The following is a 143,644-nucleotide window of genomic DNA, read 5'->3' as shown; positions in this document are numbered from 1 at the left end:
GAGATGTGAGCCCTAGCTGTCCCTGCTGCAGTGCTTTGCTCCGTCAGCATGGCCTAAGGCGATCAACCTACAGCCCAATTAAACTCTTTTTTTTTAATAAATTGCCTTAGTCATGCTGTTTTGTTATAGCAATAGAAAAGTAGCTAAGACACCATCTATGATTATAATACATGTTCTTATACATGGTACTCTCTTGTGTGGGATTTAATTATTCTTGGCTAAACCTCAGAAGTGCAAGTGCAAATTTAAAGCATAGGAAAATGACAGCATAGCCCAAGAGGAGGACTTAAAAGTACTTCTCCTTTTAAGACTCAGAACTGGGCCTGGTGTTGCAGGCCTGTAACCCTAGCTGCTCAGGAGGACAAGCTAAGGCTGGAAGTTCTAGGCCAACGCATCCAGATCCTATGTCAAAATAACAGTGTTTTTAAAACAACATAAAAGCGCCTTGCTGTGGGGGTAGGGTGTGCTGAGGATGCGGTGCGGTGGTAGAGTGCCTGCCTAGCATGCACGAGACTCCAGGTGTGTATCCTGGAACCACAAAAAGGGTAGATGATGAACACGATTTACAAAACTTTGTTCTTAAGATGCTTTGCCTTTTCAATTATATGTAAGGGATGATGAGATATGTGCATGTGGGTGCAGGTAACAGAAGAGGCCAGAAGGGGGCGTAAGATCTGCTGGAACTGTAGTCACAGGCAGTCGTGAGCCCAGTGCTGGAGATCAGATTCTGGTTCTCTGTAAGGGCAACAAAGCACGGTAATCTGAGCCCATTCACAATAGCTCATCAGATTCAGAATATGAAAAGTGAATTGGAGCTGATATTGACTCCTGAAAATTGGCTTCTGAGAGCAGGAGCGATGGTTCCGTTGGTGAAGTGCCTACAGTTCAAGGGTGAGGCCCAGAGTTCTGATCCTCAGTGCACACATGGTCCTGGTGATCCTATGGTGAGATGGAGGCTGGGAGAGGATTCCCAGGAGCCCTCAGGCCTCGCAGTGCTGAGCGCGAGACCCTGTCTTACACAAGGTGGAAGTTAAGAATCAAACTCTGACGTCATCCTTCTGGTATATGTGTGCCTGAACACACACACACACACACACACATACACTCACTCACACACACACTCACACTCACACTCACACCACTCACACACTCAGGGGGAAGGGGGGGAAGAGGTAAGGGAAAAGAAGGGAGGAGAGAGGGAGAGAGAGAGAAAGAGAGAGAGAGATTTTAAAAAGAAAAAGTCCTGCAAAATCAATGCCAAATTAATAAATGTATGCATGTGATATATGCTTTCCAAACGCTCACTGAACAGGGACCTGGAAAAACCTCTGAATTCAAGAACACAGCTTAAGAAGAAAAAAGACTGGGTCAGACAGGTCAGCTCTCAGCACGCTCATGTGTTCTTCGTAATGTGCCAAACTGTAAGGCAAGTTGCTTTATACAGTCACCTACCTTAGATGTCCTTGTTTCTCCCAGAACTCAGAAGGGGCAGTCCATTAGTTTTATTCTTAGTTTGGAGACAGGGTCTCCTGCTGTCTAAGCTGGTCTTGAACTTCTAATCCCCATGCTTCCGAGCGCTGGGATTATAGGCACGTGCCGCTTCCAGAGCTGTTGGTAAAGAATGGATGTGCAGCTGAGGTCCAGCTTCCAGACTATGCCCATTTAAATTATTTTCTTCCTCATACCATCTGCTGCAACGTCCTTGCTATCCCCACACTCCCTCCCCTATGAAGTTCTTTTCTTACTTTTTTAAAGATTTATTTTATTTCCTTTATGTCTCTGTGCGTGCACAGGTCTTCCGGTATTCATGGAAGCTACCAGGGGCCTTGGATCTCTCGGGGCTGGGATGACAAGCGTTCATAAGCTGTCTGTGTGGGTGCTAAGACCTGAACTCGGGTCTTCTGGTAGAGAAGCAAGTTCTCTTAACTGCTGCACCATTTCCCCAGCCTTTCTTGGATTAATTTTCAGGTGCATTTTCAGCTGTAAGATTTTTGCATCTAGCCCCGATGGTGATGTATGCCTTTAATCCCAGCACTTGGGAGGCAGAGGCAGGCGGAGCTTGTGAGTTCGAGGCCAGCCTGGTCTGCAAAGTGAGTTCCAGGACAGCCAGAGCTACACACAGAGAACCTTGTCTCAAAAAAAAAAAAAAAACCAAATAAATACATATATAAATAAACAAACAACTAGCGAAAGCAAAAATTAAATAAAATTTTAAAAACTTTGTATTTCTTTTTTTGTATTTCCCTAGGTCATGGGGGTCAAAGGCTGGTTCATTCATAAAGGGTAACTAACTATTCCAGTTGATGCCAGGAGTGGGGGCGCTCTGGGAGTAAAACCATTTTAGAACTCCAACTGTTACAATAAAACTGACTTGATGCCAGGCAAACTGAGTTTAACCAGGTGAACCTGAGTTCTGGGAGCCTTTAGTCTGAGCAGGATGCGGGTCATCTCCTTGGCTGTTGCCATTTTGGTTTTGGTTGTGCACAGGCCAGGCTGGCCTCACATCCACCATGAATCACAAGTGTCCTTGAACCCCTGATCCTCCTGCCTTCACCTTCCAAGTGCTGGGATGATAGTGTGCACCACGGGACCTGGGCTAGGATGTTAGTCATTTGAAACCTATGATTTGAAATCCTCTTCTCATTGTGTCTTGATCTTTTACAAACAAACACACACACACACACACACACACACACACACATACATGCACGCACGCAGAGATCACATAAATACCTATGCATATAAATGTAAATGCATATACGTGTACATGTATGCACAAAGGGATGAAGGGAGCTAAGCTACCAATTGCAATAAGCCAAAAATTAAAGTACCAGCCAAGCATTTGTAATAATGTAAGAGGCAGGCTGGAGAGATGGCTCAGCGGTTAAGAGCACTGACTGTTCTTCCATAGGTCATGAGTTCAATTCCCAGCAACCACATGGTGGCTCACAACCATCTTCTGGCCTGCAGGAGTATACGCAGGCAGAGCATTGTGTACATAATAATAAATAATTAACTCTTTAAAAAAAATAATAATGTAAGAGGCTGAAACCAGAAAAAGCCCTGACTTCCCCCCCCCCAAGAATGTCCCATGGAACATCAAGGGTCATGGGATTGGAGAATATTGTTTTGCTGCCAAGGTACTCCTGAGAAAAAGACTCCATTTTTGAGGATCCTGGAAGGGGAAGCTTTGGGTAAAAAGCCAGGAGTGGGCTGGGCATGGTAGCGCATGCCTTTAATCCCAGCACTCGGGAGGCAGAGGCAGGCGGATCTCTGTGAGTTCGAGGTCAGCCTGGTCTACAGAGTAAGTCCAGGACAGCCAAGGACAGAGATCCTGTCTCAAAAAGAAGAAGAAGAAGAAGAAGAGGAAGAAGAAGAAGAGGAGGAGGAGGAGGAGGAGGAAGAGGAGGAGGAGGAGAAGAAGAAGAAGAATTAGAAGAAGAAGAAGAAGAAGAAAAAGCCAGGAGTGGAAAAGCACTAAGCCAGGGAAGAACAAAGTATCTCTAGAATTCCTTCTTTCCTGGTCTCTCCAACAAGGAGGTCTCCACAGAGCCCCTTGAAGAAAGCAACAAAGACCTCAGAAAGAAGCCTCATAGTCTAGGAATGAAGACCAGCTTAAGGCCATAGCCAACCAGGAAGCCTAAGACCTGAGTCTGTGTCAGAAGCTCCCTCTAGCAACCACAGTGTGATAGGTGTGAAAGACAGGCAAGGGGGAGGACACACTCCACTGTGACACTTGCCAGATAAAGCCTGCAAAGGCCTGGAGTGACTCGTGACAAATCACGCATATTTGCAACAGGAGTTGAAATCCTTCTTTACCTAAATATAGCAACAGCCCAGTAGGAAAAGAGTCAAACACTGTTGGCTAGAGAAAATGAAATGGAAATTACCTTTTATTTCATTAGTGAAAATAAACACATAAAAGTTCCACTGACTTACTTTGTGTTTGTGTGTGGGTGCACATGTAGCATGACATGTGTGAAGAAGTCAAAGGACTCCGTGTTTGAGTGAGTTCTCTTATATTACCATGTGTCCCAACACAACTCAGACCATCAGGCTTGGCAGCAAGTGCCTCTGTGTACTGAGCTATCTGCCTGTCTTGCTTTTGTTTTTTTTTGTCTTGTTTTTGTTTTGAGACAGGGTCTCACATATGTCAGGCTGGCCTCGAACTTACTATGTAGCCAGGGAAGCTCCCAGGAGTCTATGGGGGTGACCCGAACTGAGACTTCTAGCAGTTTGAGTTGTGGAGCCTGAAGTGGCCGCCTCCTGTTGACAAGTGGGACTTCCAGTAGAGAGAGGGGGACACCAACTCACCCGTAAAACCTTACACCCAGAATTTATCTTGCCTACAAAAAGTGTAGGAGAAAAGATGGAGCAGAGATTGATGGGATGGCAAACCAGTGACTGGCCCAGCCTGAGACCCACCCCATGGGAGACAGCCAACCTCTGTCACTGTTAATGATACTCTGCTCTGCTTGCAGACAGGAGCCCAGCACAACTGTCTTCTGAGAGGCTTCATCCATCAGCTGATGGAAACAGATGCAGAGCCTCACAGCCAAACAATAGGCCAAGCTCGGGGATTTCTGTGGAAGAGTGGGAGGAAGGACAGAGAGAGCCAGAGGGTCAAGGACACCCGGAGACAACCTACAGAGTCATATAACCTGGGCCCACGGGGGCTCACAGAGACTGAACCACCAACCAGAGCTTGGCATGTGGATCCCCTAACAATGGGAGTAGGGTCTGTTTCTGACTGTGTTGTCTGTCACTGCCTTGTCAGGCCCCAAGAGGATGCACTTAGTCCTGTTGTGACTTGAGGCGTCTGGGTGGGTTACTACCTCTTGGGTGCCTCCCCTTCTCTGAGGAAAAGAAGAGTGGGAAGTTGGGGAATATGGGGACATGAAGGCAGGACTGGGGGCAGGAATCAGGCTGTAAAGAGATTATATTAATAAATAAATGAAAAAAAAACCTAACTGTATAGCCACTGCTAACCTCGAACTCCTGACCCTCCTGTCTCGACCACCCAAGGGCTACGATTACAGGTGTGCACAACCATGTCCCATTGGCGTTCTTTCAGACTGTGCAAGGGTGTGTATTCAGTATCGGCTCTGCAGAATGCATGTTAAAAACCTACTTATATTCAGAACTGTGTCTTTGTTCAGCAAACATATCCTAGGAAATTATCTTGCAGTGAGGCTTTCACATGTGAGAAATAACAGTGTGAAGTCATTGCTATCCACTGTGTAAGCAATCAGAAGCCATCTTTATGGTAAGCTGCAGGCTAAACTGCACATGGCATGTCCATTCACAACTATGGTGCCTCCATTCAGAAGTTATGTCCTCACGGGAAAATGCTGGACACTGTGTGTAGCGTACTACAGCTTATGTGATAAAACGGAGACGCCAGATGTGTGATGTTGCTTAGAAAACATACATGAGAAAGTAATGGCTGATTTTGGGGGGAACAGCACAAAGCGCTGAGTAGTTGAAGTAGAAAACAAGTGTTCATTCCTTTTGACCTTTTAAATTCCGAACCATTGAAAGAAAAACCAGAAAGCTGGTTGCAGCCCCTCACATCTGCAGTGCCAGTGTGCAGGAGGCTGAAGTCGGCGGACTGCTGTGCTACACAACAAGGACACATCTAGACCCTGCACCAATAAGACAAAACAGAGCCCAGCATGGCGCCTCACACCTGTCATCCTGGAAGTACTGCAGGAAGTGAGGCCGGGCGACTGTGGCAGGTTTTATAATAGCCTGGGCCACACACTGAGTTCAAGAACAGCTTGGGCTACAGCAGGAGACCTGTCTCAAAACAGGTAAATCACCAGGCATGGTGGCGCACACCTTTAATCCCAGCACTCAGGAGGCAGAGGCAGGTGGATCACTGTGAGTTTGAGGCCGGCCTGGTCTACAAAGCAAGTCCAGGACAGCCAAAGCTACACAGAGACCCTGTCCCAAAAAACCAACCACCCCCAAAACAAAAACAAAAACCCAAAAAACAAAACAAAAAACCAAAAACAAACAATAACAACAAAACTAGGTAAGTCTTCTTTGAAACACTCACTTTTTTGTTTACGCTCCCTTACCACTCATTGATTAACTCAGCCATCACTCCATTGACAACACCAATGTGCTTGCCCTCTCTCCGTGGCCCAAGGACCACTGCAGAAGGAGTGGGAAGACCGAGAGAGCCAGAGAGGGAGGAGAGCTGAGAACTGCGTTGTCTGGCTACGGCGTGGCTGCGCAGTCAGGAGCACGCCCCCACTCTGGCTGCCTGCACAAGATGTACAAGGACAGATGGCTAGGGTATCTGAGTTAGGGCTTCTGTTTGCCATGATGGAACACCATGGCCACAGCAACCTGAGGAGAACAGGTTCACTTGGCTCATAGTTCACTGAGAGAAGTCAAGGCAGGGACTCCAACTGATCAGGAGCCTGGAGACAGGAGCTGAGGCGGAGGCCATGAAGGAGTGCTGCTACTGGCTTGCTCTGCATAGCTTGCTCAGCAGCTTTCTTATATAACCCAGGACCACCAGCCCAGGAGTGGCCTCACTCACAATGGGCTGGGCCCTCCCACTCAATCTCTAATTAAGCAAATGCCCTACAGGCTTGTCTGCTTTACAGCTCTTTTGCTGGAGGCATTTTCTAACTTGTCTGCAGGCGGTTCACAACTATCTGTAACTCCAACTTTGATGCTTTCTTCCATCCTCTGCAAGCACCTGTACTCATGTGCACATACCCACATAAACAAACACACACATATGCATAATTCAAAATACAATTTAAAAAAATTTTTGAGGGCTGGAGAGATGGCTCAGTGGTTAGGAGTGCTGCCTGCTCTTCCGGAGGTCCTGGATTCAATTCCCAGCAACCACATGGTGGTTCACAGCCATCTGTAGTGTGATCTGATGTCCTCTTCTGGCCTACAGGCAGAGCACTGTATACATAATAAATAAATAAATAAATAAATAAATCTTTTAAAAAATATTTTTTTTTGAGACAAGGTCTTACTATGTGGCCCTGACTGGACTGGAATTCACTTTATGTAGAACAGGCTAACCTTGAACACACAGAGATCTGCCCTCCTTCTGCCTCCCTAGTGCTAGGATTAGAGGCAAGTGTGCTATCAAGCCGGTTCCACAATAAAATCTTGAGGGGAAAAAAAAAACAACCTAATACAGAAGCCATTAGAACAATAATGACAACAAGATGTCAAGGCATGAGAAACAGGGCATGGCCACTTGTGTGACTCCCAGTTAGCCTCTTACCTCCTTCATCACCAGCAAAGAATACCACAGAGAGTATGGCCCCATTCCTCCAGCATGTTTTTGTTTTGTTTTGTTTCCTAGTGTTGGGTTTTTGTTCAATTTTCTTTTTAATCAGCACTAACCTTGCGCCCCCTGCTGGACAGAAAACAGTACAAAAAACAAATCACTTTATAAACCAACCCATAATATAGTGTTAAGAAAACAAAGCCTGTGGTAGCATTGAGATCCTTACCAGAGATGACAGAGTTGTGACTGTGACATTCTGGAATCTCTATGATGGCTGGCTACATAACAATCAGTTACCTCATGCATTTGGAAGCAGAGGTGTGGCTTTGAAATCCAAGTCTGGGACTACAGACCAGGAAACTCTGAGCATAAACGCGGCCCTGGTTACAGCTATAAAAGTAAGTGGCCTCTGACAGTTCGGCTGGGCTGTCTCTTGACTATTTTTTGTTTCAACCTCTGCACTGTGGGCACTGACTTGCTGCCGGCTTCTCGCTGGCATTGAATTACTTGAGTCAGGTCAGCTACCAGTGGAGGCAGGAGATCTAGGCACGGTACAGTGGATTTGGGGGGTGCTTGAGGGAACGTGGGGGCTGTCTGTGTTGTTTAGCGTAGTGCTTGACTTACCGCAAGCTCTGAACAAATGTTCCATCATTTTCTTATTCACCACTGAATCGGCCAGGGACTTGAAGCCAAGGACTTTCAAGCCTCACAGAAGATGTTTTTAGATGTTCAGCCTCCACTGGGTTGTCCATAACATGAGAAGTACTTAATCTTATTCACACTTCGTCCCAATTTCTTTGTTTGTTTTTCGAGACAGGGTTTCTCTGTGTAGCCTTGACTGTCCTGGACTCACTTTGTAGACCAGGCTGGCCTAGAACTCACAGAGATCCGCCTGCCTCTGCCTCCCGAGTGCTGGGATTAAAGGTGTGCGCCACCATCGACAGGCTCATTCCAGTAAGTCTAGCATGCAAAACTTCATGTTCTCAAGGAAATCTATTCTGCTCTTTAAAAACACTTAAAGTGTGTGTGTGTGTGTGTGTGTGTGTGTGTGTGTGTGCATGCACATGTGAGTGTGTGCAAGTGCTTATGCCATGGTGCTAGAGGACAGGAAAATCTGCAGGTGTCACTTGTCTTCCACTACTGTGTGAGTCTTTTTTTTTTTTTAAGATTTATTTATTTATTATTTATAGAGTATTCTACCTGCAAGTGAGCCTGCAGGCCAGAAGAGGGCACCAGATCTCATTATAGATGGTTGTGAGACACCATGTGGTTGCTGGGAATTGAACTCAGGACCTTTGGAAGAGTAGACAGTCTTCTTAACCTCTGAGCCACCTCTCCAGTCCTACTGTGTGAGTCTTAAGAATCAAACCTGAGTCGTCAGGCTTGGTGGCAAGTGCCTTACACACTAGGTCATCTCGTTGGCCCTCATGCTACACTGGAGTCTCTCCATTGCTTGTTTTAAAGTGAGCTCTGGGGTCCTAGCTCAGTTGATAAAGTACTTGCCACGCAACCATGAGGATCAGAGTTCGATGCCCAGACCCATGTAAAACGCCCAGGGTTGCCGGGCAGTGGTGGCGCACGGTTTTAATCCCAGCACTTGGGAGGCAGAGGCAGGTGGATCGCTGTGAGTTCGAGGCCAGCCTGGTCTACAAAAGTGAGTCCAGGACAGCCAGGGCTGTTACACAGAGAAATTGTGTCTCAGAAAAAAGAAAAAAGAAAAGAAAAGAAGGATAAGAAAAGAGAAAGAAAGAAAGAGAAATAAAAACAAGATGAATGGCTCAAGCAGAACACACACATGCACTCACATACACACAAAAGTATATATGTATACAAAAGCACGCGGGAAGCCAGGTGTCAGGGCCTGTGCCTGTAATCCTAGCATGTGGTCGGTGGGAGCAGGAGGATCGGGAACTCAAGGCCAGTCTAGTTATATAGAAAACCTGAGGCCAGTCTGGGTTACACACGTCATTATCAAACAAACAAAAAAGAGGGGGAAGAAAATATACACCCTGTGATTTAAAATCACTTGCAGCCATCTTGCCTACTTGAAGATTACAACAAATCAAAGTCAGCTCCGTCCTGTTACCTCTTCTGTACCTTTTCTTTTTTTTTTTTTTTTTTTTTTTGGTTTTTTTTTTTTTTTGTTTTTTCGAGACAGGGTCTCTCTGTAGCCTTGGCTGTCCTGGACTCACTTTGTCGACCAGGCTGGCCTTGAACTCACAGTGATCCGCCCGCCTCTGCCTCCCGAGTGCTGGGATTAAAGGCATGCGCCACCACGCCCGGCTTCTGTACCTTTTCTTGCCCTTGGATTAGGGGAGAAAAAAACTCCTGGAAGCCTTCAAACTCCGCTCACAAGAAAGTTTGTATGTACAGCGCATATACATGCAGAAATGCCCAGTGATGAGTGTCTCCAAAGGGCAGTAGGTCTCTGTGAGCTCCAGGCTGGCCAGTGCTCCATAGCGAGACCCTGTCTAAATAAATAAACAAACAAACAAACAAACAAACAAATAAGTAAAAGGTGGACAGTCAGGGGAGGGCCGAAGAGGCTGCCAAGGAAAGCACATTCCAGCATTCCAGGCAAGGCAGCAGTGCTGAGGCTCTTAAGAGGATTTGGCAGTGAGGAGCGGGAGGAGCGGGAAACAGCTTAGAAAGAAGCTCCACGCAGGTGAACAGATGTCAGAAGCTATGCAAACACGAATTCCAACGTCAGACTGATCGTTATGAGGTGCTCAGGGATAATATTTGAGAAAACTTGCTCAGTGTCTTTTGTCTACAAGATTCCAACAGTTTACACGGAATAAATCAATTGGTTCAAGTAACTGGGGTGGAAGTGAGAAGACCAGCAGAAGCGGGGTGAACTGATGACACAAGCAAGCCCATTACACCATTGCATAGTCCTTAGCAGTAGCTAGGCCGAGGCAGTATTGCATTCTGGTCTCCCAGGGGGGATAAGAGTGGAAAATCCCAACAATAATGAGACTCAGTGAACCCACGACAACAATGAAGTCATTCTTAAGGGAAATATAGCTTCCGTGTATATTTCTGACCTGAGAGAAATGGTCCCTAACTATGAGTCACTCTGACACAACGGCCAAAGTCTCAAGAATGTGCCTGTAATAAACACTACACTAATGGACCACTTTCAGCCCCAGAGATGAATATTACAAGGTTCTGAGGACCAACTCTTATAGCTAGCCTCATGCACAAAGCCACCACGCAACAGCAAAAGCATCCCACAGGAAGCCAGCTGGCCACGCAGCTAATTCTAGTGGCTACACATGAAGAATTGTGTTCTGAACAGCCAGCCAAATCCCTGCATTAGTGACTCTTTGAGGAACCCCCAAGGAATACCGAGTGAACCACAGGGGGGAATCTGACCTCCTCGGTAAGAAAAGAGGACGCAGGTGATCCTTGCTGCCAAATCCCCGCCAGCTTGACAGTCTGAGGAGCTGAAGATAGATGACGATAGAGCTCCAGACCAACGACAAGCCTAACGCTGGCACCTGACCAGAAAGAGCATTCTAGTGTCGTCTGGACAGTACAGCGGGGTATGGTGGCTCACTGTAGGTGTGAAAAAGACTGAAAGGCAATATGACATCAGTTGGGTGTGTGGTCCATGCATGCAGTCCCAGTAGTCAGCAAGATGAGACTGGGGAATTGCCCTAAGTTCAAGGCCAGTCTAGTCTTCATAAGGAGTTCCAGGTCAGCCAGAGTAACACAGCAAGACCTTGCCTCAAAAACAAAAATAAATATACCACTGCTATTAATAACACAAAGAACAGAGAGAGTTTTACAACATGTCTGAGGTGATCCAAGGGGCTCAGAAACATACCGAAGCCCTACAGTCACAGAGGTGCGGGTCACTGTGCTGGAGATAGCAGCATAGCTGTGAAATCACTTGGAGCTAGGGCCTGAGTAGTCAGAAGAAGTTTCCTAGAACCCACTTGTAATCCCAGCGGGGGCTAACAGGAGCTGGATGCTCGCTTTGTGCCAGACACTGGCCGAAGCACTTCCTATACATTTTATTTGACTATTTATTTATGTATATGTATTTGTTTGTTAGTTATGCTTGTTCGTTTGTTTGTATAATGGAGATGAGGCATGAGGCAAGTGCATTAATAACTCAGTCCCACGGAAAGGGAGTCTGAGGACCAGGAAGGTAAAAGCATCTTCCTACATTTGTTTGTTTTCATGTGTGTTGGGGACTGAACTTCATGTAGGCAACAAAAGCACTTAGCCACCAAGCTGTGCCCGCCTCCAGCTCCAAACATCTTCTTGACTCTGTTGGTGTCCCCCTGTGTGCTAGCTGCTCTCATGATGAGCTTTGTGATCTCAGTGACTGGACACAGCAGAAGTCTGTTTTTCTCACACAAGCCCAATTAAAAAGTTAGACTCAGGTTGCTGTCTCTAGTATGTCACCCGAGGTTTCTCGTATGTGTCCTAAAGGAGAAACATATCTAGCTCCACTGGCCAGAATCACCTGTGCACACCTAGGCTGAGAATCACACATGCACTATGGGTCCATAGGGAAAGAAAAACGGCTTTGTCGTCAGCCATGCCAAGAAATCATCTGGCTCAGGACGTGCTCTTCAGTGAACTAAGAGCACTGTAAGATAGCTTTGTCCATGGCCTTTGATAAAAGAGGAAAGAGAATAATTTGTTCTCCTATCAGAAACATGGATTGATTGCACTCAGCAGTCACTGTGTTCTACTTAATCATTATCAGAATGCACGGCATGGCTTGGTTTTTGTTTTAGGGCTTCCCCTTCCCCCAGCAAGGTCTCCTGTACCCAGGCTGTAGCCACATACTCCCTATGGAGCAGAGGATGACCCTGAATGGTATATTTAAAAAACAACAACAACAGCTGCTGCTGCATATATTATTTATTTGTTATCTGGCGTATGCTTGTGTATGTGTACATCTGTGTACATGCCTGGGTCTCTTGGCCCATGTAGTTATCTGGCGTATGCTTGTGTATGTGTACATCTGTGTACATGCCTGGGTCTCTTGGCCCATGTAGAGGCCACTGGTAGACATCGAGTGTCCTTTTTTATTTTATTTTTATTTATTTGTTGAGACAGTGTTTCACTGAACTTGGTGCTCACCTATTGCCTAGACTGGCTGGTTAGTGAGCACTGGGGCTCTTCCTGTCTTTTTTCCCTTCCCTCCAGCACTGGGTGAAAGACACGCACTGCTATGCCTGACTTTTACATAGCAGGTGGGGATCTGAGCTTAGGACATGCTTGCACAGCAAACACTTTACCACCTTTGTGGTCTCCAGTAACCTACACTAGCCTTGAAGTCACTACGCAACTGAGGATGACCTTGAATTCCACATTTTCCCATCTATATCCTCAGTGCTAGGAGTATAGGTGGGAGCCACAGATTCATGGCTTATCCTATTTTAATTTATATGTGAAAACATTATTCTGAAAGGGGGGCGGGTTGAAATCACCTGACTACCCAAAGGATACGTGAAACAAAAAGAAAATGAAAAACCTTAGGCCAGGCGTGGTAGGGCATGCCTTTAATCCCAGCACTTGGGTGGCAAAGGCAGGTGGATCACTGCGAGTTCGAGGCCAGCCTGGTCTAACAAAGCAAGTCCAGGACAGCTAAGGCTACACAGAGAAACCCTGTATCAAAAAACAACAACAACAACAACAACAAACAAACAAAAACAACTTTATTATGCTATTTGACTTTTGATTTTTATAACAAACATGGGAACCCAGGTCATGCCTGTAATCCCAGCATTTGGGAGGCTGAGGCAGGAAGATTGCTATGAGTTCAAGGCCAGTCTGTGCTACATAGTGATTCTAGGACAGACTGAACTACAGAGTGAGATCCTACCTCAAAGCCCTAAAATAGCTGGGTGTGGTGGCACACACCTTTACTCTAAGCACTCAGGAGGCAGAGGCAAGTGGCTCACTGTAAGTTCAAGGCCAGCCTGGTCTACGAAGCGAGTCCAGGACAGACAAGGCTCCACAGAGAAACCCTGTCTTGAAAAAAAAAACCCTGATAGCTGGACATAGTGATGCATAGTGATGCACACCTCTAAGCCCAGCATTTAGGAGGCAGAGTCAGGTAGATCTCTATGAGTTCAAGGCCAGCTTGGTCTGTGTAGTCAGTTCCTGAACACCCAGGGCTACATATAGAGATCCTATCTTAGAGAGAGGGGAGGGGAGATAGGAGGAAGGGAGGGAGGGAAAGAGGGAGAAAGGGTGAGAGGAGAGAGAGAGAGAAGAGGGAGAGGAGGTTGGTTTTGATTTACAGCTTTGGAGGTTCCCTTCTGTGACTGGTTGGCCCCACTAATTTTAGGACTGTGACAAGGCATATACTATGTCCGTAGCACATGAAGGAACAAATATGCTCAGCTCTAGAACTCTATGCAATAAAGGAAGACAGAGGGACCTGGGACCCATTATGCCCTCAAGGGACCTGAAGACCCCCTACTAGCTTCTGCAACACAGACTCTTGGGGGACACTGAAGAGACAAACTTTGGCACTGGCTTATTGGGTGTTACACTCAGATGCTTACCTCCATATAGTTTTTCTGGTTCTTCATCCTCTGAAGTCTCAAAGCACTAAAGCAGGAACAGATACTGAAGTGGCACTCCCTAGGCCAGTGTGATAAGGTGACTCAGGGTTCAAGCCATGGCATCAGCTTGCCTGCTCCAATAGAGCATGTAATCTGGGCAAATTAACTTCCCGATGCCTCACATCTGTAAAACGGGAATTATAATGGCTCCTTCTGAGGTAGTCATGAAGATAAAATGGCATACTCTAAACATAGGAAGCCTTCAGCAAGGCTCAGCTATTGTTCCAAGTGCCACTTACAGTGTCTTTCTTACACTTACAGTGTTTGAGGGCAGGGCAGTGGGAAGAGAGAAAAGCAGGCGACCTTGGTTAGCTAGTTCTCTTGTGAGTCACACCCAACACACTGTTACCTCTTTTCTTTTTCTTTTTGCTTCAATCGTGTTGCTTTGCTTAAAGACTGCTAATTCTCTAAACCTGTAACTACATGTATAGATTGCTTTTCTTGTTGCTATGACTAAATATCAATTTAAGAAAGGAAGGTTGCTGGGCAGTGATGGCTCATGCCTTTAATCCCAGCACTTGGGAGGCAGAGGCAGGCGGATAGCTATGAGTTTGAGGCCAGCTTGGTCTATAAAACGAGTCCAGGACAGCCAAGGCTACACAGAGAAACCCTGTCTCAAAAAACAAACAAAAACAAAAAAAAACAAACAAACAAAAGAAAGGAAGGTTTAGGGGCTGGAGAGATGGCTCAGAGGAAGAGCACTGGTTTCTCTTCCAGAGGTCCTGAGTTCAATTCCCAGCAACCACTTGTTGGCTCCCAACAACCTATAATGAGATCTGGTGCCCTCTTCAGATGTGCAGGCACTCATGCAGGCAGAACACTGTTTATAATAAATAAATAAATCTTAAAATAAATAAATCTTTTTTTAAAAAGGGAAGTTTAAAATAGACAATGAAAAAGCCAGACATGGTGGTGCACACCTTTAATACCAGCACTTGGAGGGCAGACGCAGGTGGATCGCTGTGAGTTTGAGGCCAGCCTGGTCTACAAAGCAAGTCCAAGACAGCCAAGGCTACACAGAGAAACCCTGTCTCAAAAAAAACCAAAAATAAACAAAATAGACAAAGAAAGGAATTATTTCAGCTCACAGCTTGACGTATAGTTCATCAAGGTAGGGAAGGCATGGCAGTGGCCAGTAGCTGTGGTAGCAGAAGCATGAAGATGCACATCTGGGTAGACGGCAGAGATGCTGATGGCAGGACAGGAGGCAGAGATGCTGATGGCAGCACAGGAGGCAGAGATGATGATGGCAGGACAGGAGGCAGGGATAATGATGGATGGCAGGACAGGAGGCAGAGATGCTGATGGCAGGACAGGAGGCAGAGATGCTGATGGCAGGACAGGAGGCAGAGATGCTGATGGCAGGACAGGAGGCAGAGATGCTGCTGATGGCAGGACAGGAGGCAGAGATGCTGATGGCAGGACAGGAGGCAGAGATGCTGATGGCAGGACAGGAGGCAGAGATGCTGATGGCAGGACAGGAGGCAGAGATGCTGATGGCAGGACAGGAGGCGGAGATGCTGATGGCAGGACAGGAGGCGGAGATGCTGATGGCAGGACAGGAGGCGGAGATGCTGATGGCAGGACAGGAGGCGGAGATGCTGATGGCAGGACAGGAGGCGGAGATGCTGATGGCAGCACAGGAGGCGGAGATGCTGATGGCAGGACAGGAGGCGGAGATGCTGATGGCAGGACAGGAGGCGGAGATGCTGATGGCAGGACAGGAGGCAGAGATGCTGATGGCAGCACAGGAGGCAGAGATGATGATGGCAGGACAGGAGGCAGGGATAATGATGGATGGCAGTACTCATTCAACTGTTTTTGCCTTCTCCCTTTTATTCAGCCTAGGACCCAGGAGTGTACCATTCACATTCAAGATGGATCTTCCCCCCTCAGTTGGACCTCTCCAGAAACATACTCACAGCCTCCCATCTACAGGTGTGTCTCAAAGGCGATTCTAAATCCAATCAATTGACCAGTAACCATTATAAGATCATCCCTTCTCAACTTGACATCCAGACAGGGGCCTTTTCACTAAAACACTCTACCCCGGGTTCTCAGAGGCTCACGGTGAGCTCATAACACGAAATGCATCTTGAGGGAAATATTCCTTGAAGAGTCCACTAAGTCTTAACCGTTCCAGCATTATTCACAAGCCCAAGTTGAAAGTCTGCCCTGAGACTCAAAGAAACCTCTTAGTTGTGAACTTCTGTAAAATCAAGAACATACTTCAGATATACAGTGGGACAGAACAAATGTCCCATTCCTAAAGTAAAGAAAGGGGAACAGACAGCAAAGTTCAGACCAAAGCAAGACAAAAACCCCGGGAGGGCAAGCACAAACCGCCGTCATCCACAGCCAGGATCTGAGCTCCTTCCTCGCAGCTCTGTAGTCTACAATATACATGGCTTCTCCCCAGGACCAGCTTCGCTGAGTGCCTGCAACTTCTCTGATGGACATCTGCGTTTCTGACATTCTAACTGTCCTGTGATAGCCACTGCAATTTAGGCATCATCTTCCCAGCTGGACATACCAGCCACTCATACAGAACTCTATGCAGGGGCTGCAACTACAACCCTGGTACACGATCCCTCCGTGCCTTTCTAGAAGTTTGTCACAAGCTTCCATGATGCCCTCACTCTTCTTTCCTATTTGCAAAAGTAGTATTAGGTGGACAGTGCTGGGTTCCCCTAATAACCTGCCAGATCCCGCAGGACCACAGCCTGGTTTGGGGGCAGGATTTCTTGTTTCTGCCACTGTGCTGTGTACTAGCACTTGAGTGTCCAGCTGACTCTCCGACATCTATTCATCTACGTATTTGTGTATCTCTGTATCTATCCCTGTATCTATCAAGACGTCAATACAATATATCTATGAGCAATCTCCCTTTTTTCTTTTCTTTTCATGCTTTTTTCTTTTTGTTGTTGTTATTTAAGCAAAGTTTCACTATACAGCTCAGTCTGGCTTCAAACGCCATTCTCCTGCCTCAGCTTGAGCGTTAGAATTACGCCATACCTTGCTCAACTTTTGCTCAAAACCTTTGTTTTGAGACAGGGTCTTCGTATGACAACCCCTACAGCAAGGTCTAGGCTGGTCTTGAACTCATGGCCTTCCTCCTGCCTCTGCCTCTCTTGGTTCTGGAATTACAGGCCTACGAACTGTCTCGTCCAGCTCCATTTTTTTCTAATTAGGAAAAAACAAACTGTGTCAACTGTGATGACCCAGGGCTGTAATCCCAGCACTTGGAAAGAAGAAACAGGAAGACCAGGGGTCCAGGGTCATTCCCCCAGCTACATATTAAGTTTGAGAACAGTCCAGACGACATAGATCCTATGCCTTTAAAAATATGATATAAAACAGGTGTGGTGGCACATGCCTCCCATCCCAACCTCCAGAGGCAGAGGCAGGTGGATATATGTGAGACGAGGCCGGCCTGGTCTGGTTTACATAGAGAGTTCCAGGCCAGCCAGGACTACATGGTTAAGACCTTGTCTCAAAATAAATAAACAAAAGGTAGATAGATGGATAGATAGATAGATAGATAGATAGATAGATGATAGATAGATAGATGATAGATAGATAGTAGATATGGTTCGGAAGTTAAGAGCACTGGCTAGTCTTCAAAAGGACCCTGATTCAATTCCTAGCACCTACTTAGTGACTAACAAGTACCTGTAACTCTAGCTCTAGGAGAATCTAGTGTCCTTTTCTGGCCTCCTTGGGTACCAGGCACATACATGGTACAGACATACATGAAAGCAAAACACCCATGTACATAAAAATAAACAGGCAAGGACTTTTGGTGTAACCCAAGCCTGGCGTACCTAGAGTTCCAATCCCAGCCAAGGCAGCATAGGGAAGCTGTCTCAAAAAAGCAAAACCAAATTAAGTAAATAAACAAACAAAAACAGAGGCTAGTGAGATGGCTCATTCATTAGGTAAAAGCACTTTCCAAGCCTGAAACATAAGCAAACTGCCTTTGATGGAGCAGCCTCCCTCCCCACAAATAGTGTAATTGTTCCTGTTCTTCTTCTTCCAGCTCCTAAGCCTCGCATGGTCTCCCTAGCCAGACAGAAAAAGCAGGGTGCCACGCACCAACAACCCACAAGCCTTCGCGATGGCTCCAAACAAGAACGCTGTCTGCAAGTCAACTGCCAGTGCACTCTGCTGTCTACATTCTGCAGTGTTCTTGATAAGGCTGCAGAAGCAGTCTGCCAGCTCTTCCTCCTCCTCTTCCTCTTCTTTCTCTTCCTCGTCCTCCTCCTCTGCCCCCTCCCCCTCCTCCTCGTGCCTGCATTGCTTCTTTGAGACAGGAGTTTGTTTCATAGGCCAGGCTGGCCTTGAACTATGAATCCTCCTGCCTCAGACTCCCCAACTGTTACAGTTGCAGCCATGGGCCCAATTATACCACTTTCATGACGCACAGAGTTGATATCCTTTCCTAAAGCACATAAAAACAGTAGACATTTTCCAACTTAATTTTATGCTTTATGTAGTAACTCAATTCCATTTTTCTCCTTTAACATTTCAATTTCAATACAGATGCTTCTCACCGCTGGCTTACAAAGTAAGGCTTTGTGATTTGGACTAGGGGAAAGAATTTCTTTCATTTATTCATTCAAATATTAAGCTTTTTACTGAATATGGTTCCTCTTGCCTGTAAACCCAGCACTTAGGGGGCAGAGGCAGAGGAGGCAGGAGGACTGCTGAGAATCTGAGGCCACTCTGCGTTACAGAGTTAAGTCCCAGGCCATCCTTGGCTAGAAAGTGAGACTTCGTCACAAACAAACAGCTTGTGCTCTGTGCCAGGCACTGTCCTAAATAGTGAGGAATTAGCAATGAACAAGACAAAGTCCCTGTTGTCACTGAGTTTACTTCCCCATGTAGAAAGAAAAACAACTGAAAGAAAACTATAAGGAAATTGTCAATGCTTCCCAGAGGATTAAAGTGATAGGTACTCATCCACTGCTTCAGACAGAGTGGTCGGGCCAGTTCTCAGGAGGGGACATTTAGGAAGAGATCTGAAGGATAAACATGGAGCCAGCTAAACTCAAGGGGACAGCATTCCAGGCAAGGGAACTACCAACACCAGTCTATTCTAGCAGCATGGGAGGCAGGCACTCCGGCTGGGATGCTGCGGTCAGAGGTAAACCTGCTCTGTTTGTACAAGGCTTTGGGAGCAAAGGGGAGTGCTACTGTAGGTGGGGTGGGAACCTTCTGGAGATTTTGTCTTGTTTCTCTTTTTGTTTGAGACTGCCGTGCCATGTAGCCCAGGCTAGCCCGGAATTCACAGCGATCCTCCTTCCTCGGCACTGCCACGCTCAGTTTATTGGACGGTTTTAACCAGAGGTGAGATTTTATTTGGGGTTTTGCTTGGCTAGCTCTTCTGTTGTCACTGTTTCTAAGACTAGGTCTCATGTAGCCCAACTGGCTTTGAGCTCCCAACAATCTCAAACTCACAGCAGCTCTTCTGAGTGCTGGGGTTACAGGCATGTACCACTACACCCACCTTTTCTGAGTTCTGCACTGTGAAGCATCTGAATGCAAACATGGGGAGTTCAGATGTTAGGGGCTGGTTATACAGGTTTGAGCATCATTGATCCAGGAGTGGTACTTAAGCCCCATGGGACTTGATGGACTCACCCAGTTAGAGCTGCACCTACCATCGAAGGTTTGATAAGGAAGGGGCTGACAAAGGACACGGGGGAGCAGAAGTTTGCTATGGTGATGAAATACAACCCCAGCTCCCCAAGAGAGCAAAGCAAGAGAAATCATGAATTCAAGGACAACCTGGGACATACAGAAAGTCCCTGTCCCAACATTTCACAAAGGAGAGCTGGGCTAGCCCACTGGCCGACTCCAGCATCTGTGCTGCCCTTCAATCTCTAGTACTGAAAAACAAAACAGAAATAACCAGCCAGTGTATGAGGAATAGGAAGGGCAGGAAAACCTAGGTGACTCTGCGGTCCTAGAAGCCTCCAGAGCCACAAAATGAAAAGCTGCCAAGTGGCCCAGAAAGATGAGGTCTTAATAAAAAGGTATTTCAGAATGTGGCTGGGATGAGGCTCACTAGGGTGAGAAAGCCGCCAGCAAGCACAGGCGATTCCTGAGTTTTGTTATAATAGGAGGCAGAGAAGGAGCCGAAGCTAGCTGGAATGCGGGTACGATCCAGAGAGGATGGACCCCGGAGGAACCGCCCAGCAGCTCAGGGCACTTGTTGCTCTCCCAGGGAACCGGAGCTCTGCTCTAAGCGCCCACACCGGACAGCTCACATCCACCCGCAGCCGGAGCCTCAGGGGACCTGACACCCTTTACTGGCCTCCACCTGCACCTGCAAACATGTGGCTTATACTTATTCATAAATAAAGAATAAAACAAAAGATGTCAAGAGAGCCTGGCCTCCATGTCTCCATGTTAGCACATGTTTAAAATAGAAAAGGAACAGGGCTGGAGAGATGGCTCAGGGGTTAAGAACACTGATTGCTCTTCCAAAGGTCCTGAGTTCAATTCCCAGTCAACCACATGGTGGCTCACAACCATCTATAGTGACATCTGGTGCCCTCTTCTGGCTTGCAGACAGAATACTGTATAAATAATAAATTTTTATAATCTTTTTTTAAAAATGGAAAAGGGAGATGAGATGACCCATGTATACGCAGGGTTTTGAGTCAAGAGGCTAAACCAGGAAGGCCTGAGAAGGGAAATGTTTTGAACTTTGGTTCCTACTCTTAGAGAAGTTGTGAGCACATCTAGGGGAATCAAGATTGATGACAGAAACGCGATGCTTGCCTGGGCCTGCTGCAATCCCAGCGTTAGGGAGGCGGAGTTGGAAGTTCAGGAAGCTCAGGTGGTAGAGTGCCTGCCTAGCATATGAGGTCCTGCGTTTGAACTCCAGCACTGTATAAAAACTGGGCGTGGCGGCACAGGCCTGTAGTCACAGCACCAGGGTAGTAGAGGCAGAAGGATCAGGAATTCAGGGTCATCCATGGCTACAAGAAGACATCAAGGCCAGCCTGAGCTACATCACCCAATCTCAAAATAAAAACAATTGGGCTGTGAATGAAATCTGTGTATATATATATGATATAATATATATATGCTAAACACTCAGAACTCACTGGATGGAGGGAACTATGGTTATAAAGCTATTTGAAAACATTTTTAAAAAAAAGGTAATGGGGTGAGAGAGCTGGTTCACCGTGTAAGAGCCCTGGTGCTCTTCCGGAAGCCCTGAGTTTTGTTCCTAGCACCCACACGGCGACTCACAACTACAACCCCAGTTACAGGAGCCTGATGCCGTCTTCTGGTCTGGGAACCAAGCATACAAGCAGTGCACCAACAAACATGCAAGCAAAACGCCATTGTTATTATTTTTTTTTAATGGGAGGTTTTTAAGGATTAAACTATGGAAACAGAATCAGGTCTTCAGAAAATGGAAAGATTACAGTTAACCACAGTGACTGTACCTTCCCATTAAAAGTTAGGACCCATTACATGGGGTAAATTCCATTAATACAGCCATTTGAAAAAGTCTACAAACGTTGAGAGTTTTAGCTCAGGACTTAGAACATTTGCCTAGCAGGAACAAGTCTCAGGAACTTTTTTTGTCATTAATGAAAGCAGGGTTTGACATTTAGCTCAGGCTGGCCTGGTGCTTGCTTAGCACAGGCTAGCCTTGAACTCATGGCAGTCCTGCTTCGGCCTTCTAAGTGCTAGGATTAAGGCTCTGCCTAGGTTTGAACAGCAGTACCACAAAATCACACACACACACACACACACACACACACACACACACACACACATACACACACACACACCTCACTAATATTTTTGAAATTTTTAAAATATCTACTCATTTTATTTTACGTGTGATCATTTTGTCTGCATGTATGTATGTTACAGGAAGTCAGAAGAGCCCCTGGACCTGGAGTTGTGGGTAATTGTGAGCTACTACGTTGCTGCTACTATGTGGGTCCTCTGAAAGAACAAGCACTCTCAACCACTGAGCTGCCTCTCCAGCCTGTTGCTGGGGTACATTTGAATGGGGGCAATTCCAAACGTCTTCCCTCTGCCTGATGCACCAGTTCTGTATCTCTTCCTGTCCAATTCCACTCATTGCCCAGGTTACTTCCTGCTGGCCCCATCCTTGCTCTATCTGGCTTTTTGTTTTTGTTTGTTGTGTCTTGTTTTTTTCTTTGTTTGGTTGGTTTGGTTTGGTTTGGTTTTGGTTTTTCAAAACAGGGTTTCCTTGTGTACTCTTGGCTGTCCTGGACTTGCTTTGTAGATCAGGCTGGCCTCAAACTCACAGCGATCCACCTGCCTCCATCTCCCCAAGTGCTGGGATTACAGGCCTGTGCCACTGTACCTGGCTGCTCTAGCTGTTTCTCTTCTGTTGAAAGCTAGAACTCAATTTTTCTTTATACTTTTTTTGTTATTAGTTTGTGTATGTATGCATGCATGATGTATTGATGTGCATGGATACACATGTGCCTAAAGTTGTAGCAACCGAAGAGCTGGGATTCCAGGAATGGGCCACCATGCCTAGTTTATGGGGTGCAGGGCCTCTCCCACAGGGCTTTGTGTACGCATGGTAAGCACTCCACCAACAACTCACAGCCCTAGCCCCCAATTGGCAGTCAATTGAACTCAGCTGAATTTAACACTGGGCCTTTGTTGGAAACTCCTGGACACAAGTCCTTGAAGGACTGATAAAAACCCCACGGCAGCTTTGTGTCAGGCCTCGCACGCAGAGTCCTGTAATGTTCCTGTTCTATCTTCATTTTTGTTGCTCATTTAGCTTGTAGCCAAACATGTGCACTGTAATCTAAATATACTTCATGCCCCAATTACCAAGCTCTCAGACTTTAAAATTTAAAAATGTGTGTGTGAAAAAAAATGTGTGTGTGTGTGTGTGTGTGTGTGTATGTGTGTGTGTGTGTCTGGCACATGCTACTACTCATGTGAGAAATCAGAGAACAACTTTGTAAATTCATTTCTCTCCCTCCCTTCACATGGGTTTCAGGGATAAAACTCAAGATCTTCAGGCCTGTGCTTGAAGCACCTTGACGTGATAAGCCAGCTCACCAGCACCTTGACGTGCTAAGCCAGCTCACCAGCACCTTGACGTGATAAGCCAGCTCACCAGCACCTTGACGTGATAAGCCAGCTCACCAGCACCTTGACGTGATAAGCCAGCTCACCAGGCTGATAAGTGCATCCTCCTAACATGACGTCATATCATTCTATTTCATAGTACAACTGATGCAGTCCATTTCCCTGTTGATAGACATCTGTGTATTAGTCAGGGTTCTCAAGATGAACAGAATCAATAGAATATATATATACACACACACATACACATGCATGTGTATAACATGTATATATACATAACATATATAGTGTGTAACACGTATATAAGTATATGTGTATATTTGTGTTAAGGGGGGTTTGCCTCCCCCACTCTGGCTCTCTGACTCGGTTTCTCTCCTTTCTGGGGCACCTCTCCTCTCTCTCCCCTCCCCCTTTTATAATAAAGGGGGGCAGATCTGGGCCAATGAGAAGGCTCATTGGGAAAAGGCACTTGCTGCCAAGCTTGATAACCTAAATTGAGCCCCAGGATCCATACATTGTCCTCTGACCCCCACACACGCACTGTACATGTATGGGCACACATATACACACAATAATAAAAATGTTTTCTAAAACTTTTAAAATAACAGGTGATTTATTAGATTGGCTTTCGGGCGGTCGACAACATAGTGTAGACGCTGAGACACTCAGTCTACAACACTGGATGCTTCAGCAGGGGCAGCGTCACGCTGAAAGCCAAGAAGAGTCTTGAGGAACCATTCGTCTTCAGGCTGGGTTCCAGTGTCTGCAAAGGATGGCCGTGGGTTCCAGTGTCTGCAAAGGATGGCCGTGGGTTCCAGTGTCTGCAAAGGATGGCCGTGGGTTCCAGTGTCTGCAAAGGATGGCCATGGCAGCAATAACAGGGTAGATGCACTCAATAGCAAGATGCAAATGGTGTATGTTAGCGTACAGGTGGTCCCACTAGCCTGCCTTACAAGGGCCTAGCAACCTCTGATGTCATCACTTGTCACAGCTGCCAGGTGTGTGTCAGATAAGGACTCCCCACTCTCCTCCCCAACCCCACCCTCTCTCTCTCTCTCTCCCTCCCTCCTTCCCCCACCCTCTCTCTCACAGGCGGCCTCCTCCTCTCCCCCTCCCCCCTTCCCACAATAAACCTCCTTTATACCAGATCTGTTGTGGTGGCACAGTAATCATTACTGTAACACTTTGCAAGAGCAAAAAGTGCTCTTAAAGGCTGAGCCAGCTCTCCGGGCCCTGTAAGGGATTTTCTTGGTTAGGTTACTTGACGCGGGAAGGCTCATCTTAAACGTGGGTGGCACCTTATGACATCAGCCAGATAAAGGGGTGTCCCAGGGAGAAAGCTTTGCATTGTTCTTGCTCGTTTTGTTGTTGCCTTCCTGCCATGCTGGCAAGTACATACACTTACATGCTCTATGTTGGCCTTGATACGTATCCCTGAGCTTTCTAGAACTTGTTAGATAGTCCAGTGGCCTTAACCTTGCAGAGATCCCGAGGAAGCCAGCACTATGCAGGAGCCTTCTCACTGCCTCATGAAGTAACCTTTGTTATGGTCTCCTCCCCCGCGCCCCATTTAAGCCATTAAATGAGACTGATGGCTGAAGTATAAATCTGAGCAATGCTTACATCCCTGACCCAGGGAAAATAAGGCTGTGAGAGTCTTGTTCCTTTAAGCTGCTAAGCTGGGGTATAAACAAACATGGAGGCCACAGATAGCTAGCAAACTTCCATCCTCCCTGGGCATCTCTCTCAAGATCCCAGAGTTAGTTGGACAGATCTCTATTAATGCTCATCCCATGCTGCCCATCTAAGCCACGCTCTCCAACAGGGCTGTCTCCAAAACCAGGAGCCCGGCCTACTCGGCGTATCATTCACTGTGTCTTATGCAAAGTCCACGGCACAGATTATTTGTTCTAATTCCCAATGTAGGCTACTTGAACCCTAAGACACCTAGAGTTGAGATCAAAGGCATGCACTACCATACCTAGCTAGTTTTTAAAATTTTTTCATTTCATTTTTTAAAAAAGTATTAAATTGTTTCTGCATGAGTGTATGCTGTGTGTGTATGGGCACCCAAAGAGGCCAAAAAAGTATGGGATTTCTTGGAGCTTGAATTACAGGCAATTGGGAGCTGTCTGACATGTGTACTGAGAACTGAACTCGTCCTCTGGGAGAGGAACACACACTCATAAACCACTGAGTCCCTCTCCAGTCCCCATTTTGGGGGAGGTGCTTGTTTTGTTTTTGAGACAGACCCAGGGTGGCCTTAAACTCATGAGCTTCCTGCCTCCACTTCTCAAGTGTTGAGATTACAGGTGTATACTACCAGTTGGCGAGACCTAAATTTTTTTAACACTGTTTCCAAGACCCAGCATGAGATGCCTGTTTGACTCACCGGGGAAATAAAAGCCACTTCCCTCTTGTTCCTGTAACGATGACGCTGGCCTTTCAGTTCCTCTGCTGAGCCGTGCTCCCTCGGTCTCTCTGCACACGGCCCCCTTTGTTGCACACGGCCCCCTTTGTTGCACACGGCCCCCTTTGTTGCACACGGCCCCCTTTGTGCAGGCTTCTCTCTGTCCTCCTTCAGTGCCTTTCTCTCCCCTCCCACGTTTTGAGATAGGGTCTCAGGCCGGAGAGATGGTCCCGCAGTTAAAGGCTTAGGCTCACAACCAAAACTGTGAGATCACGTCCCATGTAACGCAGGCTGGTCTTGCTATGTAGCCAAGGCTGGCATGGAACTTCTAACTCTCCTGGCTCCATCTTCCGGGTGTGGGCCGCCATGCCATGCCTGACCTCCTTCCTTCCTATTACAAGGCCTTCCTGCTCTCCACCCTAAATGCAAGAGCGCTGGAATTTTCCTTCATACTGGCCACCACAACTGAGAGCATATGGCTGCCTAATTGGGGATTTAGTGTTTGTCTCCCATGTACTCTAAGCTCCGAGGAAAGAGAAGCACTGTCTCGTTGCCCAGTGTGTGCTCTGCACAGAGCTGTGTCTGACATATTGTACAGAGGGTAAGGGCTCAGTGTACCTCTCCTCACACGCACCCTCAACACTCTTCCCTTGGATTAAGGCAAACATTTCTTATTCCCTTCACGAACTTCATATTCTTTTATTGTTTATACAAATTTAATATCCTGAGTGTCATTTATCCATGTCCATGTTATTCACCATGGGTGATGATTTCTGAGGAGTATAGACATAACTTAAAAAAAAAAGTTAGGGCCGGGCAGTGGTGGCACACGCCTTTAATCCCAGCACTTGGGAGGCAGAGGCAGGTGGATCTCTGTAAGTTCAAGACTAGCCTGATCTATAGAGCAAGTCTCAAGACAGCCAAGGCTACATAGAGACACCCTGTCTTGGAGGGGGGAAAAAAAAAAAGCTAGGATTGGAACTCGGAGTCTTATATATACACGAGGCAAGTGATACACCATTGAGCTACATCTCCAACCCTTGTTTTAATCAATTAATTGAATAATTTAATTTAAAATAACTTAATTAACTAGCTAATTAAATTTTAGAGACAGAGTTTCACTGTGTAGCCTAGGAACTCCGGCCTCTACCTCCTCCCAAGTACTGGGATTATAGGTGTGGGTCACTATGCCCAGAAAGGACCACAACTTTAAAATTTAGTACAGCCCACAGTAGAGTCCTCTTATATAGTTGGAATATAGCATTATGGAAGGAGCAAGCAACAGAACTACTTACTAGTGGCCTGGTTGTTTCATAAATGGTCTTGCTAGATAGCCCAGTGTGCTCAGAAACACACACCCACACACACATTGTGTGTGTGTGTGTGTACATACAAGGGGGCTTCCAACTTGGTGATCCTTTTTGCCTCTGTCTGCTGGGCTTTGAGGTATGCACCACCATGGCAGGTTATTCACGGCCTTTTAAAGCTCTCCAGTTACATTTTAAGGGCAGTGAGACAAATGTGGCAAGATCTGCGTTTGGACTCTATGTTAACTGCTGTGTGGCTCTGGGCAAGCTGCTTTTCTCTCTGGTCCTCAAAGCATTCAGCTATACATCAAGAGTATAACAATGGCCGCCCTTTTCACTCAGGCCGTGGGAGGGCTTCGGTAAGGTAGTACAAAGCACTTAAGGGCAGGGCCTGGTTTCAGGAAATGCTCAACAAATGTCAGCCATTCTTTTCACATGTGGTAAAAGAGAAAGGGTTCCCACTTCCCACTTGTTACTAGAAGAAGTCTGGGGGTACTTGTGGGGCCATGAAGTTCTCTGTGAAAAGTTAAGGTTGAGGCAGTTTAAAGCAAAGCCACCTGCTCAGTTCTTTTGTCTTTGCTATTTTCAAGTCTTAAAACTGAAGCCAGTTGGGTGGGGGTGGGGGTAGCTGCTGGCTGGTTTGCAATGACAGCAGCATGGGTTTGCACTTCCTTTCACAGGGCTGTGTTCACACTGTTTAACAACCATCGTCAGGTACCACAGCCAGAGGAGAAAGGCTAAAAGAGGGCTGCCAGCTCAGCTTCTTGACACCTACAATTTGCAATGCTGCCCTTTTTTTGGAAGCCGCCTAAGTCTTTGCCTTTTCAATTCTAGGCGATCAGAGCCTACCAGTAGGGCCATGCAGAAGCCATAATAAACGAGAAAGTGAGGACTCCAACAAGGGTTTGTTTGACTCAAACCAGGGAGGGAATCAGCTACCAGGACCCAGAAGAGATAGGGAGGGAGGGAGGGAGGGAGAGAGGGAAGGGCCGGAGGAAAGGAAAAAGAGAGAGAAGGGGGGGGGGTATCTTTCCATAAGACTTGGTGTTTTCTTTCCTAAAGGCACACTCTGTTCTCCAGCAGAAGGTAGGAAGCCAGTCCTGAGAGAACTCGTTTTCCTCACCATTTTTAAATGTTGAGGAAGAGCTGCCAAGTGTATAAATTCTTCCTTTGATCAGAAGATAAAGCAGACAATGCTGTGGAGCTGAGCAGATTCCTAAGGGACATTCTTCTGGGGTGTGTAAGCTTGCTTGGAAATGCCAGGACACAGAGAGGAAGGTGGGGCTGGTGGGCAGCTAGGCGTTGGAAAGGTGGTACAACCGGCTGTTGCTCCTAGGCTTCCCCCATAGAACAGCCTTTATTTTGCTTAGCTAGTGCTGGAGACTGAAACCAAGCCTCACACATTCTAGTACGGTGCACTGGGCTAGATTGATTGATTGATTGACTGACTGATTCTGAGACAAGTCCTGCCTGAACTGCTGGGCTTAAGCAACCTCCTGTATTAGCCTCAGCTTGGATTTACAGACACATTCTCTCTCTCGGCTTCCCCTTAAAGTAGAACTTCATTCAGTCTCCAGAAGTGCAGACATATTTATTTAAAATAAAGGATCAGAGGTCTCTCCTCCCTTACTAAAAGAAAGGGGGAAATGTTGGGAATATGCTTCGAAATTCCAAAACCCGAGCAAGGGCCTGCCAGTTTACTTTGCCACTCCTTTCAATAGTTAGCGACTGTCCTCTTTTGCAATCTGTAAAACGGGAATACTTTTCCTATCTGCTTCACAGTTTTGAGTGAGACAGCAGAGTGCTAAACTCTTTACAAGCACAATTCCATTCGGTGCTCACTGGAAAGGTATGATTACTATGGGGCCTGAGTGTGATGTCTGGCCGAGCGCTGTTATTATCGGGCAGGCTTCCTTCCTCACCTGGCCGGGGCAAGGCTGTCAGCAAACTCCAACGCTAGAACCGCCGTCCGCACGCAGACAGCCCTCCGCGGCAGCCACGTGATGAGCTAATTGCAAACTTCCAAGCACCTGGGCGTCCGCCGAGAGCTCCCTAAAAGCTGGAGGGGAACCGAAAGGTTTCGTCTGGACTGTTCTTTTTCTGCCTTCCGATCCAAACTAATCACCTCCGGGCGGCCTGGGGCCAAGCTTTCAGACGAGGCAGCCGCAGGCCAGAGGTCGGCGGTGCGCGGTGCTGAGAAAGGGCCCGGGAACAAAGGGCGCTTCGGAACCCGAGGCGGGACCGGGAGGCGGGGGAGGGGGTGGGGATCCCAGGGTCGCCTCCCCGAGAGGCCCGGAGGCCGTGCCTAGCCACCCATTCCCCGGGGCAACCACTCCAACCCCTAACCTCCCCGCTGCCGCCTCGAGGCCCCGCCCCGCCCCTATGCCCCGCCCCCACCCCTGCGCCCCGCCCCTGCGCCCCGCCCCCCCCCCCTCAGGTAGGCCTTCCGCGCCAGCCAATCGCAAGGCGCCCAAGCACGGCGGGGGCGGAGCTTGCACCATCGGAAGTGACGTGCGGTGCTCGGCTGGCCGGGGAGTCAGTCGAAGCTCTCCGTAGCGGCCGGCTGAGCCAGCTGAGGCGGGAGGAAAACATGGCTTGGCCCTTGGAGGGCGCGAAGGCTCGGCTTGCGGTGGAGACCGAGGCTCCCGCAGCGTGAGGTGAGGGGCGGCGGGTGCGTGTGCAGCGAGGCCTGGCGGGGCCGGGGCCGCGGAGGGACCCCGAAGGGAGGGACCGCGGCCGCGGTGCCCCTGGGTCGCTCCATCCTCTCGGACTCGCTCCTCGGGGCCCCGTCTCCCTACCCGGCGGTCGCCAGCGCCCGGCGCCAGGCCCCTTTGTCGCGGGCCGCTGGGCGCTGCTGTCCCTGGGGGTGGGGAGGGGAAGTCACCTCACGGTGTCCCCACCCCACCCCCCAGGACTGTGAGGGAGCCACGGCGGCGGGTCCCAGTCTCCTATTGAACTTCTGCTATGGCCTCTTCCTCCTCCTCTCCCAGCTCAGTTTTTGGAGCCTCGGGTGGTTCTTTTTCTTGTCCTGGGATCCTTCACCGCGTTACCTTAAAAAAAAAAAATCCAGAATCTACTTGCTTTCGGAGCGCAATAATACTTGTGTGTATTTAGCGCATCCTCTTTCTGGGAGGGCATGAGGGTAAGAATATTTAACTCTTCCTGAGTGACTGAGGAACAAGAAATAATTGAAGAGGAGGGGAGGGCATACGGTAGTTCTTTGCCAGTGTTGTCCTGCTATAGTTTTATTTTAGACAGTGGGTGTTTGAATTGAGTGACATGAAGGAAGCTTCCCTGTTTGAACAAGATTACTTATTAAAGAGGTACCCCAAAATCTTTCCAGGCGGGTGTCAGGAGGAAAACTGCCCTGGGAAAAATTCTTGAACGTATCGCAACATCGCAAGCCCCAGGGACAGAAAATAAAAGGCTATTCTTAGAGAGTTGGTGAAGTAGCGAATGGGAAGAGAGGCAGCACAGAGGTCCGGGAACACTGATTCCAGGGAAGACTTTGTACTCTCGCCTCCTTGACGATGGTTCATTCTCCACAAGAAACTTGTAAGCAGCTCTGCTGTAGTTGGAGCTGGTGTAGTCAGTCAGGGTTACAGAGCCTAGGTTGAGATTTTGAAGCTCTCTGAATGTTTTACATTCAGTGTTTTGCTTATGAAGAAAAGCATTGTAACTGATACAGAGATATTTGTTAACTCAAACCTAGTTCCAAAGTGATTTTTAACATAGGTACAAAATGTAAACAGAGCTTCCACAAATTCTGTCAGTGTTGGCTAAATTCAGATTCAAAAGTAGTTTATCTTGTGAAAACCCCTGTTGTCTCCGGCATGGTGGTGCTCTTCTGTAATTGCAGTGCTTGCCCGCATTGCAGCGCTACGGCAGGAGGGTCACATTTAATAAAGGAAAGAAAGATTTCTGTTGTGATTTGTGTACATGTTGCCTGCAGCTTAATTTGCAAACGTGCTTTGGTTGTCTCTTCAGTTTTATAGAGCATAAAAGTTGACATGTTTGCTTTCAGGATTTCAGAAACTTTCTGGAATTCGCTGTCTAAAAGTGTGTAATTCTTAGTCGCTTCTTCTATTTAGAAGCTCCAATTTTTCCATTCAGTTTAATGTACTGTGTACATTTCTGTGCCCAAGAGTAAATCTGGCACATTTTTTTGACCGTAATAAGTTGACACCTTCAGTTAGTAAATTTGTACCTAAAGACAGTTTGATTTCTAAAAGCTCAGAGTTCTTATTAGATCAGAATAACCCTTCAGACCAGGAGAGGTGCAAAGCACTCTCTTGAACTGCTTCAGCAGCCCACCTGTAGAGATGCCTGAGCTACAGGAGACCTTCTCCAAAAGCAAGTTTTGTGAACTGGGGCTACAGCTAAGAATTAGAGCTTGCCCACCACGAGGCCCTGCGTTTGATTCTCAGCACTCTCAGAACCAAGTGGTAACTTACCTTGCTTTGATAAGACAACTTATCTGTTTTACTGGTTTATCATATTCCCCAAAGAAATTTAAGACAGGCACATGATGGTGTTTTAGTGTGCTGCGTTTACAGACTTTGGTGATTTGTTTAATCGCACCCTCCACCCCGCACCCCCAGCACCAGGGATTGAACCCAGGGCCTACCCGAGGGCTCCACCACTGAGCCATTTCCCTTTAGTTTGTAACTGAGTTGAGCTGTAGACCAACCTACAGAAACTGGGGAGTGAGAAGGAGAAGAGAGAAAAAACAGTTGTCCAGTCCACCCGGGAAGACAGTTTAACAACTGTCTAACACTGTAGTTACAAAGACAGTGGTGGAGTTGAAGTTCTAAGAAGGCTGTGATCTCCTGGGTGGGGAGATGAAATGAGCCGTCTGTTGAGAAAGAGTATGCTCAAATTGAGGCTTATAGGATGAGTTCTTTCTGTTAACGAGGGCAGCATGGGTAACAGGGATCAGGCCCTAAGCTTCCTTCCATTACCTCCAAGTGGTAAGGCAATTGAAAAACGTGCCTGATAGCTCTGGTACTTACTGATAGTTTTCATATACAGTGTTCTTTTAGTAGGAATCATGGTCACACTTGGAAACACTGCTCCCAGTAGGTGCCTTCCACACTCTTCATAGGACTATGGCTGAGGGTAAAAGAAACCTCTTAGTCTTTTTGCTTATGTGGGAAAACAAAAACAGTTTTGTTTGCTTGCCTTTGTTGTTGTTCTGAGATAGGGTCTCTTTGTGCATCTGGCTATCCTGGAATTTACTATGTAGACTAGTCTGGCCATGAACTCATAGAGAACCAACTATTTCTGCCTCCAAAGTGCTGAGAGTAAAGCCATACACCACCATATCTGACCATGAAGTCACACTTTTTATATCTTTAGTTTGTGCATTTATGTATGCCTTGTATCTTTTTTGCAATGTTATTTCTTGATTTAAAACTTTAATTTCATGAATGTGTAATATACCTTTGATATTTCTACCCCTGCTCCTTTTCTCTTCTTTTATCTCTTCCCTTCCCAATGAGCCTCTTCTTCCTCCCAACAACTTTCATGTCTTCCTTTTTCCCTTTTGTGGAAAAAGTTAATTAGGCTTGTCTGCATGAGCATGGATGGGTGGTTATTTACTTAAGTAAGGGTGGCTGTCCAGGGCTTGCACCACAGAGGAATATGACGTCCCCACTCCTATAGCTCCTTGAGAGTGGGGTGGGTTTATGAGTCTCTTCCCAGTCCATGAAGGAATGCTAATGGGCCCAGTCTTACGCAAGTCTCGTGCCATTGCTTCTGTGAGTAGTGGATGTAATAGCCGTGTCGTGTCCTGAAGACTGTTTTACATCATTTTCCCGTATTCTAGCTCTAACATTCTTTCAGCCTCTCTTCCTTAGTGTTCCCTGAGCTTTGGAGTGGTGTTAGCTGATGTCCTGTGTAAGGCTGAGCCCTCAGCCATCAGTTGTTCTTAGCACATTGGCTAGTCACATATCTCTTCATTAACTTAAAACTACTGTAAACAGAAGTTTCTCTGACCTACACTGAGGATATAGCATTAATTTATATAAGTGGGAATATCTAGAAGGCAATTCAACATTATGTTCTCTTACCAAAACAACAGTAATAGGTTCCTTTCCTGGGGCCTATGACCTTTCCAGCCATTTACAGTACAAGTACAGGCATGAATTTCTGTGGAGTGGGCCTTGCAGCCAACTAGAAGCAGTTGGTTGCCCCCAAAACAGCTGTGCTAGCTAATTTGTTTCAATTTTCACACAGGCTGGAGTCATCTGAGAGGAGGGAACCTTAATTGAGAAAATGCCTCCACAGGTTGGGCTGTAAGTGAGCCTATAGAGTGTTTTCTTAATTATTGATTGATGTGGGATGGTACACAGCCCATTGTGGGTGGGGCCACCTCTGGGCTGGTGGTCCTAGGTTTTATAAGAAAAACCGGCTGAGCTACCCTCCATGGCCTCTGCATCTGCTTCTGCCTTCAAGTTCCCACCCTGTTTGACTTCCTATCCTCTCTTCAGTGATGAGCAGTGATTTGGAAGCATAAGCCAAATAAGCTTTTTCCTCCCCAATTTGCTTTTGGTCTTGGTGTTTTGTTTTGTTTTTTTTTAATTTTTTTCTTTATTAATTTATTCTTGTTACATCTCAATGGTTATCCCATCCCTTGTATCCTCCCATTCTTCCCTCCCTCCTCTTTTCCCCTTATTCCCCTCCCCTATGACTGTTCCTGAGGGGGATTACCTCCCCCTGTATATGCTCATAGGGTATCAAGTCTCTTCTTGGTAATCTGCTGTCTTTCCTCTGAGTGCCACCAGGTCTCCCCCTCCAGGGGACATGGTCAAAGGTGAGGCACCAGAGTATATGAGAAAGTAATAACCCACTCTCCACTCTACTGTGGAGAATGTTCTGTCCATTGGCTAGATCTGGGTAAGGGTTGGTCTTGGTGTTTCATCACAGCAATAGTAACTCTGACTAAGATACTGCACCGGTGGGCACATGTTGGCCAGAAGGTTGGTATTATAGCTCGCGGGATTCATAGCAGAAAAGAATGCTGAGGACTTTTCTGGTGACCTGCATGATGCCTTCTGACACTGTAAAAGACAGGCGGCAAGGAGGAGGTTTCCAGCTCAGTTCTAACGTGTTTTCTGTATGTCCTGGAAGCAGAAGTGTCTCGTGTCTTTAGCAACAGTTCTGTATTGGGGGGGGGGGGGTGAGCTTTGGGGACTTCCTCGTCCAACAGATTCACTAAGGCTTATCTCATACCATCCCTGGCACAAGGATTTTTGTGTCAATTTTTTGGAATATTATCTACTCAGGGTCTTACTGTGTAGTCCTGGTCTGGAATTTGTCGTGTAGAGAAGCCTCACAGAGATCTGCCTACTGACTGTTGGGATTAGAGGCATGTGCTGCCGTGCCTAGCCTATGTGTTGTTTCTCATGTGATAGATTCGTAACAGAATGAGATGTACATGTAGACATTTTTGACAGCTAAAAGGGAAATAAGTACAACTGTGAACTACTTTCTGGATTACTTTTTTCTACTTTGCTTTTGTAGGTAGGATCTCTTGAAGCTTTTGCTGACCTCAAGGCTGTAGCTGAGGAGAACTTTGAAGTCTAGTTCCTCTTAACTCTTATCTATCAAGTGTTAGGATGACAGGCACCACCATAACTGACCTTGGATTTCTTTTTAGTTATTTGGGTACAAAATAAATGATATGTTAAAATGATTTTTTCTTTCATTTTCTTTTTCTTTTTGGTTTTTCAAGACAGGGTTTCTTTGTAGCCTTGGCTGTCTTAGACTCGCTTTGTAGACCAGGCTGGCCTCGAACTCACAGAGATCCGCCTGCCTGCCTCTGCCTCCCGAGTGCTTGGATTAAAGGCATGCACCACTACCGCCAGGCTTAAAACACTTTTTAAATAGATTTGAAAGCAGTTTTTGTTTGCTTGGCTGTAGGTATTTATCTCTAAACTTTGAGAATATATTAAAACACTATTTAGTTAACGTCCTTACTGTTAAACAGTAATACTTTCTGAAAGTCTTACTGTGAGATGGAGTCTCATAATTTAGTTCAGACTAGCCCAGAACTTACTGTGTTTGTCGGACTGGACTTGGTCTCATGGTCGTCCTCCTGCCCCAGCCCTCCAAGTGCTGCATTATGGACATGAAGCACCATTTCTTTCTTTGGTATTGAGACCCAGTCTTGCTGTGCAATTCAGGCTGCCCTGGAACTAACTTGCTGGCCTGCCTCAGCCTACTAAGTGCTTGGGATTACAGGCATGCACCACCATACCTGACTTCACAGTTACACTGTGGAAACAATCCAATAGTGTATACTATTGTTTCACTTCATTTGCTGTACAGTGAGATTGTTAGAAACAAACACCCGACGTAGATAACTTAGACGTGTGGGTTTCAACCGCTTTGGGGTTGAATGACCCTCCTTCACAGGGGTCACTGAGACATCAGAAAACACAGTTACTTACATTACAATTCATAACAGCAGCAAAATTACAGTTATGAAGTAGCAATGAAAATACACTTATGGTTGGGGGTCACTACTTCAGGAGGAATGGTATTAAAGGAGTGCAGCATTAGGAAGATTGAGAACCGGTGACTTAGACCAACAACAGTAAGAGCCTGATGTTTGCATTGATTGTTGACTATAGCTTAATAATGCTTTTATTCCTCAAGACTTTATTACTTAGATAAAAAAGTAAATATTCTTGTTTTCTTGGAGAAGAAAATGAGGCTTAAATATATTGCGTCTAGAAGGCGCCGCTTGAACCCAGGTCTTGCAGTGCTGGCCCAGGGTTCCTTTCACTTTATTTCTTAAGTTGGTGTTTGAATGTTTACATGTAACACATAGCACAGTTTTGGAGTGTTTATTAAAGAATGAGCAAGTTTATAGTCTATTTGGAAAGACCAATTATAATCCATATGACAATATTTTTCTGAGATAGGGTCACAGAGCCTAGGCTGGCCTGGAACTTGCTATGTGGCCACAGATGACCTTGAGCTCTCCATCTTCCTGCTTCTACTTCCCAAGTAGCATTCCAGATGTGCGTGGCTGGCTTCCTTCCTTCCTTCCTTTGTTCTCCTTTTCAAGACAGGGCCTCACAGTATAGCCTGTGCTGGCCTTAGAGTAATCCTATGGTGTCAGTCATATGAGTGTTAGAGTTACATGTGTCTAAGAAATCATTATTAAAGTTCCACTGTGTAATGAGAAAGCAAAGCAAACTATAAAGTTTTTCAGGTCAAAGTGTGAAAATGAATGAGAGGAGACCCCAGTGGAGATGAGTGCTGGAGATGCCTTCTGGTTAGGAGGGATAGAGCATGAGGGATTCTGCTGTTAAAACTGCAGTCTGATTAGCAATCGGGAAAATACTTTTTCAAATGTACTATTTTCAGTTTGGGAGCTTAAGTAAACATGTATGCTCTTCCTATGAGATAAGCTCTGACGGAGACCTGGCTATTCTTAGAAATAAACCACAGTGCTGTGAGTAGCTGCAACTACATTGGTTTATTTATTTAAGCCACTTTATCTATGTTCACAATAGAATTTATGACTTTTAATAAACACTTCATAGTTTTATGTATGTCTGTTTTAGACTACAGTGCTAAGTGGAAAAAGAATGCCTTTTAGCTCCAGGGAACATATAACGTTGTACTTTACCTCTTTTTTTTTTTTTTTTTTTAGGTAGTGGGAGGCAGATTTTTACTGGTAACCCAGGGTAGACTTGAATTCCTTCTACCTTAGTCTCTGAATTCTGGACTTGCAGGCATGTACCCCGTACCTGGCTTGGAATGACTCTTATTTTGTCTGACCAGACTTCCTTCCTTACCCCTTTTGCATGCTAGATGAGTGTCCTGCCATGTAGTTCTCAGACTAAAATTCTGTACATGCTGAAATGCTTGATGTGACAGTACTTGCTTTTTTTTTTTAAGTTATGTTCTCACTCTGTATCTTAGGTTGGCCTTGAACTCATGACACACACATCCTGCCCCAGCCTTGTAAGTGCTAGGATTATAGGTGTAAACCACCACACCCCATAATTGCAGTTGCTTTTTTCTAGTCATAGTTACTGAGGTATATTTTACGTATAAAACCCATAAATCTATACATCTAGAGTCAAAGTGAGCACATCTGTGGATTATGGAAAATAGCAATCACAGAACTCGAACAGCAGCAGTTAGGACAGAGATGTAGGCTGGGGATGTGACTCCATTGCTAGAGTAGAGTGCTTGCTTAGCATGTATGGAGTTCTGGGATCAGGCCTGGTGGCTCACACCTGTGGTTATAGTGTTTAACATATAGAGGCAAGAAGATCAGGAGTTTATGGTTATCTTTTGCTACTTAGTATAGTGAGTCTGTGGCAACCCGAGCTACACAAGGATCCTGTCAACAAAAAAGAGGAAAAAGAAAGGAAGGAAGGAAGAGAAAAACTTCATCACTTAAAAAGGATTGTGTTTGTTTTGAGTTACATCAGGCTGGCCTTGAGCTTCTTGATCCTCCTGTCTTAACCTTCTGAGAGCTAGAATTTAACACATGAATCTGGACTCAAGTGGGTACATGATAGTTGGACTTGAACCCAGAGCCTCGCACCTACTAGATAAGAACTCTACCACTGAACTGTACCTTCAGTCTGTCTGTCTCTCTCTCTCTCTCTCACTCTCTCTCTCTCTCTCACAGACACACAAACACACCAACATCATTTACTCATTTGTAGTTCAGTTAGTTATAATATTGCCTATCACTACTGTCTATTTAAAAAAATTTTTATCACTGCAAAATGAAACTGCCCATTAAGCAGTAACTGTCCATCCTTCCACTCCCAGCTTTCCTTGATAACCATTACTCTACTTTCTGTCTCCAAATTTTCTTATTCCAGATAGTTCCTGTAAGTGGAAATATGCTGTATTTGTTCCTTTTGTTTGGTTTATTTCACCTGGTATAACATGTGTAAGGATCATCCATGTTACAGTATTTGTCATTACTTTTCATGACTAGATAATATTCTGTCCTGTGTATATATCACATTTTGTATACCTAATGATGGATGAATACTTGGTTATTTCCACTTATTGGCTGTTATAAATAATAGTGCTTATACTAAGGCTGCACACTGTTTTGGTCAGCACAGTGTCCTTTAAACAGATTGATGTGTAAATTAAGTCTGTTCTGTGCTTTTGAGTAGGAGTAGAATTGCTTGCTCAATCAATTATTATGTTTACATTTTAAAACAAGCACACAAAGGTTTTTTGGAGTGGCTGCCTGATCTTGCATCCCTTGCCAGCAAAATATGAGAGTTTCAGTCTCTGCATATGTTTGCCATTTCATATTTTCCATTAAAAAAGTTACAGTTGTCAAGTAGATTTGAAGTGTGTCTGGTTGTAGTTTTGATTTGTATCTCCCTTCTTACTAATGATGCTCAGCATCTTTTCATGGGCTTGGACTTAGTGCTGGGAGCACATCAATGCTCATCTCAGTGATTGGACACATATGCGCGCACGCGCGCGCGCACACACACACACACACACACGTTCTTCATGCATACCAGGTAAGCACTCTACCAACTAAGCCACATTCCCAGCCTCACTCAGTTTTTTGTCATTTATTACTGTTCCCTTACTTTGTGATTGTTTAGTTGTGTTTCTCAGTTTTATTTTGTCTCCTCTGTTGGAAATGGAGGTGTGTACGGTTTTAGCACAAAAGATTTACTGTTATTTGTCATGCTGACATTTTGGTAATGTCAAAGTGTATTTAATGATTCATGTCAAATGAATGAACAGAAAAGTAGTCCAAAGTTCACTAGTTATCTCCACCAAGGACTTCTGTTGGGAAACCAAGTTAGATTGCAGACTTTGTGGTCAGTATGTTGTCTTTTAGAAGAAGCTTCTTCTGTGACTGTCTTCTCATCCTTGGCCCTTCCCACTCCCACATTAAGACTCCTGTCTAGACACAAGGTTGCTGTGGCTGGGTATCCTGGATGTTTAGGATGTTGCTCTTAAGGGCTGAGAGTAGAACAGCGATTCCTGCTTATTAGGTTACATCATAGCCTTGCCTTTTGTCGACACAGAAGACTTAAGCCTCTTTATTAGTATACTTGAAGAAAACGTTTTGAATTAAAAAATTTTTAAATATGGGTTGGCAAGATAGCCTATTGGGTAAAGGAGCTTGCCACAAAGCCTGACAACCTGAGCTGGATGCCTGGGACTGATGTGGAGGAGAAAATCAACTCCCACGGTGCCCCTCACACCTCATACACACATAAGAATAGTAACAGTAATATTAATAATTTAACTGAAATAAAGACAAGTAAAATTATTTGTCTTCCACTTTATTCTTGAACTTCCGTGTTCCTCTGTTCACATTTGTATGGCAGGCACTGTACCCACTGAGACATCTCACTGGCAGATAATGGAGCTCTGGGTATCCTGACTTGCTTTTTCCCCCCCCCCTCCTTTTGAGGCAGGCTTACACTATGTAGGTCTGGCTGGTCTGGAACTCTGTAGTTGGAGCAAGCTGACATTAAAATCAGTGATCCTCCTGCCTCTGCCTCCTGAGTGCTGGAATTGTAAGTATGAGACACCACGCCTGGCTTCTCCTGTCTTTAAGATCATGAAGAATCTTGGGGAAACTCTTCTCTTAGTTTTCCCATGCCTTATTCTCCCCCCTCCCCATTGACTCAAAATAACATCTACGCCCCCAACAAAGTGATTCTTGTTTTTTAATTTCACTTACTATCTAAACTTAGCATGTTTTGTTTAAATTAAACCACTTTCTTCCTTCTTTCGTTCTTTCTTTCTTTCTTTCTTTCTTTCTTTCTTTCTTTCTTTCTTTCTTTCTTTCTTGTTTTTTGAGACAGGGTTTCTCTGTGTATCCTTGGCTGTCCTGGACTTGCTTTGAGACCAGGCTGGCCTTGAACTCACAGAGATCCACCTGCCTCTGCCTCCTGAGTGCTGGGATTAAAGGTGTGCTCACTACTTCTAGCATTTCCATTGCCACCATCCTTATATCAAGTCATTGTTAGTTCCCTCATTGTCTGTTTATTTGTCCCTTGGGCCTCCCTCCCTTTGCCAAGAAACCCACAGCCCTTTACATGCTAGGCAAAGCTTTCTACTATGAGCTACGTCCTGAACCCTCCATTTTTTCATTTGTCTATTTTCTACAGGTAGGGATTAAATGAGCAGTGTAAATTCATGTGCATGAAATCTATCTCTAAGTACAGTAGTGTGTCTCCAACACCACATACTCTCATCTCTCTCCCTCCCCCTCTCCTAGTCGGAGTCCCCTACCCACCCACCCCGGCTCATCAAGTTGTATCAGGACTGAGCTCATCCTCTTTCCCTGTGTTCTGGCAAGACAGTCTTGTCAGGGGGAAGTGATCAAAAAGCAGACAACAGTCCATGTCGGAGACAGCCCCTGCTCCCTTTACTAGCGGATCCTGAGCCGGAGCTGCCATCAGCACATCGGTGTAAAGGGCTTAGGTCCGGTCCACGCATGGTCCTTGGTTGGTGCTTCAGACTCCACAGGCCTCTCTGGGCCCTGGTTGGTTGGCTCTGTTTGTCTTGTGGAGCTCTTGTCATCGCTAGAGCCCTTTTCTCCTCCCCCCACTTTTCCACAAGATTATCTGTGCTTCACCCAATGTCTGACTGAGTCTCAGCATCTTTTTCAAATAATTCTGGGTGGAGCTTCTCATACTCTTATTGTCAGTTTTCAAGGTTCTCTGAAGGAAGGCAGGGAGGTTTGACACACAATCTTAATGCTTGAGCTTTTTTTTTTCTATTTTGTGGCTAGACATTGAACCCAAAGCCTACAGCTTCAGCTAACTAATTCTCCATCTTTATAAAAAACATTTTACCAGATCCACAGAGTAAAATTAAGTTTGATACAAATAAAGAACTTTCATTCTGTCAGAATGTAAGGCGGAAATATTACTGCACATTTAATATCAGTTTAGAGGAAATAAAATTTGCAAATCAAGTTTGATGTTGAAATGTTGGTGTTTGAGTAAATCTTACTGTTCAGTGCATACACACTTCATTTACTTGAGAAATTGGTCCCCTAAGAGCTGAAGTGCAGCTAGGATAAGAACCCAGTAATCAATCTCAATCTCAGTCAGTCGTGTCCCCACCCCCTCTTGCATGCACACATGGCACATGTGCGCGCGCGCGCGCACACACACACACACACACACACACACACACACACACACACACACACACCTCTCTCTTTGTCACACTCTCTTGCCCAGGCTGACTTACAACTCTATATGTAAGTTTAGGGGTGGCCTTGAACTCATGCAGTCCTCCTTTCTCAGCCTCCTTACTGCTGAGATTACAAATTAATCTGTGCCAGTGGCTCTCAATCTTCCTAATGTTGAAGCTCCTTAATACAGTTCCTCATGCTGTTGTGACCCCATAACCATAAAATTATTTGTGTTGCTACTTCATAACTATAATGTTGCTACTGTTATGAATCATAATGTAAATATCTGTGTTTTCTGGTTGTCTTAGGGGACTCTTGTGAAAGTGTTGTTACACACACACACACACACACACACACACACACACACACACACATCCCTATCCCTGCCAAGGAGTTGCAACCTACAGTTGAGAAACACTGTCCTATGTCCTGCTGTCAATTTTGTTTAGTTGTTTGTAATTGTAGGTTTGACAATCTGTTAGGATACATAAAATGTACTGAATGCTGTTATATTTGTGGCTAATGGTTTATTACAGGGAAAGGACAGATTAAAATCAGCCAAGGAAAAGATCATGTAGAGCAAAGTCCAGGAGTGTTCCCAACATGGAACTTCTGGTTATTTTCCCGTGAAGCCAGATTGTGTTATGCTCCTACTATCAGTGTATAACAGTATACATGGAATATTGGCAACCACGGATTCTCACGTGAATTTCAGGGACCAATTTTCCCCCTACTATATCTTCATTACATAGGCATGGTTGGAAGTCTTCCTGTGTAGTTGAACTTAATCTCCAGGTTGAATTCAGAACATACTTTACTGCCTAAAGTTTTTCATACCCCAAGTCATATAGTTGATCGTTCTATATGGCCAGTCACACACTAAGCAATGACATTTCTTTCAGATATGCCAAAGTAGACTTCTTTTTGGACAAGGATAATTATTTATGGAATATGTAAAATTGTATCTTCTAGTCAGGCGTGGTGGCAAGCGCCTATAATCCATGCACTCAGGAAGTGGAGGCAGGGAGATCAGGAGTTCAAGGCCAGCCTGAAATACATGAAATAAATACACAACCCTTCACAAGCAACCCTTCACTTCCTTCGCTAAAGAACCATCTGTTTAATAAATTAATTTGATGCTAACATATTACAAAAGGAGTTACAGGTAGTTGTGAGCTACTTGACATGGATGCATTGGATCTCATAATTTCTGGGAATTAAACTCTGGTACTCTTCAAGAGCAGTGGTTTTTTTCTGTTTTTTTTTTTTTTGTTTTTTTTTTTTTTGTTTTTTTTTTAAGATCAGGTTGGCCTTGAGCTAACAGACTTTCCCTTCTGCTCATCTCTAGTTATCTACCATAATAAGCACACATTTTATTTATAGTACTTACTTTGCACTTGATTTTTTACTTTTGAGACAGATTGGTCTTGGACTATTACATAGCTGAGGATGTTGTAGTCCCAGCTCCCACATGGCAGCTATTTTACTGTAAAATTTTAAGTTTTATAAAATACATTCTTAGTTCATTATTTTCTCATGCATGCGTTGGGGATATAGTTTGGAATACAGATTTAAAATAGTTTTATTGCTATTGTCTCAACAAGAGGAGGTGATTTAAGCATCTTTTGTGAACTGCTTATTGAAACTTTCATTTTACTGCAGTGTTGTTGTTTTTTTCCCCCTTATGGCTCTTTGTTATCTGTTAGGAGGATTAGCTTTTGCTATACACTGTAAGTAGTAGGAAGCTCTTTCTTCTTGAGCTATTGCTTTCTACAGACATTTTATAGGGTTTTTGTTTGGTTTGGTTTTCGTTTTGGTTTTTTTTGAGACAGGGTTTCTCTGTGTAGCCATGGCTGTCCTGGAACTCTGTAGACCAGGCTGGTCTCAAAGTCCCAGAAATCTCCCTGCCTCTGCCTCCTGAGTGCTGGGATTAAAGGTGTGCGCCACCACTGCCTGGCATAGTTCAACAACAACAACAACAACAACAACAACAACAACAACTACTACTACTACTATTACCACCACTACTACTACGTCGTCTTCTTCTTCTTCTTCTTCTTCTTCTTCTTCTTCTTCTTCTTCTTCTTCTTCTTCTTCTTCTCCTCCTCCTCCTCCTCCTCCTCCTCCTCCTCCTCCTCCTCCTCCTCTTCCTCCTCTTCCTCCTCCTCCTCCTTCTTTTCAGTTTGGCTTTCATCATTGAGAACAGTACAGGGTGCATAGTATACATCTGAGAAACAACATTGAAAAAGGAACACAGTTCATGGTGCTTTCCTTTGTCACATTACTTATTAAAATGTTTATGTACCCTACTAGAGATGGCTGAGTGGTTCAGAGTGCCTAGTATTCTTGCAAAGAATCTAGGTTCGGTTCCCAATATCTATATAGCAGCTTATAACCACCTGTAAATCCAATGCCAGGGGATCTGATACGCTCTTCTGGCCTCTGGGCACCAGTCATACAAACAGTATACGTACTTGTATTTAGGCAAATATTCATGTACATAAATAAAAATAAATCTTTTTTTAAAAATGTATGTACCCCAAACATTATGAAAATTTCATATGTTTTATAAGTTTTGAAACAAGCTGTATGCAGGGGCTACACATAAATTGTTATTTTTGTGTTTGTGACTCTTTTTTACTATATATACATATATATGATATTATATATCATATGTATATGCTCTATCTGCATGTGTACCTGCATGCCAGAAGAGGGCATCAGAATAGATGTTTATGAGCCACCATGTGGTTGCTGGTAATTGAACTCAGGATCTCTGGAAGATTAGACAGTGCTCTTAACCACTGAGCCATTTCTCTGCGCCCCCCCCCCAATATACTTTTAAAAAATATATAGCTACGAGTATTTTGCCTGCATGTATGCATATGCACCTCTTGAATGCCTTGTACCCTCAGAGACTGGAAGAAAGCATTGGATCCCCTGCAACTAGCACATAGGTTCTGGGAATCAAATCCCGTTTTTATTCAAGAGGAACCAGTGCTTTTACCTGCTAAGCCATCTGTCCATTATATATATATATAATTCTATATAGTTGATTGTGAGCACATTCTGTCTGGTGGGTATATATATATTTGTACATGCACATGCAAAGGCCAGAATATGACATGAGGTGCCTTTCATCCTCACTTTCCCACCTTATCCTGAGGGATGGGGTCTTTCACTGACTTGAATCAGGCAGCCCATTTATGGGAGGTTGGTGGTTAGTCAAGCTCCTGGGGTCTGCTCGCCTTAACCCCAGTGCTCTCCGTTTTAGGCATGTGCTACCATACTCAGTTTTCTTTGTTTATTTGTCTATTTGTTCTCTAGCCTAGTTCTCAACGCAAATACACTGTTTATGGAATGTTACATTTATAATTCTAGAATATTGTTAATCAGAAGTTATATACTTTAAAAATAGAAAAGTTATGAGAAGGGCTGGGGATATAGCTCAGTAGTAGAGCAGTTGCCTCACATGTCTTTGGTTTAGTTCTTTCTTTCTGGTTTGGGTTTTGGGTTTTCTTTCTTTTGGGGGGGAGTGTTTTTTGTTTTGTTTTGGTTTTGGTTGGTTGGTTGGGTTTTCAAGACAAGGTTTCTCTATCCTGCACTCTCTTTGTAGACCAGGCTGGCCTTGAACTCATAGTGATCCTCCTGCTTCTGCCTTCCAAGTGCTGGGATTAAAGGTGTGCACTACCACACCCGGCTCCCGGGTGTTGGGTTTTTGAGACAGAGGGTTTCTCTGTGTGGCCTTGGCTGTCCTGGAACTTCCTCTGTAGACTAGGCTGCCTGTGCTTCCTGAGTGCTGGATTAAAGGCAGGTGTGTGCTACCTGGCTAACATAAGCATCAAATTTCAGACCCAGTACTAAAAGAAGAAAATAACTCTACTCATTTGTATATTGATTATCTGTGATGTGATAATTTGAATACAGTATGTTGTTAGAATTATGCATCTATTTGTTTTCATTAATAAAGTTGTTGAAAATTGAAATTTTCATTTAAAGTATGTACATTCTGTGTCTTCCGTATTACCTTTGTGACACATTAGTGTTTAATACCAAAATATTTGGCTTCTGTCTTTAAGTTTTAAAAATATTTATTTTATGTATATGAGTGCTCTGTCTATGTGTACACTTGTATGCCAGAAGAGGGCACCAGATCTCAGTATAGATGGTTGTGAACCACCATGTGTTTGCTGGGAATCGAACTCAGGACCTCTGAAAGAGCAGATGGTGCACTTAACCTCTGAGCCATTTCTCCTGCCACTGGCTTCTCTCTTTAGATGGATGAGTTTTCCCTTCCCATGAATCAGAGATAGAATGTTCTCTTTTCATCTGCTGGTGTTTCCATCTTTAACTGAGATGGAACCACCTATATTCAGTTCTCTGTTGCCATATTCTTTCTAGTGTTCAAGATAATTGCCTTTTTCTACTTATTCTAAACCCAATGTTGTGATTTTTTTTTAAAGGAAAGGACAAATTGTTAATAAATGAACACATTTTCCTTGTTTTTGTTTTTTAATTTGAGCTTCTCTTTAATAAAAGGAAGGGTATGTTTGGTCACTAAAATTTTGATTGTAGAAGTGAGAAAGAATTCTTGTCTTTGGTGAAATCATAAATGTGCTAGTCATTTGTTGATGGTAAATTAATTGACAAATTCTGTATGTTATGACTACATAGCAGTGTTAATTGCCTCGTGATGGGACTAAAGTGAAATTTATCAGTATAGGAAATAAAAGTTCAAGATTAAAGAAGATATTTGATATTTATGATGGATAAGTTATGGTGATTTAAGCCTAGACTGGTTTAGGTCATTGAAAAGTGCATCATGTAAATTAGTAGTGCTTGAATTCATTCCACTTGCCATCTGCAGTAAGCTTATTTTTATTGTGCTTTTTAGGCTTATTTATTTTATGAGTATGAGTGCTCTGCATATATGTATGCATGACATTTGTATGACTGGTGCATTGCAGGTCAGAAGAGGCTGTCAGGTCCCCTGGAACTGCAGCTAGAGATGGTCGGAATCACCATGTGAATTCTGGGAGACAAAACCAGGTCTTCTGAAAGAGCAAGTGCTCTTAAGTTCTGAGCCATTTTTCCAGCCCCTCCCTGCTCCAAATTTAGGCATGTTATATAACTCTGCTTATGTTTCTTCATTTGTGACCCAGAGATATTAGCAATAGGGCTTTGTAAAATTTGTGAGGATTAAATTGCTAATGTACTATGTGACAGCATCTTTTATTCTCTACCTCTACCTAAATAGAAATATGTAGGTACTTACTATGGTTTTTTTTTTAAATCAAGCATTAGTAACTATAGTTTCCATAATTGGGCCGGGGGGGGGGGGGGAGGGGGGACATGTAGGCCAGAAGTCAACCTTGAGTGTCCTTCCTCAGGGGCTGTCCACCTCTTTTTGAGACAGGGTCACTCACTGGAAGTTAGCCGATTAGACTAGGCTGGCTGACCGTGACTACAGGGATCCACCTACATGTAACACCTCCCCATGTTGGCATCGTAAGCCTTCACCACCATGCCTGGGTTTTCACATGGGTGCTGAGGATCAAACTCAGGCCCTCACAGCAAGCACTTCACTAATTTACCTGTCGTCCCAGCTGCATAATTTTATTTCTAATGCATAATCGGTTCCGTATCATTGTCATATTAGAATAATGTCTTTTTTAAAAGTGATTTTATTGTCTGAATATTTAAGACAGATGTATGGCATTAGAGCAGAGGCCATGGATGACTCATTCTTTCAATGTAAAGAAGGACCTGCTTAGTTTTATAATAATGAGCCATTGAAACTCATCTATCACAGTCAGGTGGAATTTAGTATCATCCTCATCATTTCTGATACTCAAGATGCTTGTGGGCAGCAACTGCTTTTTTTGTTTTTTGTTTTTCAGATTTATTTATTACATATACAGTGTTCTGCCTGCACACCAGACGAGGACATCAGATCACATTATAGATGGTTGTGAGCCACCATGTGGTTGCTACAAATTGAACTCAGGACCTTTGGAGGAGCAGCCAGTGCTCTTAATCACTGAGCGATCTCCAGCCAAATGGTAGAGATCCTCCAGGAGATCATCAGGGGCAAGGCCTTTGGACTTAAAGATTCTTAAAAATTTTATGGCTGAATGTGAAGCAGACCTGTGCCACACCTTAAGTCCGTCAAGATCACACCGATTTCTGAGGGTGTCAGGCCTTTCTTGGCCAGTTTGTAAATATGCTCCTGGATACTGTCAGCTGTCCCTTTCAGCCAGGTGTAGGTGTAGGCAGTAGAACAGTAGAGCAGAGCCAACTTGGACAGGCCCTTCCAAGAAACAAGTGTGCAAGCCTTGGTGGTGACTGGCAGCAAAGAGAGTTGTGTCTATTGTTGAACTATAACTTTAAAATCGTGTTTGTGTGTAGGTGACAGAATTTAGAACACAACCTACAAAAATTGGCTTTCTCTTCAGGAATTGGCTTTCTTTTTCAACCATGTGAGTACTGAGGCTTTAACTCAGGTTCTCAGGTCTGGCTGAAACTGCCTTTACCCACTGGCTCTGTTTCCTGTTTTTGACAGAGTCTGGCTTTATAGTACAAGCTAGACTGGGGACTCATGGCTGGCCCCCTGGAGCTCCCCGGATCCTCATCCTCCAGTGTTCTTCAGGGAGACAACCGTGCCCAGCCAAGTATCTTGAATTGTTAACATCAGAAAGCTTTTAGCTGAGTAACAAGCTGACTTGTTTTATTTTTCCTCAGGTTTAAATTTAAATTGTGAATCAATGTCTAGCACAAAAGGAACAAGGAGCTTTTAAATTAATTTCTCTGTTTTAGAGTGTGCAAATGGTGTCCAAAAGTTGGTTGGCTAGTTTAATTGCCCTATTATAGAGAATTTTAGCATAGCTATAGCCTTTGTGATCATAAGTTAGTAATAAATACTAATTATAGCATTATTTCTTTAATTTGGCTTTTAATTTTTTAACCTTTAAAATTAAAATGAGGAACTTTGAAACATTTTTACTTGCAAAAAGATAATATATTCCCTTCCTGTTTAATTAAAACAAAACAATTATTTGGGGGCTTGTGGGATGATGACTCAGCAGTTTAAAAGTATTTGTTCTTACAAAGGAACTAGATCTTATTTCCAGCACTTGCATGTCAGTTCGCAACCCCCTGTGACCCCAGCTCCAGGATGTCCAATGCGTTTTGCTGACCTCCATAGGCACCAGGCATGCATGTGGTACACAAACACACATGCAGGGAAAACACTCATACAGATAAAAAATTATAATAATACTAAAATGAATAAGAATTAAATTTTTATTATGTGTATAGGTGTTTTGTATACACGTATGTGTACCACTTTACAGAAGAGGGCAGTGTGTCCCCTGGAACTAGAGTTCCAGTTACAAACCTTTGTGTGGGTGCTCGGAATGGAACCTGAGTCCTCTAGAAGAGCATCCAGTGCTTTTAACCAGTGAGTCATTGTTCTAGCCCTTCTCACCTGTCTTTTTTAACAAGTTCTCATGGTTTTTGCTTTCCTTTTATTGAAAAATAGTTGTTTTTTCCCTCACATAATGTATTGATTACAGTTTTCCCTTTCTCTTCTTCCCTCCCCTTGCCTCTCCACCTCCCCTTCCATCTGGCTCACTCCCTTTCTGTCTCTCCATAGAAAGCAAACAGGCTTCTAGGGGATAACAGTAAAAATATGACAACATAAAATATCAGCATTGGATGAGACCCAAAAGCAGAAGGAAAAGAGCAAAAGAATCAGTGGACAGGGTCTCATGTTAGCAGAGATTGGCCCTGAACTCACTATGTAGCTGAGGATGATCTTGAACTTCTGATTCTTCTGCCTCCACTTATAGTAGTTGTCTTAGAGAGATACATATTTTCATTTACTGTTAAGGAGAAGGTTTAAACTTTTTTCATGGGTAAAAATAAATATTTTAAGGATAAGTTTTATCAATATAACTGCAAAGAAATTGAATAGATGTGTAATCAAAACTGTATGGTAAATTGAGTTATAATAATCTTTGAATAAGTGTAATATTACAACTTTTTATAATTTTAAAACTTGTCCTATTGTTCTAAGCTATGCTACTTTGTACATTTTTTAACATTTCTGTGGTATAATAAAAGGTTCAATAAGTTTTTATAGATTTTGATCAAATAACAGTTGTTTATTTTATTGATTGATAAAGTTTGCTTTTGAGCACTCTAATATCAAGAAGACCATAACTATTTTGACTTTTTACTTGTATAATTCCTGCCTTGGAAATATGTGAATGGTTCTTAAGTCATTTCATGCCAGAAATAAAGCCAGTGTCACTGGGAAATGACAGCCGTTGTGACAGCCGACATGAATTACTCTGCCAAGAATTTTGATAACTCAGGAAGTGGGATAAAGTAAGTGTATTGTTTCAGGATCTTCTGAGCCCAGAAGTGGATATGGTGTTATGTGCTTCTCCATTAGGATTTCACGAAACCTGTCACAGTATATTATTTGGTGTGTGTTATTTTAAGTGGCTTCAAAAATTCAGTAATCTAGGATGGATTTTATTTAATTTAGTTACTTGTGTTTTGAGATGGTATATCACTGTGTAGCCCTGGCTGGTCTGGAGCTCACTGTGTAGTAATCTAGGATGGGTTTTATTTAATTTAGTTACTTGCTTTTTGAGATGGTGTATCGCTGTGTAGCCCTGGCTGGTCTGGAGCTCACTGTGTAGACCATGCCGGTCTTAAACTCAGAGAGACCTGCCTCCCTCTTCAGCTTAAAGGCTGGGCGTTTGCCATCACACCCAGCAGGGATAGGTTTAAACAAAAAAATTTGTGTTTAGAAAATCTAACTGAGTGTTATGTTTATTTTTATGTATAGGCCCCGGTATTTTGGAAGCCAGAAGAAAAAAAAGACTTAAAAGTTTGGTCTCTTTTGTGGACATGGCTCAGATTTCCAACAACAGTGAATTTAAGCAGTGTTCATCTTCTCATCCAGAACCAGTAAGAACCAAAGATGTGGGCCGAGCGGAAGCATTGCAGATGGAAGCAGAGGCTTTAGCAAAGCTGCAGAAGGACAGACGGATGACTGACAGTCCGAGAGGCTTTGAGCTGACGAGCAGCACTAGACAAAGAACACCAAGTTTTACCAAGCAGGATTATGATCTCATGGTGTTTCCTGAGTCAGATTCCCAAAAACGAGCAGTAGATATTGATGTAGAAAAGCTCACCCAAGCTGAGCTTGAGAAGATATTGCTGGACGACAGTTTTGAAACTAGAAACCCCCCTGCATTGCCAGTTACTCCTGCTCTGAGCCCTTCGTTTTCAGCACAGCTGTGTCTTAGACCGACTGTTGAAAGAGTGCAGTGGCCCCCTGCATTCTGTGGGCCCTCCACATACACTGTACCTTCTATTTATCCTTCAGCACACAACAAACAGGCCACATTCCAGAATGGCTTCAGCCCAAGGGTGCCTACTTTCCCATCTACAGAACCTATCTATTTAAGACTTCCAGGACAGTCTCCATATTTTTCATATCCTTTGACACCTGCCACACCATTTCATCCACAAGGAAGTTTACCAATCTATCGGCCACTAGTCAGTCCTGACATGGCAAAACTATTTGACAAAATAGCAAGCACATCGGAATTTTTAAAAAATGGGAAAGCAAGGACTGACTTGGAGATAGCAAACTCGAAAGCTTCAGTTTGTAATCTACAGGCATCCCCGAAGTCTGAAGACATCAGTAAGTTTGACTGGTTGGACTTGGATCCTCTAAGTAAGCCTAAGGTAGACAGTGTGGAGGCGTTAGACCATGAAGAAGAGAAGAAGAATCCAGTGTTGCTGGCGGAGGATCCTTGGGATGCTGTTCTTCTTGAAGAGAGATCTCCAGTGAATTGTCACCTGGACTGGAAGGTGAATGGAAAATCCCTTTCTGGGGCAACTGTAACAAGAAGCCAGTCTTTAAACATGCGAACAGCTCCAGTTACAAAAGCCCAGGGCCAAGTATCTCAGGTACAGTCTCTCCTTGCTAACTCCTTAAATTCAGTAGTAAAACAGAGTGCATATTTGTGTGAATGATTTGTTAGGAGAAAAAAAAAGGTTTTTTTTTTTTTTTAAATCTTGCTCTTCTTTGCTTCCAAGGCCGCTTTGGTTCTTTTGTTGTGTGGCAAAAGATTAAATGTGATTAGGCCAACTGAAAATTTGCTTAGTTTTTTGTAAGACTAAATAAAACCTAGTTAGTGCTCACCTCTAATCCCAGCACTAAGAATGCAGAGGCAGGTGGAACTCTGTGAGTTTGAGGCCATCCTGTTCTACATGGTGACTACTAGACTAGTCAGGGTTACTTACATAAAGAGACCTTGCCTCAAAACACAAAAAACACCAAGTAAGACCAGCCTAGTTGAAGATCTGTCATCACTGAAGAAACAGAAGATATTCTTAGTCGCTCTATATTACCTTATATGTAAACTTTTCCTTTTCTTCTCTTTTATTTCAGGGCAAGCAAGAAATTTTGTCTGTCATTCATTGTACAAATTCCAATATATTTTCTTTTGTTATTAAATCATGAAAGCCACAAAGAAAAACATAACTTCAGGGAGCCAGGAAAAGGGCCGTTTAAAGGCTTTTCCTTAAATAACTGTGTTGATGAAGGAGAAGAATGGGGTAGAGTGTAGAGGTTATCACTAGCTTATGTGGGTTTTTTTTTTAATTCTTTGAGGTTTTTTTTTTTTAATTAGGAATTTAATTTTATGTGTGTGGGTGTTTCACCAGCTTGTATGTCTGTGCCACACACATGTGCAGTGCATGTGGAGGCCAAAAGACGGCATCTGAATTACAGACGGTTGTGAGCCACCGTGTGGGTGCTGGGAACTGAACCTGGTTGTTGCCGGTGTTCAAACTGCCCTCAAACTTCAAATGGCCCTCCCAATAGAGCCTGCCAAAGTGCTGCGATTACAGGTGTGAGACACTTAGTTAAGGGTTACTGGAAATAGTAGTATATGTTGCTCAGAAGAGAGTCAGGCACAGTTTAGGATTTTCCTTTACAAACATACTGTTCTAAATACTGTACTTTTATGATATCTGTAGATCTTGGAAACGTTTAAAGATTAAAAAAGAAAAACACCCAAACATGGTAGTTCACACCTTTTCCCCAGCACTTGGGAAGCAGAGGCAGGCAGATCTCTGATTTTGAGGCTACCCTGGTTTATATAGCAGTTTATGGTCCACCAAGGCTGCATAGTGAGTCCAGGACAGCCAAGGCTACACAGAGAAATTCTGTCTCAAAAGCAAAACAAAACAAAACAAAACAGAAAAAAAAGAAAGAAAGAAAGAAAGAAAGAAAAAAAGGGGGCCAATATACCTGAGTGGATCATATGGTAATTTGTGTACAGTTCGTTGTTTTGTTTGGTTGTGGTTATAGAATTTCTCTCTGTAGCCCAGGCTGGCTTTGAACTCATGCTCTTCCTCCATCAGCCTCCTAAGGACTGGTGTTTCAGACAGAGTTGCTGATAGGCCCAAGTATATGTGCTGTTTCCCTAGCATTGCTGATTACATTACTACCAGTAATGGATGAAAGTTCAGGGTTCTCCAGGTTCTTTCCAACACTTACTGCTTTCCATTTTCTTAAGTTGATTATTCTTTCATGGCTTTTGTTTGTTTTTCTATGGTATTATGTATTAAATCCAGTGCCTTTAGGGAGCTTAACAAGCTGTCTACAACTGAGCTGTCCTCTAGCCCTCCATTTTATGTATTGACTGGCCATCACTGTCCTTTATGGCAGAGGTACACACAGTCGTCTTGATGGCTGCTGAGTTGTTTGTATGAGACAGAGTTTCACTCTATTAAACTCACATGCCTCTCACGCTGTCTTCAAACTGTTAGCAATCCTCCTGTCTCATCTTAGGATTATAGGCCATCTCTCACCATGGCAGGCTGAGAAATATCTATTTAAGATCTTTGTCTACTTTTTAAAAAATGAATTATTCATAGCAGTCTTATTCATAAAGATTCAAAGTAGAAACTGCCCAAATGCCACAAGTAGGAAAAACAAAAGCACACATATTGATTGAAAGAAATTCAATCTAAAGATCCATACAGGGCTTGGCCTGGTGTCGCGGTCTGTAATCTCAAAATTTAGGAGGCTGAGTCAGCATGAGTGCTACAAGCTCTGAGGCCAGGATGAGTTACATAGTGGCCAACCAGGGCTAAGGCCTTGCCTCAGAGTTAACAACAGCAGCTCCACTTCCACTGTGTATGTGCTGTATATTTCCAGCTATATGAAGCCTTCTTAAGAGGCAAATGAGGGACTGGAGCAGTGGTTCAGTTGTTAAGAACACTGGCTACTCTTCCAGAGGACCTGGGTTCAATTCCCAGCACCTGCACAGTGGTCTGTAATTCCAGTCTTAGGGGAGCTAATGCCTTCTTCTGGCTTTCTAGAGGCACCAGACTTGGACATGATGCACAACATATATGCAGACAAAACAACCATATCCATTAAATAAATCAATAATTCTTAAAGGGGGCAAATGTGTAGAAAAAGGAAGCAGATTAGTGTCAGCATGGGCTAGATTTCTGTATATGGAATGGCATAACAGTGCAGGCTCTTTGAAATAATGAAACCATTCTGAAATTGTTGATGATTGCACAAAATTTTGAATGTCTTGAAAGCTGCAGAATAACACAGTTTTAAATGGTTAAAATTGTGACTTTTATGTTTTGTGAATATTACCTAAATTTTTTAAGTGAGGAGAGGGGAAGAAGGGAAGTTAGTCATCCCCAGAGCTTCCACCTTGAAGTAAAATTGGCCACATGTTAATAGCTGTTGGAGCCAAATACATGGGTATTTTCTATTATTTTCTTTTTATGTGTATTTCAGATTTTCCATAGTAACATTTTATTCTTCCAGGGGAAGGAAAGGAAATTACTTGTTAGAAGCAATGATCTGGTGTCTGGATTTTTGGAAGTAATAAGCTCCTTGTTACAGAAGATACTCAGACGTGTACTAAAAGTCAGCTGCTTGTATGTCATCGTGTTCTGCGAAGCTTAGACCACTCAATTCTGATTTGGGGTTAGGGTGGAAGAATGTGGAATTTGATAGTTTTCAAAACTTCCCCTAAATGGTCCTCATGATGCCTGACTCCTTTGGACTCTCCTGATAGAAGACTTGAAAGTCCCTTCATGCTTTAGGAGTCTGTGAAGCGAGGGGTGTGGGCAGATGCAGAGGAAGGCTAACTCAGAACATGGCTGTTCTGGCAAGAGATGACATCCAAAGACCTTCTAGGTCTGTGTGATCCGCCAGGAGACAAGGGCAAACAGAGGTGCGTTCAAGGCCAGCCTGGTATAGAGCAAGTATCAGGTAAAGAGAAGCTTAGGGACAGGCGTGGTGGTACATGCCTTCAATCCCAAATGAAAGTAAAGTTACTTTGTAGAAGGAAGCACTGGTGTTTGAAAGTGATGTCTAGTTGAGTGCCAGAAAAGGTGATGAATCAGAGAAGATTTGACAGAATAGGATATGCCCAACTCTCACGAGAAGAGAGAGGGAAGGGAAGCTACTTTATAAGCATCTTTACAGAGAGGAGGCAGTTTTACTGGGACAGTAATGGAGAGATGGGCTGCAGAGAGAGAACTCAGGTAAAGATGTAACAAGCCAGAAAATGAAAGATGATTAGAGCAGATTGCTGAGTTAGTTTGAGGCCAAGCAGGGCGGGAAGAGGAGCCAGATTGAGTAAGTCAGCTGGGAGAGGAGTTTGATCCAGAACAGCTGAGTTGAACCTGTCAGCCCAGAGCTCAGAGAAAACAAAGGGTGAGTTTATTAAGCTGCAAGTCTCAGGCTGAAAACATTCTAGGCCTAGGTTAGATTTGTATGGAGGCTAGAAGCTTCCAGGACTAGATCTAGGTTACCAGAAGGAAGCAGTAAGCCTCCCAGACAACAGTTGAGCCAGGAGAGTAAAAGTTACTTTTACAGGACGATAAGTAGCAAACTAGAGCATGCTGGGAATAGATTCTTTAAGGCCTTTCTACCCATAATTAGATTGCAAAGACTGGTCACTGTCCACCCTTTGCTTTGATGAGGGAAGGGGAGTGATGTTTATGCATGTCTGCCCTGTGTGACTCTTTTCCTGCTTCTTTTAAATGTTTCTCACTTCAAATGCACCATCAATACTATTTTTCCCCCCTGTAAATTGAGAATTAGTAACTTAATTTTACAGTTCGTGTCTCAAAAGTAGAACAAGTGCAGATAGGGAGGAAAATTCAAGTAGACAAGTTTGATATCTAATTATCTGCAAAGAAATCTATAAGTAGCTGTTTCATACACTTGGGTTGCAAACATAATTATTAGAAGCACTAAATCAGTTGTATATACAGAAATGACTTAACAGTTTAAAATTTTCGTTTATTGTTTATTTGTGCATATGTGCACAGGAGTGACTGCAGGAGTCAGTCCTGCAGTGTACCTAACTCGGGACCGAGCTGGGCAGCAAGCACCTTCACCTTCTAAGTTATATCTTACCTATCACTTTTTGTTTGTTTGTTTTTAGTTTTTCGAGACAAAGTTTCTCTGTTATCTTGGCAGTCCTAGGCTTGCTTTGTAGACCAGGCTGTCCTCAAAACTCACAGCGATCCACCAGCCTCTGCCTCCCAAGTGCTGGGATTTAAGGCGTGCATCACCACGCCCAGCCTTTTTTTTTTTTTTGAGCTAGAGCCTTGATATGTAGCTCAGGCCAGCCTCAATTTTTCTCGAGATGCCAAGATATTATACTGTTCATGAGATCTCATACTGACTGTGCATGTATAACATGAATTCAGTCCCCAGAACCTGTGTAAAGATGGAAGGAGAGAACTGACCCCACAGCGTTGAATTCTGACCTCTGACCTCCACACATGCATGGTGACACTCAGGCACGTACATACTTACACACACACACACACACACACTGACATCATACATATGCACTATAATAAGAAAAGGAAGTTTGGTTTATGTAGTCCAAAGGTAAAGAGGATAACAATAACAGGCTGACTTTGGAAGTCACTGGAATAGGGTTTTCATATGCTCACACACAGCCCAGTCTCTGTCTGTTTACAAGCCATTTCCCAGAAGTTTTTGCTTTCTGTTGGGAAACAGCATTGCAGTCCCTATTCTCCATAATTACTGCATGTACTTGAGTGTTCATTTCCTGTTAGAAATTCTGTGTGTTAAAAACCACACTCTAAAGAGTATTTTTCTTCTCACTCAGCAGGCTTACTTCCTGTTTCCTCTTAGTGTATTTTGTTTGGTTAATAATAATCTAAATACTTAAGTGCAGTTTTTGTGTGTGGCCAAAACCAGGAAAAGAAACAGCATTAAGAAGATGTTTAGTACTTTAAGTTAAATCAGATGTGGTGATCGATAACTATTTTAGCTTATTGAACTGATTTCAGAGATTTCAATGGTAGGATTGGATAGCACTCAAAATGTGTTTTTGAAGGTTGGAAATGGTAGCACACATCTAAGATATTTGGAGCTAAGGAGATGACTCCATTGTCAGGAGCATTTATTGCTTTCAGAGGACCCAGCTCAGTTCCCAGCAACAACTATCTGTAACTCCACATGGAGGTTTGAGTAGGGAGTGGCCCTATTAGAAGGTGTGGTCTTGTTGGAGGAACTGTGTCATTGTGAAGGTGGCACACAGTCTCCTGCTGCTCCCTTCGGATCAAGATGGAGAACTCTCAGCTTCTTCCCTAGTACCCTGTCTGCCTGCATGCCATGTTTCCTCCCATGATGTTGGACCAAACCTCTGAAGTTGTAAGGCAGCCCCAGTTAAATGTTTTGCTTTAGAAGAGTTGCCATAAAACCAAAGCATCTGACTGATTCCCTGTTCTTGCTTCCTTAGCCTCCACGCATACACATGCAGGTAAAAAATGCGTAAAATTAAATTAAATTCCAGTGCATGGGACACCAAGGGAGGAAGATCATCCTCTTGCCTATTTTTTTTTCCAAGACAGGGTTTCTCTGTGTAGCCTTGGCTGTCCGGGACTCTCTGTAGACCAGGCTGGCCTCGAACTCCTAGTGATCCGCCTGCCTCTGCCTCCCGAGTGCTGGGATTAAAGGCGTGCACCACCACGCCCAGCCTACCCGATTGCCTTTAGATTCAAACTTGATGATACATTGGCTCTTTCCAGGTGTTAAACTTCCTGGACTCATCCTGTGCAGTCATTCTGGACTCATTACCATGTGCTGATTTGGGGATATCTTGGTCTTGTACTGGCACGAGAAAATTCCTCATAACCAGTCTTTTCCTCTAAAAGAGGAAATGGGAGGAAGAAAGCAGGCGTAGGTCTTATCTCTCTCTCTATCAGCTATAACCCCTGGCATGTCCCTTAGCTTCACAGAGTGAATCTTCTGTTGATGGAGTTTAGTTAGCCCAAGTTCCCTTTGGTTGAGGTGTTCTCTTAAAATGATTATAATGGATACCAAAAGTCATTAGGAGACAGAAACAGACAGACAGAGACATCCTGTAGAGAATTACATAAATAAGATGATGCCTAAATCTGTTTTTAGTCTCTGGAATTTCTAGAATATGACATTTCTAGGGAAGAAACTTTGGGTTGGAATTTCAAACATATGTTTACTAGAAAACTTAGTATCTTCCCCTACAGCCATTTTTTATTCTGTGTATTGGCTGACAGCATTAGCAATTTTATTGATTACTGTGTCTTTTTTATTTGTTTAAAAAAAAGAATGACTGAGGGTGGAAAAATGACTCAGTGGCTAAGAACACTTCATCTTGCAAAGGACCTGAGTTCAGTTTCTTGCCCTTTTTTCCCCCAAGATAGGGTTTCTCTGTGTAGCCTTGGCTGTCCGGTACTCTCTCTGTAGATCAGGCTGGCCTCGAACTCCTAGTGATCTGCCTGCCTCATGAAGGCTCACAGACATCTATAATTTCAGTTCCAGAGGATCTGATGTCTTCTGCCGACCTCCATGGGCTTACAGATGGTACAGACATATATGTGAGCAAAATACCCATACACATTAAATAAATAAATAATAAATAAATAAATAAATAAATAAATAAATGTTTTAGAATATGTAGCGTGTTATAAGTATTAGTCATTTTCAGACCTGACCTCTAAAGAACTTGATCCAGAAAGGGGATTAGGGGTGAAAGGCAGTATCAAACAGAAAGCCTTGAGTGCCACAAAAGAAAAGTCTTCAGGATTGATGGAGACAAAGGCTAGTTGGTGCTTTTAGTTGTTGGTTTTGCATTTAGGGATACAGTAGAACATGGCTCAAAAGAATAGGTAAAAAATTGTATTTTTCCAGAGAGAGGGAAGGACTTAAATGGCTGTACACATGCCTACAGCCCCAACACTTGTGAAACTGAGGAAGAGAAGGATTCTAAGATTGAGGCCAGCCTGGGATACATAGTGAGACCCTACAAAACAAAAACAAAGTTAGTGTCAAACATCTGAGATAACCTAGGTAGCTTTATCTTTTAAACCCATTATGTAAATAAAACTTTTAAAATTGTATTATCTTGATATTGTTTCTGTCTAGCCCATTGAAATTCAGTAACTTAACAAAAGGAGGGACATCTTTAATAAAGAGTATCATGAAAAACATGCACTTTCAAATTAAAAAGTATAAACATACCATTAAAGAGATTGGGAGTCTATTCAACAGTAGGTTTCATGTCATTACCTCCACAAAAGTCACAGTTGTTTTCTAGCTTTTTCTGGTTGGTTTTTGTTTGTGGATTGGGGGTGGCTGTTTGGTTTTGGTTTTGGTTTTGGTTTGTTTGTTTTTGAGACAGTTTTCTAACCTCAGGCTATCCTCAGATTTTCTGTGCAGCTGAAGCTGGACATGATCCTTCTGCTAGGAGGGAGAGCTTTCTCCCTTACACCAAGCGATGCCCTCCCCTTTCAGGGAGACCTTAAGTGTGAGTCATGTCTTCCATATCCCCATTTGTAAAACAAGTTACAGTAGTACCCATCTAAAGCTGGGCACCATGGCACACACCTGTGATCCCAGCACTCGGCAGCCAAAGGCAGGTGGATGGATCTCTGTGAGTTCCAAGGCTAGCCTGATCTACAAAGCAAGTCCAGGACAGCCAACTCTGCACAGAGAAACCCTGTCTTTTTTTTTTTTAACAGTTTATTTTTATTTTATGTACATTGGTGTCTGCCTGCATGTGCATCTGTGTGAGGGTGCCAGGCCCCTGGAACTGGAATTACAGACAGTTGTGAGCTGCCGTGTGAGTGCTGGGAACTGAACCGGCTGGGTGCCTTGAAAGAGCAGCCAGTGATCTTTTTGGTTTGGTTTGGTTTGGTTTGGTTTTGGTTTTTCGAGACAAGGTTTCTCTGTGATACCCTTGGCTGTCCTGGGCTCACTTTGTAGACCAGGCTGGCCTTGAACTCACAGTGACCGCCTGCTTCTGCCTCCCAAGTGCTGGAATTAAAGGTGTGCACCACCACACCTGGCTTTTAGGGGCTTATTTTTAAAAATACAGTTTCTTAAATTCCTTAAATGTTTTGTTGTTTTGTGAAATGTGTGGATTTGGTTCTTTGGTTGGTTGATTTGGTTTGGTTTGGTTTGGTTTTGGTTTATTTGTTTATTTGGTTTTGGTTTTTGGTTTTTTGAGACAGGGTTTCTCTCCCCTCTCCCTCTCCCCAAGAGCCAGGGCAGGGGTTGTTACACTTTTAATAAGCATGTAGAAGTGCCACTCAGTGTGCCCTAAAAACTTACTAGGTTTTTTGTTATTTTGGTTTTTTACATGCTATGAGGGTAGATGAAGAGGAAGACATTTTGGCAAAGAGAAAGTTCAGAGCAAGAGTAAGCCCCATTGTGTTTTATATGAGCAGGATATGATTCAAGCATAGAAGTCAGTAGAAAGGTTAGACAAGTCAGATTGGAGTAGACAGTGGCTGATTTAACGAGTTTAAGAATAGAAGATTTGCATTTTTAAATTTAAATTTAATATACCAGCTACAAAATAGTCTATTTTAACTGTCTTTTCCAGGAGCTGTGCTAATCTTACTTGTGACTTTGTAAATTGTTGCCCCCGATGTGCATATCACATTCTAGCAGAAAGGCCTCTGCCACTGTTTAAATGAAGGAAGGTTATAAAGTAATAGTTGCCCTTAAAGTTTTAATTTAAGCATCTTGATAAGCATCAAGATCATCAAAATCTATTGACTTTTGACATTTATATGCTGCTTCTTTGCTTTTTACATTTAGTGTTTTAAGAAATAATGTTAGTTTATTTTACCATAATTAATGTTTTTGGTAGCAAAAGAAATTTTTACATTTATTTAGTGTGTTTGTGTGTGTGTGTGTGTGTGTGTGTGTGCGTGTGCGTGCACATTCACAAAAATCAGACAGTTTTCAAGAATACCTATCTATTTCCATCATGTGGGATTGAATTTAGGTACCTTTTTTACCTGCTGAGCTGTCTTTCTGTTCCCACTTATTTTTTATTACTCATTTGTTTTGTTTTGTTTTTTTCCCATGTGGGATATTGATCCCAGGGTCTGTTTCATGTCTCTGCCACTGAGTTAATGCTTTGGCTCTTTATTCACTTAGTTTGGATTGAAATTATTCCTAATTTTATTTTATTTTATTTTTACTTACTTTTTTTTTTTTTTTTTTTTTCTGAGACAGGGTTTCTCTGTGTAGCCTTGGCTGTCCTGGACACACTTTGTAGACCAGACTGGCCTTGAACTCACAGTGATCCACCTGCCTCTGCCTCCCGAGTGCTGGGATTAAAGGTGTGCGCCACCACTGGCCCGCGAAACTATTTCTAATTTTAAAGGAAATTTATATTTTAAATTTGTTCCAAATCAAATATTTCTATGTTGCGTGTTAAAATAACTCTAAGTAAACTCTACCATTTAGCTGCTATTGGGTGACACATTGATCTCCTTAAATACTGCAAACAGATTCTGACCAAATTTAACTTATAAAGGACTGTTAGGAAGTTTATGTATGTTTGCTAACATTTAAAAAAAAAAAAAAAGTACATTGTCCTAAAACTCATTCTCTACCTAAAATGCCAGTTCTTCTCTTGGAACTTAAAGAGGATATATGTAGACATGCTGGTTTAGTAGAGTCCCAAATGAGCTTGATCTTTTCCCTTTCTTAAGATAGATGACAGTCTTTTAGTTTTATTCAGCTGCTAGCTCACTGAAATGTTTAGAGTAGAACATCACTGTTCTAGCTGATCATACGTATGGTCATAATTTTTATCAATTAAAAACAATGAGTTAATACCAATATTAGTTGATACTTTAACAGGACAGGAATTCCCTTTTTCTTGACTTTCTTTGTTTTCTGAGATGGGTTCTCGATTCTATACAAGCTACGCTGAGTTGGAGATCCTCCTGACTCGGCTACGTACAAAGAAATAGGTGTTTTTATCCAGTTGTAGTGGTTCCTGCTTGTAATGCACATGCTTGTAAAGCCAAGGCAGGAGGATCACTGACGTCTGAGCACTGCTTGAGTTATAGGATAAGATGCTGTGTCAAAGCCACTTTAGAAAGTTCTGCTGCTTAAACGATTCTTCTTACCTCTGTAATTTTGTATAGCTTCATAAAACTGGCTTGTGAGGTGCTACTATGTAGCAGTTTGGAGATCTTTGACTTTAAAATAAAACCACTTTTTTGATTACAGAAAGACCCAAATGGGACCAGTAGTTTGCCAACTGGAAGTTCTCTTCTACAAGAATTTGAAGTACAGAATGAGGAGGTGGCAGCTTTTTGTCAATCCATTATGAAGTAAGGAATTTTTCTTTATAAATTGTAGATTCTTTACGTTGAAATGGTCATTTTTTAAAAAATTCAGAGTTGGGTAAGGCAGAGGCAGCATATCTGTGAGTTCCAAGCCAGCCAAGGTTACACAGTGAAACCTTGTCTTTAAAAAAAAAAAAAAGAACAAAAACAAAACCCAAACTTGCTACTTCGTGCCAATACTAAAATTTGTAAGTTTTTTCCTTCTTGTGGCTGACATGTGGAAGCAGACAGCTAGTTGGCCCCTGACTACAAGCCACGGATGGCAGCTAGTTGGCCCCTAACCGACTACAAGCCACGGATGGGCCTAGACTCTTATTGTTGGGTTTCTGATGTGTAAGAAAGAAATGAGACTAGGAGCGCTTTTCTGACCCTCTATTAAACAAGTGAAATTTTGGCTTTTTTATGTGCTTCCATACACCTAGAAAGTGTCTGATTTTGTTTTTAGACAAAATTCCATCTTCTCAAAAAAAATTCTTTTTGTTTGGTTCAGGTTTTGGAGACATGATTTCCCTTTGTAGCCCAGATTGGCCTCAAAGTCTAAATCTTGCCGCCTCGCCCTCCTGAGTTCTAGGTTTATAGGCATACGTAACTGTGCCCATTTTCTCAGAAACTATCTAGCATTCAGAATGCTATTCCACTTATTTAATTAAAATATCTCTTCTAAATACTAGAAAAAATATAGCTCTTAAATGTTTTTTTACTCTCGTATGTCTTGCTTAGTATTGATTTTTGCTTTTGTTTTGGTTATTTGGTTTTTGGCTTAGTTTTGTTTTTTGAGACAGGGTTTCTTTGATTAGCCTTGGCTGTTTTGGACTCACTTTGTAGACCAGGATGGTCTCGAACTCACAGAGATCCACCTGCCTCTGCCTCCTTGAGTGCTGGGATTGCAGGTGTGTGCCACCTCACCCGGCTGGGTTTTGTTACTGTTGTTTAGAGATGAGGTCTCTAGCCCAGGCCAGCCTCAAACTCCTGTGTGGCTGGGGATGATCCTGAACTTTAGTTGTTCCTGCTTCCACCAAGGGCTGGGATTGCAGTCATGAACTACCACATCCAGTGCTATGCAGTAATGGAGAGCAGAGCCCAGGCCTTACTCACGGGAAGCAGGTGCTCTACTGACCAAGAGCTGTGTTGTCAGCCCTCATACCATGTTCTCTGTAGATGGAAACTAAACTCCAGGGAAGCACCTAACAAAGTTTTCTCTGCTGTCAATAGCATCTTCTGTGCCTGTGATTAAATGTTTGTTTCTGTTACATGATTGTATCAGTTAGGGCTTGTGTTATTCTACTGTGGGATCAGGGGATCAAACTCAAGTTGTCAGGTTTGTGCATCAAACATTTGCCTGCTAAACTATCCTGCCGTCCCTGTTGTGTTGTATGAGACAGAGGAGGCCTCACTCTATAGCCCTGCTAGACCAATCCTGCCTCAGCTTTCCTAGTGCTGGAGTAACAGTATGCACCACCGTCCCACCTTGAATTCACCTTTTCTTTTAAATTAAAGAAATATATATATATATATATATATATATATATATATATCTTTCTGCCTGTACTTCCCAAATCTTCAGATTACGTACAGACTTCCACCATGGAGGCTCAAATTCACAATTTTCTCCTTCCTCTAGACCCTTCCCTTTCTTACCACACCCATCCTCCATGGGGTTCAGCTTCATTTTCTCCTACTGCACATGGCACTTTTTGTTTTTGTTTTTGTTTTCGAGACAGGGTCTCTCTGTGTAGCCCTGGCTGTCCTGGACTCACTTTGTAGACCAGGCTGGCCTCGAACTCACAGAGATCCACCTGCCTCTGCTTCCTGAGTGCTGGGATTAACGCTGTAACTGGCACTTTTTAAGACAGGCTATAGCCGCTGACTTTATTTTCTGATGTTTTTGCTAGCAGAGAGGTAAAATGAGCTTAGCCAGTCAAACAGAAAAGTTATGCAAAAGACTGGTGCAGCAAACTTCAAGGCAGAGAGGACAAAATCTGCTCTCTCATTCAGGGAAAGCCATTACCACCAGGGAATTAATTCTGAATCTAGAGCCGTCTTCAGTAAAAAGATCTCCTTTTTAAGCAGGTCATGGGGCGGAGGCAGGGGGGACAGATCATTTTTGAGTATATATTCTGCTTAATGATCTAGGGGTAATCTCTTACTTTAAGGGCTTGGAAATAATGTTACATTCCTTACATTGTTTCTTCCTCCATCCCCCAACAAGTGGTTTCCATTGGACTGCTTTTAACTAAGTACTGTAGTTGGAAGATTAAGCTCTTTATGATCTGCCTTTTGAGTTGTAGAGCTAGAGCTCAATTCACAAACCTCCCAGCTTAGCTCAGTGATGACAGTGACGACAGTAACGACAGTGTTGACAGTGACGACAGTGGCGACAGTGACGACAGTGAGTGACGACAGTGGTCCTTATTTGGCTCGGACGCCTACATTCTATAACTTCTTAGTGGATGTCTGAACCTGAATACTGAGTCCTATGTAAGCTATTTCGTAAAACATATATGTCTGAAAAAAAATAATAGGGATGACTCAAGTGGCTCAGTAGGTAAAGGTGCTTGTCACCAAGCTTATGACCCAAGTTTGATTCCAGAAATCTGTTCCCTCTGGTTGTTCTCTGGCTTTCACCTATATGCTGTCTTCTCACATAAGTTTCAAAAAATTTTTTTTCTTTAAAATTTCCTTTATTATTTTATGTGTGTGTTTCGCCTGTGTGTAAGTAAGTATAGCTGGTGCCAGAAGAGAGTGTTGGGTGCCCTGGGATTGGCATTACAGGCAGTTGTAAGCTACCGTAGGGGTGCTGGGAATTGACCCTGGGTCATCTGCAAGAGCAGCAAGTGCTTTTAGAGAGCCAACTCTCTAGCCAGTTGCTGTTTATTAAATGGTATGACCTAATAAATGTTTATTATTAGGTTTATTATTACATCAGTATTATCTAACCCGCTTCAATCAATAAAGACACAGAAACCTGATACGTTTTAGAGTAGTCTTATCACATAGGGCAGGGCAGATATTAACTGCCAAGTTACCTTCCATCTCATGCCATCTGCTTCTAATAATTTCTATCTGGGCTACCTTCCATCCATAATCCCCAAATACTTTCTAAGGTTGTTCATATGGGCCATTTTTTTCATGTTGAACTTCAGAGTTCCTCCTCTAGGCCCATGTGGCTGGCTCCTATCCCATGACAATCCCCCAGCACCTCTGCACCTCTCCTTCCCAAGATCCTCTCTGTCCGGCAAACCCTCAAACTTTTGTTCCACCCCTTCCTTCTGCCCTGCCCAGATGTTGGCTTGCTTATTTATTTATTTTTTTTATTTATTTATCTTTCTTTCTTTTCTTTTCTTTCTTTCTTTCTTTCTTTTTTTTTTTTTTCAAGACAGGGTTTCTCTGGGTAGCCTTGGGTTTCCTAGACTCACTGTGTAGAGCAGGCTGGCCTCGAACTCACAGCGATCCACCTGCCCCTGCTTCCAGAGTATGGGGATTAAAGGCGTGCGCCACCATGCCCAGCCTGACAATTTGCTTGTAAACAGTAATAATCTTGGGGAGCAAGCAATTACCAGATACAAAGCACCAGCCCATACTCCAACACTAGCCCCCTCAGATAAGTTTTTAAGTTAAAAAATTAGTAATTTATGTATGACAACAGTAATTTAGCATCAGTCTTAGCAGCCTGGGCACAAGGATTGTTTTCTTCCCTTATTGGTTCACAGTGTTTCCTTTTTGCTGACTGATTTGAGAACCACAGTTGATAGGACAGTAGCTAGAATTGAGTAAGGAGACAGCTGCATTTATTTACATATATACATATTTATACTCAGAGTGGCTTGTTTAATATGTAACTCTGAGTGAACCAAATAGAAAATGAGCCCTTATTCCCTGGCTCTCAGTAATATATAGTATGGTTGCAGCCACTATCAGGACAGTAAGAACTAGAGGTTTCTGAAGCCATGTTCCATGAGTTTTCCTTTCGCCCTGGAAACATGGGGACTCAGCACATATGATCCTCAAAAGTGGCTGCTTTTCTCTTGCGTAGTTTCCTCATAACCTCAGTGGACTTCACACACACACACACACACACACACACACACACACTCTCTCTCTCTCTCTCTCTCTCTCTCTCTCTAAAATAGCCTCAGCCCTTCCTCCCAAGCTGGGAGTTGAACCCTGGACCTCACATATGCCACACAAACACTGTACCACTAACACTAAAGTTCTTGTCTCTCTTCCTCGCTCCCCCTTTGAGACAAAAACTGACTTTGTAGCCCAGGCTGGCCTCGTCTATAATTTTCTACAATGCCTCACCCTGTGGGGAATTGAACCAAGTGTGCATACAGCAACTGAGCTACAGCCATAGTACCCAGTTTGTGCTTTTAGAAAGTCTTCTGAAATTGTGCGTGCCAACATTGTGATTCAGCTGTGAAGACAGTGTCAGACTACTAGGGTGCTGGGTGTGCTTACAGTCGAAAGTGCAGTATAGCATTTTAAACAAGTTAGTGCCAGTTTTAGGCCTGGGCTTTTGTTACTGTTATTGTAAATGAAATTACAGAATTGAACTAGTGAAGGTCTTCTACTTTAACTTAGGACTGCCTTTCATTGTATTTGTTACTTTTTCTTTTGCTTTTTTTTAATGTTTGTTTGGATTGGTTTTTGTTGGTTTTTTTTTCCCCTGAGACAGGGTTTCTCTGTGTAGCCTTGGCTGTCCTGGACTACCTTTGTAGACCAGGCTGGCCTGGAGATCCACCTGCCTCTGCCTCCTGAGGACTGGAATTACAGTTGTGGGCCACCGCTGCCTGGCTTGTTTACCTACTAGATCTGGTTGTAGTCTAGAGAAAAGTTTCTAAAAGAATGTTTCTGTATTAGACTTGTTTTGGAATAATGAAGATTGAACCTAGGTCACTAGGCATGCCTTCTAGCGCCGCGCGCCAGCCCTGGCCTGTGGTTATTGCTGCTTCCTCTATGTTTCTACAGTACAAAATGAGAAGCTATATTTTATGCCTACCTTTTCTTCATATGTGATTCAGTGCTCACATATAATCATCTTCTTATGATTAGGGGATGTTAGTTGTGCAGAAAAGGTTTCATTGCAGCATACAGCTAACACTGAGCATACCCCTCCCCAACAGTATCGTAATCTCAAGCCGTTCCATATGTTAGCCAAGATTGATTTCATCTTTGGATTATTTGTTGGGTGCTGTTTCCTTCAATCCAGTCTCACCTTGAACTTGCTATAGAACCAACCGATAATGAGGTCGAACTGTCAATCCTCTGTTCTCAGCCATTTCTCAGATTCATTATCTGCATATTTTGATGGATCTATTTTACAAACTCTGTTTCTTAATCTAATATTTTTGAGACGGGATCTCACTGTGTCCCCGTAGCTAACTAGAACACTCTTGGTAGAGCAGGCTGGCCTCAAATTCATAGAAATCTGCCTACCTGTGCCTCCTGAGTGCTGCATTAACAGCCCAGCTCTACTTCTTGAATTAGAAAACAAGACAATGCCAACTGTGTATGAAATAATAAAAATAAGCCATTGCAAGCTTACTGTGTTAGGAAGGGATAAGCTTGGTGGCAACTAAAATACCTTATAGTGCCCCTATGTAATATAGCACTAATATCAATTCAGCTTATATCACTTTGATCATGTTTCATCTTTTTAAAGAATTATTTGTAAATTTTGCTTATATATGCTTGTGTATGGTTATGTGCATGTGATTGTTGGTGCTGGTAAAGGCCAGAGACATTGGATCCCCTGGAGCTGGACTTAGAAGTAATTGTGATCCACCTGACATAAGTATTGAAAATCAAGCTTGGGTCCTCTGCAAGAACTGTATACAGTTTTAACCATTCTCCATTTGAGCCATCTCTCCGATTCCATATTTTATCTTTTAAAAAAAAAGATTGATTTACAATATTCTGTCTGCATGTGTGTCAGAAGAGGGTACCAGATCTCATTATGGATGGTTATGAACCACCATGTGGTTGCTGGGTATTGAACTCAGGACCTGTGGAAGAGCAGCCATATTTCTTAACCTCTGAGCCATCTCTCTAGCCCCGTATTTTATCTTTGTAATACTGGATCCCCCCCCCCCTCTCTCTCTGTCTCTCTCTCTCTCTGTGTGTGTGTGTGTGTGTGTGTGTCTCTTCTAATGTTTCAATGTAGAAACCACATTTATTCTTTCACTAATTCATTTATTTTATAAGATATTTACAGTATTTGTTATGTAGTAGGCACTAATATAAACTTATTTTACATATTCTTATAACAACTCAGAGAAATAAATTGTCATATTACTCTGAAGCAAGAGAGTATCAGTAACTTAACTGGGTTTACACAGCTAACAAATATTAAAACAAGCTTCAAGATCAAGTAGTCTGCCTTACAAGTTTTGTATTAATGGTTAAATTTGCTCTTATCTCAAGCTGTTTTATTCTCTCCGTTTGCCTTGAATAGTTTAATATCTATAGAAGCACATAGACAGTATTTCCAGCACACATTCTATTTAAGGCCTCATGAAAAACAGATGATGACTAAATATAGAGCTGAGTGGTAATGTATATGCCTAGGTGCCTGACATGTATGAGATCTCGGGTTCAATCCCCAGCACTGCAACAAACAAACAAACAACAACAAAACCATTGAGGCGAGGGGACTGAAACCTTTTACCAACTTCCAGGGAAAAGTCAGCTACAGGGCCTGTGACAGTGTTTCCAGTGTGCATCGACAGTGTTAAATCTCCCCTACCTTAAAAATGATTATTTCATTTATTTGATCATTATGTATGCTTACGTGTTTATGAGTAAGTGTGAACTGATGTGAGGGTGGACATGCCGTGGCAAGTGTGTGAAGAACACCTGGCTTTTTTCTCATATTTGTGATGAGCCACATATTACATTCATGTATTTGCACCTAACTGTGTTGCTCCTATGGATACCTTTGCATGTGACTCCTAACTTTTAAGGTACCCTTGTAGCGTACTGTTAAAGGCCTTGTAACACTATGAAAACTTACTTTTTAAGATTTTTTTTCTTGTCTTACAACCACAAACAATGTTTATAGGAGGAAAAAAAAAAGTCCTGCTTAGAAAAAAATATTTGGCCAGGTGTGGTCGCGCACACCTTTAATCCCAGCACTCGGGAGGCAGAGGCAGGCAAATCTCTGTGAGTTTGAGGACAGCCTGGTCTACAAAGCGAGTCCAGGACAGCCAAGGCTACACAGAGAAACCCTGTCTCAACCCCTCCCCCCAAAAAAAAAGAAAAGAAAAGAAAAAAGGAAAAAATATTTTAAAAGGACAGAATATTTTTATCCCTCTGGTATTTATAATTTTAGTTAATGTTTTTCATAACATCAATAATTCAGTTAAAATGGGTCACTTTATGCAGTTGCCTTGGTACAGCCTAGGAGTTAAAGCAGAGGACCTCATTTGAAGCCAGCCATCTCTGGAACATGCCTGGCTCTTGTTGACAGTGTTACCAAAGATATGCTGGCACTAGTTCATCCCTCCTTTTCTTTGGTTCCCCTTCATTTAAAAGACACATGCTGCTATTTGGAGCTTTCACAGGAGCTCATTCACTGCCATTCTCACGAGCTTCTCTGGAGCTGGACAAAGACACAGAACTGAGTAGCTGGAAGCATGTAAAGCCTTGTTCAGGGGTTTCAAGTGCAGCTTTTAAAAACCTTCTTAAAAATGTATTTAATCTCTTCTTTCTTGTGAACAGATTGAAGACCAAATTTCCATGTACTGATCACTGCACAAACCCAGGCTACCTGTTGAGTCCAGTCACTGTGCAGAGGGGTGTGTGTGGGGAGAGTGCCAGTGTGAAAGTCTCCATCGAGATTGAAGGCTTTCAACTGCCAGTTACTTTTACATGCGATGGTAAGTTTTGCGTTGACTAAGAATAAAATGTTTCAATGTCAATATAGCCTTTTCTTTTCATAAGCCATTTTGTTATCATCAGTTATCTTTTTACAAATTTTGCATTCATTTGGGAAGTTTTCTGGTAAGTGAGCCAGGTCACTGTAGGATTGTTTCTGTGAATGTAATAAATTCTTAGCCAAGGCTCAAAGCTTAGCTATCAGAACTAATTTCAATACTTTCCTTTTCTGGCCAGAAAGGTGCTTTCTTACAGAGCTGTCAGTGCCATGAACCTTCATACCACTTCCTAATCTCCTCTGCAGGAAGGGTGTTAATTTTCCTTTCCACGCTTGGGTAAATATCCTTTCTAGAGCTGTGCTCTGATGTCTGTAGCAAGCTTTTGTTACTGGGTTTTTCTTTCTTTTTTTAAAGTACATTGGTTTTCTTTTAGTTTATTTATAGTGTGCATTATTTAACTGCAATTTGAATGGTGAAATAACTTTTCTATTCCTAAAAGATTAAAGCCTTTCTTTCTTTTTTTCCTTAATAGTTGTAACTAGCAATGTCCAGTATTTAAATATCTTCTGGATTTGCACTTTTGGAAAGCCCATTGAAAAAAATGTAAATCTGATACAGAAAATGTTAACCAGCTATAACAGTTATTCTTTAGCTTTTAAAGGAAAACTTACTCCTTTTAAGTCATTTGAAATAAAAGCACAAATAAAAGCAGATAGCAAATGTTAATTTCTATCAAGTCTTAACTTACATCAAAGTCTGACCAACCTCAGAATTGTATAGTTAATGTTTGTCGGTTAGTCACAGTGCACATTATACTGCACGTCTCCATTATGTAGAGCTAGGCTGAGAGTGTAGCTCAGGAGCACAGTTCTGGCCTAGTGTGAGGAAAGCCTGGGTTTAATCTGTAGAACTAGAGAAAAAAATCGTAAGCAATTTATGATAGAAGTGTAGACTGTATAATCAGATGTTTTTAGGCTATAAAAAAGCTGTTTTATAAGATATTTTAGTACACAGAAGTTTTTGATGCTGTCACCAGTTTTCATGTACTTTAAGAGCCAGTTTATCTTTTATAAGTTGGAAGGCAGCCCAGCTGGTCCTCGTGTTTATAACGCTAGCATCTAGAGACTGAGGTAGGACTGCGGTGATTTCCAGAGCAGCCTGGGTGTCAGTGTGAGAATGATAGCCACGCAGTGCTGGCACACGGGAGGCAGAGGCAGAGTATGAGGAGTACCTGGGAGAGGTAAGTGAGCAAAGTGAAAATGATAGTGAATTCTTTTTCAGTGAGTTCTACTGTGGACATAATTATAATGCAAGCCCTTTGCTGGGTGCACGATGACTTGAATCAAGTGGACGTTGGCAGCTATGTTCTGAAAGTGTGTGGTCAAGAGGAGGTTCTGCAGAAGTAAGTTTACTAACTAGTGAGTGCTATCTTTGGAAATTTCCTTTCTTAAGCCTAAAATTTTTTCAATTTAGATTTGTAATTTAAAAATATATTTGGGTGCCAGGCATAGTGTCACATTTTTCAAAAAGACAATATTTTATGTATATGAGTACACTGTCTTCATGCACACCAGAAAAGAGCATCAAATTCTAGTATAGATGGTTGTGAGCCACCATGTGGGTGCTGGGAATTGAACTCAGGACCTCTGGAAGAGCAGCCGGTGCCCTTAACTGCTGAGCCGTCTCTCCAGCCCCATGTCACATATTTTTAATCCTAGCATTTGTGAAGCAGAAGCAGTTGGATCTCTGTGACTGTGAGTCTAGTCTGGTCTACATATCACATCCCAGGCCGCCAAAGCCACATCGTGAGGCCCTGTCCCTAAACTCCTTCATTCATTACTTTTATGTTTTTATATATTTATAAAATATAAGAAATATATTTAATTATAAAAACTTGTGTTGAGATATGTTATATCTATGATGGTGGCGGGATTTCAGAAGTAAGAAAGGCATGATATTCTCTTAAATTTAATAGCTTTATGTGTTAAAAATTGTAGTCAGTTGATTAAAAGTGGAACAAAATGCCTTCTAGAAGGTCAGCAACCGCATTATTTGTAGACTCCGTTCTTCTTTGCAGCATGCAGTTACTGTATACACAGGAGTCAGGTGTTACAGCCGTTTATGTGCCTGAAATAATCATTATGTGAACTCTAGCAACTTGTTATAGCCTACAGTTCTTCCAGTTGTTTTAAAGACCATGGCTTCATATTCTTATCTGCCTCTGTCTCCTTCCATCTTCATTGGCTCATAGAAAATTCCTATTTAAATGTTTACAGTTGGTTTAAAAATAATGTGTTTTACCATTTTTTTCAATTTCTGATACAGATGCAATTGTATTTTACTTTTATGTCTGTAACTTGTGATTTGAATACAATAATACTGGTTTTTATAACTAATGTATTTAAACAGTAACCATTGCCTTGGAAGTCATGAACATATTCAAAATTGTCGAAAATGGGACACAGAGATTAAGTTACAGCTCTTGACCTTCAGTGCAATGTGCCAGAATCTGGCTCGAACAGTAAGTGTGTATGAATTGCATTTAGTACATCCAGATAATCTGATAGTTGACTAACTTTTCAGCCTGTATGCGTTTCATTTTGTTCTGCACCAAGCTGATGTGATAACTCTTGTTTCCAGCAAGAGTCTTCTAATGTCTTTAATCAAAGCAAAATGAAAGAATGAAGTGTTTGCCTTTTTTTGTTGTTGTTGTTGTTGTTAATGGGAAGGAAATAAAGTCTCCCTTATTTCATAATGGCTTTGAACTCACTAAGAACCTAAGTATCACCTTGTGTCTCACCCATGATCGGTTTTATACAGTGCTGGAGACTGAACTGAGTACTTTGTGACATTCTAATAACTTTGCTACATCCTTAGCCCTTGATTTTTTTAAATTAGTTTTTAAAGACAGAGATGATTACCAAGTTCATTGCAAGAGCGTAGCAGCCAATGGCAGTAACAGAAGAACTGACTACCCAAGTCTCATGTTTAATAGTCTCACAAGAGTGAAAATTTCAGGGTTAGTGAAGAGGGAACAACAGAAGAAGAAAGTGATTTGAATACTAAATAAGGGTTTTCAGTTTCTCTTGAGTATGTTTGCATAATGTGGAACTAACTAGTGCTTTTCTCACTGGTAATGAGCAGAGAATGGGACAAAACTTATTGAGAAGAAAAATAAAACACTGAAATTTAATTAATGATCTTGTCTCCATCTGGTCCCACCCCAGTTTTTCTCCATAGATTATTTGAGACAGGATCTTGCTACATATCTCTGGCTGGCCTGGAGTTTGTAATATAGATCATACTGACCTCAAACTTGCTGGCATACCTGGATTACAAGTGTGAACCATCTGACCCTGCTTAGTTTTTGTTTTTTGATTTCTGTTTTTCGAGACAGGGTTTCTCTGTGTAGCCTTGGCTGTCCTGGACTCGATTTGTAGGCCAGGCTGGCCTCGAACTCACAGAGATCTGCCTGCCTCTGCCTCCCAAGTGCTGGGATTAAAGGCGTGCGCCACCACCGCCCAGCAAAATTTATTTATTTTTATTTATGTGCATTGGTGTTTAGTCTTCATGTATTGTCTGTGTGAGGGTGTCAGCTCTTGGAGTTACAGACAGTTGTGAACTGCCATGTGGGTGCTAGGAATTGAACCTGGATCCCCTGGACAAGCTCTTAACCTCTGAGCCATCTCTCCAGTCCCCAAGTTTTTTTTTTTTTATTTGTACATCATAAATTAGATCTAAGAACATTTATCTTTTCCATTTTTAAGAAATGTATTACACTGTGTGTGTGTGTGTGTGTGTGTGTGTGTGTGTGTGTGTGTGTGACGATATGTATGTGTTTAGGTCAGAAGATAACTTGTGAGAGTTGGTTCTTTCTTTATACCATGTTAGTCCCAAGGATGGAGCACAGGTCATCAGGCTTGGGGGCAAATGACTTTATGCTCTAAACCATATTGCTGGCTCTATAAAATTGAAGTTTGTGGCTACATAAATGACTCCAGGGTTAAGAGCCCCCTAGCTGTTCTTCCAGAGGACCTAGATTTGATTCTCTGTACCCCCATGAGAGCCCACAGACATCTGTAAGTTCTAGGGGATCTGACACCCTCTTCTGGCCTTTGAGGGCACCAGGCATGTACATAATGCACAGATAGATACATATAGGTGCAGGCAAAACATCCATACAGTTAAAACAGAATTTTAAAAATTAGAAGTTTTGTTCAGATGTGGGAGGTGGTATGCTTCTGAAATACTAGCAAAGAGACAGGAGAGTCATGAGTTCAAAGCCAGTCTGAGTTACGTGAGACTCTTTCTTTAAAACTAAAAGGGGCATTGCAGAGCCAGCTAAATGGATAAAGAACTTAAGGACTTGAGTTTGGAGCCCCGGTACATGTAAAAAGCTGGGTACGACAGGGCATTTCCTAAATCTCAGCGCTAGGGAGCAAAAGACTGACAGATCTTCCAGGCTGGCTGACCAGCCAATGTAGCCAAAGGATTAGCTACAAGTTCAGTGAGGGAGCCTGTCCTGGCTTAGAAAATAAGCTAGAGATCAATAGAGAAAGATAAACGCCATTGACTTCTGGCCTCTACACATGCGCACACTGTTGTATACATACACACAATAGTAAATAATGAAACGTTTAAAGATGTGTTTATTTTTATTTTATGTGCTTGAGTGTTTACCTGCGTATATGTCTGTGTATCCTATGCATGCCTGGTGTCCGTGGAAGCCAGAACTGGGGGTTAGTTCTGTTGGAACTGGAATTACAGGTGGTTGTGAGCCACCCTGTGGGTGCTGGGAACCAAATCCAGGTCCACTGCAAGAGCAACAAGTGCGCTTGGCCTCTGAGCCCTCGCTCCAGCCCCACATAATGAGACACTTAAAGCAGTTAAGAAAATGGATTTAACAGGCAGTGGTGGCACAGCCTTTAACCCCAGCACTCAAGAGGCAGAGGCAGACAGATCTCTGAATTCAAGGCCAGCCTGGGCTACAGAGTGAGTTCCAGGACAGCCAGGGCTACACAGAGAGACCCTCTCTCAGAAAAAGAAAGGGAAGAAGGGCCAGTTGCCGTGGTGCACACCTCTAATCCCAGCACTCAGGAGGCAGAGGCAGGAGGATCGCTGTGAGTTTGAGGCCAGCCTGGTCTACAAAGCGAGTCCAGGACAGCCAAGGCTACACAGAGAAACCCTGTCTAGAAGGGGAGGGGGAGGGAGGAAGGAAAATGAATTTTTGTTAATATTGACTAACTTTTTGAATCAGTTATAAATAATAGTTTTGATAGCATTTTATCTCCAGTTCTCAAAAATTAGTCTAGTTTTAAGATTTCATCTAGATTTCTAGATTGTTCTTAAACGTGTGTATATATTTATTTAGGCAGAAGATGATGACGCACCTGTGGATTTAAGCAAATACTTGTATCAAATAGAAAAACCTTATAAAGAAGTCATGACAAGGTATAGTATCTAAAGCACTTACTGCCGGTTTTTAAACTTTGTTTTGCTTGTGAATATATTTATGTCTGTGATCAAAACAATTACTTATGTCTAAGATAGTTTTCAGCCCCGACACCTGCTTTTCATTTCAGACACCCTGTTGAGGAACTCTTAGATTCCTATCACAACCAAGTGGAACTGGCTCTTCGAATGGAAGTAAGTTTTGGCATAAGAACTTAAAGATTTTGTTCTCTTTTCTCTGAAATACTAGTTTTGAAATTAGATTAAATGTTTTAAAACTATATTCTTAGTGTTATTCACGGCAGTGGGTGACAGGTGAGTGAGGAAAGCTTTAGAAAGAGTAAAGAAGCTCAAAGCATTAGACTTTAAAGCATACTTTGGCTCCAGCCAGCATATAAAGTCAGAAGAGAAGCAGGAGTTAACAACTTTTCAATTCCTGACTCAGGAAAGCAGTCAGACCCAGATGAACCGTATTGGTGGCTCATACGAACTGTCTGGCTAATTTTTAACAGCTTAAATTAGCCAGAAAAATGTTGAGAAGGGCCTGTAAACAGAAGTGTACGTACATGATACACGGAAGTAAGCAGTTCTACAGTAGTATGTAAGTGTGAAATGAAACGAAGTGGCGGGAGGCCACTGGAGAGAGGGCTCATTGGCTAAGAGCACTGGCTAGTTTTCCATAGGACCTAGATGTGATTCCCACACTCACACAGGGGCTCACAACCACCTGTGACTCCAGCCTCAGGGTACTGCAAACCCTTTCCTCAGGCACCAGGCATGCCAATAATACACAGATGTATATGCAAGCAAAATACCCATATGAGTAAAATACAATTTTTTTAAAGTGACGATATAACATTAGACATGGCTAGACATAAAACCTTATAGCTCATAAATGAATTTTTTTAGCCCATCAAACCTATTTGCTCACGTTGTTTTTGTCATTTTCATTTTATATTCTAATATTAGAGTTGAGTAGTTAGAATATAGGCTTTATTTTTTGTAAATCCAAAACTTTTAAAAAATTACATTTATTTATTTTATGTCTTTGAGTGTTTTGCCTACATGTATGTGTACCATGTGCATGCCTGGTGCCATCAAAAGAAGCCTTCAGATCCCCTGGAACTGGACTTAGAAAACAGTTGTGAGTCACCATGTGGGTGCTGGGAGTCAAACCTGGGTACTCTACGAGAGCAACAAGCTGTCTTAACCCAAGAGCCATCTCTCCAACCTTATTATTTGATCCTTTATAGAAAAAGTTGGCTGATCTTTTACATAATGGCTGGTTCTGGCCACTTACGTGTTTTTAGGCAAGCAAAGGCGGGGTGAGTTGTCCTGTCTGAAGTTAGATTGGCTGTAATGTAGAGGCTTAACAGTGGCAGAACTGGTCTCAGAAGGAAGGAGTTTCGTAGTAATTCAGGTGGAAGATGAGCATTGTGAGTGCTGCAAAGATAACTGACTAACAAAGATGGTGAGAGCAAGTCATGAAAGTCAGAAATATGAAATGAGCAGATTGCTACTTGAGTGAGAGAGAGAGAGTGTGTGTGTGTGTCTGTGTGTGTGTGTGTTTGTAAACACGTGTCACAGCACGCTAGGAGATAACATACAGAAGATGGCTCTCCTTCCACCGTGTGGTTTCCTAAGATTGAACTGAAGTCATCTGTAGGATTGGCCTCGAGCTCCTCTACCCACTGAGCCATCTTGCTAGCCTTTCTACTATAGTGCATTCTTACCAGCATGTAACAGTACTGAGTAGCTTGTCTCCAGACTGTGTTAGTAGTGACGAGTTGATATGATCCTGGACTTTTAGTATAAGAGGTCCAAGTCACCCTACAGCTGTAAGACTAGTTGAATTACTAGGAAAAATCATGGCAGGAGGGACAGAAGAGTAAACGCAGCAGTTAAGAGAGTGGCTGCTCTTCCAGAGGACCTGGGTTCTACTGCAGCACCCACATAGCAGCAGTTATCTGTAATTCTAGTTCTAAGGGATCTCATGGCCTCTTCTAGCCTTCTAGGGTGCCAGGCGCAAATATCCTGCCACATACATACATACATACATACATACATACATACATACATAATTTGGAGAGCCATGTATGTAATCCACTGTCAGACATGCCATTTCTTATCTCCTGGCAGCAAAACTGAAAGTACATGGTTTTACTGCTTCTCTTTTTTTCCTATTCTTAGGGATGCACTCCATCTATGCCCTCATTGCTAGCACTTCTTCTAAAAATATACATATTTTATTTGCTGTGTCTGTAAGTGGACATGGATATGTCTGTAAGCGTGCACGTGGAGGTCAGAGTACAGCTTGAAGGAGTCACTTTTCCCCTTTAGTTTTGTGGATCCTGCGACCAAACTCAGCTTACCAGCCTTGGGGGCAAGTGCCTCTGCCTGCTAAGCCAATCCTGCTGGCCCGTTGCTAGCGTTTAAATGAAACTGCTTCAGGTCATCAGGCATGCACATAGTCCCAGTCTGGTAGTGCTTCTCCTTTTTTGGGTTTATTTGTTTGTTTGTTTGTTTTGTTTTGTTTTTCTCACTCTTTCCGTAGATTCGTGTACACTTGATTTTTAAAAAAGATTTGTTTATTTTAGTGGGTTTTGTTTTGTTTTGAGAAAGGGTCATAGTATGTAGCGTTGGCTGGACTGGAATTTACTAAGTGGACTAGATTGGCCTCAATCGTAAGAGGTCCACATACTTCTGCCTGAGTCTGCTGCACAGGTGTGCGTTGGAAGAGAGGTAGTCTTATACAGCGAGTGTATTCCAAGCTCTATCTTTTAACTGGAAAAGTTAAAGTTGGGCTCATCTTATACGCCAGAAAATAAATCTAAAGTAGTTCACTAAATATAGTGAAGTGTCCTGAAACAGAGCAGGACAGGGAGTTAGTAGAAACACTGGCACTGCCGCTGAGCAAGTCTAGAGTTCACGTGATGGTGTCGCTGCTGCTTCAGGTGTCACAGTTATGCCAGCTGCTGGACTGCTTTATATGGGAACTCGCTCTACTTGTTTTGTATCTTCCTGTGATTCTAAAATTATTCCAAAGGATACTTGAAGTAAAATTTTTTTAAAAGTGAAAATAAGAACAGAATGTAGACATCAAATAAAACAAAACAGAAAACCAGCCAAAAGTGGACTTTTAGAGCTGGCTGTAGTGGCACACATCTTTAATTCCAGCACTTGGGAGGCAGAGGCAGATGGGATCTCTGTGAGTTTGAGGCCAACCTGGTCTACATAATGAGTTCCAGGGCTATATAATAAAGAGATCTTATCTAAAAATAATAATAATAACTTTTAGAGAAAATACAAAGTTTAAGCTATAAAGCAGCGTGAGCTCTTAAGCTAGATTGAACTCACTATTTAGCCTGGGCTGGCCTTGAACTTGTGAGTCTCCCTCCTCGGCTTCCTCTATTGTAGGACTGTGTCCTGAGACCTAGCTCTGGTTTAGAATGTACCAAGTTGCTCCCCAGCAGAGAACCTGGTACCTGTGTTCTCTAGTGCTCTTCCCTCAGGTATTTGCTTGGCTTTCCATTTTTTAAGGTAAATGCTTAAATGTTGTCAGAGTGCTCTGCACTGACCACCTTCTCTCAAATATCAGCTCTGTCATTTACTCCCCCTTTTTAAAGTTTGAAGTGTTATTTGTTTGCTTTAAGGCAATGTCTTGCTATTTAGCCCAGGCTGTGTAGTTTAAGCCATACAACTTAGAATTTTCCAGCCTCAGCCTTCTCAAGTGCTAGGATTATAGGTACACACTCATAATATATCATGCCCACCTTAAGTATAGTTCTTTTCTTTCTTTCTTTTTTAAAGTATAATTTACTTTATTTTCCCCTGTGATAGTTTGAGATGGGGTCTCATTCAGCTCAGCCTGACCTTGAACTTGCAATGGTGTTAAGGCTGGCCTTGAGTTCCTCATCTTCCTGCCCGTAGCTCCTAAGTGCGGCCATTATAGGCATTTGCCATCATTCAGAGAGTTACCAAATTCACAGAGTTCTACCACCCCAGTCATATTTTAGAGCATTTTCACACACTAATTTACTTGACACACACCTCCTTCCAGCTCTAGCCTCATAATCGCTGAGCTAGTTCCTGTCTCTATCATGATTTCCTCCTCTGCACATTTCTTGTAAATGCATTGTAGTGATTTTTTTCCTATGCCTGTTTTGCTTTTCAAATACAAAACCCTTTTACTTACTGTAGTATTTATTGGTATTGTACCTTAACAATAACATTTTTTTTTTGCATTCTGTGGTATGTTGTGTGGTGTAAGTACTTAATTACCGTGGGTGGATCTCATGGAGCTGAAGTCACAGGTGGTGGGAGCCACTTCACATGAGCACTAGGAGCCAGGCTCAGGTCCTCTGCAAGAGCAGGACACTTGCTGAGCCCCTCAGCTGTCTCTACAGCCCTGCCCCCAGCCCTCTACATGGCGCTGAAGGTCCAACCTCAGGTCCTCGTGCTTAACAGGCTTTACCAACTGAGCCGCCTCCCTAGCCCCCCCTAATGCTTCCTTCTTATTACATACTAGTCCATTGTAGCACATTTTGTTTGTCCATACATCCAATAATATATATTCGGACATAAGTTGATAGCCTTTGGTTATCGTGAGTAGTGTTGGCATAAAGATTCATATATAGTTTGTATACACATTAATGATTTACTTTCTCTTGGGAAAAGTTTTACAAACAGATCAGGAAGTGTAGTTGATATGGGAGTTTACCTTAAATAATTATAAATAATTCCTTCAATCACCAAATGGTAATAGAACTTAGATTTCATTAGGAATGTCACTCTCATGTTAGTAAAAAATACTGTACTATTAAAAATTATTTAATTCATTTAAAATAATGGGTTTCTCTCCGGGATATCCCTTCCCCCTTTCCTTCTTTCTCCAATTTCATTTAATAAACTTCTCCATCTTAAAAAAAACAAAAACAAAAAACAAAGATGAGATGGTTTCCCTTGCACTTGAAGGTGAAAGGGGCACTTGGCTTATGAGAGCCAGGCTTCAACAATACAAATACTAAGGGGATGCCGTGCTGAGCTGCAGCCTTTCACAGTATTTGGCATAAAAGTGTAGCATGGATGTTGTATGAATCTTTCAGCTGCAGGGAGTGCACGGTCACAGTTACTAGGGAGGGAGAGAGAAGACCCCTTGAGCTTATGAAGTTGAGGCCAGCCTAGGAATATATCAAGCCTTGTCTCAGAAGGAAAGGGCATGTAAGAATGCCTCTGTTGTTGCGGGTTTTAAAGCTCCAGTTTGTGGGTGTGTATCTGTGCGCACAGATTCATGTGTACATGCCATCCAGAGGATAGCGGCAGGTGTCATTCTTCAGCATGCCGTCCACCTTTCCTTTGAGCCAGGTCTGGAGTTCACCAAGTAGGCTAGTGTGGCTGTCTTAGTTACTGCCGTATTGCTGTAAAGAAACCTTGACCAAAGCAGCTTACAAAGGAACATACTTAACTGGGGGCTGCCTTACAGTTTAGAGAGCGAGCCCACGGCCGTCATGGTGGGGAGCATTATCTGCAAGTTGCTGACAGGCAGCCTGATGTGGGCTTTTGGAACCTCAAAGCCCATCCCCAGTGCCACGCCTCCTCCAGCAAGACCAGACTTCTCAATCCAGTAGTCCACCAATCAGGACTCCCAACATTGAAATATATTAACCTGTGAGGGCCATAAACATTCAAACCACCACAGTGGCTGACCAGGTAGCCCCAGGGATTCACCTGTCTCCTCATCACTGGGATTACAGTCATACCCCACTATGTCTAGCTTCTTTATGTGGACTCTCATGCTTGCAAGGCCAGTGGACTGTACTGACTGAGCTATTTCTGTAGGCCTCAAAGGTTATGTTTTTATTTTTATTTTTGTTGTTTTTTGTTTTTCAAGTCAGGGTTTCTAATCGCAGCGCTCAGGAGGCAAAGGCAGGTGGATATCTCTGAGTTTGAGGCCAACCTGGTATACAAAGACCGTTCCAGGACAGCCAGGGCTATTATACAGAGAGAGAGAGAGAGAGAGAGAGAGAGAGAAAAAAAGACAGAATTTCTATGTGTAGCTTTGGCTGCCTGGACTCACTTTGTAGACCACGTTAGCCTTGAACTCACAGAAATCCAACTGTCTCTGCCTCCCAGAGTGCTGGGAATGCAGGTATATGGTACCATGTCCAGCTTATAGCCCTAACATTTTACATAATAATTATGCAGTTATGATATGCAATGTGATATTCCAGTGTATGTATAAAATGAGGAATGATGCATGCAAGGCAGGTTAGTACACTACTGTAATCCTAGCAGTACACAGGTAGAGAAGCTATACATTTGAGGTCAGCCTGGGTTACATAGGGAGTTTCAGAGCAATGTGGGTTGCGTACTAAGACGTCACTTTAAAAAAAAAAGTTAAGTAATATTATAAAACAAAGATCACTCCTAGTGGCATATTTCCTCAAACAAGACCACACTTCCTAATCCTTCTACTGTTTTAGTTTTTGTTTTTGTTTTAGATTTATTTATTATGTATATAGTATTCTGCCTGCATGTGTTCCTGCACACCAGAAGAGGGCACCAGATCTCACTGTAGATGGTTGTGAGCCACCTGTGGTTGCTGGGAATTGAGCTCAGGACCTTTGCAAGACCAGACAGTGCTCTTGTCTGAGCCATCTCTCCAGCACCCCTCTACTCCTTTCAAACAGTCCTACTCCCCGGTGACTGAGCATTCAAATACATGAGCCTATGGGGACCATTCTTAGTCGGACCACAGCAAGTGTCCAGTACACATTAGGTAGCTCACAACTGCCTGCCAGCTCCAAGAGATCTCTCTGGTCTCTGCTGATACTGACACACGTGTGCCATTCACTTACATGGACACACAACACACATATACAAAACTAAATATAAATATAAATAAAAATGTCTAAGTGGAGAAGGAGCTCTGTGTCAATGATCTTTTGGTGCATTTGTACAAGTACACTTTGAGTTCCTGCTCCAGTCGGTGATAGTGTATTGACATGCATGAGCTGCCCGTATGGACACTGAGGTCAAACTGAGGTTAATTTGCAGGGTCTCTCTGTGGCTCTGACTATCCTGGAACTTGTTACCTATACCAGGATAGCCTTGAACTCATAGAAATCGTCTACTACAGCAAAGGCTCTTAACCACTGAGTACCATCTCTTAAGCCCTTCAAGGATTATCTGTTTGGTTTGGTTTGTTAGAGTTTGCCTTATAATACCAGGGTTTGGTTTTTTGTTTGTTTGTTTGTTGCAGAAAAGCGTGTTATTTTCTTGTTTTGTTTTGTTTTGTTTTGAGACAAGGTTTCTCTGTGTAGCCCTGGATGTCCTGGACTCACTCTGTAGACTAGGCTGGCCTCGAACTCACAGCAATCCTCCTGCCTCTGCCTCCCAAGTGCTGGGATTAAAGGCGTGCACCACCATGCCCAGCTGAGAGTTATTTTCAACACAGAAATTACTTCCAAGTGAGAATTTAAAAGATAAATATGGTTTTGCTTACTTTTTAGATCTATTTTATTTTACATGTATGAGTGTTTTGCCTGGATGTATATATGTATAAATCTATTTTAAACAAATTATTTAGTAATCTGTTCCTAATTTGTTATCTTTTCTTTTTATCCTAATATGAAATTAATAGTATTTGCATATGAATAATTGTGACAAGGTAAAAACTAAACATACCTTGCTTTAGTACGTCGCCCAGGGTGCCATGTAACTGAGAAGGTATCTCATTTCATTTCTTTTTTTTCTTTTTTTTTTTTTTTTTTATTATTTATACATATTCTGCTCACATATGTGCCTGCCTGCCAGAAGAGGGCACCAGATCTCATTGTAGATGGTTGTGAACCATCATGTGGTTGCTAGGAATTGAACTCAGGACCTTTGGAAGAACAGACAGTGCTCTTAACCTCTGAGCCATCTCTCCAGCCCTCATTTCATTTCTTTTTCCATAGAATTCGATAGTCAAGCTTAGAATTGTCTAAAATATCTAGCTTCTAACTTCATCTTTGACATGGGTCCTATATTGTGTCTAGTTATTTTTATTTTACTTTTTATTTTTAAGAACCAGCACCGGGCTGTCGATCAAGTGATTAAAGCTGTAAGAAAAATCTGTAGTGCTTTAGATGGGGTGGAGACCCCCGCCATTACAGAAGCGGTGAAGAAGCTAAAGCGAGCAGTTAACCTTCCAAGGAGCAAAAATGCTGATGTGAGTATTTGTACTGATTTAATGACTGACTGACTGTCACTTACACAGGATGTTCACCTCTTGGTAGACAAAATATTGTCATTTTAACTTCGGCTTTTACTTCTGAGTTTGCTGAATTGCTTCTTTGGTGAGGTAGGGATTCCTTGCTGACATGATGGAAGAGCTTTGTGAGCACTGACATCAGATACTGGATTCAAATTGTCTTCCCTCTAGAAGTGAGATCCCTGGCCGTTTAGGAAGCCTGGAGAGTAGAAGCTGCCGGTCCTCGCTTGATTGAAACATCAGTGCGCATTGGAGTTGAGTCAGACCCTGCCCTGTGGAGGGCATTGCCTTAGCAGCAGCCAGATGTTGTCTTCTCTGTGCCATATGTCAGCTTTTAATTAAACTGTTTCATGATACTTTCTTTCATGGGGCCTTAATAAATTCAGTTCATAGAAATGTTTATATCTTTTAATGTAGAAATAAAGAAAAAGTGAATCTCATGCGCTGCTATAGATACAACGGAGAAGCTATGTCATTGGTCGGCTCCTCTATGTCTGGGTGCTCACAGCTCTCCTTATTTTCATAGAAGTTATACTTACGTGACACCTAGCGTTTCCTCTTTGTTTCTTGGTTGGTTAGTTTTTTGGTTTGGTTTGGGTTGGGTTTTTTTGTGGGGGAGGAAGGGTGTTCAATTGGAAACTCAATCACCATAAATCCTAATGCTTGAAGTGGCTGTTCTTTTTACTCCTTTATTGGATGAAGGAGCAGTAAAGTGTAGTTGATACGGGAGTTTACCTTAAATAATTATATCTAATAATTTCCTTCAGTCACCAAATGGTAGTAGAGTTTAGACTTCTTTAGGAATGTTACTCTCATGCTAGTAAAAAATACTGTACTATTAAAAATTATTTAATTCATTTAAAATGAAAGGACTGATTATGTTCTTTTCTATAGTAAGGGGTTTTTGTTTGTTTTGTTTTGTTTTTTGTATGTTTCTTTGTTTTGTTTTCGAGACAGGGTTTCTCTGTGTAGCCTTGGCTGTCCTAGACGCACTTTGTAGACCAGACTGGCCTCGAACTCACAGCGATCCACCTGCCTCTGCCTCCCACCACGCCCAGCTTCTACAGTAAGTTTTAGATGCTCTGATTTGTTTGTCTTCTTGAGACAGGGTCTCCTGTTTTCCAAGCTGGTCTTCATCTTACTGTACTTTTGCTAGGGGAGCCATGAGCTCCCTCTAAAGTCTGCTCGTACTTTAGAGGCGCTGGGACTGTAGACACGTATGCCTTTGTTTCTTATTGTGAGTCAGGGCCTCACTCTGGCCCAGGCTGGTCTTGAACTTGCTGTATTCCTTCTTCCTCAGGTTCCCTGGTGCTGTAATTACAGCTGTGAACTCCCACTCCAGCTTGCCTTAATTTTCTTATTAAAAATCATTTGTTGTCAGGCATGATGGCACACATCTTTAATCCCAGCACTTGAGAGGCAGAGGCAAGCAGATCACTTGAGTTCAAGGCTTCATAGTAGTGAGATCCTGACTCAAAAAAAACTTATTATATGTTTACTTAGGTTTATTTTTCGCTTTTTGCCTGGGAGCTCCAGAGTCTGCCACGATCCACATTCTGCCTCATACCCTCTCCCTCTCCTGTGCTGGCAGGATAGACCAGCTTTTACCTGGGTGCACGGAATTCTACCTCATGCCTTCTTGGCAGTTATTTTACTGATTGAGGCATCTTTTGGCCCTCCATTTCTTTTTTTTTTTGGTTTTTCGAGACAGGGTCTCTCTGTGTTAGCCTTGGCTGTCCTGGACTCACTTTGTAGACCAGACTGGCCTCGAACTCACAGCGATCCGCCCACCTCTGCCTCCTGAGTGCTGGGATTAAAGGCATGCACCACCATGCCCGGCAGCCCTCCATTTCTTTGCTTACTATTTTATTAATTTTTTTTTCAGACAAGTTGGCAGATTTCTTCCTAGAAGGGTTTCTTTGACATTTAAGGAAATGTAGCAAAAGAAAGGTTATTTAAAACAAAAGCAAAGACCCAGCATGGTGACACACTCCTGTGGTCCCATCATTTTTTATGTGGATCAGAAGTTTTCCAAGTTTGAGACCAGCCTGGGCTACACAAGATCCTGTCTCAAAAAAAGAAGAAAAGTAAGCATTTTATAATAAATTGCGGTTAATTTCTGACTAATTAATACATGTGTACACAGGTGACTTCATTATCTGGAGGAGATACTAGCAAGGACTCAAATAGGGGTATGTCTTTAAATTCTTTACATTTTGGCAATGATTTTTGCCTCTTCAGAGAATTAAGAGTTTGTTTCAATGTAGGCTCACTGCATCCTGAGAATCCTGCTCAAGTAAGCATGGAGCACTTAACGGCAGCAATTCACGATCTTCTCAGGCTCCATGCAAACTCTAGTGTGAGTTCTGCAGTCTGTCCCCAAGGTAGCAGGAGCGTCAAGGAAGCGTGGACCGCAGCAGAGCACCTCCAGTTTACTGTCTACGCTGCACATGGGATTCCCAGTGACTGGGTGTCAAGGTCAGTAGCTGCTTGAAGGAAGTGCACAGCTTGACCCAGAAGCTGCACTAACCTTAGTGTCAGTAACTACTTTTATCTTCTTGGTTTAAATGAAAGATACAAAGATCACTGCGTATCCTTACACCTTTGTGGTTTTAATAAAATTACAGAGATATCTGAAATTATTGTAGTGAAAAACGCCATTTGTATGACATGAAAAAAAAGGGCAAAAGAGTCAGATGTGGTGTCTCATAGCAGAGGCGGGTGGATCTCTTGAGTTCAAAGCCAGCCTGGTCTACAGAGCTAGTTCCAGGACAGCCGGGACTACACAATGAAACCCTGTCTCGAAAAAACAAAACAAAAGCAAACAAAAACTAGGAAAATATATAATGAAACCGACAAGGAAAAAATGCTGTTTAAGATGAATTACCTTAAGATTGGTGGGCTTTTCTGCCTTTCCTTTGGAATCAAGGTAATTTGAAACAGTACAGTAAGGCTAGAATTTAGGTTCTACCTTTAATAGCTCACAGTGTACTGTTGCTAATATTTGACTTTTACAAGAGCATATTTCTCCTACTGAAGTTTTGATAAGGGTTTTCCTCTTTCAACTTTTTTCTTTGGTTAAAGTCTTTAAGGCATAGCGTTTTGGGGCCAATTTTAATTTTTTTGAAATAACTAATATAACCAAAAGGTCTAAAATGAATATTTGTATTGAAATAGTTTGTAATGGTTTAGTGCTATAAAATAAAAGTCTAGTGAAGAGTTAAAAAACTAAAATTCCACTTGACTGAAATGATGGAGTGACTTGAAAGTGGTTATTGTTTGTTTTCAAACTGGGTCTCTCAGTCTTGGCAGTTCTGGAAATTGCTATGTAGACCAGGCTGCCTTGAGCTCACAAAGGTCCATCAGTCTCTGCATCCCAAGTGCTGAATTAAAGGCCTGTACCACCATTCCTGGCTGAAAGTGTTTTTATTTCTAAGTCATGGATGAAGTGTTTACTGAGCCCCATCTATAAGCAGGTTTCAACACTGGAAATCTAGTAACAAACAAGAAAACAGTGCCTTTCTGGAACTTTTATTTAAATGGCTACTACTGCCAATTTCTTTTGTCTATCTTGTTACTGACATGATTCTCACCATGTTGCTTAGGCTGGTCTCATCTTCAGACTGAGCCATCTTTTCACTGCAGCCTATTTAAGTAGTAGGGTTACAGGTATGTGCCAAAATGCCCACCAAAAAACATGGCAAACACATTGTGTGGACATTTTTAGCTTGTGTTTTCTTTTGTTCATGAGAGTTCCAGATAGGAGGACCCATGTCGTAAGAGAGAACCAACTCCCACACACATTCACAGGCTCAAACACACTCTGAATAAATGTAATGAATTTTTTTCTTTCCTTTTCTTTGTTTTGATTTCACACAAGGTTTCTCTGTGTAGCCTTGGCTGTCCATGAACTCGCTCTATAGATCAGGCTGCCCTTAAATTCACAGAGATCCTCCTGCCTCTTGCCTTCAGAGTGCTGGGATTTAAGACATGCACCATCACTGCCCATCTGGGGGAAAAATTTTTTTTTTTAATTATAGATGTAGCTGGTCACGACGTGCTAGTCCTTGGGGGGTGGGGACAGAAGAATGGGAAGTCTCAAAGAACAAGCAGCACCTCACTGATCACATGCAGAAGACACTGTGGGTGAATAGGTGATTAGCATGTAAATCTACAATAAGTTAGAATATAAGCAGGGTACAGTTTTATTGAGTCCAAGGCTCTTAGACGATTATCTCACTGTACCTGTATGTGCAGCAATTTGGAGCTAAGTCATTGCTGTCTAGGGAAAGACCACAGCAGCACCAGGGAAGATTGGCTGAGTCGCTGGGTCTGTCTGCTGTTAATATGCTTAGCTGAGCATTTCAGTGATGTAGCAAGGAAAGCAGCATCTCCACCACTGCCAAGAAAGAGAGCAAAAGAAATTAATCAAACCAACCTCAACAAAAAGCAGAAATAGTGGCAGGAGCACTAAGGGAAGGCAGTGTTGGCCGTGCCTTCCTGGGTGTTACCTAGGCATGGACAGCGCACGGCCTGTTGTCACTCAGCTGTGCTCTAAAGCTGGGGGCTAACTGAGCACAGCGCCTGCGGCAGCCATGGCCTCACACAGCCTGGTGCCCACGTCGAGGCCCACGCTCCCTCCTTACTTCTTTTGTTATACCATTTCCCTGTTTCTGTAGAATTTGCAAAGCTTACATTTCAGATGGATTTCAAAAAATAAAACAAATGGTGACCATTTTGTCACTTGGGAAAAATAGCCAGTGTACCTGTTTAGTCAGATAATTATTACAACCTAGAAATCAAATTAAGCTTTCTTTTCCCAGTTATGAGAAATACTACTTGATGTGCTCCCTGTCTCACAATGGGAAGGATCTCTTTAAGCCTATTCAATCAAAGAAGGTTGGCACGTACAAGAGCTTCTTCTACCTCATTAAATGGGATGAACTGTAAGTGGAGTGCTTGGCTTTTACAATCATTTCAGTGTGCCTTGTTCTTTAATTTTTCCAATGTGTACGTTATTTTTATTATATCTTTGCTGAAATGTACTAAGTTCTTACTAATATCTTGATTTTTCTACACAATTCTATAAAACAAACTAAAATTAGCATTAAAAATTCTGAAGTATTCTTTTAAACCTCTTTATTTTAAAATCGTAATAATATAGTAGTAATTCTTCCTAGACTTTTGTTATGTCAAAGATAGAAATATACATATAACTCTAGAAATGGTGTTTTATAACCTCTATGTTTTAAAATTGCAATAACATAGTGTTAATTCTTCCTAGGCTTTGTCATGGCAAGGATAGAAATTTACACAGAATTCTGAGGGGTATTTTATAAACTGCTTGCTTAAGTGTTGATTATATAGCACTATACAAGAAATCCAGCTCTTGATGACTAGACAACCAAAACCTTAAATCTTGTCTACGTGATAATAGTCTGTAATGTTGGGTGTTTTAAAATACTGGGTTTTTTTTGTTGTTGGTTTTTTTTAACTAAGAGAACATGTCATTATTTAGGTGAATAGCTAGTTGCAGAACTAAGATCTAATTTTATTTTGCCTAATTATCAAACTGCCTATCTGTAGGTACTTAGACATTTTTACAAAAAGAAATGTTGTATTTTTGAAGTTTTATACTGATAATGAAATTTAAGACTTAGCAGTACAAGTTAGCCATACTTGCTACTTAGCCAAGTTACTAGAAACTAAAGATTGTTTTAGAATTGAAATAAAACACCTAAAATTATGTCTTCATTAAATGATTTAGAAGCCTTTTAATCTAATTTTTTTTTCTTAACACCAACAAATATTTTTTTTTCTTCCCTGTAGAATCATTTTTCCTATCCAGATATCACAGTTGCCATTAGAGTCAATTCTTCATCTTACTCTGTTTGGAATCTTAAATCAAAGCAGTGGAAGCTCCCCTGATTCTAACAAGCAGAGAAAGGGGCCAGAAGCTTTGGGCAAAGTCTCCTTAACTCTTTTTGACTTTAAACGGTGAGTCTTACTGGATTATGATACTGAGTTCTATGACACATCTGTACATCGCAAACAGGCTGGAGTACAGGGTAAAGGCAGTAACAGACACGCACCTAAAGCTAAGCCAAGTGGTCACTGTTGTGGCCTCAGTATAACCGGTGGGTGTGCGGAGGATTGCTTGCTACTCCCTGTTTCAGGAGAAGAGCAATAGCCAATGACTGTTGTTTCTGTAACGTATCTTATGATAGGATGCCAGGGTTCTATCAGCTGATACTAAAAGAACTCTTATTTTTCATACTTCCCACCTTTCCCCATTTTCAGAGATTCGACAGGATTAAAGAATTCCAACTCACTAACCAGTCCTTAGTGTTATGGGCCGTTGGTCTAAGAGTTGTAAAGATGTCCGCTGTGGACATTAGCCTACTTGTACATGTGGGGTCCCAAGTACAGCCCCGATTACCATTCTTCCAGAGCACCGTCCACCTTATTTCGGAGTCTCTCATTGGCGGGGCCTTGTCAGTTATGCTACACTGGCTAGGCAGTGAGTTCCCTCAGCACCGGGATTATAAGTGCACACTGGCACATCTGGCTTCTTAACATGAGTTCTGGACATCAAACTCAGGTTCCTGTGCTTGTGGGGTGAGCACTTAACCAACTAAACCATCTCCCCAGCCTTCAAATTGTTTATTTTTTGAAAAACATAAAACAATTTACAGATGAAATAATGTCATGAAGATTTGGAGTTATCCCTTAGCACTGGAGTCACAAGTGACTGTGAGCTGCCCAACACAGGTCCTGGGGGCCAAACTGAGGTCATCTGGAGGAGCAGCAGGTGCTATAAACCACTGAGCTATCTCTCCAGCCTTTATTTACACCCCATACACAAAAAGGTTTAAGTTTAATCTTGGGGGCTGGAGAGATGACTCAGAGGGTCAGAGCACTGCTTGCTCTTCCAAAGGTCCTGGGTTCGGTTCCCAGCAACCACATGGTAGCTCACAACCATCTATGGTGAGATCTGGTGGTACCCTCTTCTGGTGTGCATGTGGCAAAACACTGTGTACTTAGTAAGTAAGTAAATAAGTAAATAAGTTTTAATTGATCTTAGGAAAAAATTTATCTATTAACGATCAATCAAAATCCGTAGCTAATATTTTAAGTAGACCATCAGTTGATAGTTCAGGGTGATGATCGACATATGTGAGCCTCACTACCTTTTTTGTTTTTGTTTTTGTTTTAGCATTTATAGTGTCTGTATGTGTGACAGTCAAAGGACAGTTTGCAGGAGTCAGTTCTCTCCTTCTACATGTGTTTCTTTGGAATTGATTACAGGTTGTCATGTGTAGGAACTAGAGCCATTACATGCTAAAACATCTTACCAACCCCTACTGCCCATATTTGTAAATATATTTTGTTATAATATGTCATACAGCATACTCACTTATATATCATTCTTAGCTACTTTGTATTACTAAACTTTCCTACAGAGCCTGGTGTAGTCTTCCTAAGGCTGTAGTTATAAATGTGTGCTACTATGTTCAGACATCCCCCTCCACCCCAAGACAGCGTTTCTCTGTGGAGCCTTGACTGTCCTGGACTTACTTTGTAGACCAGAGTGTCCTCCAACTCACAGTGATCCACCTGCCTCTGCCTCCCGAGTGCTGGGATTAAAGGTGTGCGCCACCACGCCCAGCTATGTTCAGACTTTTAAAATGTATTTAGTCATTTATATTTATATTTCTTTTATGCATATGAATATTTTGCCTGCAACTATATCTGTGTACCGTGTACATGCATGGTGACCACAGCGAGCAGAAGAGAGAGCATTGGATTCCCTGGAACTAGGGTTACAAGCAGTTGTGAGCTACTTTGTGGGTGCTGGGAATTGAACCGGGGTGCTCTACCCACTGAGCCAGCTCTTTTTTTTTTTTTTTTTTAAGATTTATTTATTTATTACTGACTGTATAATGTTGTGTCTGCATGTACATCTGCAGGCCAGAAGGGGGCATCAGATCACATTATAGATGGTTGTGAGCTTAGGAGGAGCAGTTGGTGCTTCTGACCTCCGAGCCAGCTCTTTAGCCTCTAATTTTTATTTTTTTATTATTTAGGCAGGCCGTCACTATGTAGCCCAGGCTAGCCCAAACGTAAGGTTCTCCTGTCCCGGCCTCCTGAGTACTGAGATTACAAACATGTGCTGGCTCCTAAGTATTTATTGTCTAGCCTTTTAGAGAAAAAAATTGACTGAAGAGTACTCAAATAAGTTGTGCTTCAATGGCAAGGCAGTTACTTATTGTCTCGGCCTCTTACTCTAATGGTAAAAGTTAGGCTGCAGGTCTGTTATCCAAACCGTGGCCTTGCAGTCATGGTCTCTGGAGGAAACTTTGGCACAGCCTTCTTTCAGCTCTCTGTTATGTAGTGGCGACGGGGACAGTGTGCGGTCTTGTCCCTGCTGTCTCTTCTCCAGGATGCATTTCTAGCCTCCCTTTCTTTGTTCCCACACCACACTTGATATTTTATCTAACTTCTCAGGCTGTGTGGCAGCTGACTCCTTCCAGAGTGTGATTAAATGAAATGCTGTTTTTTACCAACATTTCAAGTTGATTATCATGATGCATTGTATTTAGGGTTTTCAAACTGGAAGTCACAGTATTCTTTTTATGTCCATGAAGGTTTTTAACATGTGGAACGAAACTTCTCTACCTTTGGACTTCATCACATTCAAGTTCTATCCCCAAAAAAGGCTACGTCATGGAGAGAATTGTGCTGCAGGTAATGGGAGCTCTTGACAGGTGAAGGGCCTTAAATGTGAATGTCTTTGTAAAAGGTGTTTGTATGTACCATAACTTGGATTGTTAGTGATTAATAACTGTTTACAGTTTCTGAGAGATCAAAACTTGCCTTATATCTATCCTGAGAAATACAAACATACTTTTGAGAATGAGCAGCTATTGGTAATCACTGTCATCAGAAAGAAAAAAGGACCAGCTTTATATACTTAATATACATTTACCTAGATTGTTATAGAAATCAGTTGCCCGAAGACAAAGATGCTAATAAGGAAAATATGGATTATAATTTGAGTGAGTTTACCAGGCGGTGGTGGTGCATGCCCTTAATCCCAGCACCCAGGAGGCAGAGGCAGGAAGATCTCTGAGTTCAGGGGCAGCCTGGTCTACAGAGTGAGTTCCAGGACAGCCAGGGCTACACAGAGAGACCCTGCCTTGGAAAAGCAAACAAACAAACAACATACACACAAAAAAAGAATTTCAGTGATTTCTGTTCATTTTTTTCAGGTTGATTTTCCTTCTCCTTCATTTGACATTATTTATACATCACCTCAAATTGATAAAAACATCATACAGCAATACAAGTTGGAAACGCTGGAGAGTGACATAAAGGGAAAACTTGTGGATATTCTTCACAGAGATTCGTCATTTGGGTACGCTTCGTTTACTACTCTCTTGGGACTCTGCTGTGGCGTAAAGCTGAGGTTGATAGCCATTGAGTTAGAAGTGCTCTTGCTAGGCCGGGCGTGGTGGTGCACGCCTTTAATCCCAGTACTCGGGAGGCAGAGGCGGGCGGATCGCTGTGAGTTCGAGGCCAGCCTGGTCTACAAAGTGAGTCCAGGACAGCCCAGGCTAACACAGAGAGACCCTGTCTCGAAAAACCAAAAAAAAGAAGTGCTCTTGCTGTGGAGCAAGCTGTACAGGGCTGGGAGTGCACAGTGACCCCAACACCGCCAGTGAGAGGTCGTGACTACATACAAATGAGAGATTGTATAAATCAAGTATATTACAGTGCGCGCGCGCATGCGCGTGTGTGTCCATCCATTGGAGAGATGTCTGCCTGGGGTGTCTTCTCTGTATAACTCATTTTTTGAGACAGACTCTTACAGAACCTGGAGTTCACCACTTGGCTGGCTGGCCAGGGAGCTTGAGGGACCCTCTTGCCTCTTCATTCCCAATGTTGGGGTTGCAGATGCACACTACCACACCAAACTTTTATGTTAATGCTAGGGAATCTGCTCTCAGGGCCTGATGTTTGCACAGCAGGCACTTTATTCACTGAGCCACTTACCCAGACCTATTTCTTTTTGTATGTGCATACATGTACATGTTTAGAGAGTATATAAGTCAGCATTAAGTGTCTTCCTTGATCACTCTCCATCTTTTTTTTTTGAGACAGGGTTTCTCTCGCCCCCCTCTGCCTCCCCAGTGCTGGGATTAAAAGCGTGCACCACTACGCCCGGCTTCCATCTTACTTTTTTTTTTTTTTTTTTAATGTACATTGGTGGGCTGGAGAGATGACTCAGAGGTTAAGGGCACTGGCTGCTCTTCCAGAGGTCCTGAGTTCAATTCCCAGCAACCACATGGTGGCTCACAACCATCTATAATGAAATCTGGTGCCCTCTTCTGGTGTTCAGGTGTACATGCAGACACAGCATTGTATACATAATAAAATCTTTTTTTTTTTTAAATGTGCATTGAGGTTTTGCCTGCATGTTTGTCTATGTGCTGGTGTCAGATCTTAGAGTTACAGACAACTGTGAGCTGCCTTGTGAGTGCTAGGAATTGAACCCTGGTCCTCTAGGAGAGCAATCGGTGCTCTTAAGTTGCTGGGCTCAGCAGTTTTTGATACAGGGTCTCTGACTGAATCTGGAGCTTGCCAGCAAGTTGAGTAGACTGGTTGACCATCAGGCCCTAACAATCTGCTTGTCTCCACCTCTAGCACCCAGTTCCTTTAGAACAAAGCAAACCCCAGCCGTTTCCCAGCTGAGCCATCTTCCAGTCCTTCTTGTATTATCAAACAGGCTGAGAAATATATTTATAGTAGGTACCAGTTGATTAATTTGCTTAACCTATAAAGAATCTTTACATCAGCTAGCAAGGTGGTGCAGCAGATAATGTGCTTGCAGTGGAGCCTGGCCTGGCCATCTGAATCAAATCCTATTTAGCCCACATGAAGGTGACAGAGTCCAAATGTTGTCATCTGCTACACACGCTCCATGGCATGCATGCCCAGCACACGCGCACGCGCACACACACACACACACACACCATTGTATACACACGCACACCATTGTACACAATACACCATTGTATACACATACATACACACACACACCATTGTACATATACACACGCACACACATACAGTTTAAGTTCCCTCCTCTCAGAAAACTGTAGCTTATGTTAAGCTGTCTTAGCTAGCACAACTTCTTTATGCACTTTTTGTCATATTTGTGGGTTTTTTCACACTGAACATGAGATGAATACATGCTACTTGTGTGCTAAAGTCACAAAGATAAGTAGGTTAGCCAGCCATGTTGTTGCACACTTGTAATTCTGACACAGGCAATGGAAGCAGGAGGAACAATCTTAGCTACATGGCAAGTTCGAGGCCAGCCTGAACTACATAAGATCCTGCCTCAAAAAGAATAAGTAAGGAGCTGGCTGGGCATGGTGGCCCACGCCGTTAATCTCAGCACTCTGGAGGCAGAGGCAGCTGGATCTCTGTGAGTTTGAGGCTAGCCTGGTCTACAAAGAAGACAGGACAGGACAGCCAGAGCTGTTAGAGAAACCCTGTCTCAAAACAAAACAGAACAAAACAAAAAGAATAAGTAATAAAAGTGAAATATTTCATGATCATGTCATTGAAGTGAACTGAGAATTTGTCTCCAAAATATATTTTCCCATTTTGACTGTTTTTTAATTCAACTTTGTGCTTCTCTAGAAGTTCATCCCAGCATTTGTTTTCTCCATTGCATTGACTTTGTTTGTATGGATGCAGTCCTTACTGTTTTACTGTGTGGATGCAGTCCTTGCTGTCTGTCTTACTGTGTGGATACAGTCCTTGCTGTCTTACTGTGTGGATGCAGTGCTTGCTGTCTGTCTTACTGTGTGGATGCAGTCCTTGCTGTCTGTCTTACTGTGTGGATGCAGTCCTTGCTGTCTTACTGTGTGGATGCAGTCTTGCTGTCTGTCTTAGTGTGTGGATGCAGTGCTTGCTGTCTGTCTTACTGTGTGGATGCAGTGCTTGCTGTCTGTCTTACTGTGTGGGTGCAGTCCTTGCTGTCTTACTGTGTGGGTACGGTCCTTGCTGTCTTACTGTGTGGGTGCAGTCCTTGCTATCTTACTGTGTGGGTGCAGTCCTTGCTGTCTTACTGTGTGGGTGCAGTGCTTGCTGTCTGTCTTACTGTGTGGGTGCAGTCCTTGCTGTCTTACTATGTGGGTGCAGTCCTTGCTGTCTTACTGTGTGGGTGCAGTCCTTGCTGTCTTACTGTGTGGGTGCAGTCCTTGCTGTCTCATAGGGTGAGCTCTGCTCACTGAGCTCTAGGTTTGTGGTGCTTTGACATCTTGTTGGAGTTATCCTTCATTTTACTAAACATGGTGCTTTTGGTTGGTTGGTTGGTTGGTTTGTTTTTGGTTTTTTGAGACAGGGTTTCTCTGTGTAGCCTTGACTACCCTGGACTGGCTTTGCAGACCAGGCTAGCTGTGAACTCACAGTGATCTGCCTGTCTCTGCCTCCCAAGTGCTGGGATTAAAGGCGTGCGCCACCATGCCCGGCTAGCATGGTGCTTTTGTCAAGGCAGACGATTTTCATCTCCAGGTAAGGGTAGATTAGTGATGTTTGCTGTACATTGAGTATTTCTATTTCACATTAGTATTAGCAGTATCAAGAGGTGACTGTCACAAATGAATACATTTCTTCTTTAAATGTTTAATTATTGAGATTATAACTGAACTTATAGTTCTACTTAATTCTCTTATATACGCAGACTTTCTAAAGAAGATAAGGTCTTTCTGTGGGAAAAACGCTATTATTGCCTCCAACATCCAAATTGTCTTCCTAAAATTCTTGCAAGTGCCCCAAACTGGAAATGGGCTAATCTTGGCAAAACTTACTCATTGCTGCACCAGTGGCCACCACTGTGCCCGTTAGCTGCATTGGAGCTTCTTGATGCAAAGTAAGTCAAATACATTTATTTGATGTTTTATTGTCAATTTTTCCATTAACAGGTTATGCTGCAGGATATTCCCTTTTAACATGAAAACAGCATGAAGTAATGTAAATGTGTACATGTAGTTTACATAAACCTAATCTTTTTCATTGAAATGGTCAAGAAAGCATTTTGTGTCATTTAAAACCTAACCTAGAGCTAGGCATTGTGGCGCACGCCTTTAATCCCAGCACTCGGGAGGCAGAGGCAGGCGGATCACTGTGAGTTCGAGGCCAGCCTGGTCTACAAAGTGAGTCCAGGATGGCCAAGGCTACACAAAGAAACCCTGTCTCAAAATACAAAAACAAACAAACAAACAAACAAACAAATAAATAAATAGAAAACCTAACCTAGTGCTGAAGAGATGGCTCAGTGATTAAGAGTACTGGGTGCTCTTCCAAAGGTCCTGAGTTCAATTCCTAGCAACCACATGGTGGCTCACAACCATCTATAGTGAGATCTGGTGGCCTCTTCTGGCATTCAGGCAGGACATTGCATACAAAATAAATAAATAAAATCTTTTTTAAAAACTTAACCTTAAGAAAGAATTAAGTGACTATTTTTGAATAATAATTCGTGTGTGTGTGTGTGTGTGTGTGTGTGTGTGTGTGTGTGTGTGTGTGTATCTGGAGAGACAGCCGTGGGTGCTAGGAACCGAACTATTACTTTTTGGTTGTGAGTCTAGCCTTTAACAGCTGAGCCATCTCTCCAGCCCTTGAATAATAGTTCTTAATAGTTATTATATAATTTTCTGGCTATGGTATTGCACACTTATAATCCCAGCACTTGGGAAGGCAGAGTTAGGGGGATTTCTGAGTTCGAGGCCAACCTGATCTACAAAGTAAGTCTAGGACAGCCAAGGCTATACAGAGAAGCCCTGTCTTGAACCCTCCCCCCACCAAAAAAAAAATATATATGTGTGTGTGTGTGTGTGTGGGCAGGTTCTATGTATAGCTCTAGCTGTCCTGGAACTCACTTTGTAGGCCAGTTTGGCCTCACACTCAAAGATCTGAATTTATAAATATTAATAGTATTTTATGATGGGCACAAAATTAGTTTTTATGACACTAAAGTTTTGTAATAATCTGGGAATTGAATTTGTATTTACACAATTTTTCCTACTTTAGAAAAAAGAAAGGTATTAAGGAAAGGGTGGGAGGATAATAGAACACATATGATACGAAAGTAGAAGAGAGAATAGTAGTAGGAATGGAAGAGTTAAGTGGAGGCAGTGAGCCCGGCAGTGGTGGTGCTCACCTTTAGTCCCAGCACTCGGGAGGCAGAGGCAGTGAGCCAGGCAGTGGTGGTGCTCACCTTTAGTCCCAGCACTCGGGAGGCAGAAACAGGTGGATTTCTGAGTTTGAGGCCAGCTTGGTCTACAAACTGAGTTCCAGAACAGCCAAAGCCACACAGCGAAACTTTGTCTCAAAAAACAAAGAACACGACCAAGTGGAGATTGTAGGGGAGGCTGAACTAGAACTAAGTGCTTAGGAAGATCCCTTAGGAACTTGCTGTGTAGACTAGGCTGGCCTGGGACTCAGAGACTGGATCGACTCTGCCTCCTAAGAGATGAATTTAAAGGCTTGTACTGCCGCACAGCACATTGGTTTTGAGTAAGAGCCATTTGGATCTTCTTCATCCGGGATAGACTAAAATTGTGGTTTCAGTTATTGTAGCTGCATTAGCAAGAAATCACTGTTTAATCTTGATTTTCTGATATTGTAGATTTGCTGATCAGGAAGTACGCTCTCTAGCTGTGACCTGGATCGAGGCCATTAGTGACGATGAGCTAGCAGATCTTCTCCCACAGTTTGTGCAGGTAGGAGTTCTTACTAGGCTACCTGGCTTCCTACTCACCTACACTAGTTCCAGTGGGTAGGGAACTCACTGTGGGACCCCTTATCTATTTTAAAATGCCATTGTGCTAGCAGAAATGTTGAGGGCACTGGGTGAGGATATAGCGTGATCCCCCATAACTGTTGTCTCCCTCTCTTGAGTTTGTGAATTTGTAAGTCTCAGACTTCTTAAATCCCAGAATTTCAGAATTTATCAGACTTGGGCTTTTTTTTCTTTTGCTTTGCCAGTGAAACATAGCTAATAAGTAGTATTCCTGTTGATTTAAATAATTTGACCTATACTCATGTGGTTTTTATTTGAAATAGGTTCCAGGACAGTTGAGAGAATGGCATTGCTTCTGTTAGACAAGCGTTCTACCATTGAGCTATAAAACCTAGCTACTTCATTTCTATAAGTATCATCTTTTCACCAACGAGTACTATTTAGTCTATATATTTAATGCTTTTATCTGAACAATTTAGTATTGTTTGACTGCTAATAACTCTTATTTCCTCTTACACATAGGCTCTGAAATATGAAATTTACTTAAATAGTTCACTAGTGCGCTTCCTTCTGTCCAGGGCTTTGGGAAATATCCAGATAGCACACAGTTTGTATTGGTAAGATTTAAATTTTATCAAGTAGCTTCTTTCTTTTGCAGGTATTGACGGAGTTGACATAATTGTTAAATATAAGTAGTGTGCTTATGATATTTGCTGTGGGTAACCAGCTGTATAGTGAATCTGTTATTTTAAGGAAGCTAAGATTTTTGTCTTTAAAAATAAAAACAAAGGGGGGCTGGAGAAATGGCTCAAAGGTTAAGAGCACTGTCTGCTCTTTCAAAGGTCATGAGTTTAATTCCCAGCAACCACATGATGGCTCACAACCATCTCTAATGAGATCTGGTGCCATCTTCTGGCCTGCAGGTGTTACATGCAATCAGAACACTGTATATGTAGTAAATAAATAAATAAATCTTTAAAACAATAAAAAAATTAAACCAAGCCAGGCACAGTGGTGCACGCGTGTAATCCCAGCACTTGGGAGGCAGAGGCAGGCGGATCGCTGTGAGTTGAGGGCAGCCTAGTCTACAAAAGCGAGTCCAGGACAGCCAATGCTACACAGAGAAACCCTGTCTCAAAAAACAACATCATCATCATCATAATAATAATAATTTTAACAACCAAAATTAATAAAATTGGCAATATTTGCACATTATGGCTTTACAATAACTAATGGAGCTTTTTTTGCTTATATTATTTAATTTCCTAGATATCCAAAATAGAACTTGTTAAACCGGCCTTTGCAGGAGTTCTATCTAGTTCACAGAAGTGGCTGATATAGTTGTGTTTTGTTTTTTTTTATTTTTCCATTAGGCTTCTCAAGGATGCTTTGCATGATACACATTTTGGAAGCAGATATGAACATGTGTTGGGTGCTCTTCTCTCAGTAGGAGGAAAAGGACTCAGAGAAGAACTTTCCAAGCAGATGAAACTTGTACAACTTTTAGGAGGAGTGGCAGAAAAAGTAAGGCAGGCTAGTGGATCAACCAGACAGGTATGTACCCATGAAAGAGAATGCAAATATTTTATTCTGTCCTTTGTTTGTTTGTTGTTTTGAGACAAATCTTTCTCCATAGCTGGCCTGGCCTGGCTCCTGTATGTATCCTCTTGTGTAGGCCTCCTGAGTGCTAGGACTGTAGATGCATGCCACCTCACTTGGGTAGTTGGTATTTTTTTATTTATTTATTTATTTTATTGATTACTTGGAAATTTTACATAATACAACCCAATCCCATTCACTTTCCAGTCCTCCCAGATCTACCCCCAGCCCTTATGACCTCCCTCAAAACAAAAGAAGAAGAAAAAGAAAAAAAAATACCAAGTACAACTTAGGTTGCCCATATACTCACTGGAACATGGTCAGACTCATAGTGGCCAGCCCCTTAAAGATGACTGAGTGCTTCCCCACTGACCCCCGGGAGTCGCCAGCTGTGAGGAGCTTCACTTCAGTGTCCTTATCATAGTTCTGAAGAGTTCTCTTCTCATTTAGCAGTTGGAATTCTAATAAGAACTATGTTGAATCTATAGATCAATTTTGAATATATTACGATCTGGTTGGGTTGTTTGTTTTTGGTTTTTGGGTGGTTTTGGGTTTGTTTTGTTGTTTTGTGTTTTTAAAAATAGTTCTTTACACTTTTTCTTGGAGAATTCTTGTCAGGACATACAGTTAAATTTCACATTTAATAGGTATATAATGTCACAAAGTATTTAGAGCTCTGTGCATTTTGTTTATACATTTTTCCATTCCCAAGTAATGCTGCTGTGGACATTACTGCATGCATCTTTACCTATCCTCTCCCATTTCTTTTTTTGTTTGTTTGTTTGGTTTTTCGAGACAGGGTTTCTCTGTGTAGCCTTGGCTGTCCTGGCCTCACTTTGTAGACCAGGTTGGCCTCGAACTTACAGAGATCCACCTGCCTCTGCCTCCCTGGTGCTAGGAGCCCAGACCTCTAGCATTTCTTATTTCTTTCATTTTCTGTCTGAAAAGTTGGAGTCTCACTGTGTTGTCCAAATTGGTCTCAAGCTCCTAAGTTGTCTTGCAGTCCTGTTTCAGTCTTCCTAGTAGCTTGTTCTGTGGACACGTGTCACTGCTCCAGGCTTGCTTCATTTCTTTATGGGATATTCCTATAGACAAAATAGTTAAGAGCTATGTACATTTTTACCTATAATGACCTCTGTTAGATATCTTGTTTTCTCTAAGAAGCTATACCTGTCTAGGCATGATGGTGGATGCCTTTAATCCCAGCACTTGAGAGGTAGAGGTGGGAAAATCTCTGTGAATTCAAGGCCAGCCTGGTTTACATAGTGAGTTCCAGGCCAGCCAGGAAAACATAGCGAGATCCTGTCTTAAAAATAAAATAATGGGTAGATGTTGGTGGGTGGCCACTAGTAGGTTTCCCATAACCTTATACCCTTGTGTATATGGGCATCAGTGAGTTATGGAGGAAAAAAGAGCTCATGATGTTGGGATTAGGAGGAGGTGGGTACGAGCAAGATCATTGTATATACATAGATGAAATTTTCAAAGAACAGATCTTCGGTGCTCTGACAGGAAAGTGCTTGCAGCACAAGCCTGGATTTGGATTCCCCAGTGCCCGTGTGAACAGGCAGCACAGTGGTGCCCACCTGAAGCTCAGTGCTGGGGCTCACTGGCCAGCTAGCACATATGTACAAACTCAAATGAGTAGATTTTTATTTTCATGGTGCACTTACAGAAGCAATCTTTTTCCTAGGTCGTCCTCCAAAAGAGTATGGAACGGATACAGTCCTTTTTTCTGAGAAATAAATGCCGTCTTCCTCTCAAACCAAGTCTAGTGGCAAAAGAATTAAATATTAAGGTAACACAATACTCTCAAGTTCAACAAAAAGAAGACAGTTCTATCTGGGTGTGGTGGCGCACACCTTTAATCACAGCACTCGGGAGGCAGAGGCAGGTGGATCTCTGTGAGTTAGAGGCCAGCCTGCTCTACAGAGAGAGTCCCAGAAAGCCAAGGCTACACAGAGAAACTCTGTCTTGAAAAGAAAGAAAGAAAACAAAAGAGAGAGAGTTGGTTAATACAAGTGAGACTGAGACCTGTGGTCTGTAAGCATGTAGAAAAGCATGTGTGACGTTAGACCTAGTTTACCTAATCGATATATTCCTGAAATACATAGTGTCAGAGTTCTGTACTATTTTGAGTTTTGTTTGTGTTTGTTAATTAAGGTTATGATCTCACACTAGCTTTTTGTTAAGTTTTATTTTAAGGTTATATTTTGTAGCTCAGTAGCAGAGCATTTCTCTATCATTTGCAAGGCCCTGAGTTCATTCCGCAGTCCCACAAAACATAGGTAAACTGTGACTTTATCTCTTCTGTCAGATTATTAAAGTATTAGTATTTGATTCCATAGGCAATGCATTTCATCAGTTCACATATGTACTGATGAAATTCATTACCTATGGAGCTGTTGTCCCAGATCAGGATGGGTGTCACACAGCTGTGTGTCCTGTTAGGAGACTCAGGTACTTAGAAGTTCAACTGGTCAGTGAAAGGTTTTGTACCCGGTTTCGTTTTGCTTTGCTTTGGGCTGTTTTTGTTGTTTTGTTTTTTGTTTTGTTTTGTTTTGTTTGTTTTTTTGAGACAGGGTCTCTCTGTGTAGCCTTGGCTGTCTTGGTCTCGCTTTATAGACCAGGGTGGCCTCGAACTCACAGCGATCCACCTGCCTCTGCCTCCCGAGTGCTGGGACTAAAGGCATACGCCACCACGCCGGCTTTTTGTTTTGTTTTTTTAAAAAAAGTTTCTGTGAGTACTCTTTGCTGTCCTGGACTCACTTTGTTGACCAGGCTGGCCTAAGCTCACATCGATCTGCCTTGCACCAGGTTTTTAAGTTTTTGGTTTTCTGCCTTTATAGAGAAGCTACTGATATATGCTATGTTTAAATTTCAAGAGATATTTACATACATTATTGACAGATTATGTAAATACTAGTTAACATCTATTGTTTGATTCGCTATAATTTAAAGAAAAACATCAGGGACAATAAATTCAAAATTCACTTTTATGCGAGTGTTAACTCTTCTTTTGTTTCTCTGTGTGTGTGTGTGTGTGTGTGTGTGTGTGTGTGTGTGTGTGTGTTCACTCTTTCTTTTCATTATGTTTCTTTTTTAACATATACATTTATATTATCACACATTAATAAAATAAGCTACATACAGCAGGAAGAACCATGAGACAGTCAGGAGTTAAATACATGTTACACTCACAGTGAGCTGGCTGTGTGTGTGTGACAGTTGCACCTCTTCTGTGTCTGTGTCGCTCCCTCACACCCAGTGTTGTGTTGTTGTGTTGCAGTGCTGCTCCTTCTTCAACTCTAACGCTGTGCCTCTCAAAGTCGCAATGCTGAATGCGGATCCTTTGGGGGGAGAAATCAACGTCATGTTTAAGGTGAGAAAACTACACTTATTCTTTGGTTTGGGTCTCTTGGAGTTTTTTGGGGGTGGAGGGGCAGGCAGTGGTTCAGTGTTGTTCGGTTTTGAGCCAGGGCCTCTCTGTAACCCTGGCTGTCCTGAAACTTGCTCTGTAGACGGGACTGGAATTGTACTTGCAGGAACTACTCATGTTCACTTCCGAGTGCTGCTGTGGTCCACGCTTGCTCTTGTTGGGGGGTTTGGTTTTGGTTTTTGGTTTTTTGAGACAGGGTTTCTCTGTGTAGCCTTGGCTGTCCTGAAACTTGTCCTGTAGACCAGGCTGGCCTTGAACTCAGAGGACAGCCTGCTGATCCCAGCTCGGTGTGCTGGAACCAAAGGCGTGCAGCCACCACTGCCCGGCCTGTCTTTCTGTGTCGCCGGGTGAAGGCCTAGGCTCAAGGGACCCTTGTCCTGCTTGAGCTGCCAAACACCTGATGCAGGTTTAAAAAGAAAGTGAAAGTTTGCTGAGATTGCAGTTAGCCTTGTCATTTGGGAAGAGTGACATGTATGCATTGTACATGTGTGAGTGTTTAAACATGTATACACGCCTGCTGAGATCGGAAGAGTGACATGTATGCATTGTACATGTGTGAGTGTTTAAACATGTATACATGCGTGCTGAGATCGGAAGAGGACACTGGATATCAGTTGTGAGGTACCGTGTGGCGCTGGGAACTGAACCTGCATTGTCTGCACAGACAAGTAATCTTTCCTCCTGAGGGGGGACTGATGTTTTTTAAGTGGCCTTTTATTAACTTGAATGTAATGTTATATTCAGAATATTAGCATTGATATAGTCAAGAAACAAGGTATGACAAAATTCCTATGATTTGTTGTTGTTTTGGTTTGGGTTTTGTTTTGTTTTCTTTCCAAGACAGGGTTTCTCTGTGTTCGGATTGGCTGTCCTGGACTCCTTTTGTAGATCAAGCTAGCCTCGAACTCACAGGGATCCACCTGCCTCTGCTGGATTAAAGGTGTGTGCCACCACACCTGGCTTGGTTTTTTGTTTTTGTTTTTTAATACAGTACTCTGCTTGCATGTACACCTGAAGGCCATAAGAGGGCATTTGCTCACATTTTAGATGGTTGTGAGCCACTATGTGGTTGCTAGGAGTTGAACTCAGGACCTCTGGAAGAACAGTGAGTGCTCTTAACCTCTGAGCCATCTCTCCAGCCCTGTTTGGGTTTTTTTTGTTTGTTTGTTTGTTTGTTTTTTGTTTTTTGGTTTTTTTTCTGAGACAGGGTTTCTCTGTGTAGCCCTGGCTGTCCTGGAACTCTGTAGACCAGGCTGGCCTTGAACTTAGAAATCTCAGTACCTCTGGCCTCCCAAGTGCTAGGATAAAAGCCGTGAGTCACCACTGCCTGGCTTCATTTTATTTTTTAATTGAAGGTATTTTGCATGCTCTAAAATTCAACTTTTTAAATGTACTGTTGAACAGAGTGTAGCTCAGTGGTAGAGTGCTTGCCTAGTGTATACAAGGCCAAAGACTCAGTCCCCAGCACTTCAAAATCAATTAATTAAAATAACGCTCTTCATGAAATGGAGACAGGAAGAGTTTAAAATAAGTTTCTCTAGGACAGACACCCCAGAGGAGTACAATGCAGCTCTGATAATCTTCTCTCTGTACATGGCCTTTCAAGTGCCCCTCAGATCTTACAGCATGTAACAAGTGCTTGAGGAAAGGTACAGTTCTTATTTCCTTAATTTCAAGGTTGGAGAAGATCTTCGGCAAGATATGTTAGCTTTGCAGATGATAAAGATTATGGATAAGATCTGGCTTAAAGAGGGACTGGATCTGAGGATGGTGATATTCAAATGCCTATCAACTGGCCGAGATCGAGGTAGGTCTGTTAGTTGGGTCTTGATTTCTTACTTTTGTTTCATGAACATAGCTTACTTTTGAACTTACTTTGGTTGTATACTTACAGGTCCTGGTGCAGGCTTACTGGGATCTCATTTACTTACATCTAGTATTACTTATTAGTTGGATTATTTATGATTAAATGCTTTTAAAACAACTACAAAACATTTACCTACTGGCAAGTCATGCTGGAAAATGTGAGCAGCCAAAATTATCTTATGTTTTTTTAATTTTCCAAGAGCCAAAGAGATGACTCAGCAGCTAAGAGTACTGGGTTCTCTTCCAGAGGAACCAGGTTCGAATGCCAGCACTCAAATGTAGTCCTACTAACAAAACAGCTCAGTAAGTAGTCCTAATAAACACTTTGTACTAGCCAGAAATATAGATTAATTGACCCAATGAGGAATTCATTTACTTAAGCCAATTTTGGGTTTATTTCCGCAGACTAAATAATGATAATGTTTTGTTTTGTTCATAAAAGTAGATTTTTGTTACTCGTGTGATACATTTTTCATTTTTACTTTGTTATTTGCATGTGTTGGGAGGATAGGTACACATGGAGTTCAGAGAATACCTTCCAAGAGTCACTTCTAAGTCTGTCAGTGGTGGCGCACACCTTTATCTCAGCACTCAAGAGGCACAGGCAGGTGAATCTTTGTCAGTTCGAGGCCTGCCTGGTCTACAAAACTAGTTCCAGGACAGCCAGTACTTCAGAGAAAAGCCTTGCCTCAAAAAATGAAAAAGAGAGAAAGAAAAAAAATCAGTTCTCTTTTCCCTGTGGATTCTAGGGATTGATCTCAGATTGTCAGGCTAGCATGGCAGGCACTTGTATTCACTGAGCCATGTCGCTTAGTCTTCAATTGGTCATTTTTTAAATAATGACTGATAACAGTTCATTATGTCATACAGACTACACGATCATCAAATGACACCACCATTGTTCTTAATGAACAAACATTCACTGGGTACCTACCACATGAACAGCATATACACACAGCACTCGTACAAATCAATCATTACACCTTAGATACACTTTGTTTTATTTTTATTTTCCACCACCTCACCCTACCCCCCATAGGATTTCTCTGTATAGTCCTGGCTATACTGCAACTCACTGTATATCAGACTGGCCTTAAACTCAGAAATCTGCTTCCCTCCGCCTCTGGAGTGCTAGGATTAAAAGCATGCACCACCACAACCTGGCTTTTTTCTTTTCCTTTCTTTTTAACTTTATGTATATGGGTGCTTTGCTAATATATATGCTTGTGTACCATGTGAGTGCTTGGTACCTGTGGGTGCCAAAAAGGGACATCAAATCTCCTGGCACTGGGGCTACAGATGGTTTTGAGATAGCTACATTTGAGTACTGGCATTCGAACCTGGTTCCTCTGGAAGACAAGCCAGTACTCTTAGCTACTGAGTCATCTCTTTGGCTCTTGGAAAAATAAAAAAACACAAGATAATTTTGGCTGCTCACATTTTCCAGCATGACTTGACAGGTTTGATATCTTATTTCAAGGACTGAAGTCTATAAATATTTGAAAGACTTACTTTGGGGTGATATTTTGTTTGTTAAAGGCATGGTGGAGTTAGTTCCTGCCTCGGATACTCTCAGGAAAATCCAAGTGGAATACGGTGTGACAGGATCCTTTAAAGATAAACCACTTGCTGAGTGGCTGAGGAAATACAATCCTTCTGAAGAAGAATATGAAAAGGTGATCAGCATGTTTCTTTATTCTAAAGAACTGTCAAAATAATAGTACAAAGGCTATTAATGCTTCTCGGAGCTATTACAATGTTAATATGGGTTAAAGAAGACTCATAATTACTTTGAATAGTAACCTAAGAAGACTCTAGTTTTGGCATGCTTTAATTAATGTGTTTTGAGGGGTTTTTTTGTTTGGTTGGTTTGGTTTGGTTTTTCTGAGACGGGGTCTCTGTTGTAGCCTTGACTGTCCTGGACTCACTTTGTAGACCAGGCTAACCTTGAACTCAAAGCTATCTGCCTGCCTCTGCCTTCCAAGTGCTGGGATTAAAGGCCTGCGCCACTACCACCCAGCTTAATTAATGTTTGTATTATCTTGTGAGAATTATGTTTCGGTATGGCATTTTAAAACTAAATTTGCTGCTGTTATTGTTTGTCTTTCCTCCCTTTTCCCTCTTGTCCCTTGTGTCCTCTGTTTGAACAGACCCAGTTTTAGCCAGGTACAAACATCTGTAATCCCAGCACTCAAAGAAGCAGAGGCAAGGGGATTTCTGAGTTCAAGGCAAGCCTGGTTCACGAAACAAGTCCAGGAAAGCCCACGGAGAAACCCTGTCTCATAAAACAAAACAAAAACCAGCCGGGCATGGTGGCACACGCCTTTAATCCGAGCACTCTAGAGGAAGAGGCAGGTGGATTGCTGTGAGTTCGAGACCAGCCTGGTCTACAAAGCAAGTCCAGGATAGCCAAGGCTACCGAGAGAAGCCCGGTCTCAAAAAACCAGGAAAAAAAAATTTTTTTTAATAAAATAATAAAAACAAACAAAAAGGACCCCAGTTTTAATGTCACTTAGCTACCTAGTGTAGGTATCATTTTTATAGACATTAAAGTGCTGTCTAGGGGGCTGGAGAGATGGCTCAGAAGTTAAGAGTACTGTTTGCTCTTCCAGAGGTCCTGAGTTCAATTCCCAGCAAGCACATAGTGGCTTACAACCATCTATAATGTGATCTAATGCCCTCTTCTGGCCTGCAGGCAGAACATTGTATACATAATAAATAAAGTGCTATCTTTGGGCCCATAGAGGTAAAGCAAGACAAATTTGTACACCGTGGGTCTTTTAGAGCGGTTTAGTTAGACCACTCTCATTTTAAAATTATTTTTGACAGGCTCTCTCTACATAGACCCTGGCTGTCCTGGAACTTACTATGTAAACCAGGCTGCCCTCAAACTCAAAAACTTCTGCCTTCCTCTGCCTCCATAGAGCTGGGATTAAAGGCCGCCTCATCTGGCTTCATTTTTTAGTTCTTTGTAGTCTTGGGAAGACAGTATTTCTTATTTTTAATATTGGCTTGTGCCAGGCATGGTGGTGCACGCCTTTAATCCTAGCACTCAGGAGGCAGAGGCAGGCGGATCGCTGTGAGTTCGAGGTCAGCCTGGTCTACAAAGGGAGTCCAGGACAGGAAACCCTGTCTTAAAAAACAAACAAACAAAACAAATATATATATAGGTTTTAAAAAAAAATAGTTGTATATAGAGATTGATGTTAATTATAGTGTGAACATTTTGTTGTCATCATTGTTGGCTATGGTTTCTAGAGGATTGTAAAATAAAATTAACCACAAAGACCGATAGAAATCCAGTATTTTGCTAGTATTAGCATTGTGGTACAAGCCTTCAGTCCCAGTCTTAGAAGACTGAGACAGGAGAATGGTGAATTTGACTGGAATACAGACCTTGCCTGAAAAGGAAAGAAAAAAAATCACATTATATTAATGCTTTAAAATACTCACTATGTGCATCTTACATGCTATATATCCTTCTGTGTTATGTTAGTAATCCCCAGGAATAGCAAGCCTAACTGAACCTTGACACTCTAGTCATGAGATGCAAACACAATTATTGAATGTTTTAAGATATAAATCGACTTTTCTTGTGTTCTAATATATGCTAGATAAACAGTGGCACATTAATATAATATAATATATATGTATATGTATATTAGCCCATAAACTGACTGACTTAAAATTACATTTATTTGTGTGTATGCTGGCATGAACCTTGCAGGCCAGAAGAGGGTGTTCAATCTGTAGCTGGAATTACAGGCAGTTGGGGCCTACCTGATGTAGGTGCTTGGAATCAAACTGATTCCATAGGAAGAACAAGTACTTGTAACTGCTGAGTCATATCTACAGCTCTGAGCTGACTTTCTTTACATATGTTCTCTATACTATTAGAGAGTAAAATTAATTTGATCTAGGTTAAAAATTATGTCCTCCATGTTGGGAATTGGGCCCAGAGTTCTGTGCATGCTAAGCAAGCATAAGATTAATTTATGTCATCGCCGGGCGTGGTGGCGCACGCCTTTAATCTCAGCACTCAGGAGGCAGAGGCAGGCGGATCGCTGTGAGTTCGAGGCCAGCCTGGTCTACAGAATGAGTCCAGGACCAGCCAAGGCTAACACAGAGAGACCCTGTCTCGAAAAAACAAAAAACAAACAAACAAAAAGATTAGTTTATGTCCCTTTGATAACCTCATTTACAACCATGATGCCTAAAAGCTGGTCATGAAGCTGGACGTGGTGATGCACACCTTTAATCCCAGCACTTGGGGAGGCAGAGGCAATCCAGGACAGTCAAGACTACACAGAGACCCTGTCTCAAAACAACAACAAACCGGGCGTGGTGGCGCACGCCTTTAATCCCAGCACTCGGGAGGCAGAGGCAGGCAGATCACTGTGAGTTCGAGGCCAGCCTGGTCTACAGGGTGAGTCCAGGACAGCCAAGGCTACACAGAGAAACCCTGTCTCGAAAACTCAAAAAAAAAAAAGAAAAAAAGAAAACAACAACAACAACAACAAAAAGCTGGTCATGAGCAGTTAATGCTTTGTTTGTTTGTTTGTTTGTTTGTTTGTTTTTCAAGACAGGAGTTCTCTGTGAAGCCCTGGCTATCCAGGAGCTTGCTCTATATACCAGGCTGGCCCCGAACTTAGAGATCTGCCTACTTCTGCCTCCTTAGTGCTAGGATTAAAGGTGTGAACCACCACTGCCCAGCTTATTCTCTTAAGTAGAGACTAGTAGGGTGCAACAGTGGCTGCCTTTTTGAAATATGAAAAAGGCTGGCTTTTATTTCCAGTGGGTATGCTGATACTGCTAAGAGAAGTTTGCAATCGTTTTATTTTTATTTTATACCTTTAATTTTTTTGTGTGTTTGGGTTTTTTTGAAACAGGATCTCATTCTAACTGGTCTGGAACTCATAGCAATCCTCCTGCTTCTACTTCTTGAGTGCTGGGATTATAGATGTGAGCTACTATACCCAGCTCTGCAAATAGTGTTGTTTGTTTTTTTGTTTGGGGTTTAGGGGATTTTTTTTTTTCCGTTTTGTTTTTTTGAGACAAGGTTTCTCTGTGTAGTCTTGGCTGTCCTGGACTCGCTTTGTAAACCAGGCTGGCCTTGAACTCACAGTGATCCACCTGCCTCTGCCTCCCCAGTGCTGGGATTAAAGGCGTGCACCACCACACCGGCACAAATAGTGTTTTTAAAGAGTGATGAATTGGGCTTGATGTAGTGGCACACACCTTTAATCCCCAGCACTCAGGAGGTAGAGGCAGGTGGATCTCTTTGAGTTTGAGGACAGCCAGAGCTACATAGTAAAACTTTATGTCAAAAGAAAGTGATAAATTGTTACTGCACATTAGCAAACTCTGCCTCGTTTAAGACATTTTTTTTTTCCTCTAACATAATTTTATGTCTTTATTTCAGGCTTCTGAGAACTTTATCTATTCTTGTGCTGGGTGCTGTGTAGCCACCTATGTTTTAGGCATTTGTGATCGGCACAATGACAACATAATGCTTCGAAGCACAGGACACATGTTCCACATTGACTTTGGAAAGTTCTTGGGCCATGCACAGATGTTTGGTAGCTTCAAAAGGTACTAATGTTGTTATTACCATCACTGAAGGGACATGCCCAGCCTGGTCTTCTTGCTGTGCTTTGCCGTGTGGCTCCTTTTGAACATAACTGGGGATGAAAAGGCCTTAAGAGATGACCGTGCCACAAATAGACAAAAGCAGTGTGCATGTAAAAAATGGGCATGTATTCTATTTACTCTAGTTCACGGTGTCTGCTAGAAATGGTTCCATTTGTATAAAGATAATGAACATAAGTTTCCTCTGCACATTTTTGTAACCACTGTTGAATCTCTCTTTGAGCATATATATTTCTAAGTAATCACTTTTGTGAAAATTTCATATTTAAGTTCTGTTCCCATGATGAAGTTGCAATGTAACAGTTTTCCTCAAAATGTAAATTTTTAAGTGTTAGGGAAATGCAAAACCGTTTGGTGCTGTTTCCTACTTGAAAACTGTTATCGCTCACATGGCTTCATTTGATAGCTTTGAACAGCAATGGCACCATTTATGCTGAGTGTGTCTGTAAGCTGCTCTGTGTGTACTTTCAACAGAGACCGAGCTCCTTTCGTGCTTACCTCTGACATGGCATACGTAATTAATGGAGGTGAAAAGCCCACCATTCGATTCCAGTTGTTTGTGGACCTCTGCTGTCAAGCCTACAACTTGATAAGAAAGCAAACAAACCTCTTTCTTAACCTTCTCTCACTGGTAACGTTTACAGACATTGAATTATAAGAACCTCTGTGTTTTAATAATTTTAAAAGGATGCTTTATGCTTTTGGCATAAAATTGGCTGTAGTGAGCATACACCTTTAATCCCAACACTCAGGAGGCAGGGTCTCCCTGTGATCTCTGTGAGTTCAAGGCCAGCCTGGTCTACAAGCAAGAGCAGGATAGCCAAGGCTACACAAAGAAACCCTGTCTCAAAACAAACAAAACAAAAACAAAAAATACAAAAAGTCAGGAGAGTGGTGACTCCACAGGGGAGAACAGTGGCAGCTGGAGTTGGGAAGGGGCATTCACTGCTGGTGGTCGGGTGCATGTGTGTCTCTAGATCTGGAATATCCAGGTGCGAGCATTCATTAAGCGTCTACTCAGGATATACACCTCCTAGATATACAGCACCTAAGTAAAGAGAACAAGAACAAACGGTGCTGAAGTTATTTTGACTGGAATTGTTATAGTAAACATAATCCTAGGAAGAAAATCTGGATTTTATGTGTTTGCTTCCAGAAATGGACTTTACTAGCAGAACTCCTGTGACTTTATAAGCTTTAGTTTTCTCATTTGTAAGAGTAACTTAAATACCCAAGACGTTAACAAACTCCTCAAGCGTATGATTTGTTCCCTTACTTCTAAGTACATGACCAACGGGAATATTAACAATTTCTTTCCTTCTACAGATGATTCCTTCAGGGTTGCCAGAACTTACAAGTATTCAGGATTTGAAATATGTTAGAGATGCTCTCCAGCCCCAGACTACAGATGCGGAGGCCACCATTTTCTTCACTAGGTAACAGTGTCAAGGCACAGAGGGCAGAGACACAGTGGAGGACGAGGAGTGCTTGTCCTTCCTTCCTGTTGTGAGGGCCTGGTGCTGCAGGAAAATGTTTGTTCCTCTCAAAGTGTAATCTCAGGGTATTCAATTCATGATTTCCACTGGATGAGTCCTGCTTAGAAACATATTTCTTTTTTTTTTTTCTTTTTTCTTTTTTTCTTTTTTTCTTTTTTTTTTTGGCACAGAATTTCTCTGTGTAGCCTTGGCTGTTCTAGACTCACTTTGTAGACCAGGCTGGCCTCGAACTCACAGTGATCCACCTGCCTCTGCCTCCTGAGCTGTAAACATGCCGAGCTGTAAACGTATTTCTAAGAAAAGTGTTTCCCACAATATTGTGCTTCTTTGAAAGCTTCTTTCTGAAATGATTATTTTTTTCAAGAATCTGCCATGATAGTTTCTCTGGATACCATAACCCAGCAGCAGACTGATACGCTAAGGCTGTAAACTGGTACTTCATGACACTATTTGAAGTGCATGCCAGCGAATGGCTAACATTTGAATGTCATTGTTGTTTTTAATAAAAACAGATCTTAGCAAACATTTTCTAAAGACCCAGTGACCATGTTCACTGACTTTTGCTGTCATGTCTTCTGGGCAAGGGAAAATGGAGCTCAGGTTAATGTGTGAAGTTGAGCTGAAATGAAGGAAGACAGCTTTTCAGTGCTTCCCAGCTTAACCTGCTGGTTTGACTGTTGATAGTTGTTATTGTGGTGTTGCTCCCCTCCCTGGGGCTGGGGACCAAACCCGGGACTGGGCTCCTTGCAAGCATTTAATGCTGAGCTAAGCCCTCAGTCTTTTGTGATTTTTGTGTTTAGTCAGTGGTTCCCCTAAGCCAAGCAAGTGCTGGATCACTGAACTACATCTTAGCCCTTAAATATGTTTCTGAATAGTGTAGCTCCTTTGGTGACCTAAATGTATTATCTAGGCCTGTCTCACAATGTGCTTCTTCAAACTCCATCATCTCAACACTTCCTTTCATAATTAAGTATTATCATGATTATCTGAGGGATGATTTGCCACCAAATTCTCCCATGCTGCTTAATAGAATTTTTAGTATGTAAGCAAAAATAATAGTCATCTTTTTAGTAATACATTTATAAGCCATCTTCTAGTTCTACAGCTCTTTGGTCTTGGGCCATGTATGACTCAAGAAATCTAGATGTTGTTTCCTTAATAAATATTTTTCTGTTGGAGTGAGATGGATTTTAACAGATTTTCTTTGTCCCAAAGAAAAAAAGAGAGTCCTTGGCAGATTGAAAACCTACTCAATTTTTCATTTTTTAAAAATATTTTTAGGGCCAAGCGTGGTGGCGTGCGCCTTTAATACCAGCACTCAGGAGGCAGAGGCAGGTGGATCACTGTGAGTTCGAGGCAAGCCTAGTCTACAGAGAGAGTCCAGGACAGCCAAGGCCACACAGAGAAAACCCTGTCTCAAAACAAAATTTTTTTTTTTTAATTTTTAAAATTATTTCTTGGGAGCTGGGCGGTGGTGGCGCACGCCTTTAATCCCAGCACTCGGAAGGCAGAGGCAGGCGGATCGTTGTGAGTTCGAGGACAGCCTGGTCTACAAACGGAGTCCAGGACAGCCAAGGCTACACAGAGAAACCCTGTCTCAAAAAAAAAAAATTATTTCTTGGGTGTGGTCTGTCTGCTTGCTTGCATGCATGGTAGAGGATAATAATGTATAGGGGCTGGTTCTTTTCCTTCTACACTGTGAGTCCTGGGGATTAGGTTTGGATCACTAGGCTTAGTAGTACATACCCTCACCTGGTGAGCCATCCCCAGAGCCTGCTCCTGCTTAATGTTTCAAAGGGAAGTGGTTTTTATTTTTTACTATCTTGAACTTAGCATGTGTCTCCACGAAAACTTAACAAGTTTCTGATTATTTTGTAGGCTGATTGAGTCAAGCTTGGGAAGTATTGCCACAAAGTTTAACTTCTTCATTCATAACCTTGCTCAGCTACGTTTTTCTGGTCTTCCTTCTAATGATGAGCCCATCCTTTCATTTTCACCAAAAACATACTCCTTTAGACAAGATGGTCGAATCAAGGAAGTCTCTGTTTTCACATATCATAAGAAATACAACCCAGATAAACACTATGTAAGTTTGTTCAGTGTGTGTAGATAATCATGTGTAAGGTTTTTTTGTCCTTTGTACATCTTCACTGACAAAGTTCTAAGCATTGATTCTGTTTGTGCTTGTTACTTCCATGAATGGTCCAAAAATTAGTAAATGCACTTAAAGAATATGATTATAATAGGATTTTTTTTTTTATTGTTAAGTTTGGGTAAAAAAAATCACAAGGGCCAGTCGGTTGTGGTGGCGCACACCTTTAATCCCAGCACTCGGGAGGCAGAGGCAGGCAGATCTCTGTGAGTTTGAGGCCAGCCTGGTCTACAAACAGAGTCCGGGACAGTCAAGGCTACACAGAGAAACCCTGTCTCAAAAAACAAAAAAAATAGGTGTGTGTGTGTACATACACAAAGCTTATTTTTATATACATACAATAACCATAAAGCTTGTTTTTTGTTTTTCTGTGACTGGGTCTTACAGTGTAGCATTGGTTGTCACAGAGCCATCTGCATAGACCAGGCTAGCCTCAAACTCACAGAGAGTCTCAAGTACTGAGATTAAAGGCTTGTGCCACTGTGTCCTGCCAAACCTTATTTTGAAGCAAATACAGGGTTTATATATTTTTTAAATTTCATTATAATGTAATATGCCTGCCATGTGATTTCTTTTCAGATTTATGTGGTCCGAATTCTGAGAGAAGGACACCTTGAACCGTCATTTGTATTCCGGACATTTGATGAGTTTCAGGAACTTCACAATAAGCTCAGTATTATTTTTCCATTGTGGAAGTTACCTGGGTATGTTCCTGGTTTTGCAAAAATTCATACTTATTTTCCTATGTAGAAACAATTTGTTTTTACATTTGATGAACAACTTTGGTTAACATTTAGTTCCAGGAGGCTGGAGAGATAGCTCAGAGGTTAGGGGCACTGACTGCTCCTCTAGAGGTCCTGAGTTCAATTCCCAGCAGCCACATGGTGGCTCCCAACCATCTACAGTGTGATCTGGTGCCCTCTTCTGGCCTGAAGGTGTATGTGCAGCCACAGCCCTGTATACATAATAATAAATAAATAAATCTTTTTTTTTTTTAATTAAGTATGTAACTTAAGCATACAGTGTCTTCAATTCCAAAACAACAAAGTGTGAGCTTTCCAGACTCCAGTTTTGTCACTTTGATGGTTCAGACACAGCAGTACCAATTAAGATAATGCAATTTTGTTTTTAATGTTTTGCATGCTACAGCTGTAGAAATCATCCATATGAGCCATACTGATCTCCTGTGATAAATAATAAGGCTGAGGTCAGGTGTGATGGCTCAGCAGATAAAGGCAGTTTCCTCCAGGCCTGACAACTCTGAACCACATGTGCCATAGCATAACCCTGACCTCTTGCAAAAAATGTCAAAATAAATTAATAATAATAACAATAATCTGGAGAAGTTACCACTATAATTCTTAGATGTAGTAATCTTAATGCTTAGCTTTTTTTTAAAAGATTATTTTTTGTTTTAAATTGTGTGTATGTATGTTTGCTTGCTTGCTGTGTTGTCTGAAGAGGTGTCAGGTATCCTGGAGCAGGAATTGCCCTGGCCATCGGGAGCTGACCAACATGGGTGCTGGGAACTGAACTCAGGATCTCTGCAAGAGCTCCTAACTGCTAAGCTGCTTCTTTTACCTCCAGTGCAAAGCTTTTTATCAATCTCCTCTTTAAAATCTCATATTTACTGTAGCTTAATGACCAGTAGATAGTCTTTGCTACATTCTTCTCAGAAAAGATTTCAAAAACAAGGAGGCAAAATGGGTATCAAAGTATGTTATTGCTGCATGTGGATCTCTATGAGTTCAAGACAAGTCAGGGATATATAGTGAGACCTTGTCTCTTAATATTTATAAGGTGTAGCTAGGTGGTGGTGGCATGTGTGTGTGTGTGTATATATATATATATATATATATATATATATATATATATATCTGCCTCCCAGTTTGTTTTGGGGTTATAGGCATGTGCCACCATACCCAGCTATATACACAAAAATATAATAGATTGGCCAGGCATGGTGGCACACACCTTTAATCCCAGCACTCAGGAGGCAGAGGCAGGCAGATCACTGCGAGTTTGAGGCCAGGCTGGTCTACAAAGTGAGTCCAGGACAGCCAAGGCTACACAAAGAAAAACCCTGTCTCGAAAAACCTATTAAAAAATAGATAGATACATAGATAGATTAAGACCCTACATTGGTATCTTAGGTATGTAACAAAGTATATTTCTAAGTATTGTTCATGAGTCCACAATACTTTCTGATGAAGTAATTTAAATCCCATTTGTTTTTGTTTTTCTTTTGTAGCTTTCCTAATAGAATGGTTCTAGGAAGAACACACATAAAAGATGTAGCAGCCAAAAGGAAAGTTGAATTAAACAGTTATTTACAGAGTTTGATGACCTCGTCACCAGATGTAGCAGAGGTGACCTTCCAATATAACAAGTAAATATAATGTACTCTATTTTTGTGTTATGTAATTTTTAACTAATGAACCTTTCTTCTCTTCAATCTTAGTGTGATCTCGTGTGCACTTTTTTTCATCCGTTACTTCGTGATGAGAAAGCTGAAGGAATAGCTAGGACTGCAGGTGGGATTACCCTGCTTCCTCCTGGCTTAACAGTTGGTGATGGCATGGATGTGGGTATGTGTAACTGCATGTGTATGTATGTAGAGGCTGGAAGTCAGCTTCGGGTGTTGGAGCTTTTTTTTTTTTAAATATTTATTTTATGTGTTTTGCCTGAAGTATATATGTTTACTACGTACATGCCTGCATGGGTCAGAAGAGAGGGTTGGTTTGCCTGGATCAAAAGTATGGATGGTTGTAAGCCATTGTTTGAATGTTGGGACTCAAACCCAGGCTTTATTTTAAGAACCACAAACTCTCTGTCTCTGTTTATCTATCTCCTTCCCTCCCTCCCTCTCTCCTTCCCTCCCTCCCTCTCTCCTTCCCTCCCTCCCTCTCTCCAGGGCAGTCTAAGCTAGTCTATTTCTGAGAAAAACTTAGCATTCTTAATAATTACCAAAAAAGGTACAAATGTCATATGAAGTTTACTTTCCCTATCGACTTCCGCACACCCTCTCCTCGTGCAGCAGTTGTGTGGTTGGAGTGTGAACCATTGCAGGCCATTGAGATAAAGCAGAAAGTATTTCTGTTTTCAGGTACAAGCCCCTTCAGCCCTGCTCTGGGACAGATAGGAGGGGCAGTGAAGTTATCTGTTTCTTACCGAAATGGCACCCTCTTCATCATGGTGATGCACATCAAAGATCTTGTGAGTGGCTACAAATGATGACTGTAGAACAAATCTGTACCTTAGTAGGAAGCACTGCTGTTAAGGGCCTGCTTTTCTTACAGGTTACTGAAGATGGGGCTGACCCAAATCCATACGTCAAAACATACCTGCTTCCTGATACCCACAAAACGTCAAAACGTAAAACCAAAATTTCACGTAAAACTAGGAACCCAACATTCAATGAAATGGTAAGCTAAACTGCATCTCTAAAAATTTCAGAGTGGTTGTTTTGAGATTTCGATACTTTTATTTCTGTAAGATGTATTTATTTGCCAGGCGTGGTGGCACATGCCTTTATTCCCAGCACTTGGAGGCAGAGGCAGGCGGATCGCTGTGAGTTCAAGGCCAGCCTGATCTACAAAGTGAAACCAGAACAGCCAAGGCTACACAGAGAAATCCTGTCTCGAAAAACACACAAACAAAAAAAGATGTACTTATTTTTATTTTTTGTGTATTTAGTGTTTTGTTGGCAGGTACATAAGTGCAATGTATGTGTGCCTGGTAACCACAGAGGCCAGAGGCTGGGACTGGTTTCTCTGGAACTGGAGTTTATAGGCAATTTTGAACTGTTATGTAGGTGCTGGGAATTGAACCCAGGACCACCTCAAGAGCAGCCTGTGCCATTAACTGCTGAGTTGTCTCTAGCTCTTCCTTGAATGCTTTATTGTCTTAGTAATCTCTTTCAGTGTCAGCCGAATAGTATTGAGCTTAACTGTTGCTGAGATACTCATAACCGACTGGCAGATCTATAGCCCATCAGTAACCAGTGAAAACCTGCTAAAATTCCCCCCATCTCGCTCCCTTACTTATTTTTTGGGTAGACACATTATTGTGTCTGGTCAGAAATTAGAAGATAACTTGAATTTTTATCAAGATGGTAATCTTATCAAAACCTGTTTTAAAAAAAAAAAAAGCCAGACATGGGCGAAAGAAAAGGCCCAGCACTTAAGAACAGTTGTTCTTTCAGTCCCCAACACCTACATCAGAGGGCTTAAAACTGCCTGTATCCAGTTTCAGGAGATCTGACACCATCTTCTGTCTTCCTCAGGCCATGTATGAATGACATACACATGAATTTTTTTTTAAAGATTTATGTATACAGTGTTTTGCCTACCATGTACACCTACACATCAGATAATATGATTGTAGATGGTTGTGAACCACCATGTGGTTGCTGGTAATTGAACTCAGTGCCTTTGGAAGAACAGCCAATGCCCTCAGCCTCTGAGCCCCCTCTCTGCCCTACATGAAAATTTTTAAATATTTAATAAATTTTAAAGAGGAAAAAGCTAGGTAGGATGGTAAATTCCTTTAGCTCTTTAAGGGTTGAAGCGGGAAGAATATAATGTGAATTCAAGGTCAGCCTGAATTACACAGCAAATTTGAGGTCAGCTATCTATATAGAGTCAGTCTCTCTCTCTCTCTCTCTCTCTCTCTCTCTCTCTCTCACACACACACACACACACACACACACACACACACACACAGCCCTATAGAGGGTCGTTCACTCTTTAAAAACATACGCAGTGCTTACCAATGAACACTTGGTGTTCACTCTTATAAAATAGCAGTGGATTTTTAGTGGATTATTCACTGGTTGATGTTTATACTGTCAAGACAATAAAACAATGAAATGCCAGCAAGTGTTCTTGTGGTTGTTTTAGTCAAATTTAGAAGGTCTAGATTAAGGAAGTGTTTCTCAGAACTTACTGTGAAGCTTTATGGAAAAACAAAAATGTTGAATGTTGTAATGAGGATTTGAAGTAGCTTTCAGCACCACAGAGTGGTGCAGACTGCACTTGCACTGTGGGGTTGTGTCTCCTTGTGAGTAAGGAGTCACCACTTCCTGGTACACAGCATGTAAAGAACAAAAGAAAATGATGAAATGTTAATGTTTTTGCAACAAATATTTTTAAGATTATATTATCCAACTTGCTTTCCTTTCATCCTTTTTTTCTCCAGCTATTAGATCATCTTAAGGTAATCACCAGGTAATCTCTTTTCCCTCCCCGTCACTTCCATCTCATAGAAACCATGTCTGAAGGTTTGGGGTTTGTTTTGTTTTTTAACAATGATTGGTCCTGCTTTATGTAATCTCTATATTAAACACTGTTAGGAATGATTGTTCAACCCAAGATTCCCAAAATTGAAAACATGCTTCTGAGGCGCTGAGACAAGCCCTGCCTCTATAGTCAGTGCCATGCATCCTGCCACTGTTTGACATTGTATTGAAAATATTCCATGAAACCAAACGTTATCATTTTTTTCTCTCCAGCTTGTTTATAGTGGATACAGCAAAGAAACTTTGAGACAAAGAGAACTTCAACTGAGTGTACTCAGTGCAGAATCTCTTCGGGAGAATTTCTTCTTGGGTGGAATAACTCTACCACTGAAAGATTTCAACCTGAGCAAAGAGACAGTTAAGTGGTACCAGCTGACTGCGGCCACATACCTATAAACCGTGGGCTTCTGAGCTGTGGAAGCGAAAGTTATACTGTGTGCACATGTGTACACACACACTTGGGAACTTTGTATAGTTTATATATGAGCAGAAAAGTGTAAACTGAACCTGTTGGACCAACTGTCACATAACTGAACTTTTATAGATTTTGGAAAGCCATTGCTGTTTTAAAGTCATTCTGTTGGATGCTACCAATCCCAAACTCAATATACAGTAAGTCCTGAAAAAGACTTTGACATAATACTCTGTCATTTTCGCCACCTTGTCTGTATTCTTCCTACACAGACACAGCAAATTGTTTTCCTATTATGCACCTCACAGCCTTCACCACTGTATGCTCACAGACACCAAAGGAAAGATGCAGCTGCTACTCAACAGGCTGAAAAGCAAAGCACAAATAATAGTCAGAACGCTAAGAACTACTAAGTAGTTTATAGACGTAGAGAAAAAATACTATTTTTATCCATTGTTAAGCTTTTTCAGAGTAAGTGCCAATCACTGAAGTTGTAAATAACGGTGCCTTACTTAACTATATGCTTTATTGGCACTTCATTTCTGATTAAAGGGTAAGTAGTTTTCATTCATTTTCACCCTACTGAGGACAAAATACTATGTACATTTACTAATGGTTTTCCCACAAAAATACTATTTTCTCTATTTCTGATTGTGACTTAGTTATTTTAACTATTAAGCTATTTGATTTAATGTTTGTTGCCCGGTAATTGAATGAGATTCATTGATAATAGTTACATTCTAAATTCTATCATTCCATTATAATCCAACATTTATATGCAGGAGTGTGAACTGAAATTGGAGTTTCACTTCCATGTATTTATACTTTACTTCCTCATTAAACAAACAGAAATTGTTTGGCCTGGTGCCCATTTTTGTTTTATAAGAGGCCCAGTATAAGGACTGTTAGGGTCCAGACTGAATTTTAATATAGACATTTTTGGAAGATGTTTCCTTTATTTGTAAACACTGTACATAAACATTAAAGAATTATTTTCTGTAATACAGTAAAATTCAGAATTACAAGAGAGAAGTTGAAGTAGTTACAGAGTAACCATTAAGAATAAGATTCATTTGTATTAGTTTCTCATTTCAGACATAACTGTTTATTTTTGTAAACATGTATATATAATAAAGTTCATGGTTAGAAATTCAAATATTTTTAGAATGGTAATAGAAATGTAGCAAATTTGGTAGTCAAGAGAAAGCTGACAGCTACTTAATGAAGGATATACCAAGAAAAGACAATCTGATCGGTTTGCCAGAATAAAAAAAAAATTTTTTTTTAGAGTAAAATTTTTATGTAGTGTACAAAGTGATTAACAGAAATGATGATGCTTCCAGTAGTAAATTAAAAGTTAAGGTTGTTAGACCAGGCATGGTGGTGCATGCCTTTAATCCCAGCCCTCGGGAAGCAGAGGCAGGCTGATCTCAGAGTTCAAGGCCAGCCTGGTCTAAAACAGTGAGTCCAGGATATACAGGGCTGCACCACACAGAAACACTGTATCAAAAAACCAAAAAAAAAAAAAAAAAAGAGAGAGAGAGAGAGAGAGAGAGTTATGGGTGGTTTTATTGGAATAGTTTTTTTGTTTTTTGTTTTTTGTTTTTTTTTTTTTTTAATCAAAACTTGAAATTTTTGGTGCCTAACACTATGGTCCATTTGTAGGGAACTGTATGAGGAATGGTATACGAAATTTTTTATATTAAAGTGTGTTGTCTACTTGATAATTAATTAAAATGAAGATCAAAGCACCATTGTTTGCTTTTTCCACAATTAACATATCCTTAAATTGTTTTGCAGATGTAAGTAGCACTAGATTTTTTTTTCTTTTGAGAGAGACCTAATTCCATTCCATGAATCACCTAGCTACTTTAAAATATAAATGCTCTTTGTAAAAGTTTCACCTTGATTAGACTCACCATGGACTTTTTTGTGTGATCTGTTACAGTGTATCTTAGCACAGAAACAGAACCAGAAAATGTAATGTCACTTTTCAGTGACAAATCTGATTCATATCTAAAAGTATATATGTTGTGATTAATACTGTATAGTTAACAAGAGTTCACAACAAAAGATAGTACTTTCTCTTAATCTAACTCAATTTGTGCCTTCTCTGGTCATTGGAGCACATATATTTTAATATAAGTTATTTCTTTGTAAAATGCTAATCTTCAGCCCATACCAAAAAAAGGACAAAACATTGGTAGGGAGGGGAGAGCAGCCTCTCTGCACTGCAGTCAGTCATCAGTCCGCTGGCTCTCGGCAGACCTTTTAACATGTACCTTAAAATTAATCTGAAAAACAAAACTCTAAACTGGCCAAGACACTAATTTTTATGTATGTCACATTTATAACTACCTTCATCAAGTAAGAATAATTCTGCTACACTCGGGTCCTGGGCCAGGACCCTTTTGTTCTTAGCAGTGCTCTAGGGTCTGAAGATGGCGGCTCATACCTACAGCCTGTCCCCTGAGGAACCCAATGAAAGTTGCCACCGATGCTTCTTACGACTGTATTTATGTGAAGTGAGCATGGATATCTTTTTTAAGTTTTTCTTTTTCAAATTAAAGTTGTATAAAAAGTTCAAACTCCTGCCTTAAATTGTTTAATTCTTTCTAGGACTCATGAATTGTGGCATTTTTTTAAAATTCACTTTTAATAACTCAGATTTAAAAAAAAAACCCTGAAGCCCTGCTACTATAATACACATTTACTTACATGCTGTTCACTAGCAGTGCAAATATGGATGTAATTACTAGTGTCACTGTAAGAACCAAATGCTTTAATTATGTCAGCTTAGTGAGGGAAGATGTATAATATTTTTATTAATACTTGGAATATATTCAGTGTATTGAATGTGACTTCATAACTATACTACAATTATATTAAAATATTTCTGAAATAAAGGAATTCAGCTGTCATTTCTTTTTTTATTCAATACTTTGGTTTCAAACTTTATTAACATAGTGTTCTTTGCATCTCACCAAGGACTTTCTAAAAGCTTAGAAATCCAGACTTTCAAAGAATCACACTCAAATTCAGGATTACTAGCCACATTCTAGGCATAGCTCACAGAGCTGAGACGTGCAAATTCCACCACCATAAGACTTGTTCTCCAAATTAATAATGTGTAAAACCAGTATAAAGACCTTGAAAGGACAGTTAAAACCAAAACTTGGTGCTGCCCACTATCCTCTGGCTCCTAGTCATCTTCAAACGAGAGAAAAATGGCTTATTTAAGCTTATCCTTTGAAATAACTGTGTGCCTGCCTGAGTGCCAGGCTGCCTGAGGGTGCTACAGTATTGCAGGTAAGGGGCTAGAGACAGCTCCGTGATTACGATGGCCTTCTGCTGTGGTAGAGGACAAGAGTTTGGTTCCCAGTACAAAGACACAAGTCCTTAGTACTCTAGCTCCTGGGGACCCACTGTCCTCTTCTGGCCTCCGTGGGCACTGCACTCAACACGTGCAGCATGTAATAATAATGCAAACTGTTGGGCGCTGGAGAGACGCCTGAGGGGTTAACAGCACTTATCTTGCAGGGGACTTGAGTTCAGTTTCAAGAACACATGTAGCAACTAAGAATCTTCTGTAACCCCAGTTCCAAAGTACCTGGTATCTCCATGATCACTGCAGTTACTGTGGTGCAAAGACATACATATACACATATTAAAAAATATATTTTCAGCCGGGCATGGTGGTGCACGCCCTTAATCCCAGCACTCGGGAGGCAGAGGCAGGTGGATCACTGTGAGTTCAAGGCCAGCCTGGTCTACAAAGCGAGTCCAGGAAAGCCAAGGCTACACAGAGAAACCCTGTCTCAAAAAAACAAAAAACAACAACAACAAAAAAATATTTTTTCGGGTTGGAGAAATGGCTCAGAGGTTAAGAGCACTGACTGCTCTTCCAGAGGTCCTGAGTTCAATTCTCAGCAACCACATGGTGGCTCACAACCATCTATAATGTCATCTGATGCCCTGTTCTGGCCTAGCAGAGCACTGTATACATAATAAATCTTTTTAAAACTTTTTTTTCAGATAGAAACATGTTGCTATGCACCGGATCAGAAATGTCCCTGGAATGTATAGAAATAAGGGTAGAGCGGTAGGATATGAGGCCAGGGGCACAGGTTTTATTTTAAATGCATTGTGAAAGTATAGGAAAGGCTCCTAGATGGCTCAGTGAGCTAACGTGCTTGCTGTGCACTGACGACCTACCCTAGCTTGATAGCCAAAGGCAGGTGAAGGTGAAAAAACTGAACAGAGCCCACAATGTTGTCCTCTTACATACTAACACATTAAAATGGTTGTTTGGTTTGGTTTGGGTTTTAATTTAGAGGGGATATTTACAAAGGAGCAACACGTTTGTCTGACCACTGACCTACCTCTAGGTGGACAATGGGTTGCACACAGTCGGGTGCCACTAAAGCTGCTTGAGAAACAAGTTAATGTGTGATACAGAGGGCTTGGGGTGGCGACTGAAGCCAAGTTTGAATATGGTTATTCAAATATATTTTTGTCAGGAAAAAAATTACAAACTTGGTTCAAGTTTCCAATGGTTTGGAAAACGTTATTTAAAACCTTTAATCCCAGCACTTGGGAGGCAGAGACATGCAGATCTTCCAGCCTGGTCTACAAAAGGAGCTCAGCTAGCTGGGCAGTGCATTGTGGCTCAAGCCTTTCATCCGAGGCAGAGACAGGAAGACTTCGTGCTAGAGGCCAGCCTTGGCTACAAAGCGACTTCCTGGACAACCAGAGCTACATAGAGAAACCCTGTCTCAAAACACATCAAAATTCCCAGTGCTGCGTTGTTTTAAACCTTCCCGGGTCCGTGGTTTTTTTTTTTTTTTTAAGCAAATTATTCTATTCACCCCATTCTTGGACGCACTGCGGTGGACCCTTCCAGCTCAACTCCGCGCTTCTGCGCTCCGCACTGTGTAGACAGAAAAGGCGCGCAGGCAGCAAAGGACAGACCCGGCCGGCTCTAGGGAGAAGGGGAGGCGCCGGCTGCGCCGAGGATCTGCGGTCTCATCCACGCCGCGCCCATACCGCACCGCACGAGCTCGGGGCTGGAGACCGGGCCAGACCGACACCTCAGCTCCCCCAAGTCCTTTAGCCCTGCGCTCCCTCAGGCGCCGCCTCCAACTGGGAGCTACAGACCGACTTCCGGCTCTAAGAGCCAGGCCAGAGCCTGGAACAGCGGAAACGGACCCAATCGATGAAGTGTGACGTCTCGCCGCAATGCCTTCTGGGACGCGTAGTCACGCGGCCCCCGGCGGCCACGCCCGTATAGCCCCCGCCTCTACGCGAGAGGGAAGCGTGTGCGCGTGACGCCACTTCCCGCGCGTGGCTCGGCTTCCTGCGCCGTTTCCTCCCTCGTTCTCTCTTTGCTGCCAGACCTCCGCCATCATGGGTCGCATGCACGCTCCCGGGTGAGTCCATGGCGGGCGCCAGGCTGGGTTACGGGGCTGGGGCGCGGGGCTGGGGGAGGAGGATACGGGCTGTCGGTGGCGGGGACAGCGGGGCTGCCTGGGCCGCCGCTTCACCACCTGTGCTTCCGTTCTCAGGAAGGGCCTGTCCCAGTCGGCGCTGCCCTACCGCCGTAGCGTCCCCACGGTGAGCGGAGGGTCGGAGGGCGGCATGGGGCGGGGAAGCGATCTGTGTGCGTGGGGGTGCGGCCCGGGGAGTGGGAGGTTGTTGCCTTGCTTTCCCCATCCTAAGCCCGATTTCTGTGCATCTCCAGTGGCTGAAGTTGACGTCTGACGACGTGAAGGAACAGATTTACAAACTAGCCAAGAAAGGGCTGACCCCCTCCCAGATAGGTGAGTGGTGGCGTAAGCTCTTCTGCTCTCGAGTCTTCTGGAAAAACAAATGTGTGTAGTCCGTGTGTTGAAAAGTTTTCCCCCGGCTTCCACAGCTAAGCGAGGAGCATCGGAGATCCGGTCACGTTGAGCTGTGAATTGACTCTAAGCCGCTGTGGGTTTGCACAAATGGCAAATAGTTCGCTGCTATCTGCTAACGTGGTTGTGGGGCGTAGGATTACTGGTCACAGGATAAAGGCATTCTCACTAGGTGTACTAGGAATGTGGAGACAAGAATTTGAGATGGATTCAACTAGTAAGTAATTTGAGGCTTAAAAAGAATAAGGCCGTTTGAAAGATTGGTGCAAATCCATGATAAGCTGGCTTTAGTCAGGACTAACTATAAAGGTATACATCTTACTGGTTCCTTTAGTCAGCTGTGTTGTAGCCGACTCACTGATGATGGTGTTCGAACATTCTCGGTTTCCACCAGAGGGACTTCATCCATGTTGGGTAGACCTTCCTTGGATGTCTGAGTGAGCTTTGCGTGCACTCTCACATTGGCTATTTGCAAAAGAGTTTGGAGAGTCTTGCTATCAGGGCTTTATCATGTGTGTGACATGTATGTACATGCATGTATGTTTGTTGAAAGCTACATGCTTCTCTCTTCAGGTGTGATCCTGAGGGACTCACATGGTGTGGCGCAGGTCCGTTTTGTGACTGGTAATAAAATCCTGAGAATCCTGAAATCCAAAGGCCTCGCCCCTGATCTCCCAGAGGACCTCTACCACTTGATTAAGAAAGCCGTTGCTGTCCGCAAGCACCTTGAGAGGAACAGAAAGGTAAGCAAGGAAACACGCCTGGGGGTGTGCGAGGATGCTTGCACTGGCCCACCTCAGGAAAGGGAGCGTGTCAGTTGCCTTCTCTCCGGTAGTTCTAGGTGCTATCCAGTCCTCATGGTAGTTTTCCTTGAAATACGTAGTTTGATCTTTTTTAGCTCCCCGAAACATACCCAGTTGGTCCCAAATGTAGGGAGGGGTGTTTTGTAGTTTTGTAGGCGGTCCTATAGGCCTTACTCTAGAAGCGTAACTTGGCCCTTGTGGGTTTGGTGGTGCCTGCCCTTGGTTTCTGAGTTTGAGGCCAGTCTTGCCTAGGGAGTTGCAAGACAGACCAGGGAGGTAGGATAGTAAAGAGACCCTGCCTGGGGGGGGGACTGCCTTAAGGACTTAACCATAGAAGGTGCTGAGGTACTTTACTTGGTGGTTTTCTTAGATCTCTTTTGTTTTTAGGATAAGGATGCTAAATTCCGCCTGATTCTGATAGAGAGCAGAATTCATCGGTTGGCTCGTTACTATAAGACTAAGCGGGTGCTCCCACCCAATTGGAAATAGTAAGTATATACGTCTTTGCTGGCAAGAGTTGACCGCATAGTAGCTATTTTGCATTTCTGGTCCTGTGGTTGAGTGCCATTTCAGCTCTTCTGATAGTACCAAAGCATGCATGGGTGACGCATAGTTATATGACGGTGTTCAATCAAAGTGTCACCTGGAGCCAGTAGGGGCTCTTGAATTTGGCACCAGCCAGGGCTACATAGTGATGAGATCCTGGGTTATTTGTTTGTTTATTTGTTTGAGAGTGGAAGGTCTGGCTATCCTAGAACTTGCTCTATAGATTAAGCTGGCCTTGAACTCACAGAGATCTACCTGCCTCTGCCTCCCCAAGAGCTGGGATTAAAGCCCTGCTCCACCGTGGTCCTGTGGCAGACAGACTGGTTTCAGCCATGAAGGGGGTGGGGTCAATGAATTGTTGACTCTGATCATCCCAACCAACACTGACAGTTTCCACCAGATAGGTGTTTGTGATGTTGGCCGGCTTTTCCGTAGCTGGCTGGCTGGGCATTGCCATCCATCCTCATGTGTAAACCGTGAGCTCTGGCGCTCGCTGGGCTTGGAGCTTGTGTGCCGTGGGTGTTTAGCTCCAGTGGCAGAGTAACGACTCTGAAGAGCAGTATTAACCCGGTTTCTCTTCTGTTTTCTTTCTTCCAGCGAGTCGTCCACAGCGTCTGCTCTAGTGGCATAAATGCTCCTGTGTGCACAGCAATAAAATCACTTTGAATAAATCATGCTTTCTGTTTGTTTCTCTGTGGTTGTTGTTTGTTTGTTTTTGTTTGTTTTTTTTTAATGGGGAAAATGTTTTGGCAAAGTGGCTGGCTACTGGGGAGCAGAAAGCTAGCGTTTGTTTAGTTGTTTTCCCTGCAGAAAGCTAGCGTCTGTTCAGTTGCTCTCCCTGGCTGCTCCTACCTGTAGAACTGAAAGACTAGGAAGTGCGGTGTCTTCTATTATGGAATTTTGTGCTATTATTTGATGAATAGCAGGTGTCCGGTGTTAATAGCGGCATCAGAACCAGCATTGTGCACACTGCACAGTTTTCCTTAAGGAAAATTGATGTCTATATTCCAAATTTGGGAGTGATTCCTTACTAACTTGTGTGCACATTTTGCTTGCGTGTATGGTTGCATCACAACTATGCAGTGCTTTGAAAGACTAGAAGAGGGCGTTGCGAGTCCTGGGGCTGGAGAAAGTTAAGTTGGTGCTGGGTACTGAACCCAGGTCCTGGTCATCTCTCCTGCGGTGCTCTAAGGCCATAAGAGGAAACCAGATCACAGTATAGATGGTTACTGGGAATTGAACTCAGGACCTCCAGAAGAGCAGGCAGTGCTCTTAACCTCTGAGCCATCTCTCCAGCCCCTAAAGTTTACCTTCTTGTCATGCAGTTCTTTGAGCGTAGAGAACAGGATGGAGTCAAAATTCGCTTTCAAAAATAGTCAAGCCTTCAAGATTGTACGTAGGAGGTGTGATCTCAGTGTCATGTTGCCGGTTCAGTGGCCATGGTAGAGTGAATAGCCTTAGGGTGCAGGGCGGCAAGTCTGACAACCTTGAGGTCAATCCTTGGGAACCATTTGGTGGAAGGAAAAAACTTTGTAAGTTGCTCTTTGGATTTAAAATATGTTAAGTACACATAAATGTTTTTAAACCTGTATCAAGCATTGAGGCAGAGACAGGCAGATCACTGAGTTCAAGGCCAGCCTGGTCTACAAAATGAGTCCAGGACAGCCAGGGCTACACAGAGAAACCCTGTATCAAAACACTCATACTTTGCCTACCAGTAGTGTGTGCCTTTAATTCCAGCACTCGGCAGAGGCAGGTGGATTGATGTGAATTCCAAGGCTAGCCTGGTCTACAAAGCAAGCCCAGGACAGCCAAGGTTACACAGAAACCCTCCATTGGTGCCTTTAATCCCAGCACTCCAGAGGCAGAGACAGATGGATGCTTTTACATCCTGAACAGGACTGTGCGATGATTATGTATATAGTGCTCTGCCTTCATGTGTACCTGCCCACCAGAAGAGGGCACCAGATCTCATAGATGGTTGTAAGCCACCGTGTGGTTGCTGGGAATTGAACTCGGGACCTTTGGAGGAGCAGCCAGTTCTCTTAACCACTTTTTTTTTCTAATTGAGTCAGGGTTTCTCTGTTAGCCTTGGCTGTCCTGGACTTCGTAGACCAAGCTGGCCTTGAACTCACAGCAATCTGCTTGCTTCTGCCTCTGGAGTGCTGGGATTAAAGGCATGCACTATCACGCCCAGTTCCCACATTCTTGAAAAAGCACATACTATTATCTTTTTTTCCAAGGATACAAAGAAAAACCCTGTCTCAAAAACCAATCAGTTTGCTAGATGGTGGCGCATGCATTTAATCCCAGCACTTGGGAGGCAGAGGCAAGCAGATCCTCTGAGTTTGAGGTCAGCCTGGTCTACAGAGTCAATCTAGGACAGCCAGGGTTCTGTTAAACAGAGAAATCCTGTATCAAGAAAACAAAAGACAACCAGTTAATCTCAGGACTTGGGAGGCATGCTGACCTTTTAAATTCAAGGCCAGTCAGCTACAGGATGTGACCCTCAGAAAAGTTTTTTCTGCATCTTTGTATTTTGTCTGCTTTACTTACACATTGACTGTTTTGTTTGAGTCAGGGTCTCAACTACCATTAGCTAGCCTGGAACTCTATGTAGCAGGCTGGCTTTAAATTTAAGAGATATACCTGTCTGCTTCGTGAGTGCTAGGATTGAAAGTATGTGCCTCTCCCAATTACGTATTTATTCCTATTAAGAGCATGTCATGGTTGGAACCTCTCCTTTGACACTTGAAAACAACATGTACAGTTATTTATCCAACTCTGCCTGTCAGAATTCAGAATCTCCATGTGTTTTGTTTTTGTTTTTTGTTGTGGTTTTTTTTGTGGGGGTGGGGCGGGGTTCAAGACAGGGTCTCTCTGTGTAGCCTTGGCTATCCTAGACTCACTCTGTAGACCAGGACGGCCTCTGCCTCCCAAGTGCTAGGATTAAAGGCGTGCGCCACCGCGCCCTGCTCCATGTTTTCTTTAAAAAGTTGTCTTTGAACTATTTAAAGTGAATGGTTTCCTGGCATTTTAGTAAAGCTTTTGTTTCTCCCACAAAGGCAAGTTCCTCGCCTTCTACCTTGGCTTTGAGTCAGAATCTGTTTTACTTGCTGCCTGAGTAGTGAGTACCTGTGCTAGCTGGTGAGCCTCCTTGCTCTGCTTTCCATCCCAACACAGCATTGCTGGTCTAGAGTCATAAACCAGGAGGCAGCGGCAGGCGGATGTAGCAGTTTGAAACACAGCTTGATCTATATAGTGAGTTCCCGGCCAGCCAAAGCTACAGAATAAGACCCTTTCTCAAGAAAGTAAATAAGGGCTGGAGAGATGGCTCAGAGGTTTATAGCACTGTCTGTTCTTCCAGAGGTCCTGAGTTCAATTCCCAGCAACCACATGGTGGGTCACAGCCATCTACAATGAGATTTGGTGGGCAGGTACACATGCAGGTAGAATATGTATAAACAATAAATAAATCTTTTTTCTTTTTAAAGTAAATAGCAAGCTATGAACAGGGGACTGAATGGCGCACAGCAGTTGGTCACTTGCAGAAGTGTGGTTCCCAGCAATCCTGTCAGGCCTCTCACAAGCACCTACCTGCACTTGCAGAGGATTTGATGACATTCTGCTGGCCTCTTGGCCTTAGTCGGGCGTGGTGGCGCATGCCTGTAATCCCAGCACTTGGGAGGCAGAGGCAGGCAGATCGCTGTGAGTTCGAGGCCAGCCTGGTCTACAAAGTGAGTTCAGGACAGTCAAGACTACACAGAGAAACCCTATCTCGAAAAACAAACAAAAAACTGCCCTTAATTTTTCAGGGTGGGGATGATGGGATTGCTTGGTGGGTAAAGGCACTTGCCATCAAATCTGGGTACCGTGTAATAGAAGGTTAGAACAGACCCTCTGAATTGTCTTCTGATCCTCCTCTAAAACGTGGGGGGAAAAAGCCGGGCGTGGTGGCGCACACCTTTAATCCCAGCACTTGGGAGGCAGAGGCAGGCGGATCTCTGTGAGTTGGAGGACAGCCTGGTCTACAACACCGAGTTGTAACCCTGACTTAGAAAAAAAAAGAAAAAATTTGCACCCATTTTAAATTTTATTACATATAGCTTTGTTGTTTTTTTGTTGTTGTTGTTGTTTGGTTTGGTTTATTTGGTTTTTGCCTACATATACACTTGCAGGCCAGAAGAGGGCACCAGATCTCAGTATAGATGGCTGTGAGCCACCATGTGGTTGCTGGGAATTGAACTCAGGACCTTTGGAAGGGCAGCTAAGTGCTCTTAACCTCTGAGCCATCTTTCCAGAGGTCCATTTTAAATTTTAATTTATACTTATGCATTTAGCCACATATGTGAAGGAGATATAAACTTTTGTTGTTGTTGTTTAGATCACAAGTAGGGGATGAAAAAAAAGACTTGTGAGAGAGCAGGTGATGTTTATCCCCTTAGAAGTTGAACCACCATGTGAGGTAGATTGGTTATTAAGCAGCTGAAAAACATCCTTGAACAAATGCTGAGAGGAGGTATAAATGTGAGCCAAAAACAAGAGACGGGGCCTTTGGAGACTTAGGATAGTTTTTGGAATACAACAAAACAACAAACAAGCCAAAAACAAAACAAAACAAAACAAAACTGGGGCTCAAGAAAGTAATTAACTTTGAGATTCAAACTCAAGTCACTGAGCTATCTAGAATTCCTATCAGTACAGCTTTATTATGATTCTTTTTTATTTTATAAAGAAATGTCTCTGGTAGATACCTTTATCTCAGCACTTACAAGGCAGAGTCTGGTGGATCTCTGAGTTGGTTGGAGCCCAGTCTGGTCTGTGTAGTTCCAGACAGTGAAAGCCTGTCTCAAACAAAACAAAAATTATAATTATTATGATAAATCAAGATAAAGATTAACTTTAGTAAAACCCTAATGTATGAGGAATTGTATGAAATGTACCCATTTCGTTCGAAGAAGCAAAATTTAAAATTCATCTAAATCAGCCCAGCACATGGGAGGCAGGAGGATGAGAAGTTCCAAGCCAGCTGGGCTCAGTTGCACACGCCTGTCATCCCAGGACTGGGGGAGTTCGAGGCCGTCCTGGTCTACAAAGTGAGTCTAGGAGAGCCATGGCTGTAAAACAGAGAAACACTGTGTTGGGAAAGAAAAACACCAACCAAGCGCTGGGAATGCAGCCAGGGGCCACTGTACCGGCGAGGCCCCGTGGTCTGGGCAGTTGGGGGACTGCGGGTGGGCTCCAGGGCCTTTTGCATAGTGCACCCATGTTCAACTGCAGAGCACCTCTGCCTCCACTGTTCTCTCATGCTGTCGAGCTGTCTAATGAGTGATGTTACTAAGTACAAATTAGAACTTTGTTTAGTTAGAGATGGGGTTGGTTTGTCAGCTCCATGCCGGTGCTGTTCTGGCAGTGCAACCTTACCTTGGTCACACTGTTTCTTTTTTTTTTTTTTTTAATATTTATTTATTACATATACAGTGCTCTGCCTACATGTACATCTGCAGGCCAGAAGAGGACATCAGATCTCATTATAGATGGTTGTGAGCCCCCATGTGGTTGCTGGGAGTTGAACTCATGACCTCTGGAAGAGCAGTCAGTGCTCTTAACCGCTGAGACATCTTTCCAGCCCCAGTCACACTGCTTCTTACACCATTATGTGTTGCTGTGGCTACAAACCAAATTAAATATTTAGCCAAACTCCCAAGTCACGATAATGGTCTCTCCCTGAGGCAGAGCATCTGGAGAGTGTGAGCTGTGGCTAATATTAAGTTATAATTAAGGTGCCAGGCACAGGAGCTTTGTTACAGCTGACTCCATAGGGGTTTTTTTGGTTTGTTTGTTTGCTTTTTGAGACGGGTTTTCTGTGTAGCCTTGGCTGTCCTGGACTCACTTTGTAGACCAAGCTGGCCTTGAACTCCCAGTGATCTGCCTGCCTCTGCTTCCCAAGTGCTGGGGTTAAAGGTGTGTGCCACCACGCCCGGCTCCTTCCTTTTCTTTCAAGTCAGGGTCCTAGGCCAGGTGGTAATGGTGCACACCTTTAATCCCAGCACTTGGGAGGCAGAGGCAGGCGGATCACTGTGAGTTGGAGGCCAGCCTGCTCTACAAAGCAAGTTCAGGACAGCCAAGGCTACACAGAGAAACCCTGTCTTGGAAAAAAAACAAAACAAAAGTCTGCAGGCATCAGGCTTTGAACTACCTGGGAGCCCAGCAGAGGGCAGCAGGGTCCTGGCCCAAGCCTTTCACTCTCTCCAGTGACATGCCAAGGCTAACACAGAGAGACCCTGTCTTGGGGGGTGGGGTGGGGGGGACCAAGAGGAAACCAGCACTTATATTCACTTAATTAAAAATAAAAAGACTCAATTTTAGCTGGGCATGGTGGCACACACTTTTAATTGCAGCACTTGAGAGGCAGAGGCAGGCAGATTGCTGTGAGTTCAAGCCAGCCTGGTCTACAAAAGCGAGTCCAGGACAGCCAAGGCTAACAGAGAAACCCTGTCTCGAAAAACAAAAAAACAAAATAACAATAATAATAAAAACAGAGTTGGGTGGTGGTGGCCTGTGCCTTTAATCCCAGCACTTGGGAGGCAGACAGAGGCAGACAGATCTCTGTGAGTCCAAGTCTAGCTTGGTCTACAGAGAGCATTCCAGGACAGCCAGGGATGTTTAACACAGAGAAACCCTGTCTTGCAAAACCCAACCAACCAGACAAATGAATAAACAAACAGTTGAGTGCTTACTCGCCCCCCAGGAAATGCCAGGTTAGGCTCCCATCACCCCATTAGGCGGGATAAGGCCAGCTCCATGGAATCTGACACCCCTTTCCGGCCTCCACAGGGATGCGCACACACCCACACCCCACTTCCACATAAATCTTAAAAATCTAAAACAGGGACATCCACACATTCCCTGTTGATTTCCATTCTGTGACAGACTGCAGACACAGTGATGGCGCCATAAAATACCAGCTAGTGACACTACACATCTCACTTGGAAGAAGTCACTCTAGGGTGTTTGTACAGAATGAAATGAAATCGCCCAAAGATGGCCTTACACAGGCTGCCTCCCACCCGAGTCTCCATAGTGCTAGGGAGAGAGACGCCCACCTCCAAACCTGGCTACGGGCACCTGTCTCAGACTCAGACTTCACAGCCTAACAAGGCGTGGCTTTGAGTTTCTCAGGTGCTCCATTGCTTCTCACGGGAGACCAGATATATATAAAATCTTTTTTTTTAAAGCCTAGAAGATGGAAGACTCTGGAAAGGCAGTGTATTGAATGTGTATATGCTGAGGAGTAGGGAGAAGGGAGGGGAACATCTTTGGTCAAGAATAGGACACTAGAGCCAGGGAATGGTGGCACACGCCAGCACTTGGAAGGCAGAGGCAGTCAGATCTCTGTGAGTTCGAGATCAGCCCAGTCTACAAAGTGAGTCCAGGAAAGCCAGTACTACACAGAGAAACCCTGTTTTGAAAAACCAAAAAGAAAAAACAAAAAGAAAATAGAGCACTACAGAAGCAAAGCAGGGTCAGGAGATGTCTGAGACGATGCTTCCAAGAGGTGGAGCACAAGTGGGAAGAGTCGGTCTGGTGGGAGGGGATGCCTTCAGATGGCTTTTGCTGACAACGTTGGAAATGCGAGAAAACTTTGTTTCCAAGATTAGAGGGGACCGGTCTGGTCCAGTCCATGTTTAATCCCAACACTTGGAAGGCAGAGGACCCTGTGCCAGTCACACAGATTAGAGGGTAGTACTCAGTTAAAGTTTGTGGTTGTTTTCAAGGTTACTTTTTGTAGACATTAAGAGGTTTATGCTCACCATCTGCCTCAGTGAGGCTTCTGGCTGCTTTGGCTAGAAGAATGCAGCTGCAGAGGAACAATGGAAAAGCAAGGTTTTGCGGGATAGGTGATGTTTAATGCCATTGTGAACCCAAGATGGTGAACCATAAAAACCTGTTTATTGTTTGGTGTGGCTCAGCCCTAACACACACCTTTAACCCAAGAGCTTTCTGTACACAGGATTTAATAAAGTTAACCCTAGGTCAAGAGGCAGAACAAGAAAACAGCAGACAAGGATTAAGTAGCTAGGAGGGATTTTGAAAAAAGGGAATTTAAGACAGTGTGGAAAAATAAGAAGGTACTCTTTAGTTCATTGGCTTTTTCCTCCTGGGCTGTCTGGTGAGTTAGCGAGCTTTGAGCTTTTGGCGTTTTCCTCTGGACAGTGAGCTGAATAGGAAGGTCAGCTGGGTGCTGTCTCTGCCTCTCTGAGCTAGTAGGTTTTTACCCCAGCATCTGGCTCCTGAGTCTTCATTGGTAAAATTGGACACTTGAGACTTTCTTTCTTTGTAACAATAGCATGGTTTAAAAAAAAAAAAAAAGCCTGATTTTAATCTTTGAGGCTTATACTATGGAAAGATACCCTTGCTCATAGGAAATGCATGTCTTCCTTTTGTTTTGTGGTGCTTGGAATTGAACCCAGGTCCTAACATACGGTACTCAAGCATCCTGCCTGAACTCATCCCCTGTCATGGACATCCCTTAAAGTGTTGGGGGTGGGGTTCATCCCAGGACATCATGTGGGCAACATGTATCTAAAGATTTGAGGAAAAAAATATTTTCTTTATACTTTACTTATTATATATATATATATGTATATATATGTATATATATGGAGAGAGACTGTGTGTGTGTGAGTGTGTGTGTGTGAGTGTGTGTGTGTGTGTGTGTGTTGGGGACATAGTCAGAGACAGATTTCAGTTGTTGGCTGACCCTAAAAGGAAAGCGAGTGCCGAGAGGGTGGAGTGGCTGGGAACGGGGCACCTGCAGAAGGACATGAGGACGTATAATCTTTACTTTAGCTAATTAATTTTTTTTGTGGTAGGGATCACTGTGTAATTCTGCCAGACCTCAAACTCCTTGGCTTAAGCAATCGTTCTGCCCTGTCCTCCCAGATAGCTGGGATCAGTACAAATCGTCCCTCCACACCTGCCCTCTCCCTCCTGGGTCCCTTTTCTCTTTCTAGTTCCCTGGAGAACCCTAAGATGCTCGTTTTTGTACTTTTTCCTCCCTTATGTGCCTCTGACTATTGAACTAACACAACATTGTTCTTAGGAAAGGGTAGGGTTTTGGTTTGGTTGAGACAGGGTTTCTCTCTGTAGCCCTGGCTGTCCTGGAATTTGCTCTATAGACCAGGCTGGCTTCAAACTCAGAGATCTACCTGCCTCTGCCTTTGCCTCTGCCTCTGAGTGATGGGATCAAAGGATAGGTTTCTGTTTGTTTTTAATGTATTATAATTTATTCATCTTATATCCCAATTGTTATCCCTGTGCTTGTATTTTCCTGTTCCCACCCTCTGTCCCTTTTTTGTTTTTTTGTTTTTCTAGATAGTCTCTCATGTACCTCCACCTGGCCTTGAACTCATCAGTAGCCAAGAAAGGCTGTGGACTTTGACCCTTCTTCCTCCACCTCCGGAGTCCTAGGATTACAGGTGCCATGCCTAGTTTTATGTGGTGCTGGGGATCAAAACCAAAGCTTCATGCAAACTAGGCAAGCCCTCTTGTAGGCTTAGATTTTACAAAATCTTCTTTATTTAGGGTTCTTAAATTCTTCTACTTCCCTTCTAACCAACCAACCAGAGGGGAGAAAGAAGGTTAATAGGGAAAAGGGGGTTGTGTACCTGTATAGAAGTAGTTCCTGGGGGCAATTTCACTCTTCGTTGTCAGGAGTCCAGTCCAATAGCAAGCACCAAACAGCAACAGGAATCAGAGTGGCGGCACAATCCAGCAGACACAGCAACGCTCTGCCCAGTCAGCACCAGTCAGCGGAAGCAGCCAGAAGCAGCCAGAAGCAGCCAGAGCACCACGAGAAGATCTCTGGCCCATTTCTCTCTTCAAAGTGAAGACCAGCAAAGACCAGCGAACCACTGCACGGTGTAGCAACGCATAAGTGTTGTCTCACTGTCTGGGGGGTTCTGTTTATATTCTTTGTAAACATTGCTTGCCCTCTCACATGTCTGTTTTTATTTTTATTTTATAATTTAAAAAAAAGATTTGTTTATTTATTTATTATGTATACAATGTTCTGCCTGTTAGAAAAGGACACCAGATCTCATTATAGATGGTTATGAGCCATGATGTGGCTGCTGGGAATTGAACTCAGGTCCTTTGGAAGAGCAGCCAGTACTCTTAACCTCCGAGCCATCTGTCCAGCCCACATGTCTGTTTTTAGCAAAACGTCACTTGGCCACACATAAGACGGCTTCCAGAAAAACATCACAGGACACAATTGAGTTTTTTGTTTGTTTGTTTTTTAAACTGAGTTTTTAAAGAAACCAAAACTTCCACTTCACCCTCTCCCTATTGAATCACGGAAAAGGTTTTGAAATGAAAAACAGCAACAGAAATACAGGTGATCACATGGGAGGAGTGAAGACTAGCACAGTTGCTGTGGGAGGGCGGAGTCGCCCTCTACTGACCCGCTGGGGCGGATTCACTAAGTGGGGACCCTGAAGGCTTCTAGGGGCCTTCGCAGCAGTACGTGCGAAGGTGAGAGACTTACAGAGTACCAGGCCAGGAGCAGCGTGTTTGGTGTTCTGTCTTCAGGCTTCTGCAATGGTGTTAACCCCCTGCCTGCGCATCCCCACTCCCCCCACCCCCCACCCCCACCCCCACATTGAAGAGACTGAGTCCTTAATCCAGTAGTGAGAGCTTCAGATGTGGGAACCAGCACGTGCGGTACAACAGAGCTCAAGATGCAAATACCAAATTAGCTTACCTTTGGGTGTTGCAGAATATTTGGTCCCGATGTGATCCCTGAGATTATGAACAGTAAAAACCTGTCTTCTGTTTGGTGGGTTGAGCCCTAACACACACCTTTAATCCAAGAGCTAGCTGTACACAGGATTTAATAAAGTTAACCCTAGGCCAAGAGGCAGAGCAAGAAAACAGCTGGCAGGGACTAAAGAGTAGGAGGGACTTTGAGTTGAGGGGGTTTAAGTCGGCGTGGAGAAGTAGAAGGGTCTTTTACTTTCAGCTCTTTGGTTCTTAGCGCTCCAGCTCTGGAGCCCTCAGCTCTTTGGCTTTTGAGTTTTTGGGCTTTGAGCTAGCAAGCCTTTGGCCTTGGGTTTTCTGTCCCTTTTTTCCTAAACAGTAAGCTGAGCTAGTGAGCCTTTCAGGCATTTTCCATCAGGACGTGAACTGAGTAGGAAGGTCAGCTGGGTGCTTTCTGTGCCTCTCTGAATTAGCAGGTTTTTCACCCCAGCATCTGGCTCCTGAGTCTTTATTTGTAAAATAGAACAATCTCAGATTTTCATTTAAAACAATATTTGGGTTGTATTGTGCTATAACATTTGATTTTTAGGAAATGTACAGAGATTTTATTTTAGGGGCTAGAGAAATGGGTCAGCGATTAACAAAACTTGCTGTTCTTGCAGAGAACTACAGTTAAATTCTCAGAACCCACATGGTGGCTCACAACCACCCACAACTCCATTCCTCGGAGCTCTGATACCCTGTTCTGACTCCCATGGGACCAGGCATACATGTGGTGCATATAGATGCAGGCAAGACATTTATACACATAAAATAAATCTACATTCTGTTTACATGTATGGGTGTTTTGCCTGCATGTATGTCACATCATGTGTCTGCCGTGCTCATAAAGGCCGAAAAAAGTTACATATGGTTGTGAAATGCACATAGTTGCTGGGAAATGAGTCTGTGTCCCCTAGAAGTGCAACCAGCAACTTTAACCACTGAGCCGTTTCTCTAGCCATGGAATTTCTGATTTTTACAATTGTTGTTTGAGCAAGGTGGTTGTGCCACATGCTCTTAATTTCAGCACTTGGGAGGCAGAGGCAGGCAATCTCTGCAAGATTGAGGCCAGCCTGGTCTACAGAGTGGGTTCCAGGACAGCCAGGGCTACACAGAGAAACCCCGTCTTGAAAATCCAAAAACAAACAAAACAAAATTGCTGTTTGAGTACTGACTTGAGTTTCATAACAAAATCATTAAATGGATTTTGGCTTGGGATTGGGACAAAATTTACAACTTCTGAAAAGGCCTTAAACATCCATTTCCCAGTTTGCATTATGAATTCATGCAAAGGAGCATTCTCAGCATCAACAAGTATAAATTCAAAATATCCTTCAAAACCCCAGATTCCCAGCCAGGGTTGAATTTTTTTTTTTCCCGAGACAGGGTCTCTCTGTGTAGCCTTGGCTGTCCTGGACTCACTTTGTAGACCAGGCTGGCCTCGAACTCACAGTGATCCACCTGCCTCTGCCTCCCGAGTGCTGGGACTAAAGGCGTGCTCATCACGCCCGGCTTTCAGGGTTGAATTTTTTATGTCAAAATAAACAAGCACATCCATTTCACTAGAGTGCAAATTCACCTTTGTCTTTAATAAATGGTAAAACTATTGTAAGTATACCAAACAATCACTTTAAAATATATTTATTTATTTTTGGTTTTTCGAAACAGGGTTTCTCTGTGTAACCTTGACTGTCCTAGACTTGCTTTGTAGACCAGGTTGGCCTCAAACTCAGTGATCTGCCTGCCTCTGCTTCCTGAGTGCTGGGATTAAAGGTGTGTGCCGCCACCGCACGGCTTATAATTTACTATTAGTAATTTTTTATTGTATATCTATCTTATATGTCTATGTATTTGGTATTGCATAAAATATTTTTCAGGCAGCCCGGTGTGGCAGTGCATGCCTTTAATCCCAACACAGGGTGGATTCTGTGAGTTTGAGGCCAGAAACCTTATCTCAGAAATTTTTTTTTTTTTTTTTTTTTTTTTTTTTTTTTTTTTTTTTTTTTTTTTTAGGCAAAGGGGTTGCAAGTATAAAAGTTTAAGAAGCCCTGCTCCGGACATCCTTACAAAGTGATCCATGTGGCTTTGGCCATCCCAGTGGTCTCTCTGGGTGGCTCAGTATCCTTCTCCAAAAATAGACAAAAGCTCTTATCTTGCCCACCTCAAAAAAGCACCCCAACTTTTATACGTGTGAACTATCTTAGCCCCATCCCTACAGATCAGCTCAAGAAATGTTCAGTGAACTCAGCGCAAGAACATCTAAAATGTTAAACCATTCATTGTTTTCATTACTCAGAAAGGTTTCCACGACCAGACAACAGGCTGGGAAAACGTCAGTTGTTGTTGTTGTTGTTTTCTTTTTTTAAAAAAGATTTATCTATATATGTATATAAACACTCTATCTATATGTGAGTTTACATGCCAACAGAGGACACCAGATCTCATTGTAGATGGTTGTGAGCCACCATGTGGTTGCTGGGAATTGAACTCAGGACCTTTGGAAGGGCAGCCAGTGCTCTTAACCGCTGAGCCATCTCTCCAGCCCCTGTTTGTTTTTTTCAAGACAGGGTTTCTCTGTGTAGCCCTGGCCATCCTGGACTCACTTTGTAGACCAGCTGACCTTGAACTCACAGCAATCCACCTGCCTCTGCCTCCCCAGTGTTGGGATTAAAGGCGTGTGCTACCACACCAGGGTCCTAATGAATTTTTAAAAAAAAGATTTATTTATTTAATGTTTATGAGTGTTCTATTTGCATGTACACCCACAGTCCAGATGAGGGCCTCAGATCCCTATACAGATGTTTGTGGGCCATTATGTGGTTGCTGGGAATTGAACTCAGGACCTTTGGAAAAGCAGCCAGTACTCGTAACCTCTGAGCCATCTCTCCAGCCCTCCTAATGAATTTTTAAAATTCCTTTGGAAGAAGAGTGTTCTTAACTGCTGAGCCATCTCTCCAGGCCCCCTCCTAATGAATTTTTAATACCAATACTAGCTATTGTACTTTGAAAATGCTGAGTCAAATGTGATTTTTTTTTTTTAAAGATTTACTGCTCTTTCAAAAGTTGGTTTAAGCCAGGTGGTGGTGGCACATCTTTAATCCCAGCACTCGGGAGGCAGAAGCAGACGGATCACTGTGAGTTCGAGGCCAGCCTATTCTACAAAGCGAGTCCAGGACAGCCAAAGCTATACAGAGAAACCCTATCTTGAAAAAAAAAGAGGGGGGGTGGAGCTAGAGAGATGGCTTAGAGGTTAAGAGCACCACCTGGTCTTCCAAAGGTCCTGAGTTCAATTCCCAGCAACCACATGGTGGCTCATAGCCACCTATAATGAGATCTGGTGCCCTCTTCTGGTGTGCAGGTGTACATGCAGACACAACATTGTATACATAAATAAATAAGTCTTTGGGCTGAAGACATGGCTCAGAGATTAAGAGTACTGATTGTTCTTCCAGAGGTCTTGAGTTCAATTCCCAGCAACCACATGGTGGCTCACAACCATCTATAATGTGCTCTGATGCCCTCTTCTGGTGGGCATGTGTACCTACAGGCAAAGCACTGTATACATAATAAATACATAAAATGTTAAAAAAATTATTTTTTAGATCCACCCATATGTCTGTGTTTTTGCTGGGAAGCCAAATTCTGTGGTGTAAGAGATGGGCTGACTATTCGTCCGCTCACCGTAGGAGGCCATGTCTAGTGTTTGCCCTTACAGGTGAAACTGCTATAAATGATCACACACACAGTTATGAGAAAGACACACCGTTTTCTGGAATAACTCAAGAGCACATGTGATGAAAATATTTTTAATTTTTTATTTTATGTATATACATTTTGCCTGCATGCATGTAAGTGTGCTTAAAGTTCAGAAGAGGGTGCAAAATGTCCTGGAACCGGAGCGCCAGTTGTGACCCGCCATGTGGGCGCTGGGACCACAGCCCAGGTCCTCTGCAATAGCAGTATGCACTCTTTTTTGGGTTTTTGTTTGTTTATCTTGTTTTTTCGAGACAGGGTTTCTCTGTGTAGCCTTGGCTGTCCTGGACTCGCTTTGTAGACCAGGCTGGCCTCCAACTCACAGCGATCCGCCTGCCTCTGCCTCCCGAGTGCTGGGATTACAGGTGTGCACCACCACACCCAGTAGTGTGCAGTCTTAACTGCTGAGCCAAACTGAAGAGATGTAACATTTCACTTAGGATAAACTCCTGCTGGTAGAGTTGCCTGGTCAAAGTAATTTGTATTTACTTGTAACAGTTGCTGCCAAATTGCCTTTAAGGAGGCAGAATTATTTTATAGTCCCAGCAACAACGAATAGGAAGGGTTTTCTTTTCCAATCTGACATCCAAAAAATAGAATTCCACTATAATTTTCCCTTGTACACTTGATATTATGCAATGGTCAATTATCTTCCCATTTACTTAAAGGCCACTTGTGTTTCATTTCTGCTAACTATGTGTTCATATCCTTGCCCATTCCATATATTGTTTCTAAATGAGCGTTTAATAACAGCGATGCTGTTTTCCTAGGTTCATTTGGTAAAGACCTGGGTCAGAGGCCAAAGGCTCTGCACCCCGATCACAGCGCCTCTCTCCTTGACTGCTTCAGAGGAAGGACCCCTTCATGGCCGCTCTGGCACTCCACAGCCCCCGCACAGGTCCACCTGCACCCCTTCCTGTTAGAGTCCTCTGGAGCAGCGCCTCAACCTTCTTAACACTGCGACGACCCTTTAATACAGTTCTTCATGTCCTGGTGACCCCAACCATAACATTAATTTATTGTTGCTTCATAATTGTAATTTTCTTTTTTTTTTGTCTAAAAGTAATTTTTTATTTTAGTGCATTGGTGTTTTGCCTGCATATATGTCTGTGTAAGGGTGTCATATCTTGGAGTTACTGACAGTTGTGAGCTGCCATGTGGGTGCTGGGAGAGAACCCCCGTCCTCTGGAAGAGCAGTCAGTGCTCTTAACCACTGAGCCATCTCTCCGGCCCCCATAATTGTAATTTTCAACCGTTATGAATGGTAATATGACTATCTGATATGTGAACTCAGGGGTTGCCGCCCATAGGTTGAGACTCAGGCGGGGAGAGCTCCAGCTGTGCCTACCTCAGGGTCCAGCTGATTCTGGGCTCCCATTCTGTCCTTCCAGTGTCCTCTGCGGTCAGACAATCACACCGTCACGTGAGCCTCCTCAGACCTGCAGCCTGTGTCTCTGCAAGGCTGGCCTGACCCTTGCCCATCCCTAGCTTCCTGCTCCACCTATCTGCAGGGTGACAGGGCGTCTACGTCTTCCCTGTTCTTCCACGGAGGGGTTGATGGAAGCATGAAGCAGAACTGGTCAGGCTCCGAGACCCTGGTAGTCCAGCTGACACTTTTGGTTTTTGGGAGAACAAGAGAGAGTAAACACACAGATGCCAGTTAGGTGCAAACAAGTGAGTTAAAGGAACAGAAGTGTGCTCTGGGGTTCAGGAGAGCTCCCCAAGACCTGAAAACGGAAAGAGACACGGGTCATAGAGTGCGGGCTGACAGCTTTTCCAAAGCGAGAGACAGGGAAATCCAGACCTATTGTGCTCTGTAGCTTCAGGTGTGTGGTGGCACGGACAGTGTGGTCCCGGCCCAGCCTGTGTCCCTGCTATGAGCTGGAGAAGATGAATGCATGCTTGC

General features: G+C 42.8%; 2 protein-coding genes and 2 long non-coding RNA genes across 6 annotated transcripts; 2 read left to right on the top strand and 2 right to left on the bottom strand.

Moving 5' to 3' along the window:
- The first annotated feature begins 29,194 nt into the window (after positions 1–29,194).
- PIK3C2A (phosphatidylinositol-4-phosphate 3-kinase catalytic subunit type 2 alpha) lies at positions 29,195–122,839 on the top strand. Of its 2 annotated transcripts, XM_084771561.1 has the most exons (34): positions 29,201–29,354; positions 32,935–32,993; positions 49,737–50,869; positions 61,506–61,609; positions 69,344–69,501; positions 70,780–70,900; positions 71,908–72,019; positions 74,870–74,949; positions 75,081–75,144; positions 83,018–83,161; positions 85,350–85,395; positions 85,471–85,681; positions 88,027–88,149; positions 89,033–89,200; positions 91,852–91,951; positions 92,476–92,621; positions 95,961–96,149; positions 97,908–98,001; positions 98,544–98,638; positions 99,395–99,575; positions 101,314–101,418; positions 102,910–103,002; positions 104,737–104,866; positions 106,465–106,601; positions 110,348–110,517; positions 111,049–111,205; positions 111,901–112,010; positions 113,949–114,156; positions 114,802–114,926; positions 116,474–116,591; positions 116,684–116,756; positions 117,329–117,438; positions 117,522–117,647; positions 119,735–122,839. In XM_084771561.1, exons 3-34 carry the CDS (start codon positions 49,799–49,801, stop codon positions 119,915–119,917), a joined length of 5,052 nt encoding a protein of 1,683 aa, XP_084627687.1. In that variant the 5' UTR covers positions 29,201–29,354; positions 32,935–32,993; positions 49,737–49,798; the 3' UTR covers positions 119,918–122,839. The 2 variants fall into 2 exon arrangements, with proteins under 2 accessions (XP_084627686.1, XP_084627687.1); XM_084771560.1 differs by lacking the exon at positions 32,935–32,993 and having other exon boundaries at positions 29,195–29,354.
- Positions 100,305–101,391, bottom strand: LOC311591842. The gene is made up of 2 exons (XR_014777241.1): positions 101,294–101,391; positions 100,305–100,705 (listed from the first exon to the last, which is right to left on the bottom strand). It is a non-coding gene; the product is annotated as an uncharacterized lncRNA (long non-coding RNA).
- A 2,386-nt stretch (positions 122,840–125,225) lies between the features above and the next one.
- Positions 125,226–127,868, top strand: RPS13 (ribosomal protein S13). The gene is made up of 6 exons (XM_084771685.1): positions 125,226–125,362; positions 125,498–125,546; positions 125,674–125,752; positions 126,404–126,573; positions 127,021–127,121; positions 127,777–127,868. The coding sequence occupies exons 1-6, from the start codon at positions 125,340–125,342 to the stop codon at positions 127,808–127,810; spliced, it is 456 nt and encodes a 151-aa protein (XP_084627811.1). The 5' UTR covers positions 125,226–125,339; the 3' UTR covers positions 127,811–127,868.
- A 4,018-nt stretch (positions 127,869–131,886) lies between these two features.
- Positions 131,887–143,336, bottom strand: LOC311591841. 2 transcript variants are annotated; one of them, XR_014777239.1, is made up of 4 exons: positions 143,087–143,336; positions 136,851–137,096; positions 132,123–132,296; positions 131,887–132,023 (listed from the first exon to the last, which is right to left on the bottom strand). It is a non-coding gene; the product is annotated as an uncharacterized lncRNA (long non-coding RNA). The 2 variants fall into 2 exon arrangements; XR_014777240.1 differs by lacking the exon at positions 132,123–132,296.
- Between the last annotated feature and the right edge of the window lie 308 nt (positions 143,337–143,644).

The sequence above is a fragment of the Acomys minous genome (assembly GCF_964271855.1).
Source record: "Acomys minous genome assembly, chromosome: 2".
Taxonomy (NCBI): domain Eukaryota; kingdom Metazoa; phylum Chordata; class Mammalia; order Rodentia; family Muridae; genus Acomys; species Acomys minous.
The sequence above is the reverse complement of the archived record's forward strand: the minus strand, read 5'-3'. Positions and strand labels throughout refer to the sequence as shown.

What these genes read in the sequence shown, in the direction of transcription:
- PIK3C2A (XM_084771560.1), top strand. Translation starts at nt 49,799, where the DNA reads ATGGCTCAGATTTCCAACAACAGTGAATTTAAGCAGTGTTCATCTTCT. An exon ending in TTGGAGCTTCTTGATGCAAA is followed by an intron (nt 96,150 to 97,907) that starts GTAAGTCAAATA and finishes CTGATATTGTAG; the next exon opens with ATTTGCTGATCAGGAAGTAC. An exon ending in AGGAATAGCTAGGACTGCAG is followed by an intron (nt 116,757 to 117,328) that starts GTGGGATTACCC and finishes TTCTGTTTTCAG; the next exon opens with GTACAAGCCCCTTCAGCCCT.
- RPS13 (XM_084771685.1), top strand. Translation starts at nt 125,340, where the DNA reads ATGGGTCGCATGCACGCTCCCGG. An exon ending in GGTCGCATGCACGCTCCCGG is followed by an intron (nt 125,363 to 125,497) that starts GTGAGTCCATGG and finishes TTCCGTTCTCAG; the next exon opens with GAAGGGCCTGTCCCAGTCGG. An exon ending in CTCCCACCCAATTGGAAATA is followed by an intron (nt 127,122 to 127,776) that starts GTAAGTATATAC and finishes TCTTTCTTCCAG; the next exon opens with CGAGTCGTCCACAGCGTCTG.